The sequence below is a fragment of the Anomaloglossus baeobatrachus genome, chromosome 12 (genome assembly GCF_048569485.1).
Source record: "Anomaloglossus baeobatrachus isolate aAnoBae1 chromosome 12, aAnoBae1.hap1, whole genome shotgun sequence".
Classification (NCBI taxonomy): Eukaryota; Metazoa; Chordata; class Amphibia; order Anura; family Aromobatidae; genus Anomaloglossus; species Anomaloglossus baeobatrachus.
Window position 1 is genome coordinate 15,445,537 of NC_134364.1, and position 144,179 is coordinate 15,589,715.

At 46.2% G+C, this 144,179-nt stretch overlaps 2 protein-coding genes and 1 long non-coding RNA gene across 4 annotated transcripts in view; 2 read left to right on the forward strand and 1 right to left on the reverse strand.

Moving 5' to 3' along the window:
* The window catches only part of MIA2 (MIA SH3 domain ER export factor 2), a 70,287-nt gene extending 54,623 nt beyond the window's left edge, over positions 1-15,664 (forward strand). For both annotated transcript variants that reach the window (XM_075330636.1, XM_075330635.1), the window contains 13 exons: positions 2,372-2,462; positions 2,543-2,681; positions 11,376-11,477; positions 11,845-11,905; positions 12,781-12,816; positions 12,914-12,981; positions 13,215-13,294; positions 14,120-14,242; positions 14,326-14,484; positions 14,570-14,707; positions 14,792-14,859; positions 14,941-15,151; positions 15,250-15,664. In XM_075330636.1, the coding sequence (XP_075186751.1) occupies positions 2,372-2,462; positions 2,543-2,681; positions 11,376-11,477; positions 11,845-11,905; positions 12,781-12,816; positions 12,914-12,981; positions 13,215-13,294; positions 14,120-14,242; positions 14,326-14,484; positions 14,570-14,707; positions 14,792-14,859; positions 14,941-15,151; positions 15,250-15,425 (1,452 nt within the window). In that variant the 3' untranslated portion in view covers positions 15,426-15,664. The remainder of the gene's footprint in view (positions 1-2,371; positions 2,463-2,542; positions 2,682-11,375; positions 11,478-11,844; positions 11,906-12,780; positions 12,817-12,913; positions 12,982-13,214; positions 13,295-14,119; positions 14,243-14,325; positions 14,485-14,569; positions 14,708-14,791; positions 14,860-14,940; positions 15,152-15,249) is intronic.
* Positions 15,665-36,538: 20,874 nt separating this feature from the next.
* FBXO33 (F-box protein 33) lies at positions 36,539-46,018 on the reverse strand. The gene is made up of 4 exons (XM_075329538.1): positions 45,505-46,018; positions 41,323-41,433; positions 40,478-41,163; positions 36,539-39,473 (listed from the first exon to the last, which is right to left on the reverse strand). Exons 1-4 carry the CDS (start codon positions 45,927-45,929, stop codon positions 39,202-39,204), a joined length of 1,494 nt encoding a protein of 497 aa, XP_075185653.1. The 5' UTR covers positions 45,930-46,018; the 3' UTR covers positions 36,539-39,201.
* A 920-nt stretch (positions 46,019-46,938) lies between these two features.
* LOC142257976 (uncharacterized) lies at positions 46,939-120,464 on the forward strand. The gene is made up of 3 exons (XR_012727687.1): positions 46,939-47,006; positions 112,276-112,456; positions 120,391-120,464. It is a non-coding gene; the product is annotated as an uncharacterized LOC142257976 (long non-coding RNA).
* The last annotated feature ends 23,715 nt before the right edge of the window (positions 120,465-144,179 follow it).

Consider the following 144,179-nt stretch of genomic DNA (forward strand, 5'->3'; position numbering starts at 1 on the left):
GAGCTCCCCCTAGTGGTGGCTGCAGACAGGATCTTATCATGTATCTCTGTATACAGGGAGCTCCCCCTAGTGGTGACTGCAGACAGGATCTTATCATGTATCTCTGTATACAGGGAGCGCCCCCTAGTGGTGGCTGCAGACAGGATCTTATCATGTATCTCTGTATACAGGGAGCTCCCCCTAGTGGTGACTGCAGACAGGATCTTATCATGTATCTCTGTATACAGGGAGCGCCCCCTAGTGGTGGCTGCAGACAGGATCTTATCATGTATCTCTGTATACAGGGAGCTCCCCCTAGTGGTGGCTGCAGACAGAATCTTATCATGTATCTCTGTATACAGGGAGCTCCCCCTAGTGGTGGCTGCAGACAGGATATTATCATGTATCTCTGTATATAGGGAGCTCCCCGTAGTGGTGGCTGCAGACAGGATCTTATCATGTATCTCTGTATACAGGGAGCTCCCCCTAGTGGTGACTGCAGACAGGATCTTATCATGTATCTCTGTATACAGGGAGCTCACCCTAGTGGTGACTGCAGACAGGATCTTATGTATGTCTGTATATAGGGAGCTCCCCCTAGTGGTGACTGCAGACAGGATCTTATCATGTATCTCTGCATACAGGGAGCTCCCCCTAGTGGTGACTGCAGACAGGATCTTATCATGTATCTCTGTATACAGGGAGCTCCCCCTAGTGGTGGCTGCAGACAGGATCTTATCATGTATCTCTGTATACAGGGAGCTCCCCCTAGTGGTGGCTGCAGACAGGATCTTATCATGTATCTCTGTATACAGGGAGCTCCCCCTAGTGGTGGCTGCAGACAGGATCTTATCATGTATCTCTGTATACAGGGAGCTCCCCCTAGTGGTGACTGCAGACAGGAGCTTATCATGTATATCTGTATACAGGGAGCTCCCCCTAGTGGTGGCTGTAGACAGGGTATTATCATGTATCTCTGTGTACAGGGAGCTCCCCCTAGTGGTGGCTGCAGACAGGATCTTATCATGTATCGCTGTATACAGGGAGCTCCCCCTAGTGGTGGCTGCAGACAGGATCTTATCATGTGTCTCTGTATACAGGGAGCTCCCCCTAGTGGTGACTGCAGACAGAATCTTATCATGTATCTCTGTATACAGGGAGCTCCCCCTAGTGGTGGCTGCAGACAGGATCTTATCATGTATCTCTGTATACAGGGAGCTCCCCCTAGTGGTGGCTGCAGACAGGATATTATCATGTATCTCTGTATACAGGGAGCTCCCCCTAGTGGTGGCTGCAGACAGGAGCTTATCATGTATCTCTGTATACAGGGAGCTCCCCCTAGTGGTGGCTGCAGACAGAATCTTATCATGTAACTCTGTATACAGGGAGCTCCCCCTAGTGGTGGCTGCAGACAGGATATTATCATGTATCTCTGTATACAGGGAGCTCCCCCTAGTGGTGGCTGCAGACAGGATCTTATCATGTATCTCTGTATACAGGGAGCTCCCCCTAGTGGTGGCTGCAGACAGAATCTTATCATGTAACTCTGTATACAGGGAGCTCCCCCTAGTGGTGGCTGCAGACAGGATCTTATCATGTATCTCTGTATACAGGGAGCTCCCCCTAGTGGTGACTGCAGACAGGATCTTATCATGTATCTCTGTATACAGTGAGCTCCCCCTAGAGGTGACTGCAGACAGGATCTTATCATGTATCTCTGTATACAGGGAGCTCCCCCTAGTGGTGGCTGCAGACAGGATCTTATCATGTATCTCTGTATACAGGGAGCTCCCCCTAGTGGTGGCTGCAGACAGAAGCTTATCATGTATCTGTATACAGGGAGCTCCCCCTAGTGGTGGCTGCAGACAGGACCTTATCATGTATCTCTGTATACAGGGAGCTCCCCCTAGTGGTGGCTGCAGACAGGATCTTATCATGTAACTCTGTATACAGGGAGCTCCCCCTAGTGGTGGCTGCAGACAGGATCTTATCATATATCTCTGTATATAGAGAGCTCCCCCTAGAGGTGGCTGCAGACAGGATCTTATCATGTATCTCTGTATACAGGGAGCTCCCCCTAGTGGTGGCTGCAGACAGGATCTTATCATGTATCTCTGTATATAGAGAGCTCCCCCTAGAGGTGGCTGCAGACAGGATCTTATCATGTATCTCTGTATACAGGGAGCTCCCCCTAGTGGTGGCTGCAGACAGGATCTTATCATGTATCTCTGTATACAGGGAGCTCCCCCTAGTGGTGGCTGCAGACAGAAGCTTATCATGTATCTGTATACAGGGAGCTCCCCCTAGTGGTGGCTGCAGACAGAATCTTATCATGTATCTCTGTATACAGAGACTATTGACAGTTTATATATTAATCATCTTTGTGTTGTAGCTAAATGCGTCTCTGAAAAGTGTGGAATCTGAGAAAAAGCATCTGTGTGATAACCTCTCCGATGAAATGAAGGCGAAAGAACAGCTGTCCGGTAGGGTGATACTTTGTGTATCTTATCGCAGGATCATTGGACGCCTTTCCTTATAGATAATTCTCTTCTTGTATATATAGAGTGTATCACAAATCTGCAGAACAGCAGCCGGTCGCTGTCACATGAGAAGGGACAACTGGAGGAAGAACTGGAGAAACTAAAGCAGAAAATGAGCGTCATGATGGAGGTGTACCAGGAGAACGAGCAGAAGCTGCACCGGTGGGATATGTGGATGCATTAGATATTAGTTGCAATTTTACATTTTTTATATATAAATACATATCAAGAGATTCCTATATTTTCGCCACCATAATATTTGTGATACAATATACTCTGATTTCTTTTGAGTTAAGGTATCAAATATTTATTTTTAATTTTGCAAAAAGTATTTTTTAAAACATTTAATCTACACCATTAAAAAAAACAAGAAAAAAATCATTTGAAAAAGCAAACATAGGGGGAATTTTTGACCATAGATTATTGATAAGAGAAATAGAGGGATATTATACTCAAATTTGTAAAATATATCAAAAGCTGTATAAATAGAGCAACACCCCAATACTCTCCTCAATATTTAAATATATTGCACTAATGGAACCGATATATATATATAAAAAAAAACACTGTATAGATTAAGTACCCAAAATATTCAATATATAAATCCTACTCGGTCATTCAAAATAAATATCCCATTTCATAAATATGAATATAAATGTTTCTTCAAACCTATTCTAACAATAATATATGAAGGAATAAATATTTGAATAGAAATTGTTTGCTATAAATTTGTAAGAGACTAAGCCGGTTAATATATATAGTAGTCAGGCTAGATGTGCACTCATACATCGCCTATTTCCAACATAAACCGACTCCCTACAAAACAGAGGCTCTGATCACTCATTTATAAATCATCCGTGCAATACTCAAATAGTACAAGGTCACAAAAAAACACCAAACACCTCGACGCACGTTTCAAGGAAACCATCAGAAAAGGTTTCCTTGAAACGTGCGTCGAAGTGTTTGGTGGGTTTTTCTGACCTTGTACTATGTGAGTATTGCACGGATGATTTATACATGAGTGATCAGAGCCTCTGTTTTGTAGGGAGTCGGTTTATGTTGGAAATAGGCGTAGTGCACATCTAGCCTGAATAGGCATACTACTATATATATTAACAAATTTATAGCAAACAATTTCTATTTAAATATTTATTCCTTCATATATTATTGTTAGAATAGGTTTGAAGAAACATTTATATTCATATTTATGAAATGGGATTTCTTCGGCGCTCCATTGGGAGACCCAGACGATTGGGTGTATAGCTACTGCCTCCGGAGGCCACACAAAGCATTACACTAAAAAGTGTAAGGCCCCTCCCCTTCTGGCTATACACCCCCCGTGGGATCACGGGCTGCTCAGTTTTCAAGCTTTGTGCGAAGGAGGTCAGACATCCACGCATAGCTCCACTGTTTAGTCAGCAGTAGCTGCTGACTATATCGGATGGAAGAAAAGAGGGCCCATATAGGGCCCCCAGCATGCTCCCTTCTCACCCCATTCCTATTGGCGGTGTTTGTTAAGGTTGAGGTACCCATTGCGGGTACGGAGGCTGGAGCCCACATGCTGTTTTCCTTCCCCATCCCCCTGAGGGGCTCTGAGGAAGTGGGATCTTACCGGCCCCCAAGCCCTGAGGCCGGGCTCCATCCACAGACCCATGGAACCTGCTGGATACGGAGCTGGGTACCGTTCAGGGACTAGGCCCTGCAACATTCAGGTACTCTGTGTCCCCGTATGGACAGGCCGCGCACACTCCAGACTTGCTGGGTGTGCTAGTGCGCCGGGGACAGTAGCGCTGCGCGCGGGGGTTACAGTCACTGCAGCTTCTCTGAGGGACTTTATGTGTTGGGGACCGCCGCGCCGGCCGCCCCTGGAGCGGCGGCGCGGCTGAGACTTGTGGTGCGCCGGGGACTTCGCGCCGACCGGACGGCGGCGCTTATAAATCTAGTCCCCGGCTTTTGCGGCCTAGCTCCGCTTCGTTCCCGCCCCCACCCTGTCAATCAGGGAAAGGGAGAGACGCTGTTCTATAGTCAGCGCCGAGGGCTGGAGTCTTATTTACATGCTCCAGCCCTCTCACTGGGCACAGTGGGACGCAAGTTTCCCGCTTTTTCGTCTGAACACACCCAGGGCCCGCCCCTCTCCACAGGACGCCGGCAGCCATTCCTGCATGCAGTCTGGCTGGGGAACGGACACAGGCTCTGGGAGACCCAGACAAGGGATTCGGGCGACCACACACCCGCGTTAAGCGGGCGGTAAGCAGCACATTAGTGCTGGCCCCACTAGTGCCACAGTGTTATATTGGTGTATTTTTTTCTCTGTACCATATATATATATATATATATATTGCACTGTAAGGTCGCTTCTTGGCTGTATACCCTATATTGCTCTGAGGAGACAACAACATGTCATCTGTAAAACGCAAGGGTGCCAAGACACAGGCTGTATACGCTGCTTGTGCAGCTTGTGGGGCTGATCTACCGGCAGGTTCCAATGACCCCCATTGTGTGCAATGTTCGGTCCCTGTGCCACTTCGGCAGCCGGAGTCTATGGTGGTAGTGGCCCAGGCAGAGTCACCGGTGAACCCTGTTCCGGTGACGGGGACAGAGTTTGCAGTTTTTGCTGACAAGATGTCTGTGACTATGACAAAAATCCTAGAGACCTTGCAGGCCAGGCCAGTTACTCAGACCATGGACACTGCTGTGTCAATGTTCCCCGGTCCCCCTCAGTTGGAGCTAATCCGTGCTTCTAGGGGGTCCCAGGCATCTCAGGCTGAAGGCTCTGACTCGGATGACAGTCCCAGGCAGCCTAAGCGAGCTCGCTGGGAAAGAACCTCGACGTCATCACACTGGTCAGGGTCTCAGCGAGAAGAGTCTCTGTATGATGAGACAGAGGAGGGTGGTCAGGAGTCTAATCCTGAGACCGCTCTCAATCTGGATACTCCTGATGGTGACGCCATGGTAAATGACCTTATAGCGGCCATCAATAGACTGTTGGATATTTCTCCCCCAGCCCCTTCAGCAGAAGAGGCAGCTGCACAGCAGGAGAAGTTCCATTTCAGGTATCCCAAGCGTAAACTGAGTACTTTTCTGGACCACGCTGACTTCAGAGAATCAGTCCAGAAACACCATGCTTACCCAGATAAGCGTTTCTCCAAACGTCTTAAGGATACACGTTATCCCTTTCCCCCTGACGTGGTCAAACGCTGGACCCAGTGTCCAAAGGTGGATCCCCCAATCTCCAGGCTTGCGGCTAGATCCATAGTTGCAGTGGAGGATGGGGCTTCACTTAAAGATGCCAACGACAGACAGATGGACCTTTGGTTGAAATCTGTCTATGAAGCTATCGGCGCGTCGTTTGCTCCAGCATTCGCAGCCGTGTGGGCACTCCAAGCTATTTCAGCTGGTCTGGCGCAGGTGGACTCTGTCATACGTCCATCAGTGCCGCACGTGGCGTCCTTGACCTCGCAAATGTCTGCGTTTGCGACTTACGCTATCAACGCTGTCCTGGACTCTACGAGCCGTACCTCAATGGCGTCCGCCAACTCTGTGGTTTTGCGCAGAGCCTTGTGGTTAAAGGAATGGAAAGCGGATTCTGCTTCCAAAAAATGTTTAACCAGCTTGCCATTATCTGTAGACAGACTGTTTGGTGAGCAATTGGCGGAAATCATTAAACAGTCCAAGGGTAAAGACTCCTCCTTACCCCAGCCCAGATCAAGCAAACCTCAACAGAGGAGGTGGCAGTCGAGGTTTCGGTCCTTTCGAGGCTCGGGCAAGGCCCAATTCTCCTCGTCCAAAGGGACTCAGAAGGAGCAAAGGAGCTCAGATTCCTGGCGGGCTCACTCACGCCCCAAGAAAGCAACCGGAGGAACCGCTTCCAAGGCGGCTGCCTCATGACTTTCGGCCTCCTCCCTCCGCATCCTCGGTCGGTGGCAGGCTCTCCCGCTTTGGCGACATTTGGCTGCCACAGGTCAAGGACCGGTGGGTAACAGACATTTTGTCTCACGGGTACAGGATAGAGTTCAGTTCTCGTCCTCCGCCTCGGTTCTTCAGAACCTCCCCACATCCCGACCGAGCAGATGCCCTTCTGCAGGCGGTGGGCTCTCTAAGAGCAGAAGGAGTGGTGATCCCTGTTCCTCTTCAGGAACAAGGGCAAGGTTTTTACTCCAATCTCTTTGTGGTTCCAAAAAAGGACGGCTCGTTCCGTCCTGTTCTGGACCTAAAACTGCTCAACAAGCATGTGAACGCCAGGCGGTTCCGGATGGAATCCCTCCGCTCCGTCATTGCCTCAATGTCTCAAGGAGATTTCCTTGCATCAATAGACATCAAAGATGCTTATCTCCACGTGCCGATTGCTACAGAACACCAACGTTTTCTACGTTTCGTCATAGGGGACGACCATCTTCAGTTCGTAGCTCTGCCATTTGGTCTGGCGACAGCCCCACGGGTTTTCACCAAGGTCATGGCGGCAGTGGTAGCAGTCTTGCACTCTCAGGGACACTCGGTGATCCCTTACTTGGACGATCTACTTGTCAAAGCACCCTCTCAGGAGGCATGCCAACACAGCCTGAATGTTGCGCTGGAGACTCTCCAGACTTTCGGGTGGATCATCAACTTTTCAAAGTCAAATCTGTCACCGACTCAATCACTAACGTATCTTGGCATGGAGTTTCATACTCTCTCAGCGATAGTGAAGCTTCCGCTGGCAAGCAGCGGTCACTACAGACAGGGGTACAGTCTCTCCTTCAGGGTCAGTCGTACCCCTTAAGGCGCCTCATGCACTTCCTAGGGAAGATGGTGGCAGCAATGGAGGCAGTCCCGTTTGCGCAGTTTCATCTGCGCCCACTTCAATGGGACATTCTCCGCCAATGGGACGGGAAGTCAACTTCCCTGGACAGGAAAGTCTCCCTTTCCCAGACGGCCAAGGACTCTCTGCAATGGTGGCTTCTTCCCACCTCATTATCACAGGGAAGATCCTTCCTGCCCCCATCCTGGGCGGTGGTCACGACAGACGCGAGTCTGTCAGGGTGGGGAGCAGTTTTTCTCCACCACAGGGCTCAGGGTACGTGGACTCAGCAGGAGTCCACCCTTCAGATCAATGTTCTGGAAATCAGGGCAGTGTATCTGGCCCTACTAGCCTTCCGGCAGTGGCTGGAGGGGAAGCAGATCCGAATTCAGTCGGACAACTCCACAGCGGTGGCATACATCAACCACCAAGGAGGGACACGCAGTCGGCAAGCCTTCCAGGAAGTCCGGCGGATTCTAATGTGGGTGGAAGACACGGCATCCACCATATCCGCAGTTCACATCCCGGGCGTAGAAAACTGGGAAGCAGACTTCCTCAGTCGCCAGGGTATGGACGCAGGGGAATAGTCCCTTCACCCGGACGTGTTTCAGGAAATCTGTCGCCGCTGGGGGGTGCCGGACGTCGACCTAATGGCGTCCCAGCACAACAACAAGGTCCCGGCCTTCATGGCGCGGTCTCGCGATCAAAGAGCTCTGGCGGCAGACGCCTTAGTGCAAGATTGGTCGCAGTTCCGGCTCCCTTATGTGTTTCCACCTCTGGCACTCTTGCCCAGAGTGCTACGCAAGATCAGATCCGATTGCAGCCGCGTCATACTCGTCGCTCCAGACTGGCCGAGGAGGTCGTGGTACCCGGATCTGTGGCATCTCACGGTCGGCCAACCGTGGACACTACCAGACCGACCAGACTTACTGTCCCAAGGGCCGTTTTTCCATCGGAATTGTGCGGCCCTGAACCTGACTGTGTGGCCATTGAGTCCTGGATCCTAGCGTCTTCAGGATTATCTCAAGGGGTCGTGGCCACCATGAGACAGGCTAGGAAGTCCACTTCTGCTAAGATCTACCACAGAACGTGGAAGATTTTCTTATCCTGGTGCTCTGCACAAGGAGTATCCCCCTGGCCATTCGCGTTACCTACTTTTCTTTCCTTCCTGCAATCTGGGTTGGAAAAGGGCTTGTCGCTCGGCTCCCTTAAAGGGCAAGTCTCGGCACTATCCGTGTTTTTTCAGAAGCGTCTAGCACGACTTTCTCAGGTGCGCACGTTCCTGCAGGGGGTTTGTCATATCGTCCCTCCGTACAGACGGCCGTTAGATCCATGGGATCTAAACAGGGTACTAGTTGCTCTCCAGAAGACGCCTTTCGAGCCTCTGAAGGATGTTTCACTTTCACGACTCTCACAGAAAGTGGCCTTTCTGGTAGCGGTCACGTCTCTTCGGAGAGTGTCTGAGCTAGCAGCGCTGTCATCCAAGGCTCCCTTCCTGGTGTTCCACCAGGACAAGGTAGTGCTGCGCCCCATTCAGGAGTTTCTCCCTAAGGTGGTATCCTCTTTTCATCTTAATCAGGATATTTCCTTACCTTCCTTTTATCCTCATCCAGTTCATCGGTATGAAAAGGATTTGCATTTGCTAGATCTGGTGAGAGCACTCAGAATCTACATTTCCCGCACGGCGCCCCTGCGCCGCTCGGATGCACTCTTTGTCCTTGTCGCTGGTAAGCGCAAAGGGTCGCAGGCTTCCAAAGCCACCCTGGCTCGATGGATCAAAGAACCAATTCTTGAAGCCTACCGTTCTGCTGGGCTTCCGGTTCCATCAGGGCTGAAGGCCCACTCAACCAGAGCCGTGGGTGCGTCCTGGGCATTACGACACCAGGCTACGGCTCAACAGGTGTGCCAGGCAGCTACCTGGTCGAGTCTGCACACTTTCACCAAACATTATCAGGTGCATACCTATGCTTCGGCGGACGCCAGCCTAGGTAGAAGAGTCCTGCAGGCGGCAGTTGCCTACCCGTAGGGGAGGGCTGTCTTTGCAGCTCTAACATGAGGTATTTCTTTACCCACCCAGGGACAGCTTTTGGACGTCCCAATCGTCTGGGTCTCCCAATGGAGCGCCGAAGAAGAAGGGAATTTTGTTACTTACCGTAAATTCCTTTTCTTCTAGCTCCTATTGGGAGACCCAGCACCCGCCCTGTTGTCCTTCGGGATTTTTGGTTGTTTTCGGGTACACATGTTGTTCATGTTGAACGGTTTTCAGTTCTCCGATGTTACTCGGAGTGAACTTGTTTAAACCAGTTATTGGCTTTCCTCCTTCTTGCTTTTGCACTAAAACTGGTGAGCCAGTGATCCCACTGGGGGTGTATAGCCAGAAGGGGAGGGGCCTTACACTTTTTAGTGTAATGCTTTGTGTGGCCTCCGGAGGCAGTAGCTATACACCCAATCGTCTGGGTCTCCCAATAGGAGCTAGAAGAAAAGGAATTTACGGTAAGTAACAAAATTCCCTTCATTTATTTTGAATATTTATTGAAAGACCGAGTAGGATTTATGTATTGAATATTTTGGGGACTTAATAAATCTATACAGTGTTTTTTTCTATATATGTATATCGGTTCCATTAGTGCAATATATTTAGGTATTGAGGAGAATATTGGGTGTTGCTCTATTTATACAGCTTTTGATATATTTTACAAATTCGAGTATAATATCCCTCTATTTCTCTTATCAATAATCTATGGTCAAAAATTCCCCCTATGTTTGCTTTTTCAAGTGATTTTTTTCTTGGGTGTTTTTAATGGTGTAGATTACATAAATGTTTTAAAAAATACTTTTTGCAAAATTAAAAATAAAAATTTGATACCATATACTCTGATTTCTGTTTGTTTTTGATTATTTTTTATATATAGAATAAAACTTCATAAACGTAGAGTAATGAGGTTTTATACTCTGGTTCTCTGATTGGTTGCCCCCTAATAGACCATTGTGTAGTCTAACGAGGTGTTCGACAAAGATAATACAAATGTGTCCAATCACTGTTCATCAGAGGTTACAATGTATCCAATCACATTCCATCAGACGTTACAATGTATCCAATCACTGTCCATCAGAAGTTACAATGTATCAAATCACGGGCCATCAGAGGTTACAATGTATCCAATCACTTTCCATCAAAGGTTACAATGTATCCAATCACTTTCCATCAAAGGTTACAATGTATCCAATCACATTCCATCAGAGGGTACAATGTATCCAATCACTTTCCATCAGAGGTTAAAATGTATCCAATCACTTTCCAGCAGATGTTACAATGTATCCAATCACGGTCCATCAGAGGTTACAATGTATCCAATCACTTTCAATCAGAGGTTACAATGTATCTAATCACGTTCCATTAGAGGTTACAATGTATCCAGTCACTTTCCATCAGAGGTTACAATGTATCCAGTCACTTTCCATCAGAGGTTACAATGTATCCAATCACTTTCCATCAGAGGTTTCAATGTATCCAATCACATTCAATCAGAGGTTACAATGTATCCAATCACTTTCCATCAGAGGTTACAATGTATCCAATCACGGTCCATCACAGGTTACAATGTATCCAATCACGGTCCATCAGAGGTTACAATGTATCCACTTTCCATCAGAGGTTACAATGTATCCCATCACTTTCCATCAGAGGTTGCAATGTATCCAATCACGGTCCATCACAGGTTACAATGTATCCAAGCACGGTCCATCAGAGGTTACAATGTATCCAATCACGGTCCATCAGAGGTTACAATGTATCCAATCACTTTCCATCAGAGGTTACAATGTATCCAATCACTTTCCATCAGAGGTTACAATGTATCAAATCACAGTCCATCAGAGGTTACAATGTATCCAATCACTTTCCATCAGAGGTTACAATGTATCCAATCACTTTCCATCAGAGGTTACAATGTATCCAATCACTTTCCATCAGAGATTACAATGTATCCAATCACTTTCCATCAGAGGTTACAATGTATCCAATCACTTTCCATCAGAGGTTACAGAAGTAAATCATTTTTTTGTTACTTTTTTTTTAGGAAACTCACCGTGCAGGAGAAGGAGCGGGTCCAGAAAGAGGCAAAACTGTCTAAAGCGGACGAAAAGATGGTGATGGCGGCCAGCGAGCTCGTCACCGTCAAGTAAGATGATCCCTAAAGTCAGATCCAGTGCAGTATCATCCAGTATGGTGGCTGTGGCTGGAGCCGTCCTGGTAGAGTGGTACATAATGCCCATTGGGTCCGGCCCAGGCAGATATTAGGAGTAACATTGGGCCGTCCCTTGACTTCGGCTAGAGGAGGACTGAGGAGAGACCCTCGCTGGGACCTTCTGACTCAGAGGAATGGGGGATGAATTTGGGGCCCTTCTCTTATTCAAGAGAGTTTCAAGTAGACCAGCATCCTAGAGCACTTTACTGTGGTGCTATTAAGTCACTTTCTAGCACACGTGGGTAGTCAGTCCCTGAGCGCTCGACTGCCTCTGCTTATTCACAAGGTTTTTCACCTGTAGGACCAGGGTCTCCGAACTGGAAGAAGAAATGGATAAAACTGTCTCCTCCTATCAAAACCAGGTTAGTGCTCTGGTTACATTACATTACTGATCCTGAGTTACCCCCTGTATTATACTCCAGAGCTGCACTCACTATTCTGCTGGTGCAGTCACTGTGTACATACATTACTGATCCTGACTTACCTCCTGTATTATACTACAGAGCTGCACTCACTATTCTGCTGGTGCAGTCACTGTGTACATACAGTACATTACTGATCCTGAGTTACCTCCTGTATTATACTCCAGAGCTGCACTCACTATTCTGCTGGTGCAGTCACTGTGTACATACAGTACATTACTGATCCTGAGTTACCTCCTGTATTATACTCCAGAGCTGCACTCACTATTCTGCTGGTGCAGTCACTGTGTACATACATTACTGATCCTGAGTTACCCCCTGTATTATACTTCAGAGCTGCACTCACTATTCTGCTGGTGCAGTCACTGTGTACATTACATTACTGATCCTGAGTTACCTCCTGTATTATACTCCAGAGCTGCACTCACTATTCTGCTGGTGCAGTCACTGTGTACATACATTACTGATCCTGAGTTACCTCCTGTATTATACTCCATAGCTGCACTCACTATTCTGTTGGTGCAGTCACTGTGTACATACATTACATCACTGATCCTGAGTTACCTCCTGTATTATACTCCAGAGCTGCATTCACTATTCTGCTGGTACAGTCACTGTGTACATACATTACTTGCCCTATACTGATCCTGAGTTACCTTCTGTATTATATCTTGTGTTTTGGAACCCAAGTAGCAGAATTATGAATGCAGCTCTGGAGTATAATGCATGTCTCTGCCAGTCTTTGGCTGGTAGTTGCAGTTTGGCGTTGGTAATCTTTCGAGGTCACATTGTGATAGTTTCTCGCTTGTTTCCAGGTAACGTCGTATGAGAAGAAATCTCATGATAACTGGGTGAGTGTCGGTGCGCGTCCCTTGCGTAGTTAACCCTTCTTGCTCTGAATAAGGGATGAGCGCTTTTCATTTATGGTTTTCGTTTTTTCTCCCTTAGCTCACAGCGAGAGCGGCGGAAAGATTTCTGAGTGACGTCAAAAAAGAAACTGCGCACCTGAGACAGAAGTGAGATTTGTGCTCCGCAGGCGACTGATCATGAATTTAAATATTTGTCATTTATCATTCCTTTGTGTTTTCTGATCACGTCCAAAGCTGATTCCGGAATTCTGGTAGGGAATAGGCGGCCGGTTCCCTCCATCCCACTGCAGGCCGCCGATTTACTGCCCCTATCAGCAGAAGTATGAATTCAGCTGTGGAGGTGACTGAAGCGTGAAATGATTCTATTGTTTCATCATTAGGTTAACAGAGGCCGAATATAAACTGGAACTTTTGGAAAAGGACCCCTTTGCCCTGGATGTGATACAAGCAATTGGTCGAGGTAATCACACTGTATCCTCCAATGTGCGGGTACTAGAGTGCCGTATTGTGTGGCTATTATATGGCGGTATTATTTCCATTGTGTCGTGGGAGTATTTACGCTGAAATCCTTTCCTGTATGGTGGTAATTATGTAAGAGCTTTTATGCCCCCCCCTGTGCCAGTCCTGCTGCCGCCGGTCCTCCGCCTCGTCATAGGGCGGTGTAGAGCCCAGTTCATTCAAAGACTTTGGGACCCCCTTAATTCTTAGGACAGGCAGGGTCCTAGAGCCCAGACCCTTTGTTCAGTATGTTTCCGATCAGCCGGTACCAGGGCCGCTGGAAGTGCAGAGTTCAGAACCAGAACAGCGCCGTTCACTGTGTAGTGGCCATTCTTGGTACTGTAGGTCAGATCCCATTCACTTCTATAGCAGCTGAGCTGCAGTACCGGATACGGCCACTATGCCGCCGTTTTCCTCTGTGTATCTGCTGTAATCTCTCCTTTCTGTTTTTTTCTCTCCGGTAGCCTATGCAGATGCTTATATTAACCATCCAGGTATTCCCCCCCCCCCCCTCCCCCGTTGTGCTCATTTTCGGTGCATGCTGTGATTCGTGACATCCCATTTATCAACCTCACGTGTCTGTATCACATCTCATCATAGCGATGCAGAACATGGGCAAAAAGTATGTGCACCCCTCCCACCGTGCCGCTGATACGGCCCATTCTGGCTCTCAACAGGGATTGATCCAGCTGAGTTTGGTGGAAAGCGTCCCATTCATTAATTACTGGGGGGCACATACTGTCTTATCGCCCCGGACCCTCACCCACTTTGTCTTATCTATTCACAGAGAACTCGCCATTCGGATTGTCTCCGATCAGTCGCCATCATGAGGGACGGGCTTTCCTCTCGCCCCCCACGCTGTTGGAGGGTCCGCTGAGGCTGTCGCCGATGCTCCCAGCAGCAGACAGAGGTACGGCAGCAGCCCCCTTATGTCCACCCCTGACCCTGCTTCATGGAATAAAGGCTCTGATGACGGTTATGCCTTGGTGACAGGTGTAAGACCACCAGTATATTACCCAGGATACCCCGGGCCTAAAGAACGAGGGGACGCTAACTCTGACAGAAGAGCGGACCACCAGCGGACCTTGTCAGACGCCGGCTCCTTGTCACCCCCCTGGGATAGGGAGCAGAGGAACAATGTCCCCCCACCAGGTAGGGGTTAAAGTGGGATATCCCTTTAAGAGTGTGTCTATGTATTGTGGTCACAGCTGGGATTTGTTACATTGTATCTCCCCAGGTTTGCCCTACCCCGAGCCCCCTTTCCCACCCAGACGGGCAGAGAGATTTTATCACTACCCGCCGCCGCCGTCAGGGAGGTTCTCCGGACCGGCCGAACTGACCCGGAATCAGGGAAGACCCTTTGTGGACCCGCAAGGTAAAGATATGAGCAGGTCAGGGCTGTGGGAAAGCTGGGTGATGGCGGCCGTAGTGATTGCCGATCTGTCTGCTAAATCCACAGACGGGCGATCGTCTCCGGAGTACAAGGCGAGGACGAACGCGAGCCGGAACGGAGAGGAAGAGCCCAATGTAAGGACTGGGGACTCTGCTATTGCTCCCTGTGATCAGCCATTACCGGCCCTTTAACTTGAAAATGCTTTTTTTCTGCAGAACGTCTCTGTGGCATCCAGTCAGGATAATGACGTAATGGACGGCCCCCCGCTCGGAGAGTTTCCCATGCACCCGCCTCCACCTATGAGGGTCCCCCTGCTACCCAGAGACCCCAGAGCAGCTTATTTCCGAAGACCCTTTATGCCTCCGCCTCCCATGGAGATGTACGGACCGCCGGGCTACCCAGGCATGCCACCGCCCCTCATCCCCAGTGAGTGACATCTGCCCTGGTGGTCCCCATCATGGCCGGCTCCTGTGCAGACCCCCGACCCTGAGTGTTCCGTGATTATCCGTCTTTTTCTTTTTCAGTGAGGAGTCCCGTGCCCCCTCAGCAGCCGCACCTCTACCCCGCGTACCCACTGCACGGCGAGGCCTACTTCCCTCCAGTGCCTATAAGACCCCCCGCCGGAAACTATCCCACCCCGGACCCCGCCACCGCCAGCAACCTCCCACCCCAAGACAAGCTACCAGAACAGACGACTTGATCCACGTGTGCCCCCCAAAAAAAGGACTCCGCAGCCGCAACCGGAGCTTAATTTATAGTTTAGAGTAAGGATATGTTAGGATATTGGCGGAGGGGTCGCTCCGTGGACAGCGGGCCACGCTTCCTGCCACGCTTTTTTTTTTTCTTTTTTAAATTAAAGGGGTGGACTTTAGTCTTAAGACTTAAACAGAGATAATAAAGTCCCGTCTTTTGTACATAAGAGGACGCTGTAGATACAAACCTCACGCTTCTGACGTCTTTATTTCTAAAATAAAAAGTCCTTTAATCCGGCAGAAATTCCAACAATCCGTCCTGTGCCAAAACGACGCCATCTTTACAACTGCAAAAAAATGTTCTTTGATCTAAAATTGCGTCGCCTTAAAAATCTTGTGCCATTTGGATTTTATAAGGCACTTTGATGTCTGTGGAATGAGGCAACAGAGAATCTGTCAGTGAGCTTATTCTGCCCTCGGCATTCATGGTCAGATTGGATGGAAGGAGCTGAGAAAATGACATAGTTTACCCATCTGAGACCAAAAAAATAAAAATACATCAACACAACTTTTTTGCAAAAAATATAACAAGTGTTTTATTACAAAGATTCAATAGCAAAAAAGTGACATGTAAAGTACAGTACCAAAGAGAGCTACATTAAACAATGCTCATAGGGATGTCACTGATGCTACACACATGGGTCCACCTCCCATATGGGGAGTAATGTCAGAAATAAATAGTGTCATGACCTGAAAAAAAACTCCAATAAATTCAATCAAAGATTGTCCCAACCACGCAGCACATAATACATAGTATCTCCAATCATAAGGACATTAACATATATCCAATAGTGCAGAGCTGCAGTTATATATGGAGGAAAAGGTGCATCAAGGAGATAGATCACGGGACCAAATACTAATCCAGGACGGACAGGTAAATATAGACAGTATCATACCATTACTAAGCAAGCTCCGTCCTACACTCACCCATAGTAGTCGTGTGGAACCCGAGAAAAACGTGCCCCGACGCGCACGTTTCGCTGTCTTCTTCGGGGGGCCGTGGTGTTTTTTTGGTCTCAATTGTGATCATGACTACTCTTTCCTTTGTTCTCTTGGTTTGCATAAATAGTTTTAAGGTGTAGTCTTCTTACAATGTCACATCTTGCCCTCACCCCCATAATTTATAGTTTACCCATCGGAGCGAGCTCATTGACATCATCTCAGTTGTCTCATTCTGCAGCCACTAATGTGCAGGACAACAAGAAGCCTGTAAGAGCCACAGAGAGAAAAATCTTTTTTCAAAATATTAAGCAAATTATATTTTTCTCTGATTTTCCGAAATGCTCGGTGCAGATGACAGTCCGTCTAATAAAAGTAATCCCCCGTTAGAGGATACATGGAATTTTATTGAAGAAACCTCCCAATAATAACAGTATAATCCTCCTGTTCCAAATTATTAGGCACAGGAGAGTTTCTAAACATTTTATATGTTTTAAAGAACTGAAAATGCTGATTTGTGGAATTCGCAGCATTAGGAGGTCACATTCACTGAGATAAAAAGCTATTTAAATCCCAAACTTCCTAACAGGCCAGGTTACATGTTACCATAGGAACCCTTCTTTGATGTCAACTTCACAATTCTTGCATCCATTGAACTTGTGAGTTTTTGGAGAGTTTCTGCTTGAATTTCTTTGCATGATGTCAGAAACGCCTCCCAGAGCTGCTATTTTGATGTGAACTGCCTCCCACCCTCATAGATCTTTTGCTTGATGATACTCCAGAGGTTCTCTATAGGGTTGAGGTCAGGGGAAGATCAGTTTATCTCCTTTTATGGCCATAGCAGCCAATGACACAGAGGTATTCTTTGCAGCATGAGATGGGGCATTGTCATGCATGAAGATGATTTTGCTCATGAAGGCATGTTTCTGCTTTTTGTACCGTGGAAGAAAGTTGTCAGTCAGAAACTCTATATACTTTGCAGAGGTCATTTTCACACTTTCTGGAACCCTAATGGGGCGTACCAGATGTCTCCCCATGATTCCGGCCCAAAACATGACTCCTCCACCTCCTTGCTGGGACATGGTGGCCATCCACCAACCATCCACTACTCCATCCATCTGGACCATCCAGGGTTGCTCCACACTCATCAGTAAACAAGACTGTTTGAAAATTAGTCTCCATGTATATCTGGGCCGACTGCAACCGTTTCTGCTTGTGAGCACTGGTTAAGGGTGGCCGAATAGTAGGTTTATGCCCCACATCTAGCCTTTGAAGGACCCTACACCTTGAGGGACTCCAAAGGCACCAGTAGCTTCTAATATCTGTTTGCTGGTTTGTAATGGCTTTTTAGCAGATCCTCTTTTAATCCGATGAACTCGCCTGGCAGAAACCTTCCTCATTCTGCCTTTATCTGCACGAACACGTATGTGCTCAGAACCAGCCACAAATCTCTTCACAGGACGATGATCACGCTTTTCGTGAAATATCTAATGTTTTCATCCCTTGTCCAAGGCATTGCACTATTTGATGCTTTTCGGCAGCAGAGAGGTCCTTTTTCTTTCCCATGTTACTTGAAAACTGTGGCTGCTTAATATTGTGGAGCGTCCGGTTTTCCTTTTATTGGGCCTCACCTGGAAACTAATTATCCCAGGGATCTGAGATTGATTTCAGTGACCAAAGAACTCTGAGACACAAAACCATCAACGAGTTTCATTATTAATCACTAGGACACAAATCCAGTTTATATAATAATTTGGAACATGGTGTACATAAACTAAAACTATCTTACCCTCTGCCCTCCCCTTCGGACTTGATTGATGGCTCAACCTTTGTACTACATGACTGTAATGGACTGAGCAAAGCGCGGACTGACACAGCCGAGGGGCTGGAAACAGTGGCCCATGGGCCAGAACATGCCCCCCCCCCCCCGCCGCAGGTCACGATATCCCCACTATCTGCATCCACAGGAACGCACTGGTGGAGCGCGGAGCCCCTGGTTCCATCCATCACCACTCATCATGAGGCTCAGCAGACTCAATGACGTCACATCATCACATGTGCGCGGTGCGGAGTGTCCGTGCACCGGAGCAGAGCGCCAGGGGAAGGTGTGGTGTTATGTGTGTGGGATGTTTACATGTGTTTAGGAGGCTATGGGGGGGGCTCATACTGTATATTGGAGGCTACGGGGGGGGGGGGGGGGTTTATGCTGTATACAGTGTGTCCACCCATATCCTGTCCACCGCCATTAACTTGAGAAGGGCGGCAGCTATAGGCATAGAAGTGGTGTCTAGGTATAGTAAAGTAGCCATGCGCTACGCAATGAAACCACCTATAGCGCCACCTGGTGGAAAATAACGGAGTTAGCATTTTTATCTCGAAAACGGAACGAGAGAGAGAAAAAAAGTGAATTACAAAGTTGCAGGGCATCATCAATTCAATACGAATCGACACCTTGCATACAGAAATGCTATGATATGAAACCCATGACCCCCCCCCAAAACATTGAATGCTGGTCACGCATATGGCGCTCATTAGTGGTCCCCGTCAGCTGCAATGCACATCTGGCCTCTGCACAGCATACTGTATCTTGCTGCAATGCACATCTGGACTCTGCACAGCATACTGCATCTTGCTGCAATGCACATCTGGGCTCTACACAGCATATTGTATCTTGCTGCAATGCACATCTGGCCTCTGCACAGCATACTGTATCTTGCTGCAATCCACATCTGGCCTCTGCACAGCATACTGTATCTTGCTGCAATGCACATCTGGGCTCTGCACAGCATACTGTATCTTGCTGCAATGCACATCTGGGCTCTGCACAGCATACTGTATCTTGCTGCAATGCACATCTGGGCTCTGCACAGCATACTGTATCTGGCTGCAATGCACATCTGTCCTCTGCACAGCATACTGTATCTTGCTGCAATGCACATCTGGCCTCTGCACAGCATACTGTATCTTGCTGCAATGCACATCTGGGCTCTGCACAGCATACTGTATCTGGCTGCAATGCACATCTGGGCTCTGCACAGCATACTGCATCTTGCTGCAATGCACATCTGGACTCTGCACAGCATACTGTATCTTGCTGCAATGCACATCTGGCCTCTGCACAGCATACTGTATCTTGCTGCAATGCACATCTGGCCTCTGCACAGCATACTGTATCTGGCTGCAATGCACATCTGGGCTCTGGACAGCATACTGTATCTTGCTGCAATGCACATCTGGCCTCTGCACAGCATACTGTATCTTGCTGCAATGCACATCTGGGCTCTGCACAGCATACTGTATCTGGCTGCAATGCACATCTGGGCTCTGCACAGCATACTGTATCTTGCTGCAATGCACATCTGGGCTCTGCACAGCATACTGTATCTTGCTGCAATGCACATATGGCCTCTGCACAGCATACTGTATCTTGCTGCAATGCACATCTGGACTCTGCACAGCATACTGTATCTGGCTTCAATGCACATCTGGACTCTGCACAGCATACTGTATCTTGCTGCAATGCACATCTGGCCTCTGCACAGCATACTGTATCTTGCTGCAATGCACATCTGGACTCTGCACAGCATACTGTATCTTGCTGCAATGCACATCTGGACTCTGCACAGCATACTGTATCTTGCTGCAATGCACATCTGGCCTCTGCACAGCATACTGTATCTTGCTGCAATGCACATCTGGCCTCTGCACAGCATACTGTATCTTGCTGCAATGCACATCTGGACTCTGCACAGCATACTGTATCTTGCTGCAATGCACATCTGGCCTCTGCACAGCATACTGTATCTGGCTGCAATGCACATCTGGGCTCTGGACAGCATACTGTATCTTGCTGCAATGCACATCTGGGCTCTGCACAGCATACTGTATCTGGCTGCAATGCACATCTGGCCTCTGCACAGCATACTGTATCTTGCTGCAATGCACATCTGGCCTCTGCACAGCATACTGTATCTTGCTGCAATGCACATCTGGACTCTGCACAGCATACTGTATCTTGCTGCAATGCACATCTGGCCTCTGCACAGCATACTGTATCTTGCTGCAATGCACATCTGGGCTCTGGACAGCATACTGTATCTGGCTGCAATGCACATCTGGCCTCTGCACAGCATACTGTATCTGGCTGCAATGCACATCTGGACTCTGCACAGCATACTGTATCTTGCTGCAATGCACATCTGGGCTCTGCACAGCATACTGTATCTGGCTGCAATGCACATCTGGCCTCTGCACAGCATACTGTATCTGGCTGCAATGCACATCTGGACTCTGCACAGCATACTGTATCTTGCTGCAATGCACATCTGGCCTCTGCACAGCATACTGTATCTGGCTGCAATGCACATCTGGACTCTGCACAGTATACTGTATCTTGCTGCAATGCACCTCTGGGCTCTGCACAGCATACTGTATCTTGCTGCACGCTGTGCAATATGGTAGGTGACACGTTTGCACAAGCATCTGTGATACGTGGTCGTAGGTCCTGCAATGTTGGTGGAGGGGTCGCATACACCTGCTGTGTGATGTGACCTCACAGAAAGAAGTCCAATGGGGTCAGGTCAGGTGAGCGGAGGCCGCTCCACACAGCCACCATACCCAATGACTTGTAGGAAGGTCTCCATGAGGTATCGCTTCACGTCCGCAGCCTTGTGAGGTTTACACATTCTAGTCATAGCATTTCTGTATGCAAGGTGTGGACTCGTATTGAATTGATGATGCCCAAAACTTTGTAATTCACTTTATTTCTCTAAAGCCCGCTTTACACGCTGCAATGTATCTTACGATGTGTCGTCGGGGTCACGTCGTAAGTGACGCACATCGGGCATCGTAAGGTACATTGCAGTGTGTGACAGCTACGTGTGATTGCGATTGAACGGTAAAACATTCATCGCACGTCGTTCATTTCTCATGAATTGAACGTCAGGTTGTTCATCGTACCCGGAGTAGTGCACATCGCAGTGTGTGACACCCCGGGAACGATGAACAGATCTTACCTACGTCCTGCGGCTCTCGGCCAGCTATGCGGAAGGAAGGAGGTGGGCGGGATGTTTACGTCCCGCTCATCTCCGCCTCTCCGCTTCTATTGGCCGGCTGCCGCGTGACGTCGATGTGACGCCAAACGTCCCTCCCACTCCAAGATGTGGACGTTCGCCACCCACATCGAGGTTGTATAAACGGGTAAGTACGTGTGACGGGGGTTAATTGTTTGTGCGACACGTTCAACAAATTGAACGTGCCGCACATATGATGGGGGCGTTGCAAATCGCATACGATATCGTATGCGAAATTGCAATGTGTAAAGCAGGCTTATCTCGTTCCGTTTTCAAGATAAAAATGCTAATTCCATTGTTTTCCTAGAGGTGGCGCTATAGGTGATTTCATTGCGTAGCGCATCGATACTTTACTATATCTAAACACTACTTGTATGCCTATAGCTGCCACCGTTCTCAAGTTAATGGCAGTGGACAGGATATGGGTGGACACACTATATAGCTAGCTATGTGAGGGCTCATACTGTATATAAGGAGTTATGTGGGGGCGCATACTGTTTTTAGGGGGCTTTGTAGGGGCTCATACTGTATAGAGGAGGCTATGTGGGGGCTCATACTGTATATAGGGGGTTATGTGGGGGCTTATACTGTATAGAGGAGGCTATGTGGGGGCTCATACTGTATATAGGGGGTTATGTGGGGGCTTATACTGTATAGAAGAGGCTATGTGGGGGCTTTTACTGTATAGAAGAGGCTATGTTGGGGCTCATACTGTATAGAAGAGGCTATGTGGGGGCTTGTACTGTATAGAGGAGGCTATGCTGGGGCTCATGCTGTATATAGGTGGCTATGTGAGGGCTCATACTGTATAGAGGAGGCTATGCTGGGGCTCATACTGTATAGAAGAGGCTATGTGAGGGCTCATACTGTATACAGGAGGCTATGCTGGGGCTCATACTGTATAGAGGAGGCTATGTGGGGGCTTATACTGTATAGAAGAGGCTATGTGGGGGCTTATACTGTATACAGGAGGCTATGCTGGGGCTCATACTGTATAGAGGAGGCTATGTGGGGGCTTATACTGTATAGAAGAGGCTATGTGGGGGCTTATACTGTATAGAGGAGGCTATGCTGGGGCTCATGCTGTATATAGGTGGCTATGTGAGGGCTCATACTGTATAGAAGAGGCTATGCTGGGGCTCATACTGTATAGAAGAGGCTATGTTGGGGCTCATACTGTATACAGGAGGCTATGCTGGGGCTCATATTGTATAGAGGAGGCTATGTGGGGGCTTATACTGTATAGAAGAGGCTATGTGGGGGCTTATACTGTATACAGGAGGCTATGCTGGGGCTCATACTGTATAGAGGAGGCTATGTGGGGGCTTATACTGTATAGAAGAGGCTATGTGGGGGCTTATACTGTATAGAGGAGGCTATGCTGGGGCTCATGCTGTATATAGGTGGCTATGTGAGGGCTCATACTGTATAGAAGAGGCTATGCTGGGGCTCATACTGTATAGAAGAGGCTATGTTGGGGCTCATACTGTATACAGGAGGCTATGCTGGGGCTCATATTGTATAGAGGAGGCTATGTGGGGGCTCATGCTGTATATACAGTTAGGTCCAGAAATCTTTGGCCAGTGACACAATTTTCGCGAGTTGGGCTCTGCATGCCACCACATTGGATTTGAAATGAAACCTCTACAACAGAATTCAAGTGCAGATTGTAACGTTTAATTTGAAGGTTTGAACAAAAATATCTGATAGAAATGGTAGGAATTGTCACATTTCTTTACAAACACTCCACATTTTAGGAAGTCAAAAGTAATTGGACAAATAAACCAAACCCAAACAAAATATTTTTATTTTCAATATTTTGTTGCGAATCCTTTGGAGGCAATCACTGCCTTAAGTCTGGAACCCATGGACATCACCAAACGCTGGGTTTCCTCCTTCTTAATGCTTTGCCAGGCCTTTACAGCCGCAGCCTTCAGGTCTTGCTTGTTTGTGGGTCTTTCCGTCTTAAGTCTGGATTTGAGCAAGTGAAATGCATGCTCAATTGGGTTAAGATCTGGTGATTGACTTGGCCATTGCAGAATGTTCCACTTTTTTGCACTCATGAACTCCTGGGTAGCTTTGGCTGTATGCTTGGGGTCATTGTCCATCTGTACTATGAAGCGCCGTCCGATCAACTTTGCGGCATTTGGCTGAATCTGGGCTGAAAGTATATCCCGGTACACTTCAGAATTCATCCGGCTACTCTTGTCTGCTGTTATGTCATCAATAAACACAAGTGACCCAGTGCCATTGAAAGCCATGCATGCCCATGCCATCACGTTGCCTCCACCATGTTTTACAGAGGATGTGGTGTGCCTTGGATCATGTGCCGTTCCCTTTCTTCTCCACACTTTTTTCTTCCCATCATTCTGGTACAGGTTGATCTTTGTCTCATCTGTCCATAGAATACTTTTCCAGAACTGAGCTGGCTTCGAGGTGTTTTTCAGCAAATGTAACTCTGGCCTGTCTATTTTTGGAATTGATGAATGGTTTGCATCTAGATGTGAACCCTTTGTATTTACTTTCATGGAGTCTTCTCTTTACTGTTGACTTAGAGACAGATACACCTACTTCACTGAGAGTGTTCTGGACTTCAGTTGATGTTGTGAACGGGTTCTTCTTCACCAAAGAAAGTATGCGGCGATCATCCACCACTGTTGTCATCCGTGGACGCCCAGGCCTTTTTGAGTTCCCAAGCTCACCAGTCAATTCCTTTTTTCTCAGAATGTACCCGACTGTTGATTTTGCTACTCCAAGCATGTCTGCTATCTCTCTGATAACAGAGAATAGTAGAGATAGGTGATAATGCCGCGCCACAGATCACTCCTGGAACAGTAAGATTAACATATCTTTATTGGCATAGGTCTACCTATGCCGTCGGGTAGCTGCTGCCTGGATCGATTATTTACATGCTGTTGAAGGGGTTGTGACTTGCACAACTCCATCTGGTGAGTATTCACTCCCCCCCCCTCACCCCATTGTATTGGGGTAATACCCTATTTGCGCTTCTTGTTCCACAGCTTTACACTGCTATCTCTCTGATGGATTTTTTCTTTTTTTCAGCCTCAGGATGTTCTGCTTCACCTCAATTGAGAGTTCCTTAGGGTACCTTCACACTTAGCGATGCAGCAGCGATCCGACCAGCGATCTGACCTGGTCAGGATCGCTGCTGCATCGCTACATGGTCGCTGGTGAGCTGTCAAACAGGCAGATCTCACCAGCGACCAGTGAACAGCCCCCAGCCAGCAGCGACGTGCAAGCGACGCTGCGCTTGCACGGAGCTGCCGTCTGGAAGCTGCGGAGACTGGTAACTAAGGTAAACATCGGGTATGGTTACCCGATGTTTACATTAGTTACCAGCGCACAGCTGTGTGTGCAGGGAGCAGGGAGCCGCGCACACTGAGCGCTGGCTCCTTGCTCTCCTACCATAGCTACAGTACACATCGGGTTAATTAACCCGATGTGTAATGCAGCTACATGTGCAGAGAGCAGGGAGCCGCGCACACTGCTTAGCGCTGGCTCCTTGCTCTCCTAGCTGCTGTACACATCGGGTTAATTAACCCAATGTGTACAGCAGCTACATGTGCAGAGAGCCGGAGCCGGCAGCACAGGCAGCGTGAGAGCTGCAGAGGCTGGTAACTAAGGTAAATATCGGGTAACCACCTTGGTTACCCGATGTTTATCTTGGATACAGCTTACCTCAGCTGTCAGACGCCGGCTCCTGCTCCCTGCTCGCTTCATTTGTCGCTCTCTTGCTGTCACACACAGCGATCTGTGTGTCACAGCAGGAGAGCGGCTTTGAAGAAAACGAACCAGGGCTGTGTGTAACGAGCAGCGATCTCGCAGCAGGGGCCAGATCGCTGCTCAGTGTCACACACAGTGAGATCGCTAATGAGGTCACTGCTGCGTCACAAAAAGCGTGACTCAGCAGCGATCTCGGCAGCGAGCTCGCTGTGTGTGAAGCACCCCTTAGACCGCATGTTGTCTGGTCACAGCAACAGCTTCCAAATGCAAAACCACACACCTGTAATCAACCCCAGACCTTTTAAGTACTTCATTGATTACAGGTTAACGAGGGAGACGCCTTCAGAGTTAATTGCAGCCCTTAGAGTCCCTTGTCCAATTACTTTTGGTCCCTTGAAAAAGAGGAGGCTATGCATTACAGAGCTATGATTCCTAAACCCTTTCTCCGATTTGGATGTGAAAACTCTCATATTGCAGCTGGGAGTGTGCACTTTCAGCCCATATTATATATAGAATTGTATTTCTGAACATGTTTTTGTAAACAGCTAAAATAACAAAACTTGTGTCACTGTCCAAATATTTCTGGACCTGACTGTAGGTGGCTATGTGAAGGCTCATACTGTGTAGAGGAGGCTATGCTGGGGCTCATATTGTATATAGGGGGCTATGTGGGGGCTCATACTGTGTAGAGGAGGCTATGCTGGGGCTCATATTGTATATAGGGGGCTATGTGGGGGCTCATACTGTGTAGAGGAGGCTATGCTGGGGCTCATATTGTATATAGGGGGCTATGTGGGGGCTCATACTGTGTACAGGAGCCGAGGCTATGCTGGGGCTCATATTGTATATAGGGGGCTATGTGGGGGCTCATGCTTTACACAGGAGAAAATTCAAACCTGTGGATGTGAAGAGGGTCATTAGTGTGGGGGGAGGGCAGGGGCGCTATGTGGCTGTTTAGATTAGATGCTGTCAGACCCCTGCAATGTGAAATCAGGGGTACAATGGCTGACACCTTTCAATTCTTGAATTTGGGCTTCTTCAAAACTATTGTGCCATTGAGCTGATACATTGTACAGTGGAGCGCAGACAAGGACGAGGCTCTGGACATTGTACGGGGGACACATATTATTCTCCGTCTTTCCTCGCTAGGTCTGGAGAAGTCACCGTCATTCCAGACAGACTGGAGAGTAAAAACCCTCTGATCTCAGCATCATCCAGACTTCTACTGTAAATCACATTCACACTTTGCAGTATTTGTTTTCCCACTAAATATTGATTTATTTTTCCAGAATAGACCTGTATGCTGTATGTATGTTGCACACAGGACAAATGTAAATGGTTTTTTTTTTATATATATATATTCCTGCTTTATTGTGCTTATATGATCAGGTCCTGGGCTGTCCCTTGCCGGCTGCCACCTATTATCTTTTTATTGTTTCCGCTTGTGCTGCCTCATCCTTTGTTTTTTTCCTATAGATGTATAGTCTATGGATGCGACATTCCCACCTGACATCACTCACATTCTGGAGTTTCACCGTTTAGATGCTGCTGTTGTAAAAAGCCGGCAGCATCTAAACGTTACCCATGTAACCCCTGTGTGACGCAATCACAGGGAGCCCCGGGCCCCGCTCTTCCTACTGGTATGTCTTTCTCTGGAAGAAACCAGAATCCTCGAAGAAATGCACTCACACACGAGGAGAACGTACAAACGTCTTAAAGATGATGGAATTTGAGCTCAGGTTTACAGTGCTAACATATTGTCATTGTCATATGGATGACTTAGCCAGAGAAGATCACACAGGCAGCACAGTGGCTCGGTGGTTACTGCTCCTGCTTTACACCGGTGGGGATCTGGGTTCAACTCTGAGCACGGACCATGAAATACCAATTCTCAGGAGCAATTTATAGACTGCAAATGTACCCTCCTCCTCCTCCTCTTTTTCCTGACCCTCCCATAGGTGATGGAGTCATATCAATCACTTTGACAGAGGAAAAGACTTAAGTAGATTGGTAGCTTGATGGTCAGAGCTTCTGCTTTGCAACGCTGGGGCTCTGGGTTCAACTCTGACTGAGAGCCATGAATTCCACCTCTCAGGATTGAACCTGCTCTTCTTTTTCATGCCCGTCCATAGGTGCTGGAGTCATATCAGTGACTTTCCCAGAGGCTGAGTGTTGAGCAGGTTGGTGGCTCGGTGGTTGGTGGCTCGGTGGTTGGTGGCTCGGTGGTTGGTGGCTCGGTGGTTGGTGGCTCGGTGGTTGGTGGCTCGGTGGTTGGTGGCTCGGTGGTTGGTGGCTCGGTGGTTGGTGGCTCGGTGGTTGGCGCTCCTGCTTTGTGGTGTTGGTGTTCTGGGTTCTAGGCCCACCATGGAGGATCTGTGGGAGGTGTTTGGGTGGTCTCCCCACATCACATGTGCTGGTGAGGTGGATGATGGGGTTACATGTGTACAGGCTCCAGGAAGCTCTGCTACTATGGGCTGCTTGTCTGTCTGGTTATTGCTCTGCTACTATGGGCTGCTTGTCTGTCTGGTTATTGCTCTGCTACTATGGGCTGCTTGTCTGTCTGGTTATTGCTCTGCTACTATGGGCTGCTTGTCTGTCTGGTTATTGCTCTGCTACTATGGGCTGCTTGTCTGTCTGGTTATAGCTCTGCTACTATGCGCTGCTTGTCTGTCTGGTTATAGCTCTGCTACTATGGGCTGCTTGTCTGTCTGGTTATTGCTCTGCTACTATGCGCTGCTTGTCTGTCTGGTTATTGCTCTGCTACTATGGGCTGCTTGTCTGTCTGGTTATTGCTCTGCTACTATGGGCTGCTTGTCTGTCTGGTTATTGCTCTGCTACTATGGGCTGCTTGTCTGTCTGGTTATTGCTCTGCTACTATGCGCTGCTTGTCTGTCTGGTTATTGCTCTGCTACTATGGGCTGCTTGTCTGTCTGGTTATTGCTCTGCTACTATGGGCTGCTTGTCTGTCTGGTTATTGCTCTGCTACTATGCGCTGCTTGTCTGTCTGGTTATTGCTCTGCTACTATGCGCTGCTTGTCTGTCTGGTTATTGCTCTGCTACTATGCGCTGCTTGTCTGTCTGGTTATTGCTCTGCTACTATGGGCTGCTTGTCTGTCTGGTTATTGCTCTGCTACTATGGGCTGCTTGTCTGTCTGGTTATTGCTCTGCTACTATGCGCTGCTTGTCTGTCTGGTTATTGCTCTGCTACTATGCGCTGCTTGTCTGTCTGGTTATTGCTCTGCTACTATGGGCTGCTTGTCTGTCTGGTTATTGCTCTGCTACTATGTGCTGCTTGTCTGTCTGGTTATTGCACTGCTACTATGGGCTGCTTGTCTGTCTGGTTATTGCTCTGCTACTATGGGCTGCTTGTCTGTCTGGTTATTGCTCTGCTACTATGCGCTGCTTGTCTGTCTGGTTATTGCTCTGCTACTATGCGCTGCTTGTCTGTCTGGTTATTGCTCTGCTACTATGCGCTGCTTGTCTGTCTGGTTATTGCTCTGCTACTATGGGCTGCTTGTCTGTCTGGTTATTGCTCTGCTACTATGCGCTGCTTGTCTGTCTGGTTATTGCTCTGCTACTATGCGCTGCTTGTCTGTCTGGTTATTGCACTGCTACTATGCGCTGCTTGTCTGTCTGGTTATTGCTCTGCTACTATGCGCTGCTTGTCTGTCTGGTTATTGCTCTGCTACTATGCGCTGCTTGTCTGTCTGGTTATTGCTTTGCTACTATGGGCTGCTTGTCTGTCTGGTTATTGCTCTGCTACTATGCGCTGCTTGTCTGTCTGGTTATTGCTCTGCTACTATGTGCTGCTTGTCTGTCTGGTTATTGCACTGCTACTATGCGCTGCTTGTCTGTCTGGTTATTGCTCTGCTACTATGCGCTGCTTGTCTGTCTGGTTATTGCGCTGCTACTATGCGCTGCTTGTCTGTCTGGTTATTGCTCTGCTACTATGCGCTGCTTGTCTGTCTGGTTATTGCTCTGCTACTATGCGCTGCTTGTCTGTCTGGTTATTGCTCTGCTACTATGCGCTGCTTGTCTGTCTGGTTATTGCTCTGCTACTATGCGCTGCTTGTCTGTCTGGTTATTGCTCTGCTACTATGCGCTGCTTGTCTGTCTGGTTATTGCTTTGCTACTATGGGCTGCTTGTCTGTCTGGTTATTGCTCTGCTACTATGGGCTGCTTGTCTGTCTGGTTATTGCTCTGCTACTATGGGCTGCTTGTCTGTCTGGTTATTGCACTGCTACTATGCGCTGCTTGTCTGTCTGGTTATTGCTCTGCTACTATGGGCTGCTTGTCTGTCTGGTTATTGCTCTGCTACTATGGGCTGCTTGTCTGTCTGGTTATTGCACTGCTACTATGCGCTGCTTGTCTGTCTGGTTATTGCTCTGCTACTATGGGATGCTTGTCTGTCTGGTTATTGCTCTGCTACTATGGGCTGCTTGTCTGTCTGGTTATTGCTCTGCTACTATGCGCTGCTTGTCTGTCTGGTTATTGGGGGGATCCTGAGCAGTGTCTGTCCTTATTGGATGAAAGTGCTGATGTGAGTAATGGATGAGATGTGCAGGAGGCAGCTGAGCGGTGGAAAACAGGCTTTTTGGATTTAGATTCTTTTCCTCCTCTAGAAAACCTAAGTCTAAAAAGCCTGTTTTCCACCGCTCAGCTGCCTCCTGCACATCTCATCCATTACTCACATCAGCACTTTCATCCAATAAGGACAGACACTGCTCAGGATCCCCCCAATAACCAGACAGACAAGCAGCGCATAGTAGCAGAGCAATAACCAGACAGACAAGCAGCACATAGTAGCAGAGCAATAACCAGACAGACAAGCAGCCCATAGTAGCAGAGCAATAACCAGACAGACAAGCAGCAGAGCAATAACCAGACAGACAAGCAGCGCATAGTAGCAGCCTTCTGGATGCTCCACAAAGCCTTGATACAGTAACACCATCACCCTACCTGTGTGTCTTTGGGGCAATGGTGGAGAGGAAACCACCCAGACACAGGGAGGATCATACAAACTCCTCACAGATGTTGTCCTTGGTGGGACTGGAACCCAGAACACAAACACTGCAAAGCACCAGCGCTAACCACTGAGCTACTGTGCCACCCTGAGGAGAGGATGTTCATTTCTCCTATATAATGAATATTGCAGAATATAGAACAAGAGATCAAATCCTCCAAAGAGCTTTATATTCAGGATTAGATCCAGGACCTCAGCTCTGAAAACCATCATCACTAACCACTGAGCTACTGTGGCACCGTGAACACTGGATGTTCGTTTCTACTATATAATGAATTTTGCAGGATCTAGACTAAAAGATCAAATCCTCCCAAATTTAAAAGAACTTTACAGGGAGGATTAGAACCAAGGACCTCAGTGCTGCAAACTAACAGCGCTAACCACTGAGCTATTGTGCTGCCCTGAATAGATAAGATTTGTTTCTTCTATATAATGTCAGTGACAGAACTGTTTATGCTTTTAGCTGTTGCTGCTGGTAGGATTTGAACCCAGGACCTCAGTGCTGCAAAACATCAGCACTAACCACTGAGCCACCATCCATCCTAGGCACTGGAAGGGTATTTTCTCTATATAATGAATATTGCAGGATCTCGAGCAAAAGCACAAATGCTTCAAAGCTCAAAACTAGATTGACAGAACTGTACCTACAGGATTAGAACCCAGGGCCTCAGTGCTGCAAAATGCTTGAATCCAGGACTAAACATTGAGCAGAATAGAAGGAGACGTTTGTTTCTTCTAGATAATTCCAAATAATTAAACAAATATGCCATTAGCTGATTTCTTAAGTGAGATTTGAACCCAGGTTCTCAGTGCTGCAAAAGGAAAGTGCTAAACGCTGAGCCATCGTGCTACGTGAAAGCAGCATAGGATGTATAGTGCAGTTTATAGAATATGTAGTCAAAACATCCCAGTTGAAAAAAAAATTATTCTTTTTTTCAGAAAAAATTTATATTTTTTTGGCTGTTGTTCTTTTTGGGACTTCAGTGTTAACCACTGAGCTGCCCTTGGTAGAAGATTGTTATTTGTTCTACAGCACACAGAACGTGCAATCTCCTTACAGATGACATTCTTGGTGAAGTTTAATCCCAGGACCCAAGTGCTGCAGGCAAAGCCACAGAGATAACCACTGAGCCACCATAATAAGTCATTAACTTATGCTATATAATGTTGATGTAATAAGCGAGGTGCCTTTAGTTGTTGTACTTGGAGAGATTTGAACCCAGGACTTTAATGATACAAAACAAATGTCAGATTTAACCACTGGGTCACCAGGCTGCCTTTGCTTTTTAATAGAACACTCCCTGCTCAGAAATCATTGATTTTTGTCGCCTCTGAAATAACCAAAATATCCTTTTCGTTTCTGTCCTTGGTTAGAATTGAACCCAGGACCTCAGTGCTGCAAACCAGGAGCACTAACCACTGAGCCACTATGAGGTTAGGCCAGAAAATAATATCAAATCATTGTCTTCTCTAGGAGGTATGAAAAGCTAAAAAAGTAAATGATTTAAAAAAATAAAGCTGTTTGTTGGCCTCTCCCTTAACAAAGAAACATATAGTTTCAAAGTCATTTCTTTTATATATTGCTGAAGATATAACCGCACATCTTTTGAGTTTTAAGATTTGAACCCAGGATTCCAGCGCTAACGTGCAGCCCCATGTAAGGGACAATCGCTTCTTCTACATAAAATAGCTGAATAGACATACAAATGTTGTTCTTTATGGGCTTAGAACCCAAAACCCAACTGTGTCAACCAAAAACCAGCAGTATCTCCCAACAACCAGCAGTATCAGCCAACAACCAGCAGTATCTCCCAACAACCAGCAGTATCTCCCAACAACCAGCAGTATCTTCCAACAACCAGCAGTATCAATCAATAACCAGCAGTATCAACCAACAACCAGCAGTATCACCCAACAACCAGCAGTATCACCCAACAACCAGCAGTATCAATCAATAACCAGCAGTATCAACCAACAACCAGCAGTATCAACCAACAACCAGCAGTATCAAACAACAAACAACCAGCAGTATCACCCAACAACCAGCAGTATCACCCAACAAACAACAGTATCAACCAACAAACAACCAGCAGTATTAACCAACAACCAGCAGTAATAACCAACAACATCAACCACTGAGCCACCACATAACAGAACAAGAATGATGGCATTGTCTCATCTGGTTATTTGCATATGCACATTTTATTATAATTCTTAATGTGGATATATGTATAAATATTACTATACCAGTGGGTACTAGACACAGTCGTCATTCACTGTCAGTGGCCACCCCTGCTGTAGTGTCCCCACCCTTTGCCTTCAAAACAGCATCTGATCTTTAGGTGCTTGCACCCTATTATACCAAAACAGTGATAATGATATGTAGGCTAAGACATAGTCAACAACTGAAACTGAAACAGCTGTGTAGGCGACTTAAAACTGGGTGAGTAGTAAAAGTATGTGCCCCTGTGCGGTCAGTATCTGGTGTAACTTCTTCTGCAGTATCTAAGTTTCTGGTAATTTTTGATCACTTCTGCACTTCAATTTGGAGGAATTTTAGCCCCCTCCTCCCTATAAACCAGCTTCTCCTCTGTGCCCCCCTGAACTTCTCACATCAGCGCCTTTTGCAGAATTTCTATAGGATTACGATCAGGACTGAATTCGGCCGTTCCAGCACTTCACCTTTATTCTCCTTTGTAGAACGACTTGAGACTTTCAGTCGTTGTTTTGCTCCACGACCTCCCCACCAGGTTGGCCTGAGATTCCACTCATGGTCACACGTCCGGACATTTTCCTTTAGAATTTGTTGATCATATTCAGAATACATTGCGGTTATCTCCTTGCTCCTGCCATACACTCCATTGTTACAGTGTCCCACGTATGAATGTTGCCACTAGCTAATGTGAAAGAGGCCTTTAGTCACTTAGAGGTTACCTTGGGTTCCTTTGTAACCGCACAAACTATGAGTATATATGCCCACGATTAGGGTTACGTGGCGTTCTGAATACAGCGTATTTTCACTGTGTCCACCCGCACATTAGACTCAAGCGTCTCCGCACGAGAAATTCACACGTTGCTGATAGGAAACCTGTGCTGCAGGTAAGTTTACGTGGCATTAAAAACAGGTAGAGGGAGCTGGAGGTTCCTATTAATCCCATCCACTGTGCAGATAGGTAATAACAGTGCCTAATTATCTATTTTTACTTATTGCTCTCACCTTCACCCTCCATGAGTAAATGGTTGGCAGACACAGGAAAAAAAAAAAATAAATAAATAAATTCAAAAACAAAAAAGGAGATGGCTAGGGGAGGAAAAGTGATCAGACGAAGCAAGGCAGAGGCCGAAACGGGCAGAGGCCAAAATTTAAACCTAAAATATAACAATCAATGAAATCAAGAACTGAACTTGACCCCAGATAAACCCCATAACAGTCAATGTGGACCCAATTTGCTAAAAAAAAATGGTTGTGAAATGAATGTAGTAAGGATTTGGGGGCTGTAAAAGGAAGCAAATTGGGGGTAAGAACAGGACAGTTACCATATACATCGTGTTTCCTGGAAAAGAACATTGCATTCAGACTCTGCTCATTACACTACATGAATATTCACTGCTTCTCCCGCCCTCCCTCTATGCCAGCATCTGTGATTGGTTGCAGACTGCTATACATGCCCCCTACCCTCTGTGTTAGTGTCTGATTGGTTGTAGACCAGTTTGCTGTATTGTAGTATAAAAAAAAACAAAAAGGTGTGAGATCCCATCCTATTTGTGATATTCAGCCCAGGTAAAACAGCTGTAGGCTGCAACAAGCAGCTGTCTGCTGTACAATGTCTGGCTCCCAAAAAGAGAGGGGATCCCAGTTTTTTTTTTTGTTTTAAATGATTTAATGTAGAAAGTAAAACAAAATGAGGGTCCCCACCTTCATTATTTTTAACGAGGTACGGGGGCTGGTATTATCAGGGTGGGAAGGTCCAGGGTCATTGGCCTCATCCAGTCTAAAAATAGCAGCCCACAGCCCCCTCCAAAATTGGTATATCCATTAGATACACCAATTCTGGCACTTTACTCGGCTCATCCCAATTGCCCTGGTGAGATGGCAATCAGGGTAATATATGGGGTTGAGGACATATGACTTGCCAAAAACCACAGCTACCATCATTAGTAATCGGGAGGCATCTATGGCATGTATAAGACACCCCCATTACTAACCCTGTAAGTCAAAAGAAAAAAAAAACACAGAAAAATGCTCTATTTGAAATAAAAAACCGACACCCTCTTTCACCTATTAACCTTAAAAACACCCCCGCAGGTTGGATATAATCCACAATGACATCCCACAACAGTCCTCTGCCCGGTTACATCCTGAGGCTGCAGTGACTTCAGCCTCTGGAAGCGCGGTGCCCCCAGCTGTGAGAAGCGGTGACTTCAGGTCAGGTCACCGAAGTTCAAAGCTAGAAGTTCTCACAGCCCATGGGAGCCACCAGCTGTGACCTCAGCTTCACCTGCGCCGGACTGTCGGATTGCGTGCCACAGCAGCAGAGCAGTCCAGCAGCGAGTTCACCTGCAGTCACAGAGGGTACCGTGGGATCATCCAGCTGTGAACTCCGGTGAACTCACTGACGTCACCGCTTCTCACAGCCGGGGGCTCCCCGCTGCCCTCAGTGTGTTTCGGAGGCTGAAGTCACTGCAGCCACTGGATGAAACAGAGCAGAGATCGCCGTGGGACATCATATCCAACCTGAGGGGGTGTTTTGGGTGCTAATAGGGGAGAGAGGGTGTCTTATTTCAAATATAGGATTTTTCTATGTTTTCCTTTTGACTTATAAAAGGTTAATAATGGGAGTATCTCAGACAACTCTCCATTATTAACCTAGGGCTTGATGGCAGCTGTGATTTTTGACAAAATTACATTTATCAAAATCATTACCCCAATTACCACAGGAGACTGGCAAAGCACGTGAATCGGAGCATCTAATGGATGTGCCTAAGGCTGTGGGCTGCTATTTTTAGGCTGGGAAGAGCCAAATAACCATGGATGACCCTATGCGGTTTTACTTTATACATGAAAATTATTTTAAAAAAAACCCTCTGGTTTTGGTATCCAGCCATTGAAAGAAAAAAAAAAAAAAAAAAAAAAAAAGGGAGACCGCAAGCAGTTTAAAATTCTTTAAATAAAGTAAAAAAAAAACCAACAAAAATTGTGTGGGATCGCCTCTATCTTTGATAACCAGCCAAGTTAAAGCAAGCCACTGGGGGTTGCAGCCTGTAGTTGCCTGTTTTTACCCGCTCTAGTTATCAAATAAAGCCCGTGTGTTTTTTTTTTTTTTTTAATTTCTTTCAAGTGGTGCACCGGCCAACCACAGCCATGCCAGTACTTGACATGGGTGTGAAGGCTCTGGAAGTGCCCACATCTGCAAAGCTTGCTGCTCTGCAGCCTTTCAACAAGCTTTATTTGGAAGCACAGGAAAAAGTGTGTTCAGGTCAGAGTTCCGGACACCCGATGTTCAGTATGAAGCTCAAACTTTAATATTGAGGTTCGCTCATCCCTTATATAGAGCCCCCCCATGTCACCTCTCGTCCCAACTTGAGGACTTTCTGACCCTGGACGGCCATCAAGAGGGGGTTGTGGCCTTGGACGGCCATCACCAGGGGGTTGTGACCCTATACGGCCATCACCAGGGGGTTCCAACATGATGACGTTGCGACCCTAAACGCCATAATCAGGGGGTTGTGACCCTAGACACCATCACCATTTGGTTCAAACATGACGTTGCGGCCCTGGACACAATCACCAGGCGGTTGTGACCCTGGACACCATCACCAGGGGGTTTCGACATGATGACGTTGCGACCCCAGACACCATCACCAGGGGGTTCCGACACGATGACGTTGCGACCCTAGATGCCATCACCAGGGATTTGTGACCCTGGACGCCATCACCAGGGGGTTCCGACATGATGACGTTGCGACCCTAGATGCCATCACCAGGGATTTGTGACCCTGGACGCCATCACCAGGGGGTTCCGACATGATGACGTTGCAACCCTAGACGCCATAATCAGGGGGTTGTGACCCTAGACACCATCACCAGTTGGTTCAGACATGACGACGTTGCGACCCTAGATGCCATCACCAGACAGTTGTGACCCTGGATGCCATCACCAGGGGGGTTCCGACATGACAACGTTGCGATCCTAGACATCATCACCAGTTGGTTCAGACATGATGACGTTGCGACCCTGGACTCCATCACCAGGGGATTGTCAATGACCAGAGGAGGCGGCTGCAGTATTTTAATGCTTTATTCATTGATTAAAAGAATATACATTGAACATAAACCAAACATCAGTCGTCGCTAACATTCGGCTGTTTCCTCATTTGCATTATTCCCCTGTCAGGAGTTTTCCGAATTCGCCTCCCACGTTTGATTCTGACCCGGTTGATAAGACGTCCTAGTTGCCGCCATCGTTGGTTCCCACCACCACATCTGGCATGTCTGTTGTTTCCCGCCCTCCCCTCCCCCCCGCACAGCGCGCCAGTGGCTCCTCTACACTGATGTACATCGTATAAAATAATCCGCACGGCGTGTGCTGGAAAAAACGCAGCGCACACCTGTCCAAGAGCAGCGTCTTTAAATATAAGATGGTAAAACCATTTTTTTTTTGTAAAACACATAGAAACTTTTTTTTTCTTTTTTCTGTAATATATCTCCATAAATAGAATTTTGCATCCGGACACATCTTGTCGGGATTTTTCGAAGTCGCGGCCCGGGTGCGGTCAAGCTCTGCTGGACACCCCCCATAACGCGCACACACTTCGTCGGCTATTGGTTCATTATTGCAGACCGTCCATATATATAGAATAATATTATCGTTAAATGCACAACATTCGTACCACTTAAAACTGGGGTCAGATGGAAGTCTCACAGAGACCACGTCCGTACCGCGGTTGCCCTGAAACGAGATAATAAAGGCGGCTTTTCCCAAGCCTCTCGGATAGAACGAGATATTAAAACAAACGTTATGGAATGTTTTTTTTTTCTCTTGGTAGTAACGCGTGATAGCAGCTCACACCAGCGATATCTCTTCTCGTTTTTTTTTGTTTTATACATTCGCTAGTCACAGTGAAAACAGGTGTGTGTTTCTTTAAGAATTCTTAGGCGTTGTTCACACTGAACCACAGCACAGCTGCGTACCGCAGGTCGAAACCCGACCTTTGTTTTTTATATTACAATCTAGCAGTGTCCACGTGAAGGTGGCACAGCCCTCCTCCTCCCTTTCCTGCCAGCATGTGGGCACCTCTTAAAAGTGTATTTATTTATTTATGTTTTAAATCTATTCTTTGGCAGCTAAAACAGGCGCTGACAGAGAAAAATCCGGTGACCTTTGTCGGGTATCTCACGACTAAAAGCTTGCGAGCGTCTAACTGTGGACATAAAAAGACGATTAGATATAAGGGGAAGAAGAAAAAACAAAAATACAATGACTGACAGTGATCGCCCCCGGCTCCTTTCAGGTTTTGGGAGCATGACTGCACCCAGAGCCCACCCCCCCCTCCCAAAAAAAAAAAGAAAAAAAAAAAAAGATAGGATCACGTGACCCATCAGCGCACAAATTAACCACCGACCCTCTCGGCACGTTGGGATCCCCCTTTACATAGCTTGATGTTCTAAGTCAGTTACAGAACGATTAGCGCACATTATATACAGAATCGCTGGCACAGGAATATATAGAAGATACAGAAAACGAAAAACAAATAAAACATTGTACAGAAACAAAAAAAAAAGACCAAACCCATAAGGCCATATTCACATGATGCTGTTTTTTGCTGCGTTTTCCAAGACCACTTAAAATCAAAGACAAAAAAAAAACAACCAACAGCCGAAACCCAACCAAAAAGCCAACAGCCTACAAACTAACCAACCAACCAACAAACAGCCTACAACCCAACAACCCAACCAACAAACAGCCAACAACCCAACAACCCAACCAACAAACAGCCAACAACCCAACCAACAAACAGCCAACAACCCAACCAACAAACAGCCAACAACCCAACCAACAAACAGCCAACAACCCAACCAACAAACAGCCAACAACCCAACCAACAACCCAACCAACAAACAGCCAACAACCCAACCAACAACCCAACCAACAAACAGCCAACAAACAGCCAACAACCCAACCAACAAACAGCCAGCAACCCAACCAACAACCCAACCAACAAACAGCCAACAACCCAACCAACAACCCAACCAACAAACAGCCAACAACCCAACCAACAACCCAACCAACAAACAGCCAACAACCCAACCAACAAACAGCCAACAACCCATCAAAACAAACTAAGAAAAAAAATAAAAACATAAAAACAGATTGGGAACGCATCATGTGAACACGGCCTGAAAGAGCATTTACCCCAAAATCAGATGAGTCCCCGATACTTTCTGCTATAATTGATCAGGACTTCATGATCTCTGTGGGGTAAACACCCTTTTGGTTGGTCACCAAATCCCAGGATTTAACAGTGAAAGTAATCTACATGGAAAAAAAAGCAAAAAACAAAAAAAGACCCAAAAAGTTCATTTCTGCATGAAGTTCCTGCTGTTAAGTGCTCCTTAGTTTCTGACGCGGGGAATTCTCTACTGTCCGCCCATGACCTGCCGAGCTCCAGAGTCCTAGAGAATCGCTTTTAACCGTGAAAAAGACCCGAAAAACGGCGTCACTCTCAGCTCCTGAACCAAGACCTGACGTTCCTTAGTCTGATAAGTCGATACACACGTACAGATTGTTTTTTACTTTATATAGCGCTAATACTGATTAAACACAGCACAAAGAGTTAACTCACTATTGAGGAAACATGATAAGACCCTAATTGCATATTGTAACCACGAGGAGGGGGAGCAAAAAAAATAAATTGAATTTAAATAAAAAGAAAAAAAAAAAAAAATTAAATGCCTTCGCTGAAGTTTTGCATCTCTCGGTAAAAGTGCCGCGCCGGCTCGGTGAAGACGCTGAGCAGCTCGATGTCCATGACGGCGCGCCAGGGCCGGGCCAGGCCGATGGACACCTGCTCTATCAGGTTGTGCACCGGGTCCACGTCCTGGTCGGCCAGCTCACTTTGGTCAAAGTCTATGCTTTCCTCCGTCACTTCCAGGACTTTCAGGTCCGGTCCTCGGAGACGGGCGATGGCGATCAGATTGTGGGCCCAGACGGTGTAACCTGAGGGAAGAGGAGGAGGAGGGTTACAAAAATAATCCGGCAACTGATAGGGAATGACCCGCACTTGGCACAGGGTCTCACGTAATGAAGTGCTCAACTGTCTCCTCCCCAAAAAAATGTTTCCATTCACCGACAGTAACCGCATCATGATATGGAAGGAATTTTATTTTCAGGCTTAGTTGTTGCTTAACTTTCTACAGCGACTACCCAGAGCCCCCTCCACTCATGCACGAGAGTGGGGTCAGCCTCAGCCAGACGCACTCTAAACTCTCCCACAGCCTGCTCCCTCCAAACTCCACAGACCCCGGACTCCCCTCGGTCGAGCTCCAACCACCGGCCCCTCCCCTCGGTCGAGCTCCAACCACCGGCCCCTCCCCTCGGTCGAGCTCCAACCACCGGCCCCTCCCCTCGGTCGAGCTCCAACCACCGGCCCCTCCCCTCGGTCGAGCTCCAACCACCGGCCCCTCCCCTCGGTCGAGCTCCAACCACCGGCCCCTCCCCTCGGTCGAGCTCCAACCACCGGCCCCTCCCCTCGGTCGAGCTCCAACCACCGGCCCCTCCCCTCGGTCGAGCTCCAACCACCGGCCCCTCCCCTCGGTCGAGCTCCAACCACCGGCCCCTCCCCTCGGTCGAGCTCCAACCACAGCTCCTTCCCCGGACTCCTCTCGTTCGAGCTCCACCCACAGCTCCTTCCCCAGACTCCCCTCATTTGAGCTCCACCCACCGCCCCTTCCCCTCATTTGAGCTCCACCCACCGCCATCTCCCCTCGGTTGAGCTCCAACCACCACTCCCTCCCCGCACTCCCCTCGGTTGAGCTCCACCCACAGCTCCTTCCCCGGACTGCCCCTCGGCCCCTCAATGGACTCCTCCTGGTCAAATTTCTCTGCAATGCCACCTATGAGGAGATGGAGAATTACAACCTGTCCACAGCAATGGGCTGTTTGTGTAATTCTGGACAGGATGGGTCCTCCAGGGTTCCACTTCACCCCCCCCTCCCTCTTACCATGGATCGCCAGCAGGGACAGCCTCATGCACCTCCAAGCCAAGAGAACCAGCGGGTCTTCGTTCCGGTTGTCGCTGAGATCCGGGAAGCCAGACATGTCGTTGACGTCGTTCATGAGGATGAAGTGGGTGAGGAATGTGTCGTACTGCCGGGAGATTAGGTCCACCACCGCCCCGGACACGCACGTGATGTAGCTGTCAAAGTGAATCCTCTCTAGCGGAATGCCGGGCTTGAGTATTCGTAACATGTCGTCACTCTTCACGTCAAACGCCATCATGTACACCCGTAGGTTTGCGCTGTTCCGCGTCAGTGCCCTCCAGTCCTCGTCCTCCGGCATCTTGTCCAGGGTTTTGCTCTTGAGCGAGGTGCTATGGACCAGTAGGGAGAGGCGATGCAAAGGCACGTGGTTATTATTCGCCAACACCCGCGTCATTTCTGCCGTGAAGTCGCAGAAGTCCAGAGCCAGTGAGCGCAGGTTGACGAAGCGCTCCAACTCGATGGTGGTCACCATGGTGGTGTCGGCGGACGTGTGGTTGTCCAATAGGCTCAAGTGCTCAATGGTGTTGGCCACTGGATTTGATAAGGACGCTAGAGAGGTCGGAGTCACGATCTCAAGCATGAAACCGCAGGAGAGCCACTTCAGATGCCGGCTGTTCGCCAGGATCTCCTCGAAGAGTTGCTGGATCCTGTGGGTAGAAACGTACGTCAGCGCACAGGGTGTGCAAAATCTGAACACCCACCATACCAAGAAATAAAGACCCCTGCAATAAGGAATAAAGACCCCATAGCTGACCCAGTGCAGGAAGCAGAGATGGATGGTGGGTCTTGGTTGCCCCCCCACTTACTGTTGCATCTTTTTGCCGCCCGGATCCACTTTATTTAGGTAAGTGCTCGTTATGGTGCCGTTCTGCTGCAAAATACTGATGTCACCAAAAAGGCTCAACTTCTGGAGATTCCTGCAAAGAGGGAAAACAATAAGAAAAGGAATTAGGCAGAGTATAAGGGGCAGAGTCTCTTCAAGGGGTATTCCAGTCTACAAAAATGATAACAATCCACTGAATAGCTGTGCAGGTGCGCACCCCCCGTGGATCAACAGAGGGGATGAGGGCCTGCAAGATTGTCCTCATAGGCCAATACTGAATGGAGCGAGCGGTGGAGCATGCGCACAGCACTACATACACAAAGAGTGCGCTCGTAAATCAAATGTCACTCCCATGGATTAAGCGGAGACCGACCGTTCCCCTGGATGTCTCCTGGCGAAGGAACTCAAATTCCTTAATTATTGGGGGTCCCAGGAACCAAGAAAAGTTGAATGCATTGTCAGTTCCAAAACAGATCTACCAAAAGTCATCTTGGTAGGTGCCACATACCCTGAATGGAGCGCAGAGCGCAGGCACAACGAGCCGCTGCCTTCACCTAACCCTCGATGCAAAATTACAACAGGGAATTGAAGAAGAAGGTAGCGCATGTTGTGTCTCCAAATCTGCCGCTATTGTGAGTCCCTGACTATTCTGCTAAGTATGCTAAATATGTGACTCTTCAGATTTTGTGTTATACTGAGCCTGATGAAGAGACCTGCGTAGTCTCGAAAGCTGCTATTATTACCATCTTTTGAGTTAGCCATTAAAAGGTTTCAACCACTGAGGACTTTGTTCTTTTAAACAATTTTTTTTTTATCTCTACTGGCTAACACGGTACAAAGATATATTTTACTTGTATTCTGCTAAGTGCATTATACTCGCAGTCTCCCCTGCCCCCCCTCTGTCCCCCCGCCAGCCTGACCTGCGCCCCTCGGTGTCCCCTGTGCCAGCCTCACCTGCGCCCCTCGGTGTCCCCTGTGCCAGCCTGACCTGCGCCCCTCGGTGTCCCCTGTGCCAGCCTCACCTGCGCCCCTCGGTGTCCCCTGTGCCAGCCTCACCTGCGCCCCTCGGTGTCCCCTGTGCCAGCCTCACCTGCGCCCCTCGGTGTCCCCTGTGCCAACATCACCTGCTCCTCCACACGCAGCCCAGCTACAGGTACGTCCTCAGCATCTCCATCCACCTCCCCGAGGGCTGCGCCTCCCCGTCTCCTCTGTTCCCCCCATTACCCCGGCTGCCCCCTGTTCCCCCCAGTCTCCCCTGTTCCCCCCGTTACCCCGGCTCCGCCCGGTCTCACCTGTTCCCTCGCACGCAGCCCAGCACACACAGCACCAGCTCCAAGTACGTCCTCAGCACCTCCATCCACCTCCCCGAGGGCAGCGCCTCCCCGTCTCCTCTGTTCCCCCCATTACCCCGGCTGCCCCCTGTTCCCCCCAGTCTCCCCTGTTCCCCCCATTACCCCGGCTCTCCCCGGTCTCACCTGTTCCCTCGCACGCAGCCCAGCACACACAGCACCAGGTACGTCCTCAGTACCTCCATCCACCTCCCCGAGGGCTGCGCCTTCCTGTCTCCTCTGTTCCCCCCCCATTACCACGGCTGCCCCCTGTTCCCCCCAGTCTCCCCTGTTCCCCCCCATTACCCCGGCTCTCCCCGGTCTCACCTGTTCCCTCGCACGCAGCCCAGCACACACAGCACCAGCTCCAGGTACGTCCTCAACACCTCCATCCACCTCCCCGAGGGCTGCGCCTCCCCGTCTCCTCTGTTCCCCCCATTACCTGGGCTGCCTCCGGTCTCACCTGTTCCCCCGCACGCAGCCCAACACACACAGCACCAGCTCCAGGTACGTCCTCAGCACCTCCATCCACCTCCCCGAGGGCTGCGCCTCCCCGTCTCCTCTGTTCCCCGGTTGCCCCCCAGTCTCCCCTGTTATCCCCCAGTCTCCCCCCGTTACCCCGGCTCCCCCCGGTCTCACCTGTTCCCTCGCACGCAGCCCAGCACACACAGCACCAGCTCCAGGTACGTCCTCAGCACCTCCATCCACGTCCCCGAGGGCTGCGCCTCCCCGTCTCCTCTGTTCCCCCCCCATTACCCCGGCTGCCCCCTGTTCCCCCCGTTACCCCGGCTCCCCTCGGTCTCACCTGTTCCCTCGCACGCGGCCCAGCACACACAGCACCAGCTCCAGGTACGTCCTCAGCACCTCCATCCACCTCCCCGAGGGCTGCGCCTTCCTGTCTCCTCTGTTCCCCCCCCCATTACCACGGCTGCCCCCTGTTCCCCCCCATTACCCCGGCTCTCCCCGGTCTCACCTGTTCCCTCGCACGCAGCCCAGCACACACAGCACCAGCTCCAGGTACGTCCTCAACACCTCCATCCACCTCCCCGAGGGCTGCGCCTCCCCGTCTCCTCTGTTCCCCCCATTACCTGGGCTGCCTCCGGTCTCACCTGTTCCCCCGCACGCAGCCCAACACACACAGCACCAGCTCCAGGTACGTCCTCAGCACCTCCATCCACCTCCCCGAGGGCTGCGCCTCCCCGTCTCCTCTGTTCCCCGGTTGCCCCCCAGTCTCCCCTGTTATCCCCCAGTCTCCCCCCGTTACCCCGGCTCCCCCCGGTCTCACCTGTTCCCTCGCACGCAGCCCAGCACACACAGCACCAGCTCCAGGTACGTCCTCAGCACCTCCATCCACGTCCCCGAGGGCTGCGCCTCCCCGTCTCCTCTGTTCCCCCCCCATTACCCCGGCTGCCCCCTGTTCCCCCCGTTACCCCGGCTCCCCTCGGTCTCACCTGTTCCCTCGCACGCGGCCCAGCACACACAGCACCAGCTCCAGGTACGTCCTCAGCACCTCCATCCACCTCCCCGAGGGCTGCGCCTTCCTGTCTCCTCTGTTCCCCCCCCATTACCACGGCTGCCCCCTGTTCCCCCCAGTCTCCCCTGTTCCCCCCCATTACCCCGGCTCTCCCCGGTCTCACCTGTTCCCTCGCACGCAGCCCAACACACACAGCACCAGCTCCAGGTACGTCCTCAGCACCTCCATCCACCTCCCCGAGGGCTGCGCCTCCCCGTCTCCTCTGTTCCCCGGTTGCCCCCCAGTCTCCCCCCGTTACCCCGGCTCCCCTCGGTCTCACCTGTTCCCTCGCACGCGGCCCAGCACACACAGCACCAGCTCCAGGTACGTCCTCAGCACCTCCATCCACCTCCCCGAGGGCTGCGCCTTCCTGTCTCCTCTGTTCCCCCCCCCATTACCACGGCTGCCCCCTGTTCCCCCCAGTCTCCCCTGTTCCCCCCCATTACCCCGGCTCTCCCCGGTCTCACCTGTTCCCTCGCACGCAGCCCAACACACACAGCACCAGCTCCAGGTACGTCCTCAGCACCTCCATCCACCTCCCCGAGGGCTGCGCCTCCCCGTCTCCTCTGTTCCCCGGTTGCCCCCCAGTCTCCCCCCGTTACCCCGGCTCCCCCCGGTCTCACCTGTTCCCTCGCACGCAGCCCAGCACACACAGCACCAGCTCCAGGTACGTCCTCAGCACCTCCATCCACGTCCCCGAGGGCTGCGCCTCCCCGTCTCCTCTGTCCCCCCCCCCATTACCCCGGCTGCCCCCTGTTCCCCCCGTTACCCCGGCTCCCCTCGGTCTCACCTGTTCCCTCGCACGCGGCCCAGCACACACAGCACCAGCTCCAGGTACGTCCTCAGCACCTCCATCCACCTCCCCGAGGGCTGCGCCTTCCTGTCTCCTCTGTTCCCCCCCATTACCACGGCTGCCCCCTGTTACCCCCCAGTCTCCCCTGTTCCCCCCATTACCCCGGCTCCCCTCGGTCTCACCTGTTCCCTCGCACGCAGCCCAGCACACACAGCACCAGCTCCAGGTACGTCCTCAGCACCTCCATCCACCTCCCCGAGGGCTGCGCCTTCCTGTCTCCTCTGTTCCCCCCCATTACCACGGCTGCCCCCTGTTACCCCCCAGTCTCCCCTGTTCCCCCCATTACCCCGGCTCCCCCCGGTCTCACCTGTTCCCTCGCACGCAGCCCAGCACACACAGCACCAGCTCCAGGTACGTCCTCAGCACCTCCATCCACCTCCCCGAGGGCTGCGCCTCCCCGTCTCCCCTGTTCCCCCCATTACCCCGGCTGCCCCCTGTTCCCCCCGTTACCCCGGCTCCCCCCGGTCTCACCTGTTCCCCCGCACGCAGCCCAGCACACACAGCACCAGCTCCAGGTACGTCCTCAGCACCTCCATCCACCTCCCCGAGGGCTGCGCCTCCCCGTCCGCGGCGTCCTGAGTGGAGCAGGAGGGGGGAGAGGCGCCGCCGGCCTCGGCCGATCCGGACAGATAATTCTCGGCCGCGAACTCCACCCGCAGCTCCCGCACGAAGCAGCCGCACTTGCGCATGAGGAACTCGAGCCGCGGCCGCTCGGCCAGGGAAGCCTGCAGGCTCAGGCGCAGCTCCGGCCACAGCGCCGGGTAGAACAGGCAGTCCCGCCAGTGCGAGCAGGCGGAAGAGGCCCGCAGCCGGTCCGGCGCCGGCAGGAACGAGAAGATGTGCACGACCAGCTCGCTGGGGAGGGACGAGGCTCCCGCATCCCCGCACAGAGCCATGGAGAGGCCGGGACACGAGCGCCGCCTGTGGCCGAGTGTCCGCCGGACCCCGGGGAACAACAAGCGGAGGTGAAAGAGAGGGCGGGGCCAGCTGACACTGCGCTGCGGAACGTACCACCGCCAGCCATGGGGGGAGGGGGGGCACAGGACGAGGCCTCTGTACTGACGGCGGACAAGGGGCGGAGTCTGCGATATCCGCCAGAGAAAGGGCAATCCCTGCATGACCTAACCCGCTCATCTATGGTTACCGACTGACCATATTCCCCTCCCCAACAACATGGTATATTCCACTGCAAGCAACTGTACCATAGGGTCGTACCACTCTTCACAGATTATAGGGGTTCAAATAGATCTACTCCATAACTTTATACTTCTGTTACATAAAAAAGACAGAACATCTCGACACTTGCATTTATTATTGCACCAAATACTGAAAAACAAACCATCACGGCCTTGTTGATTACTTTCTAGGGTAAGTACCTCCCCCTACACATGAATGGTAGCTTCTAGATAAAGCCATGGGACTGCGTTTCTAGACTGTACCACTCTACGAGGCTTAGAGGGGTGACCGCTTGGTGTTTACAGTTAACGGAAAGCAGCTGACAGGAGATTCTCATTGTAAATGATGAAGGCAGAAGGGGGCGTGACGGCGGCGGCCCCCGCGGTCACATGGTGCGGTCCGGGAGACGCTGCGGCTGTTTTGCTGCGTGCGGCTTCTGTGATGTCATCGGCGGAGATGTGCGACATCTGGAACCGGAGCACAGGGGGTTAATGGTGGAAAGAAAAGGGTTAATTCACGTGTAATAAAACTCCCTGATAATAGTGTGTGTGTGTGTATGTGTGTGTATATATATATATCTATATATATAATTGCCTTATTCTGTCTGTCTGTCTGTCTGTCTGTCATGCTCCGAAATTGTGTCCTTACGGTGACACAAAGCTGATTGGCCGCTGGGCTCGCCATGGCCCCGCCCCCCCACACGGATTGGCCTCTCGCCCCGGCTCTCTGCAGGCCCCGCTCCCCTCACGCAATCCACGCTCGCTCTTGCCCAACTGACACGGAGCCCCGATTCCCAGGTGAGTACACACACACACATCAGATCACACTCACTCTCACACACACCTCACACATCACAACATCCTGGGATATCGCTTGCTTCTACACCGGCTCCGTCACAATCCCAGCAGCGCCAGACATAACCTTGCGATGCTGGGATCTTGACGGAGGCCGTGAAAGCTGGTAACCATTATACACATCGGGTAACTAAGGTCCCTTAGTTACCCGATGTGTATCATAGTTACCAGCGTACACCGGCTCACACTCACTCTCACACACACCTCACACACACATCACATCGCATCCACACATCAAGGTCCTGCAGCTGCGGAACATACAGACACATAACAGCACACACACACACACACACATAACAGCACACACACACACACAAATCAGATCACACTCACACACACACATCACATCACATCGCATCCACATACTCACAACATCCTGGGATATCGCTTGCTTCTCGGCGGCGATATTGTGTTGTGATCTTCCAGGACCTGCGGGAGGATCACATGGCCAGAAGCATGTGATATCCCCGGATGTTGTGAGTATAAGCGCGTATGTGCGATATCGTCAGTGTCTGTGTGTGTGAGTGTATGCGATCGGGTGTGTGTGAGTGGATGCGATCGGGTGTGTGTGTGAGTGTATGCGATCGGGTGTGTGTGAGTGGATGCGATCGGGTGTGTGTGAGTGGATGCGATCGGGTGTGTGTGAGTGGATGCGATCGGGTGTGTGTGAGTGGATGCGATCGGGTGTGTGTGAGTGGATGCGATCGGGTGTGTGTGAGTGGATGCGATCGGGTGTGTGTGAGTGGATGCGATCGGGTGTGTGAATGTCGGCAGAGGAGCACGGCGTGCTGGAGGAGGCTGGGAGCAGAGAGGCTGATCATGGGGAAGGCTGGGAGGAGAGAGGCTGATGGTGGGGGAGGCTGGGAGGGGGAGGCTGGGACGAGGGAGGCTGATGCTGGTGGAGGCTGATGCTTGGGGAGGCTGGGAGCGGAAGGCTGATGCTGAGGGAGGCTGGGAGAGGGAGGCTGGGAGAAAGGAGGCTGGGAGGAGAGAGGCTGATCCTGGGGAAGGCTGGGAAGGGGAGGCTGATGCTGGGGGAGGCTGGAAGGAGAGAGGCTGGAAGGAGAGAGGCTGATGCATGGGGAGGCTGATGCTGGGGGAGGCTGGAAGGAGAGAGGCTAATGCTGGTGGAGGCTGATGCTTGGGGAGGCTGATGCTGGGGGAGACTGGGAGGGGAAGGCTGATGCTGAGGGAGGCTGGGAGGAAGGAGGCTGGGAGGAGAGAGGCTGATCCTGGGGAAGACTGGGAACGGGAGGCTGATGCTGAGGGAGGCTGGAAGGAGAGAGGCTGATGCTGGGGGAGGCTGGAAGGAGAGAGGCTGATGCTGGTGGAGGCTGATGCTTGGGGAGGCTGATGCTGGGGGAGACTGGGAGCGGAAGGCTGATGCTGAGGGAGGCTGGGAGAGGGAGGCTGGGAGGAAGGAGGCTGGGAGGAGAGAGGCTGATCCTGGGGAAGGCTGGGAAGGGGAGGCTGATGCTGGGGGAGGCTGGAAGGAGAGAGGCTGATGCTGGTGGAGGCTGATGCATGGGGAGGCTGATGCTGGGGGAGACTGGGAGCAGAAGGCTGATGCTGAGGGAGGCTGGGAGGAAGGAGGCTGGGAGGAGAGAGGCTGATCCTGGGGAAGGCTGGGAAGGGGAGGCTGATGCTGAGGGAAGCTGGAAGGAGAGAGGCTGATGCTGGGGGAGGCTGGAAGGATAGAGGCTGAGGCTGGGAGGAGAGAAGCTGATGCTGGGGAAGGCTGATGCTGAGGGAGGCTGGGAGGGGAAAGCTGATGCTGGGGAAGGCTGGGAGGACGGAGGCTGGGAGGAGAGAGGCTGATCCTGGGGAAGGCTGGGAGAGGGAGGCTGATGCTGGAGGAGGCTGGAAGGAGAGAGGCTGATGCTGGCGGAGGCTGATGCTGGGGAGGCTGGGAGAGGGAGGCTGATGCTGAGGGAGGCTGGGAGGAGGGAGGCTGGGAGAGGTAGGCTGAGAGAAGAGAGGCTGATGCACACACACACACACACACACACACACACACACACACACACACACACACACACACACGCGCGCGCACTGCACAACACACCACACACACACACACACACTGGGAACCACAAACAACTGCCCTACACAGACACCCACACACACAGACAACGCTGCACACACACAACACCCAACACACAAACACCGCGGCACACACAAATATCCGCACATACCGCACAACACACACATTGCTCAAAACATACCTCCCCCCAAAACACACCACACACACACAAACCGCGCAACACACACACAACGCTACAGACACACAGCGCTCCACAAACAACGCAACACACGCAACACACATACAACACCGCTATCACCCCCCGTCACACCCAGACAACACCCAGAACATGTACAGCGCCTACACAAACACTTGGTAACGACAGACAACAACATCTATATATATATATATATATAACAAAAATCATACATGAACTACACAATACGTAAATTCTAGAATACCCGATGCGTAGAATCGGGCCACCTTCTAGTATATATATATATATGTTACCTCCTGACTGCATTGTGCTCGCTGTAGTTTGGTGATGGAGGACGTTACCTCCTGACTGCATTGTGCTCGCTGTAGTTTGGTGATGGAGGACGTTACCCCCTGACTGCATTGTGCTCGCTGTAGTTTGGTGATGGAGGACGTTACCCCCTGACTGCATTGTGCCTGCTGTAGTTTGGTGGAGGACGTTACCTCCTGACTGCATTGTGCCCGCTGTAGTTTGGTGATGGAGGACGTTACCTCCTGACTGCATTGTGCTCGCTGTAGTTTGGTGATGGAGGACGTTACCTCCTGACTGCATTGTGCCCGCTGTAGTTTGGTGATGGAGGACGTTACCTCCTGACTGCATTGTGCTCGCTGTAGTTTGGTGATGGAGGACGTTACCCCCTGACTGCATTGTGCCTGCTGTAGTTTGGTGGAGGACGTTACCTCCTGACTGCATTGTGCCCGCTGTAGTTTGGTGATGGAGGACGTTACCTCCTGACTGCATTGTGCTCGCTGTAGTTTGGTGATGGAGGACGTTACCTCCTGACTGCATTGTGCCCGCTGTAGTTTGGTGATGGAGGACATTACCTCCTGACTGCATTGTGCTCGCTGTAGTTTGGTGATGGAGGACGTTACCTCCTGACTGCATTGTGCCCGCTGTAGTTTGGTGATGGAGGACGTTACCCCCTGACTGCATTGTGCTCGCTGTAGTTTGGTGATGGAGGACGTTACCCCCTGACTGCATTGTGCCCCCTGTAGTTTGGTGATGGAGGACGTTACCTCCTGACTGCATTGTGCTCGCTGTAGTTTGGTGATGGAGGACGTCACCCCTGACTGCATTGTGCCCGCTGTAGTTTGGTGATGGAGGATGTTACCCCCTGACTGCATTGTGCTCGCTGTATTTGGTGATGGAGGACGTTACCTCCTGACTGCATTGTGCCCGCTGTAGTTTGGTGATGGAGGATGTTACCCCCTGACTGCATTGTGCTCGCTGTATTTGGTGATGGAGGACGTTACCTCCTGACTGCATTGTGCCCGCTGTAGTTTGGTGATGGAGGATGTTACCCCCTGACTGCATTGTGCTCGCTGTATTTGGTGATGGAGGACGTTACCCCCTGACTGCATTGTGCTCGCTGTAGTTTGGTGATGGAGGACATTACCCCCTGACTGCATTGTGCTCGCTGTAGTTTGGTGATGGAGGACGTTACCTCCTGACTGCATTGTGCTCTCTGTAGTTTGGTGATGGAGGATGTTACCCCCTGACTGCATTGTGCTCGCTGTAGTTTGGTGATGGAGGACGTTACCCCCTGACTGCATTGTGCTCGCTGTAGTTTGGTGATGGAGGACGTTACCCCCTGACTGCATTGTGCTCGCTGTAGTTTGGTGATGGAGGACGTTACCTCCTGACTGCATTGTGCTCGCTGTAGTTTGGTGATGGAGGACATTACCTCCTGACTGCATTGTGCCCCCTGTAGTTTGGTGATGGAGGACGTTACCTCCTGACTGCATTGTGCTCGCTGTAGTTTGGTGATGGAGGACGTCACCCCTGACTGCATTGTGCCCGCTGTAGTTTGGTGATGGAGGATGTTACCCCCTGACTGCATTGTGCTCGCTGTATTTGGTGATGGAGGACGTTACCTCCTGACTGCATTGTGCTCGCTGTAGTTTGGTGATGGAGGATGTTACCCCCTGACTGCATTGTGCTCGCTGTAGTTTGGTGATGGAGGACATTACCCCCTGACTGCATTGTGCTCGCTGTAGTTTGGTGATGGAGGACGTTACCCCCTGACTGCATTGTGCTCTCTGTAGTTTGGTGATGGAGGATGTTACCCCCTGACTGCATTGTGCTCGCTGTAGTTTGGTGATGGAGGACGTTACCCCCTGACTGCATTGTGCTCGCTGTAGTTTGGTGATGGAGGACGTTACCCCCTGACTGCATTGTGCTCGCTGTAGTTTGGTGATGGAGGACGTTACCCCCTGACTGCATTGTGCTCGCTGTAGTTTGGTGATGGAGGATGTTACCCCCTGACTGCATTGTGCCCCCTGTAGTTTGGTGATGGAGGACATTACCTCCTGACTGCATTGTGCCCCCTGTAGTTTGGTGATGGAGGACGTTACCTCCTGACTGCATTGTGCTCGCTGTAGTTTGGTGATGGAGGACGTCACCCCTGACTGCATTGTGCTCGCTGTAGTTTGGTGATGGAGGATGTTACCCCCTGACTGCATTGTGCTCGCTGTATTTGGTGATGGAGGACGTTACCTCCTGACTGCATTGTGCTCGCTGTAGTTTGGTGATGGAGGACATTACCCCCTGACTGCATTGTGCTCGCTGTAGTTTGGTGATGGAGGACATCACCCCCTGACTGCATTGTGCTCGCTGTAGTTTGGTGATGGAAGACGTTACCCCCTGACTGCATTGTGCTCGCTGTAGTTTGGTGATGGAGGACGTTACCCCCTGACTGCATTGTGCTCTCTGTAGTTTGGTGATGGAGGACATCACCCCCTGACTGCATTGTGCTCGCTGTAGTTTGGTGATGGAAGACGTTACCCCCTGACTGCATTGTGCTCGCTGTAGTTTGGTGATGGAAGACGTTACCCCCTGACTGCATTGTGCTCGCTGTAGTTTGGTGATGGAGGATGTTACCTCCTGACTGCATTGTGCTCGCTGTAGTTTGGTGATGGAGGACGTTACCCCCTGACTGCATTGTGCTCGCTGTAGTTTGGTGATGGAGGATGTTACCCCCTGACTGCATTGTGCTCGCTGTATTTGGTGATGGAGGACGTTACCTCCTGACTGCATTGTGCTCGCTGTAGTTTGGTGATGGAGGACATTACCCCCTGACTGCATTGTGCTCGCTGTAGTTTGGTGATGGAGGACATCACCCCCTGACTGCATTGTGCTCGCTGTAGTTTGGTGATGGAGGACGTTACCTCCTGACTGCATTGTGCTCGCTGTAGTTTGGTGATGGAGGACGTTACCTCCTGACTGCATTGTGCTCGCTGTAGTTTGGTGATGGAGGACATTACCTCCTGACTGCATTGTGCTCGCTGTAGTTTGGTGATGGAGGATGTTACCCCCTGACTGCATTGTGCTCGCTGTAGTTTGGTGATTGAGGACGTTACCCCCTGACTGCATTGTGCCCGCTGTAGTTTGGTGATGGAGGACGTTACCTCCTGACTGCATTGTGCTCGCTGTAGTTTGGTGATGGAGGATGTTACCCCCTGACTGCATTGTGCTCTCTGTAGTTTGGTGATGGAGGACGTTACCTCCTGACTGCATTGTGCTCGCTGTAGTTTGGTGATGGAGGACGTTACCTCCTGACTGCATTGTGCTCGCTGTAGTTTGGTGATGGAGGACGTTACCCCCTGACTGCATTGTGCTCTCTGTAGTTTGGTGATGGAGGACGTTACCCCCTGACTGCATTGTGCTCTCTGTAGTTTGGTGATGGAGGACGTTACCCCCTGACTGCATTGTGCTCGCTGTAGTTTGGTGATGGAGGACGTTACCCCCTGACTGCATTGTGCCCGCTGTAGTTTGGTGATGGAGGATGTTACCCCCTGACTGCATTGTGCTCTCTGTAGTTTGGTGATGGAGGACGTTACCCCCTGACTGCATTGTGCTCGCTGTAGTTTGGTGATGGAGGACGTTACCCCCTGACTGCATTGTGCTCTCTGTAGTTTGGTGATGGAGGACGTTACCTCCTGACTGCATTGTGCTCTCTGTAGTTTGGTGATGGAGGACGTTACCTCCTGACTGCATTGTGCTCGCTGTAGTTTGGTGATGGAGGACGTTACCCCCGGACTGCATTGTGCTCGCTGTAGTTTGGTGATGGAGGACATTACCCCCTGACTGCATTGTGCTCGCTGTAGTTTGGTGATGGAGGATGTTACCTCCTGACTGCATTGTGCCTGCTGTAGTTTGGTGATGGAGGACGTTACCTCCTGACTGCATTGTACTCGCTGTAGTTTGGTGATGGAGGACATTACCCCCTGACTGCATTGTGCTCGCTGTAGTTTGGTGATGGAGGACGTTACCCCCTGACTGCATTGTGCTCGCTGTAGTTTGGTGATGGAGGATGTTACCTCCTGACTGCATTGTGCCTGCTGTAGTTTGGTGATGGAGGACGTTACCTCCTGACTGCATTGTACTCGCTGTAGTTTGGTGATGGAGGACATTACCCCCTGACTGCATTGTGCTCGCTGTAGTTTGGTGATGGAGGACGTTACCCCCTGACTGCATTGTGCTCGCTGTAGTTTGGTGATGGAGGATGTTACCTCCTGACTGCATTGTGCCCGCTGTAGTTTGGTGATGGAGGATGTTACCTCCTGACTGCATTGTGCCTGCTGTAGTTTGGTGATGGAGGACATTACATCCTGACTGCATTGTGCCCATTGTAGTTTGGTGATGGAGGACGTTACCCCCTGACTGCATTGTGCTCGCTGTAGTTTGGTGATGGAGGACGCTACCTCCTGACTGCATTGTGCTCGCTGTAGTTTGGTGATGGAGGACGTCACTCCTGACTGCATTGTGCCTGCTGTAGTTTGGTGATGGAGGACATTACCTCCTGACTGCATTGTGCTCTCTGTAGTTTGGTGATGGAGGACGTTACCTCCTGACTGCATTGTGCTCGCTGTAGTTTGGTGATGGAGGACATTACCCCCTGACTGCATTGTGCTCGCTGTAGTTTGGTGATGGAGGACGTTACCCCCTGACTGCATTGTGCTCGCTGTAGTTTGGTGATGGAGGACGTTACCCCCTGACTGCATTGTGCTCTCTGTAGTTTGGTGATGGAGGACGTTACCTCCTGACTGCATTGTGCTCGCTGTAGTTTGGTGATGGAGGACATTACCCCCTGACTGCATTGTGCTCGCTGTAGTTTGGTGATGGAGGACGTTACCCCCTGACTGCATTGTGCTCGCTGTAGTTTGGTGATGGAGGACGTTACCCCCTGACTGCATTGTGCTCACTGTAGTTTGGTGATGGAGGACGTTACCCCCTGACTGCATTGTGCTCGCTGTAGTTTGGTGATGGAGGACGTTACCTCCTGACTGCATTGTGCTCGCTGTAGTTTGGTGATGGAGGACGTTACCTCCTGACTGCATTGTGCTCGCTGTAGTTTGGTGATGGAGGACATTACCCCCTGACTGCATTGTGCTCGCTGTAGTTTGGTGATGGAGGACGTTACCCCCTGACTGCATTGTACTCACTGTATAGTTTGGTGATGGAGGACGTTACCCCCTGACTGCATTGTGCTCACTGTAGTTTGGTGATGGAGGACGTTACCCCCTGACTGCATTGTGCTCGCTGTAGTTTGGTGATGGAGGACGTTACCCCCTGACTGCATTGTGCTCGCTGTAGTTTGGTGATGGAGGACGTTACCCCCTGACTGCATTGTACTCACTGTATAGTTTGGTGATGGAGGACGTTACCCCCTGACTGCATTGTGCTCGCTGTAGTTTGGTGATGGAGGACGTTACCCCCTGACTGCATTGTGCTCGCTGTAGTTTGGTGATGGAGGACGTTACCCCCTGACTGCATTGTGCTCTCTGTAGTTTGGTGATTGAGGACGTTACCCCCTGACTGCATTGTGCCCACTGTAGTTTGGTGATGGAGGACATTACCCCCTGACTGCATTGTGCTTGCTGTAGTTTGGTGATGGAGGACATTACCTCCTGACTGCATTGTGCCCGCTGTAGTTTGGTGATGGAGGACATTACTTCCTGACTGCATTGTGCCTGCTGTAGTTTGGTGATGGAGGACATTACTTCCTGACTGCATTGTACTCACTGTATAGTTTGGTGATGGAGGACGTTACCCCCTGACTGCATTGTGCTCGCTGTAGTTTGGTGATGGAGGACGTTACCTCCTGACTGCATTGTGCTCGCTGTAGTTTGGTGATGGAGGACGTTACCTCCTGACTGCATTGTGCTCGCTGTAGTTTGGTGATGGAGGACGTTACCCCCTGACTGCATTGTGCTCGCTGTAGTTTGGTGATGGAGGACGTTACCCCCTGACTGCATTGTGCTCGCTGTAGTTTGGTGATGGAGGACGTTACCCCCTGACTGCATTGTGCTCACTGTAGTTTGGTGATGGAGGACGTTACCCCCTGACTGCATTGTGCTCACTGTAGTTTGGTGATGGAGGACGTTACCCCCTGACTGCATTGTGCCCGCTGTAGTTTGGTGGAGGACGTTACCCCCTGACTGCATTGTGCCCGCTGTAGTTTGGTGGAGGACGTTACCCCCTGACTGCATTGTGCTCGCTGTAGTTTGGTGGAGGACGTTACCCCCTGACTGTATTGTGCTCGCTGTAGTTTGGTGATGGAGGACATTACCCCCTGACTGCATTGTGCTCGCTGTAGTTTGGTGATGGAGGACGTTACCCCCTGACTGCATTGTGCTCACTGTAGTTTGGTGATGGAGGACGTTACCCCCTGACTGCATTGTGCTCGCTGTAGTTTGGTGATGGAGGACATTACCTCCTGACTGCATTGTGCTCGCTGTAGTTTGGTGATGGAGGACGTTACCCCCTGACTGCATTGTGCTCGCTGTAGTTTGGTGATGGAGGACATTACCCCCTGACTGCATTGTGCCCACTGTAGTTTGGTGATGGAGGACGTTACCCCCTGACTGCATTGTGCTCGCTGTAGTTTGGTGATGGAGGACGTTACCTCCTGACTGCATTGTGCTCGCTGTAGTTTGGTGATGGAGGACGTTACCCCCTGACTGCATTGTGCTCGCTGTAGTTTGGTGATGGAGGACGTTACCCCCTGACTGCATTGTACTCGCTGTAGTTTGGTGATGGAGGACGTTACCCCCTGACTGCATTGTGCCCGCTGTAGTTTGGTGATGGAGGACGTTACCCCCTGACTGCATTGTGCTCGCTGTAGTTTGGTGATGGAGGACGTTACCTCCTGACTGCATTGTGCTCGCTGTAGTTTGGTGATGGAGGACATTACCCCCTGACTGCATTGTGCCCACTGTAGTTTGGTGATGGAGGACGTTACCCCCTGACTGCATTGTGCTCGCTGTAGTTTGGTGATGGAGGACGTTACCTCCTGACTGCATTGTGCTCGCTGTAGTTTGGTGATGGAGGACGTTACCCCCTGACTGCATTGTGCTCGCTGTAGTTTGGTGATGGAGGACGTTACCCCCTGACTGCATTGTGCTCGCTGTAGTTTGGTGATGGAGGACGTTACCTCCTGACTGTATTGTGCTCGCTGTAGTTTGGTGATGGAGGACGTCACCTCCTGACTGCATTGTGCTCGCTGTAGTTTGGTGATGGAGGACGTTACCCCCTGACTGCATTGTGCCTGCTGTAGTTTGGTGATGGAGGACGTTACCCCCTGACTGTATTGTGCTCGCTGTAGTTTGGTGATGGAGGATGTGACCCCCCTGACTGCATTGTGCTCGCTGTAGTTTGGTGATGGAGGACGTTACCCCCTGACTGCATTGTGCTCGCTGTAGTTTGGTGATGGAGGACGTTACCCCCTGACTGCATTGTGCTCGCTGTAGTTTGGTGATGGAGGATGTCACCCCTGACTGCATTGTGCTCGCTGTAGTTTGGTGATGGAGGATGTTACCTCCTGACTGCATTGTGCTCGCTGTAGTTTGGTGATGGAGGACGTTACCCCCTGACTGCATTGTGCCTGCTGTAGTTTGGTGATGGAGGACGTTACCCCCTGACTGTATTGTGCTCGCTGTAGTTTGGTGATGGAGGACGTTACCTCCTGACTGCATTGTGCTCGCTGTAGTTTGGTGATGGAGGACGTTACCCCCTGACTGCATTGTGCCTGCTGTAGTTTGGTGATGGAGGACATTACCCCCTGACTGCATTGTGCTCGCTGTAGTTTGGTGATGGAGGACGTTACCTCCTGACTGCATTGTGCTCGCTGTAGTTTGGTGATGGAGGACGTTACCTCCTGACTGCATTGTGCTCGCTGTAGTTTGGTGATGGAGGACGTTACCCCCGGACTGCATTGTGCTCGCTGTAGTTTGGTGGTGGAGGACGTTACCTCCTGACTGCATTGTGCTCGCTGTAGTTTGGTGGTGGAGGGCGTCACCCCCGACTGCATTGTGCTCGCTGTAGTTTGGTGAATGGAGGACGTCACCCCTGACTGCATTGTGCTCGCTGTAGTTTGATAATGGAGGACGTTACCCCCTGACTGCATTGTGCTCGCTGTAGTTTGATAATGGAGGACGTTACCCTCCTGACTGCATTGTGCTCGCTGTAGTTTGGTGATGGAGGACGTTACCCCCTGACTGCATTGTGCTCGCTGTAGTTTGGTGATGGAGGACGTTACCCCCTGACTGCATTGTGCTCGCTGTAGTTTGGTGATGGAGGACGTTACCTCCTGACTGTATTGTGCTCGCTGTAGTTTGGTGATGGAGGACGTCACCTCCTGACTGCATTGTGCTCGCTGTAGTTTGGTGATGGAGGACGTTACCCCCTGACTGCATTGTGCCTGCTGTAGTTTGGTGATGGAGGACGTTACCCCCTGACTGTATTGTGCTCGCTGTAGTTTGGTGATGGAGGATGTGACCCCCCTGACTGCATTGTGCTCGCTGTAGTTTGGTGATGGAGGACGTTACCCCCTGACTGCATTGTGCTCGCTGTAGTTTGGTGATGGAGGACGTTACCCCCTGACTGCATTGTGCTCGCTGTAGTTTGGTGATGGAGGATGTCACCCCTGACTGCATTGTGCTCGCTGTAGTTTGGTGATGGAGGATGTTACCTCCTGACTGCATTGTGCTCGCTGTAGTTTGGTGATGGAGGACGTTACCCCCTGACTGCATTGTGCCTGCTGTAGTTTGGTGATGGAGGACGTTACCCCCTGACTGTATTGTGCTCGCTGTAGTTTGGTGATGGAGGACGTTACCTCCTGACTGCATTGTGCTCGCTGTAGTTTGGTGATGGAGGACGTTACCCCCTGACTGCATTGTGCCTGCTGTAGTTTGGTGATGGAGGACATTACCCCCTGACTGCATTGTGCTCGCTGTAGTTTGGTGATGGAGGACGTTACCTCCTGACTGCATTGTGCTCGCTGTAGTTTGGTGATGGAGGACGTTACCTCCTGACTGCATTGTGCTCGCTGTAGTTTGGTGATGGAGGACGTTACCCCCGGACTGCATTGTGCTCGCTGTAGTTTGGTGGTGGAGGACGTTACCTCCTGACTGCATTGTGCTCGCTGTAGTTTGGTGGTGGAGGGCGTCACCCCCGACTGCATTGTGCTCGCTGTAGTTTGGTGAATGGAGGACGTCACCCCTGACTGCATTGTGCTCGCTGTAGTTTGATAATGGAGGACGTTACCCCCTGACTGCATTGTGCTCGCTGTAGTTTGGTGATGGAGGACGTTACCTCCTGACTGTATTGTGCTCGCTGTAGTTTGGTGATGGAGGACGTTGCCCCCTGACTGCATTGTGCCCGCTGTAGTTTGCTAGAGGAGGACATTACCCCCTGACTGCATTGTGCTTGCTGTAGTTTGGTAAAGGAGGACGTCACCTCCGACTGCATTGTGCCGGTTGTACAGTTTGATGATGGAGGATGTGAGTGCAATTGAAACTCCAAATTAGTAAGATTTCTTTTACGAGCGCTGGGGAAATCATTGCAGCACACACGCTTTGTGGTGTACAGAACGTTTCTGCTTTATTACATCATGTGACCAGTTTATATAGTACCCCAAACAAAGAAATAACTCCTCAGAACTGTGCACCAATAAGAGCCGCAGGGGTGTGTAGAGATGTGAAACTTCCCGCCCATCAATGTAAGCTGAGCCCTATGACATCATTCAGTTATAAGACAAGGTGGTTTCTATACAGTACAATATGGCTTGTATTCTCTCACAATCCCCCCTTTTGTGAGCAATTCTGGGTATATCAGGAGGGTATATAGGAGGTATATAGAAGTTATATAGGAGTTATATAAGAGATATATAGGAGGTATATAGGAGGTATATAGGAGGTATATAGGAGTTATATAAGAGATATATAGGAGTTATATAAGAGATATATAGGAGGTATATAGGAGTTATATAGGAGTTATATAAGAGGTATATAGGGGGTATATAGGCGGTATATAGTTATAGTTATATAGGAGGTATAAAGGAGGTATATAGGAGTTATATAGGAGGAATATAGGAGGTATATAGGAGTTATATAGGAGGTATATAGGAGTTATATAGGAGTTATATAGGAGGTATATAGGAGTTATATAAGAGATATATAAGAGATATATAGGAGGTATATAGGGGGTATATAGGCGGTATATAGGAGTTATATAAGAGATATATAGGAGGTATATAGGAGGTATATAGGAGTTATATAAGAGATATATAGGAGGTATATAGGGGGTATATAGGCGGTATATAGTTATAGTTATATAAGAGGTATAAAGGAGGTATATAGGAGTTATATAGGAGGAATATAGGAGGTATATAGGAGGTATATAGGTGTTATATAGGAGGTATATAGGAGGTATATAGGAGTTATATAGGAGTTATATAGGAGGTATATAGGAGTTATATAAGAGATATATAGGAGGTATATAGGGGGTATATATGCGGTATATAGGAGTTATATAAGAGATATATAGGAGGTATATAGGAGGTATATAGGCGGTATATAGGAGTTATATAGGAGGTATAAAGGAGGTATATAAGAGATATATAGGAGGTATATAGGGGGTATATAGGCGGTATATAGTTATAGTTATATAGGAGGTATAAAGGAGGTATATAGGAGTTATATAGGAGGAATATAGGAGGTATATAGGAGTTATATAGGAGGTATATAGGAGTTATATAGGAGGTATATAGGAGTTATATAGGAGTTATATAGGAGGTATATATTAGTTATATAAGAGATATATAAGAGATATATAGGAGGTATATAGGGGGTATATAGGCGGTATATAGTTATAGTTATATAGGAGGTATAAAGGAGGTATATAGGAGTTATATAGGAGGAATATAGGAGGTATATAGGAGTTATATAGGAGTTATATAGGAGGTATATAGGAGTTATATAGGAGGTATATAGGAGGTATATAGGACTTATATAGGAGTTATATAGGAGGTATATAAGAGTTATATAGGAGGTATATAGGAGTTATATAGGAAGTATATAGGAGTTATATAGGAAGTATATAGGAGGTATATAGGAGGTATATAGGAGTTATATAGGAGGAATATAGGAGGTATATAGGAGTTATATAGGAGGAATATAGGAGGTATATAGGAGGTATATAGGAGGAATATAGGAGTGGGCTCCCCGCGTCCTCAGGACTTTCCTACCTGCTTCACCGCAGTTCCCTACCTGGATACCCATAATTATATCATAGCACTAATGGATCTCCTGATTACATTTTTGTATAACACAGAGTAGCACTTTTACGGCCACATGTACCAATGCGCAATACAATACCAGGTATATACAGGTGCGTGTTATCCTGGAAAATCACCCACTGAAACCCTTAAATTAACTGTTTAGTTCAGGACACAGAATGTTTCTCCCACCAGGAGTCATTGTTTACATCGTGTTCCCTTATTTTGGCCATTTCCCCTATATCAGCTGCAATCTAAAGATTTCCCATAAGGTCCTATATGAGATAGTCCAGCACTATATGTGTTGTGACCCTCATTTTGTTGGTGCTGTGACTCTTTACAGTGGCTTCTGTGTATCCAGTTAAGTTTCCCGCAGGCTTCATCGAAGTATCGGTGGATAGGAGAAGCTGGATCGGCGCTGCTCATGGCTCTTTCTCACTTGTCTTTTTAGGATCACCTAGGCTCCTGGCTTGAGAGCACGTGCTCCTGGCACTGATTTAGGATCTGGAATTGGAGAATACACCTGTTTATCACACTGTTTAGTCAATGACATAAAACGCATACATCCCTAGTCACTGTGTCCTGCGGACTCTGACGTATGTGTGGGAAATATAATCATGTTCTAGGTGCTAAATAAGAAAATATCTTATATAGAGACCAATTTATTAAGAAAAGACAAAGAAACATGCATCCGGTCCACAACTTTTCGGTCCACAACAGTTTCCACCTTTACCATTTGTATTTTAACCTTGACTTTCCCAGCCTTTCCACCTTCCCACTGCTCTGTGGAGGGTGAGGAGTGTGGAAAGCTGCTTCTTCCCAGATACTGTAAGATCTCTCTAATCACCTTCTTATAAAATGTGCACCTTTACCACTTCCGGAAACCCATTTTTACATACTATCTCCATCATGCGCTTTTCAGCAATAACCTTGTTTTCTGCACTGGATATGCCTCAGATCAAGTCTGGAAAGAAACTTACGCAACATGCACAAACTTATATATACTGTGCCTACTCATTGTATCCGTATATAATCAATCTGCAATCTCTGGAACAGGTAGAGCGGATGAGGAGTGTGTTTCTGTGGAATCTTTACAGTTTTTCTTGCATTGTTTTACACATGTCTTACAAGACTTGGTGTGTCTGGCCATCTGGGTACTGAACCCTGGTGTCACTCACACTGATAACTGTTTTTCACAGATGTGTTAGTCCATGGGTTACCTGGGTCAGCATTGAGAACAGGGCTCATGGCAGAGAAAGCTTACCCACTTTTATCCACAACCCTTCCTCAGTCAGCGGAGCTCCCTGCGTCTCCCACTCCATTCTCTATTGAATCGCTTGTTCCTGTACGGTTTTAAAAAGATCAGGAGTGACAGGTGCCACTGAAGTGATAGGTGCCACCGAGGTACTAGTCTACATTGGTGAAAGACTCTCAACTTTATGCCTGCTTGCTGCTTCCTTGTTGGCTGCATCTCCTCTGTCTCCATCATTGTCAGCTCAGGTCTAAGCTTTATCTTCCCTATTTCAGGCTCATTTGATGACAGGAGAGACTCTATCCAGGCTCATATGCACTGTGCGGTCTTTATAGATTTCTCATGTGACATTAAGAAAGATCTCCAGTGTACATACACATTTGACTATCTTACCCTTTTCTGCTCCACATATCCCAGAGAGGGCATCTTAATCTCTGCCTCCCGTACTGATAGGAGGGGAGGGAGTAGTTCGGCTTTTTATTACCTCATGTTGTGTAAATTGTAGCATATCCAATGTAGAATTGACCAACATCTTGTTCCAGCTATGACAAAAAAACCTAAAAATATGCGTTAGATCATTCCATAACTTTAGCTCTGACTATGATATAGTTAATAGTCATCTGTACTTTACATGGTTGAAGGAAATAAATGAATAACATATAGGACAAGATTTTCCTATTTTTAACTTTCTTAGGCTACGTTCACACATCAGTTTTTTTCCATCAGGCACAATCCGGAAAAAAAACGGATAAAACAGATCTGCCGCCGGATCCGTTTAATCCCCATTGATTTGTATTAGCGCCGGATTGTGCCTGATGGCCTTGCGTTGCATCCGGCTTTTGACGGATCCGGCGTAATTACTCAATGCGACGGCCAGATGGAACGTCTCATTGAACGTTTTTTGTCTCTGAAAAAGAAAGTATCGCGCCGGATTCTGCATGATTTACAATGGAAGCCTATGGACGCCGGATCCAACGCGATGCAGCAAAAAATGGATGCGGCCGCTGGATCCGTTTTTTTAAACTGCGCATGCTCCAAATTATTGAAAAAAAAAATGGATCCAGCAAAAAAACAAACAAAACGGATGCAAAAAACGGATCCGTTTTTTGACAGATCAAGTATCAGACCATTGCCATCCAGAAAAGCAATGATACAACGTATTTTACTTTGTGTTACCACATTATTGGCTGGTCTTTGCAAGCCAGTTCTTATAATTTTTTAAACCAAAGTCTACGTTTTAAGGCCTTTTTATTGGGAAACCTGTATGCTTTTGGATAAAAACTGAGCCATTCCATGCTTCTGTGGATGTAATAAACACTTGACTATTGGAGGTCCAAAATAGGACAAGGTTATACATTAACAGACACTGGTTATGTGTGTTCTTATCTCTGATGCATCGCTATTTATTGGACCAAGACTGGCAGACCTGGAGATCCATTGTATCTCATCCAAATTAGCTCTCTAGAAAAGTGGTTTCCACAACCTACCTAACTGGAAACACCGTAAATATTGTGTTAATTGTGACTTTGTAATCAGGAACTATTTTTGTGGCATTTTCAACCCTAGCTGGTATTTTGAACTGGCTGTGATGCAGCCCTGGTGTCAGGGTCCAATCTAGCTGAATAGCCAACAGATTTTTACTATAAACCATGTTTTTGGGCCAATTTATGCTGCTATTCTGTAACCCTCCATTCTGCTGTTGAAATGAAAAAAAAAAAAAAAAAAGAAGATGTGAATAGGACAGCAGACAATAAATTATCTACATACTATAGACTAAGGCAACACAACCTCCGGATATAGCAAAATCATTTATATATATTTATTTTCAGAATTGATGTCATTGCAACAATATACATTACTGGTACATTTTGGGCACCTTGTGATAACATGGTCCATGTATACTGCAAACTATATCCGTGAAAAAAAAAAAAGAAGAAAATACTATCAGTCTGAGCAGAGGCACAGAATAAATTTGTATTTTCCAAGTAAATCACTATAAAATGCTTTGATGATTTCTCCAAAAAAAAAACCCCTATCATTCGCATACCTCAAGAAATCTAATTTTCTCTGCAAAGTTAATTTAATAATTGGGGTAGGATCAGTAAAATAAAAATAAAAAAACAAACTATTGCTAATTTCTTTTGTCAATTTCTTAATTCTAATAGTTGAACAGACAATAAGACTTTTCTCTACAAGTTGGGAGGGGTTGCATTCCAAACTTCTCACTTTATTTCAGAGGGGGTTGTTTTCCTACTAGAAATAGAGTAAAAAAACACACCTAATCTTCCTTTGTTCAAAGTTTGAAAAAAAACTACTGCTCCTCTTCCCTCCTCCCTTTTTGGGCAGAAAAAACCCCCAAACAGCTTCTGCCTCCTCTCCTCAGCCAAATAGCAAAGGCTTTTTTTGTATCTTTTTGTTGGGGGAGACCTCCCGGTCTCTCAGGGTCACGGAGGTGGATTTCAAATCAGAACTGCGCAGATGTATATGAATCAGGAAAATGACCACACAGAGAAACGTGTCTCTATTTGGGAGAAGTGGATGCCTTCTGCCAGTGTATTCAAAAGCATAACATTTTATACAGCTTTTTGGACAGTCCTGTAAAACAACATTCCTTTAAGGCATTCAGGTGTGTATGGGAAGAGAGGAAAGCCTATTCAAGAATATTGCTTAATCATGAGTCTAACCGGTTTTCCAAGACTGGAAGAAGACATTGAAGAATGTCACTTTACTTATTTATGAGACTGCAAACTCATTACTTAGCCCTAAGCATAGTTGGTTTACGTTTACAATCCTTGCAACATTTCATTCAGGTATATGTAAAAAGCAATACATAAAACATAGAAAATACAGATTAATCTTATAATATAATATCATACTGGACAAACGATTCATAGCCTAGGCCTTCACAGTCCCCCCTTAATAAGATTATCTGTCTACTTACTCCGTGAGGGCTACCCAGAGACTACAGTGTCTTATAGATATGGTATATAGGTGCGTGCTATCACGCTCTTTCCTAGCATCTTCACCTCAGTTCCCACAGAGGGGATCCGGGCCCCATGGTGCCCTTCTATAACAACCTGCTAAGTTTGACTTTGGGTTGTTGAGCTTTGATGGTAAGCATTGTGTCAGATTTGGAGGGGGCTACTGGTGTTTGTAATACTGAAGAGAAGGTTGCCATGGCTATAGCCTCGTTTGTCCCCTTATTACAAATCTTCTTACAGCAAGGCAAAATACAGTAAACAATAATTATAGCAAAAAAACAACACTAGAAGGGTTATAATCCCTATATGAATTAGTATCCCTTCAGAGAGGTCATCCAACTAAACCAGTCACCCCAAGGATTGGTTACCCCTGAATTTTCTTTCAATTCTTTAGATAGGGAATTTAATTGTTTCAGGGCCTGGGTAACCTTACCATTTGGGCCTGTTTCATCTGGGACATAAGTACAACAGGCCTCTCCTATCATTGCACAGACACCTCCTTTTTCTGCTAATAGCATATCCAAAGCCATCCGGTTCTGGTTGGCCAGCAGAGTAGTCTGACCCAACTGAGTAGCTAACCCAGTTAAGGAGTTCCTGAAGTAATTAACAAATCTCTGTTGATTATAATAGAGATAATTGATCCATGCAACATTTTTATTCACAGTAATAATGGGAAGTAAGGACTTAAATCCTGCTGCTACTTCATCTCTGGCCTTATTCTCATCTGGGACCCCCCTTGGGACTCCAATTACATCAATATATACATGGGGGTCTTCCAATAGGTCATTGTTTGACACAGTTCTACGGGGCCTGGTTCTACCTTGGTTACTTGTTCTTATCTGCTCAAAGGTAACTCCATGATTTACAGGGCTTATTAGGATCGGCATTAACACTTTCATTAGGGCACATTATAGTGACCAAGGAAGTTTGAGTCTAGATCTTATCTTGAGGTTAGCACATAACAAAACAACATTTGCTACACGTTGTCTGTGGTCTTTTCCAGATGTTAAATGAGAAGGAGGATACTTGGTTGGTGCTAGTCCTGCCAGGGCCGACTCGTGAACCTTGGTGATCTGCTCTTGATAAAGATCCAAAGCGTGATGAGGCTTCATGTGAACAGTTTGAGGCGTTGACTCAGAGAAGCCTTCTGAGATAATGGGTGGAATGGCAGCTGCTCTCTGCTTCAGTTGTTTTAGGTCCATTGGTTTCTGAGGCGAAGATCTTAACTCGCGTGTCACTGCCAGTGCTCAGCAGACTAGGCCGGGGAGACATCAGCCTGGTGGGATGGGCTCTCCCAAAACTTTTCCCAGGATTAGAGGGTTAACAGCTGGCATTTTGTATTAAGGCAAATCAACGAATATATTTATATATGTGTTAGAAGAAAACAAAAGCATTCATAAATATGTATATTAGGCTACATCGACTATAGGGGTCTGTGAAATGGCTGAATTAAGTATTTCAGGTTACTCAATTCTTATGGTGCCAGTCCCCCCTAAAGACTTATTTCTGCCATTTCCGAATACTAAGGGTACTGTGTTCCCTTAGGAAGAGAGGGAAAGAGATCTGTTGGGAAAACCTGCCTGACTGAACGTTGAGGCATGGGCGGAGAGGGGAAAGGGTTTTCTTCACCGGTTTGAGACTAAAGACTCCTAGACGAGTCCTCACCCTTTGTAGTTGGACTTTCCCATGTCTCAAGGTTCTCTAAGTCCTCTCTTCTACGTATTTTGGCAATGAAGGTCTGACACTGTACAGGTCTTTTAAAAAGGATAAATACAAGCAAGACGCTCAGTGTAGCTTCGGTGGGCCGACTCTTCTGCAATGCGACGTGTGAATCCATGTTGCCCTGCCGTCGTGCTTATTAACATGTCTGAGGCTGGATGGCTCATTCTCGCTTGTCCTTTTAGGATCAATCAGTCCCCTGACTGAAGACCACGTGCTCCTGACACTGATTTAAAATCTGGAATTGGAGAATACACCTGTTTATCACACTATTTAGTCAATCATATAAAAAAAAATTGTACATGCCTGAGATAAACCAAAAAATATCTTACAAATAGACCTGTTTATCACAAAAAGAAGTTTCCACCTTTCTATAAAAATATACACTTTCTTTACTTCTGTAAACCCATTTTTACATACCACCTCCATCATGTGCTTTTCAGCAATAACGTCGCTTTCTGCACTGGAATGCCTCTGACCAAACCTGGAAAGAAATTTACACAACACGCACAAACTCATATAAACCTACTCATGGTAGATGTATATGACTAATCTGCAATCACCGGAGCAGTAGAGCGGATGAGGGGAGTGATTCTACGAGGTCTTTTTAGTTTCTCTACTTTGTATTAAGCACAGGTCTTACAAGACTTGGTGTGTCTGGCCACCTGGGTACTGAGCACTGGTGCCGCCCATATCTTGTCCACCACCACACTTATAATGATCTTTGTCACATGTGTTCATGGGTTACCTGGGCCATTATTGAGTAGAGCACTCATGGCAGAGAAAGCTTACCGCCCTTTATCCACAGACCTTCCTCAGTCAGCTGGCTCCCTGCGTCTCACACTCCATTCCTTGCTGAATCACTTGTTTCTGTAGGGATTTAAAAACACAAGTAGTGACCAATGTCACGGACGTGACAGGAGCCACCGAGGTACTGGTCTGCATTGGTAAAGGACTCTCAACTCTAGGCCCATTCACTGCTTCTTTGCTGTCTGCACCTGTGCGAGAGCCTCCACCTGGGCTCATATGCACTCACGGTCTTTATAGGGTTTTCACGTCACACTAGAAAAGATCTGCTGCCTATAGCCACATTTGACTATCTTACCCCTTTCCGCTCTACGAACCTCAGCAATCACAAATCTTCATCTCGTTCTCCTATTCCGATGGGAGAGGAGTGGTTTGATTTTTATTACCTCATGTTGTGTAACCTCAGCATATCCAGTGCAGAATCAACCAGCATCTTGGTATCTGGATCCATCTACGAAAAAACTTAAAATCTGCATTAGCAATGGGCTCATCTGAGACATGCTCAAAATCTGACAATTCTTGTTACAGCAGAGCAATCATGAGATATATGTCTGTCTGCTGTATCCTCCATTACAGATAAAAATATAAAGAACACTTAATAGACAAACTCAATTGATTAACAAATTAAAAACTTAAAAATAGGTCTTTCCCCCCTTTTTGAATCCATTATCCAAAGCATAATTAGATTCAAAAAGTGTGTGTCACCGGAGCTCTACATTTAGGCACAAAAGTCACATTGTATAGACCATACCTAACCGGGAACACCATAAATATGTTATGTGTAGCCTTATAATGGAAAACGATTTCAATGACTTTTCAACCTTTGCTTGAAACACAGAAATCTGCATTACAATCTTTCTATAAAAAGAAAACAGATTATTCAATACATTATATATCAAACACAGAATGCCATAAATCATCCACCGTAAACCAAATTATTATAATTATTAATAAATTAGATTATTAATAAAGATTATAATAATTAACTAATTGTGCACAGCCTGACCTCTATGCTCCAATATCTGCCAATAAATCTAAACATGTCCACAATTCAATTTATTCTGTTTAAATAGAATCAGTAAAATAAAACACTATTGTCAATTACTTTTTCCAATATAATTTACAATGCATTGCTAAAGTAGAGAAAAGTCTCCTTTTTTTATAGCAAACAATAGGACTACCCCCCCCCCTGTAAGTTGAAACTATAGTTGTTTGACCCACAAACTGGAAATACCTGTATTTTGGGTCCACACCCTGAAGCCAATAGCAAACAAGGCTTGTCTTCCCCTTGTTGGGTTAACCCCTTTACGACCGCCGATACGCCTTTTAACGGCGGTAAATAAGGGTACTTTTTCCGATCCGCCGCTTTTTAACGGCGGTCGGAAAAAAGGGTCTAGCGCCCCCCAGAGTCAGAAAATTTCCGGGGTCTCAGCTGCCGGGGGTAGCTGAGACCCTGGAGATCATGATTCGGGCCGGTTTTTCCGGTCCCCGCTCACCTGATGACCGGTATACACCGTATACCGATCATCAAGTTATAGTAAATGACCGCGCCGGTAAAAAATGATTTATCTCCCATCTGGCATGATCAAACATGCCAGATGGGAGATAAATCTTTTTCCCGGTTCCCTCCGGTCCCCCGGTGTCCCCAAAGTGCCCCCCCCGACCCCCAACCCCCTCCCGAAAATCCAAGATGGCCGCGCGCACCGGCGATCACAGCAGCGCGCCGGCCGCATTTCCACTGTTCCTATGGTTTCTGTCGTATGTGCCATAACACATACGACAGAAACCTGCTCCCTAGGCCCTGCCGGGATCCCCCCTACCCCCCCCCTGGTGTTCCCCGGTGTCCCCCGGTGTCATACATACCTGTCGCAGCTCTGATCCCCCGCGGCCCCCTCCTCCGGCTCCTTCTCTGCAGACTCTGGTCACATGTGCAGAGCGCAGCTGTCAGCTTCCTGTGTTCAGGACGCTGGCTGCTCGCACTCTGCAGCTGTGACCCAGGGAGGGTGGGTGCAGATTCTTTGCACCCATTCTCCTCAAATGGAGGGTCTGCCCTCCTAGAAAATGGGGGATACGTTCCCTGAACGTGTCCCCCATATTCTAGAAGGTCCAGAGGCGACGTGGGACATCCAAATGGATTATTGTGGATTTTTTTTTTTTTCAATAAATTGGTCAATCAGGGAATGTTTTGGGGAGTGTTTTTTCAAATAAATTTTTTTTTGTTGTCAATTTTTTTTTTATTACTGTCAATTAGTTATGTCGGGTATCTGATAGACGCCGTGACATAACTAATTGCTGGGCTTGATGCCAGGTGACATTACACACCTGGTATCAACCCCATTCATTACCCCGTTAGCCAACGCACCAGGGCGCGGGATGAGCTGGGGCGAAGCGCCAGAATTGGCGCATCTAATGGATGCGCCACTTCTGGGGCGGCTGCGGCCTGCTATTTTTAGGCTGGGAAGAGTCCAATAACCGTGGCTCTTCCCATCCTGAGAATACCAGACCCCAGCTGTCAGCTTCACCTTGGCTGGTGATCTAATTTGGGGGGACCCCATGTTTGTTTGTTTTTTTTAATTATTTATTTATAAATAATTAAAAAAAAAAAACAGCTTGGGGAGCCCTCCAAATTGATCACCAGACAAGATGAAGCTGTCAGCTGTGGTTTGCAGGCTACAGCTGTCTGCTTTACCCTAGCTGGCTATCAAAAATAGGGGGGACCCCACGTCATTTATTTTAATTCTTTTTTTTTTTTTTTGGGCTAAATACAAGGCTAGGCATCCTTTAGTGTCACATGAAAGGCACTAAAGGGCGCCAGCTTAGAATATGCAGGGGGGTGGGACGTTATATATGTTTGACATCTATCCATTCATCCATTGTAGCATTTTACGCTGTGTGCCCACAATCAGGGTTTGCAACGTTTTGGGCGCAGAGTGTTTTCCCTGCGTCCATAACGCTGCGTTGTGCAGTAGAAGCACAGTGGCAGGATTTTTAGAAATCCCGTGCCCACTGTGTTTCTTTTCTCCGCAGCATAAATCGACCTGTGGCGCAGCTTCCCGAGCCTCAGGATGTCAATTTATGCTGCGGAGATGAATGTTCTTTGCAGGTAGAATAGAACTAAAGTCCACAGCAGCATGAATCAAAATCGTGGGCATGGGCAGCTGCGTTCTCCCGTGGACAACACTCACATTTCTGCAGGAGGCTGACACTGGGTACTAGACGCCGTGTCGCTGGATCATGGCCACATAGCCTAAAGGCTACTTTACACGCTGCGATATCGGTCCCGATATCGCTAGCGTGGGTACCCGCCCCCATCTGTTGTGCGGCACGGGCAATCGCTGCCCGTGCCGCACAACATCGCGCAGATGCGTCACACATACTTACCTGCCCGGCGACGTCGCTGTGACCGGCAAACCGCCTCCTTTCTAAGGGGGCGGTCCGTGTGGCGTCACAGTGACGTCACTGAGCGGCCGCCCAATAGAAGCGGAGGGGAGGAGATGAGTGGCCGGAACATCCCGCCCACCTCCTTCCTTCCTCATAGCGGCCGGGAGGCAGGTAAGGGGAGCTTCCTCGTTCCTGCGGCGTCACACATAGCGATGTGTGCTGCCGCAGGAGCGACGAACTACATCGTTACTGCTGCAGTAACGATAATCGAGAATGGACCCCCATGTCACCGATGAGCGATTTTGCACGTTTTTGCAACGATGCAAAATCGCTCATCGGTGTCACACGCAACAACATCGCTAATGCGGCCGGATGTGCGTCACCAATTCCGTGACCCTAACGACTACGCATTAGCGATGTCGCAGCGTGTAAAGCCCCCTTAACAGTGAGAAATTTTTTGCTACAGCAACAGTTTTGTGAAGTACCTGTGGATTCAAAATGTTTACTATACTCCTGAATAAAATCCTTGAGGGGTCCAGTTTCCAAAATGAGGTCACTTGTGGGGGATTTCTGATGTATAGGTGCCCAAGGGGCCCTGCTAATGTGACATGGTGCGCGCAATTTACTTCAACTTTTCCAAAATTCAAATGGTGCTCCTTCCATTCCAAGCCCTCCCATTTATCCAAACTAAGGTTTTTGGCCACATGTGTGGTATCCCTGCGCTCACAAGAAATTAGATAACAACCTGTGGGGTACACGTTTTGTTGTTGCCTCTTGAAAAAGTGAAAAATGTGTCGCTAAATCAACATTTTTGTGAAAAAAATGAAAATTTCAATATGGCAACCTAAGCTTATCAAATTCTGTGAAGTATTCGTGGATTCAAAATGCTCAATATACACCTAGATTAAAGCCTTGAAGGGTCTTATTTCCAGAATGGGGTCACTTGTGGGGGACTTCCACTGCTTAGGCACCTCAGGGGTTCTCCTAATGCAACATGGCGTCCGCTATTGATTCCAGCCAATTTTGCAGTCAAATTGCACTCCTTCCCTTCTGAGCCCTGTAGTGTGCCCAAACAGTTGATTTCCACCACATACAAGATATCAACAAACTCAGGAGAAATTGCGCAATAAATTTCATGGTGATTTTTTTCCTGTTACCCTTGTGAAAAAAAAAGCTACCTGGTTGAAGTAACAATTTTGTGGTAAAATTTTATTTTTTTATTTTCATGGCTCAACGTTATAAACTTCTGTAAAGCACCTGGGGGTTCAGGGTACTCACCAAACATCAAGATAAATTCCTTGAGGGGCCTAGTTTCCAATATGGGGTCACTTGTGGTGTTTTTTTGCTGTTTACGTACCTTAGGGGTCCTCCAAATGCGACATGGTGCCCGCAATCTTTTTCAGCCAAATTTCCTTTCCAAAATTCAAATATTGCTCCTTCCGTTCCAAGCCCTCCCATTTCTCCAAACAAAGGTTTCAGACCACAAGTGAGGTATCACCGCGCTCATAAAAAAGTGGGTAACAAACATTGGGGTCACATTTTTGGAATTACCTCTTGAAAAAGTGAAAAAATTGATGCTAAAGCAACATTTTTGAGAAAAAAATGAAAATTTTCAATGTGACAACGTAACGTTATCAAAATCTGTGAAGTACCTGTGGATCCAAAATGCTCACTATACCCCTAGATAGAAGCCTTAAGGGGTCTAGTTTCCAAAATGGTGTCACTTGTAAGGGGTTTCTGCTGTTTAGGTACCTTGGCGGACATGTAAATGCAACATGGTGCCCGCAATCTATTTCAGCCAAATTTGCTTTCCAAAATTCAAATATTGCTCCTTCTGTTCCGAGCCCTCCCATTTGTCCAAACAAAGGTTTCTGACCACATGTGGGGTATTGGCGCGTTCATAAGAAAGTGGGTAACAAGTTTTGGGGTTCATTTTGTTGTGTTATTTCTTCTAAAAGTGAATAAATTTGGGGTAGAGCAACATTTTAGGTAAAATTTTATTTTTTGCTTTTTTTCATTCCACTTTGCTTTAGTTCCTGTGAAGCACCTGAAGGGTTAATAAACTTCTTGGATGTGGTTTTGAGTACTTTGAGGGGTGCTGTTTTGAGAATGGTGTCACTTTTAGGTATTTTCTGTCACTTAGGCCTCTCAAAGTCACTTCAAATGTGATGTGGTCCCTAAAAAAATGGTTTTGTGAATTTTGTTGAAAAAATGGGAAATTGCTGATGAACTTTGACCCCTTCTAACTTCCTAACCCCAAAACATTTTGTTTCAGAAATTGCGCTAATGTAAAGTAGACATGTGGGAAATGTTATTTATTAACTGTTTTGTGTGACATAACTCTCTGGGTTAAGGGCATAAAAATTAAAAGTTTGAAAATTGCAAAATTTTCAAAATTTTCATCAAATTTCTGATTTTTTCACAAATAAAAGCAAAAAATATCGTTCTAAATTTATAACTATCATGAAGTACAATATGTCACGAAAAAACAATGTCAGAATCACCGGGATCCGTTGAAGCGTTCCAGAGTTATGACCTCATAAAGTGACACTGGTCAGAATTGCAAAAAATGGCCTGGTCATTAAGTACAAAACTGGCTTCGTCCTTAAGGGGTTAAAAATCTATCTACTCCTTTATTTATTTCTTTTTAAAAAAAAACAAACAAACAAAAAAAAAACCATGCAACTCTCAAAATTCACCCATCCCATCCACGACTGGAATACATCCTTTCATTTTTTCTTCTTATCTTCCATCATATCTGTTTCAAAGGTACGTTTATTTAAGGTTTTTTTTTCCTCTTAGTTTATTGCTTACTAATTAATAAGGCATTCCCCCTATGACTGTGCTGACTCAATCCAACCTGCACACTGGATATATCGTAAATGTCTTCCACAGCCATCTCCAGCACAACCACTCATTCATTCATTCATTCATTCATTCATTCATTCATTCATATTAAATCTTTCAGTATTATAAACTTTTACTAACAGCTTTAATTTAATATTTTCAATATAGTAATGGATGTTAACATTTTGATCCCTGAGGCTCACATTGCAAATACTCATTAAATCCAATTTCCTACTAACCTGACACTCTCTTTATGACTGACCCAAGTCCCAAATATTACTTTATATATATTTAACCATGATCTTAGTCTAATTATAGATAAAACACCTTTTTTTCTGTCTGAGTATGTAGTAGTCCACCCAATCTGTTGTTTAAACATTTACACATTACATGGTCTTCTTCACACATCCCCCTCTCACTTCTTTTGTAATAACCATGCCTCGACCACCATGTGCTTCATTCACCATTTTTAGATCTGACCTAAAATAGCACATGGTTTATCATAGTATTGCGGCCTAGAGTCTCCACATCCACAACAAAGTTCACTCTCATCCGGATTTTTCCAGTGACAGCTAGAACAGGCCCATACCACACCATCGCCATTTTTGGTCGCTCACAAGGTACATTTTTATTATATACATAACTCAAAATTCTGTCTTTCTTTTCCCTTTCCCCTTCTACCCAATTCTCTCTATATAGAGACTATATAGACTTTTAGGAACCCTTCCCCATGCATTGTTTTTCAAAACACCTTTTTTTTTTTTTTTTTCAGTGTACTAATGTAGCAAAGTTCTCTGCAACAATATACATTGCTGGGGAATTTTGAGACCTTACAATAGATAACACAGTTCGTATATACTGTACACTAATATCCATGGAAGAAAGGAAAATCAAAATATTAATGAAATACTGGCAGTCTGTATCTCAAGAAATCTAATTCTCCATAATACACGTCTCTGTTGGATCTATTTTTTCTAAATGGATATAATACCTTCCAACATTATTGGGGTAAGTCTTTATGAATTTTTAGATTAGCTAACACGGTGCAAAAATATGTATTTACCTGCCCCTATTCTATTTTAAGATATAATGCTGCCACACTTTTACAACACCAATTGTTCAAAATTTTCACTTATTTGTACAATAAGGGGTCGACACTTCAGGGACTCAAAGTAACAAATTTTGTACTTGTAAACTCTCTATTCTCACCAGGCTATCCAACATATTCCTCTGATTCTTCCTGAATCGTCTGACCACCTTGTAAAACCATTTGCCGGGCAACTTCCCCCAGCATGATGTAAATTTGAATTGGCTGGGTTAACATACACCCCTGTCTCCTGCACCTTCTTCTTCTATTTCAACCTATCCTTCTGACTGCAACATCTGCGCTACACTTTACCAAACACCTGTGCATCTTCCTACAATCCTTTATCTTTCAACTTCACTTTCTTTCCCTTCAGCGCCGCATTCCATGTGACGGCTATAGCCATCCGCTCCTAGGCAAACCTAACATCTTAGAAATCTCTGAGGCATGGCACACAACTTTATTTTCCTCTCTGTCTGTCACTAGTTCTATAACATTCTGCAAACCTTCTCAACTTTCTTTTTCTCCACCTAAACATTGTTGCTGTCTTGACGGCAGTTGGATTACACTAATTCAAGACTATATGGTGCACGCTACAGTCCGGCCGGCACTGGGGCGTTCCACCCTTACTCTAGCTCCCTCAGCTAAGTAAAAACAAAGGTGTCCCGTGAAAGGAGGAGGACGTACAAAAATGTCACATACAAGAATGTCCCGCCCTCCGGACTTGGTCAGCTGTACCAATTTATTGTCCTAATCCCTATCTTCGATCACGGGTATCCTCCCGTATCCTCAAACTACGGATCGGGTCAGTCTATCCAGCTATATCCAACTGCTGCTGTCTTACTCCCTACAATCCATCCTCCATATCCCTTGTGACAATTGAAATCCACACCACAGGGTAGGATTCGAGCTACTGGGCCCCCAGCGGCCATCACCACCGAGTCACTATCGGTTACCTTTAACTCCGATGGGGACACAAGGCCTGTCACCCCCTCCTCTCCAAAAACAACCTTGTCGGCAGTGAATACACAGTATGTAACACTTACCGGGGCTGTTGGTTGATCAGGCCTGTTGGAGCTGAGGGAGGTCCTGGTCCGTGACGTCCAAGGTATCGGGGTGTCCAGGTATCGGGGTGCTCCTTATGGGGGCCCCACGATTTGGGCGCCAAACTGTTGGGGGAGACCTCCCGGTCTCTCAGGGTCACGGACGTGGATTTCAAATCAGAACTGCGCAGATGTATATGAATCAGGAAAATGACCACACAGAGAAACGTGTCTCTATTTGGGAGAAGTGGATGCCTTCTGCCAGTGTATTCAAAAGCATAACATTTTATACAGCTTTTTGGACAGTCCTGTAAAACAACATTCCTTTAAGGCATTCAGGTGTGTCTGGGAAGAGAGGAAAGTCTATTCAAGAATATTGCTTAATCATGAGTCTAACCGGTTTTCCAAGACTGGAAGAAGATATTGAAGAATGTCACTTTACTTATTTATGAGACTGCAAACTCATTACTTAGCCCTAAGCATAGTTGGTTTACGTTTACAATCCTTGCAACATTTCATTCAGGTATATGTAAAAAGCAATACATAAAACATAGAAAATACAGATTAATCTTATTATAATATAATATCATACTGGACAAACGATTCATAGCATAGGCCTTCACATTTTCTCTTCAAAACACATCTCTGTTGGATCTATTTAATTCTTCTACAAGTGAATAAAATACCTCTATCATCCCTTTAAGAATTTTGGATTATTCCCCCTTTTTTTGGTCAGATATAATGCTGCAGGACATTAAAATACTGATCCTTGAGTCTCAAATCTGCAAATACTCAGGTCCATATCTACTAATTATTTATATGGGCAGATACATATTTCTATTTTGTATTTAGCAATTCTTCAAGGTTTTCACCTATTTATATTTGACTAGCATTTATTGGATGTTGGATTTAGTGAATATACTGTTTAATGTTTTAGTTATTAATGTAAGGAAAAGCCAAAAAAGTTTATAGGGGGCGGGATTTCATCTTTCCTGGCTAAGCTGGGTGGATGCTGGGAGTGTCTACATTATTATGCAGTTATGTGCTTTGCTATTTGCTACTATTCTATGAACGCCTACATTTATGCATGATTCGTATGCAGTATACAATTTCATACCCTTTAGGGATTTGAAATTACAAATAAATTAAAGTGCTTTAACATAGTAAACCCAGCATAATTACTTGTTCATTGAACACTCAGTCAGGTTTTGTGGTTTTTTTCTTTCCTCCTGCAGCTGCCTAGCACCCATCCTACAGATATGGGGGGGGAGGGGGCAGTGGTGTCTGTCTCTGTCTGTTCCGGCTACACTTTTGTTAAAATAATCAATGATAAAAGCATTTTAGAAACGGAGCTTAGGTTTCGACCACTCCACAATCTCAATCACAGATTCTGTACAATACACACTGCACACATTCATCATACTGGTCCATTTATCGAAACATTTACACAACACGTATGTTCTTCACATTCTTTTAGTATCTTTTGTCGACAAACCTTTGAAGAGCAGCCTGAACTCCTGCCAATCTGTAACTCCCTGTCCAGATCACCCATCTTCTATCTCTACTTGGACAGGAACACCAAAAGATTCAGAGAGATAAAACCAGCGGGGACTCCTACCTTTCACTTTGGCCCTTATCTCTCAGTCTTTTTCCATGCCTGACCATTTAGTCAGCCGAAATGCATCAAATTTTACCTCTGAAATTTGGAACCATATATGTGCTTCCTTTCTACTAAAGCACACTGCCATCACCATTCATCAACGTCAATACCATGCAGCAATGTTACAATCCAACCCCACAGAACAATGACAAGTACAATGCTAAATCCACACATGCACAAAGTTCACAAAGGCATAGGCAACTTTCCAGTTCTTGGACCAGACTATTTATTGCAAAATAACTCATCTAGATGAAAAAATAGATCAAACTCTCAGGAAAGTAAGGCAAGTGTAAGAATTAAGCTTCTTACCTTATGCTGCAGCTATTAGCATTACTTTCACTAGAGGATGATTCTTACTTGAGATCTGGATGGTATAATGTGTGTCTGGGTCCCTTTTCGTGATACCATGTTTGTGAGCGAAATACAGTCCTTCTATGCCACTGGAACACCAAATTAGTAAGATTTGTTTTAAAAGCTCGGAAAATCATCACAGCACACACGCTTTGTGGTGTACTGAAAGTTTGTGGTTTCTGACATCATGTGACCAGTTTATATAGTATTTATATAGTATACCAAACAAAGAAATAACTCCTCTGAACTGTGCACCAATAAGAGCCGCAGGGGTATGTATAGAAATTTGAAAATTCCCCGCCCATTAGTGTTATCTGAGCTCTATGACATCATTCAGTAATAAGACATGATGGTTTGCATAAGAAAAAAATGGATTGTATTCTCTCACAAGGACGATAACCCCTGACTGCTTTCTGCCCACTGTACAGTTTGATGATGGAGGACGTTATCCCCTGATTGCGTTCTGCCCACTGTACAGATCTGTGATGAAGGACGTTACCCCCTGACTGCATTGTGCCCGCTGTAGTTTGGTGGAGGAGGACACAACCCCCTGACTGCATTGTGCCCACTGTACAGATTAGTGATGAAGGATGTTAACCCCTGACTGTATTGTGCTTGCTGTAGTTTGAATGAGGAGGTATAACAGCAGGTCTGCTAAGCAGAAAATGTAATGCCCTATAGTCCAAAAAGTAACAGAAATACAGCAGGGACTAAAACTTAAGTTTTAGTCCCTGCTGTATTTCTTTTGAATGAGGAGGACATTACCCCTTGACTGCGTTGTGCTCGCTGTACAGTTTGGTAATGGAGGATGTAAACCCCTGACTGCACTTTGGCCACTATAGTTTGGTGATGGAGGACCCCTGACTGCATTGTGCTCGCTGTAGTTTAGTGATGGAAAACGTCACACCCTGATTGTATTGTGCTCGCTGTAGTTTGGTGGTGAACGACATTACCCACTGACTGCATTGTACCCACTGTAGTTTGGTGGAGGAGGACGTTTCCCCCTGACTGCATTGTACCCTCCGTAGTTTGGTGATGGAAAACGTCACCCCCTGACTGTATTGTGCCCGCTGTATTTTGGTGGGGGACGTCACCCCCTGACTGTATTGTGCCCGCTGTATTTTGGTGGGGGACGTCACCCCCTGACTGTATTGTGCTCGCTGTAGTTTGGGGATGGAGGACTTCACTCTCTTACTACATTATGCCTGTCAGGCAAGCACAATGCAGTCAGGGGGTGACGTCCTCCATCACCAAATTGTAGAAGGGGCACAGTGTAGTCAGTGTGTGGTGTCCTTCATGACTAAACTGTACAGCGGGCACAATGCAGTCAGGGAGTAACATCCTCCAACACCAAACTCACTGGAGGACACAGACAGATGAGTTCCCCTGTGCAAGCGCAAAATATGGGCCCTTTGCAGTCCAAGAGCTCATCAAAATGCACAATTACATTTGCTTTGGAGGTGGTAATGGACCCCCTGACCTCTTGGCCTCTTGTGCGTCTGCAGATATTTGGTTTAAACATCGGTGGTTGATGCAGTTTTTTCCCCATCTCCTATTTGACGTATTCTGCTGTTTGTCCAGCAGGTGGTGCTGTTGCACCATCATAAAGAATTTTCCGCTAATCTCATCCCAACACCGCGCACAATATTCGCTTCTGCTTCAACTTTCCCAAATCTTCTGTGTTTTGTGTCACCGCTTCTGACGAACGTTTTCAGAGCCATCGATTTATATGTTCTTAAAACAGCGCATGAGACGGAGCATTAGGACATTGTGTGCAGCGGTGGAAATGGCAGTTGTCACGATGACGATGGCGCAGAGATTCTGTACACATTCAAATATTTATGTGGTCGGTGCGAGCGATGAAGAATGGAGGCCGCAGGGGACAGAGAACCCAAATTATAGCGCTCGGTATATGCAGAGCAGCGCTGGGGGAACTACAGCTCCCAGCATACTGCCACACTGCAGGGTATACTGGGAAATGTAGTCTGAAGACCTGAAAGACCAAAGGCAAGGACGGGTCTCCATTTGGGGGGGGAGTGACTCTTTTTGGACCCCTTGGATTAAAAGGATTGTTCACGTGCAAAAATCCAAAGACTGATACAATGTAACAATGTATCAGTGCAGGTCAAATGTAACAATTCGGGCATTGATCATGCGGTGGTGATGTTTCTGCCTCCACAGGATGAGGAGACGTCTGGACCTCAAAACGCGTCACGTATCTGATCCGCTAATTAAGCTCCACTCATATAATAAAAATCCCCATTTAAAGGGACCCCGTCCTCATTCTGACTGCGAGCCGAGGCATTGATATTCCGCAGCTTCCATCTTTCCTGCCCTCTTATGATGGATGACTCTACTGAACCCTCGGAATTATTCCCCGGATGGCAGGACGCATTCTTATTCTGTCAACACTCTTCGCTTCTGCTTTTGAGATAAAGCCGATAGAGGAGCGCGGAGACGAGCGCTTTACAGGTGGAGAAGCGGCGGCAGATAATACGCTTCCATTCAAAGTGGTCAATTATTTCCTCAACTACCTGACAAAACAAATTACCTTCTATGGGCACAATCCTGTGTGAGGGAAGCCGGGCTCCGGGGCGACCTACGGGCTCGGTGGTGGCATGGAGGGGCTGTTATTGGGGGGGATGGGAAGGGAGGGGGCGCGGAGATCATCAATGCAACGAGGTATAGAAATCACAATATGAGATGTATCCACTCCCAATGTATCTGTGAATGGGGAGCGGTCTACGTGGGATACCGGGTGGGGGTAATTAATAAATGATCAATAACTCCACAACTCCGATGTGTAATGGGATGTAAAATCACTGGGGGGAGGGGTACATCAGATTCTATAGGGGTGCACTGCACAAGATTCAGTACTGTCCACTTTATGTTTTTTACACCTTGTTTATATAAATCCACTTTGGGTTTGGGTTAGAACTAATGCGAGACAATTCTTGTGAGCGAAGCAGGGTCCTAGGGCGGCAAATTGGAAGTGGGGGAAGGGCTCCCATCTAATGCACATTGGGTTGATTAGCATTGGACATGAGACCTTCCCCCATTTCCAATCTACTACCCTAGGGTGCCAATGCCAACTGGAGGCGCCGGTGTCTGTGAGCTTTGGGTTTAATGGGAGATCAGTAATTTACAATATGCTGCAATATGACAGTAAATAACTATTAAAAGTATAAATATATATATATATATATATCTGATATCATAGTGTGAACTTATAAAATATCATTTATTCCAAATGATGAAAACAGAAAAACAATAAAAGGTCTGAATTACTCAATACTGTAGGTGTTTTGTGGTCACTCTCTGCCAAAACAAGAATAAAAAGTGATAAAAAAAAGATGTATGGACCCTAAAGCCATGTGCACACATTGCGCTTTTATCGTGTTTTTTAAGTGCAGATATGTCACAAAACTGCAAGGAAAATACATGAGAATCCTGAAGTCTCATGCGCACGTTGCAGATTTGGTGCAAAACATAATCTGCAGCGTTAATTTTTCGCAGTGTTTTTCACCCACTGACTTTAATTTGCAAAATGCATCAAAAATGGGGCAAAAATGCATCAAAATCGAGGCAAAAATGTATCAAAAGCAAGGCAAAAATGCTTCAAAATTAAGTAAAAAATGCATTAAAATCGAGGCCAAAATGCATCAAATGCGAGGCAAAAATGCATCAAAATTAAGTAAAAAATGCATTAAAAGCGAGGCAAAAATGCATCAAATGGAAGGCAAAAATGCATCAAAATTGAGGCAAAAATGCATTCAAATTTAGTAAAAAATGCATTGAAATCAAGGCCAAAACGCATTAAATGTGAGGCAAAAATGCATCAAAAACAAGGCAAAAATGCATCAGAATTGAGGCAAAACTGTATCAAAAGTGAGGCAAAAATGCATCCAAACCAAGACAAAAATGACTCAAAGTTGAGGCAAAATGCATAAAAAACAAGGCAAAACCATACAAAATGTGGCAAAAAAAGTGCATTTTGTGCTGTGTTTTTGCTGCCAAGAGATGCAGACATGATGCAGAAATTTACACAAATTACTCAGTGTGTGCACACAGCGTAAAGGAAATGATAAAAACTGCAGCTTATACAGCAAAAAACAAGCCCTCAAAAAAACCCATAATTAAAAGTTATAGCTTGTGGAAAGCGAGGAGGAAAAAGGAGAGTAAAGAGGAGCCCACGGGGACGCTGTTGGCCAAAGACTCAGATAAAGGGGTAGCTCCGGGAGCTATTGCTGCTGCCTATAGGGGAGGGGGAATAATGGAGACATGGCTGCTCATCTGATCAACCACTTCATGACTTCTTCGTCCTTGAGCACACACTGACCTGGCACCACCACGATATCGACCCATTAAAGTCAGTACAAACACTTCTATAAACTGTGCCGCTTTCAAGGAGCAGCAAGTCACCCAAGTTCTTCCCAGGTGAAAGGATGAGAAGTCTCAGAGCTGAAATAAAAGGCGACTGCAAGAAATAAGATCATAAAACTACAGAGAAAGTAAGGACGCACAAAGCATGGCGGCACCGGTGGCCATAGGCACGGGCTCCGGAGGCACCCCGGCACACAGGGGTCCCGGCACACAGGCGTCCAGTCTTACCTTTCCGCAGATTTCAGGATGGACTTCAGCTTCTCAGGATCCATTCTCACATGAACATTTACAACCAGCGCTTGGAAGATAATGTATCTTTTTAGTTACTGTGAGAATGAAAAATAAAAAGTGCTCAACTGATGTGAGGTCCGAATGGGATGGGGGCCACGTGGTTCTGAGTAAACCTCTCATCACTCCAGAGCCAACATGGACATGGTGCTAACCCAGGAGGTGCCGAGTGCTGGCTCCTGCCAATTAGGAAAATGTTCATGAAAACTTCTGACGCATTTTGGGTTGTTGATCACTGCAAGAAAGAAATGTACAAGTGCGGAGTTGTGAATGTCAGTTATGCTTTGGCTGCTGGGAGGCTCCCTCTTGTGGCCAGGAATGGTTTGGACAGAGACCAGGTGTGTTGGAGCAATGGGTGTTAACATTGCTAACTCTCTGCCTATTGAAACCTTGGTCTGCTGGCAGTCTGAGCCAGTTCTCATTTGTTCTTTAGTTACCAGCCTTCTCATCTTGCTCCAGACCACATCTACCCCAGATAAGTGCTTGGTTCTTTCTTATGTTGTTTTGTTCTTTTGTTCTTATCTGGGTTTGTCATTTGCTGTGGTTATTGTCAATTTATTTGCATGCAGGAATCTTCTCTCTCTGTTGCTTTGCTGGGAAGCTCCCTGCAGCTATGTTTGGAGTATTGCTCCTATAAGTCCATGTGTTTGTTGCTTCTTGAATTTGTAATTGTTCCTGTTTTCTGTTCATTGGTTTGACAAGAGCGCCTGGTATAGGACGGAATTCAGATCTAGTGATCTGAGGGCTTATTGTTCTATCAGGTTTTTGGATTTTTACAGGGTTTTTCTCGCCACCATCAGCCTCTTTCCTATCCTTTCCTATTTAATTATTGGGGGCCTCACCTTTGCTAATCCTATCATCCATCTGTGTATTGTGTTTTTCTATATCACCGTAGTCTTTTAATGTGGGGGGCTTGCTATACCTCTTGCAGTCTATTTCTGAGGCAGAGAGTTATTCATCTTTCCTACCTTTAGCATAGTTAGTTCTCCGGCTAGGTTCGCGGTGCACAGGATGTTAGTTCACCCCTCGGCTACTTCTAGTTGTGATGGTTAGTAAGGGGATGTCGGCCAGATTAGTTGCCAATGATCTTGTCACCTTTTACCAATGATTTATGGTGGTCTTCCATGGTTCCGGATCATAACAGTAGAACCGGCCTAAAATTTAATTTTAAATTTAAAACTCTTAATAAGGAAAAAAAAAAAAGTCTGCTGAGAAAAATGTATTTATTTTTTTGAGTATTTTTTCCAATTTTCCTCTGGGTTCCGTGGAAGATTTTTTTTTTTCTAGCATGGATGAATTGGGTGAGCGTGTTGCTCATCTTGATGCTAAGGTTCGTCATATAGAGTCTTATCTTGCACAGACTCCCCTTGCAGAGCCTAAGATTCCTGTTCCTGAATTTTTTTCGGGAGATAGGTCGAGATTTTTGAGCTTCAAAAATAACTGTAAATTATTTTTTGCCCTGCGCCCTAAGTCCTCAATCCCGTACAGCAGGTTAAGATTGTCATCTCCTTGCTGCGTGGTGACCCTCAGGACTGGGCCTTCTCTTTGGCGTCTGATGATCCCATTCTCAGTGATGTTAACTCCTTTCTTCAGGCCTTGGGATTATTATATGATGAACCCAATGTTGTGGACCAAGCAGAAAAGGTCTTGTCCTTAACTCAGGGTCTGGATTCTGCAGAAACTTTTTGTCAGAAATTTCGAAAGTGGACGGTCCTCACCAAATGGAATGATGACGAGCTTGCGGCTCTTTTTCGGAAGGGACCTGATGCTGAGAATTGGACCCCAGAGGCAATTGTGGCCTTCCAGGAGCTTAAAAGGTGGTTCACTTCTGCTCCAGTCCTGCAGCAACCTGATGTGTCTCGCCCATTTCAAGTTGAGATCGATGCCTCAGAGATCGGAGCAGGTGCTGTTCTGTCTCAACGAGACGCTACTTCGGGTAAACTTAAAGGGGTTGTCCGACATAACAAAAATGTTTGAGTGTAAGCTAATCTGTGCTGTATTGTCATATTAATCACACCTACATTGTTATTTTTTGTTTTCTAACTTTTGTTCCTCTTGAATTATACCTTTATTCTGTGGAGCTTCTTGTTTACATTCAGCTCCAGCAAACATGACCACTTCCTGTGCAAAACCTCCCAGTCACAGCTGGCACCGCCCGGCCTCAGTGTCCAGCCGCACCCCAGTGTCCAGCCGCACCCCAGTGTCCAGCCCCACCCCAGTGTCCAGCCCCACCCCAGTGTCCAGCCCCACCCCAGTGTCCAGCCCCACCCTCTGCCCGCCCCCTGCACACACATTCCCTGTCAGTATATTCTGCCCCAGCACCTGACCTCTCATCACTACAGGGCAGGACACTACAGGGCAGCACATTACAGGACACTACAGGGCAGATCACTACAGGGCAGCACATTACAGGACAGGACACTACAGGGCAGGACATTACAGGACAGGACACTACAGGGCAGCACAGTACAGGGCACTACAGGACACTCTAGGGCAGCACATTACAGGACACTACAGGACACTCTAGGGCAGCACATTACAGGACACTACAGGACAGGACACTACAGGACACTACAGGACAGGACACTACAGGACAGGACACTACAGGACACTACAGGACAGGACACTCCAGGGCAGCACATTACAGGACACTACAGGACAGGACACTACAGGACACTACAGGACAGGACACTACAGGACAGGACACTACAGGACAGGACACTACAGGGCAGCACATTACAGGACACTGCAGGGCAGCACATTACAGGACACTACAGGGCAGGACACTACAGGGCAGCACATTACAGGACACTACAGGACAGGACACTACAGGGCAGCACATTACAGGACACTACAGGGCAGGACACTAAAGGGCAGCACATTACAGGACACTACAGGGCAGCACATTACAGGACACTACAGGACAGGACACTACAGGGCAGCACATTACAGGACACTACAGGACACTACAGGGCAGGACACTACAGGGCAGGACACTACAGGGCAGCACACTACAGGGCACTACAGGGCAGGACACTACAGGACACTACAGGGCAGGACACTACATGGCAGCATATTACAGGACACTACAGGACAGGACACTACAGGGCAGCACATTACAGGACACTACAGGGCAGCACATTACAGGACACTACAGGGCAGGGCACTGCAGGGCAGCGCACTACAGGACACTACAGGACAGGACACTACAGGGCAGCACACTACACGGCAGATCACTACAGGACACTACAGGACAGGACACTACAGGGCAGCACATTACAGGACACTACAGGACACTACAGGGCAGGACACTACAGGACACTACAGGGCAGGACACTACAGGGCAGCACACTACAGGGCAGCACACTACAGGGCACTACAGGGCAAGACACTACAGGACACTACAGGGCAGGACACTACAGGGCAGCACATTACAGGACACTACAGGACAGGACACTACAGGGCAGCACGTTACAGGACACTACAGGACAGGACACTACAGGGCACTACAGGACAGGACACTACAGGACAGGACACTACAGGGCAGCACATTACAGGACACTGCAGGGCAGCACATTACAGGACACTACAGGGCAGGACACTACAGGGCAGCACATTACAGGACACTACAGGACAGGACACTACAGGGCAGCACATTACAGGACACTACAGGGCAGGACACTACAGGGCAGCACATTACAGGACACTACAGGACAGGACACTACAGGGCAGCACATTACAGGACACTACAGGACAGGACACTATAGGGCAGCACATTACAGGACACTACAGGACACTACAGGGCAGGACACTACAGGACACTACAGGGCAGGACACTACAGGACACTACAGGGCAGCACACTACAGGGCACTACAGGGCAGGACACTACAGGACACTACAGGGCAGGACACTACAGGGCAGCACATTACAGGACACTACAGGACAGGACACTACAGGGCAGCACATTACAGGACACTACAGGACAGGACACTACAGGGCAGCACATTACAGGACACTACAGGACAGGACACTACAGGGCAGCACATTACAGGACACTACAGGGCAGGACACTGCAGGGCAGCGCACTACAGGACACTACAGGACAGGACACTACAGGGCAGCACACTACACGGCAGATCACTACAGGACACTACAGGACAGGACACTACAGGGCAGCACATTACAGGACACTACAGGACAGGACACTACAGGGCAGCACGCTACACGGCAGATCACTACAGGACACTACAGGGCAGGATACTAAGGACACTACAGGGCAGGACACTACAGGACACTACAGGGCAGGACACTACAGGGCACTACAGGGCAGGACACTACAGGGCACTACAGGGCAGGACACTACAGGACACTACAGGGCAGGACACTACAGGACACTACAGGGCAGGACACTACAGGACACTACAGGGCAGCGCACTACAGGGCAGGACACTACAGGACACTACAGGGCAGGACACTACAGGACACTACAGGGCAGGACACTACAGGGCAGGACACTACAGGACACTACAGGGCAGGACACTACAGGACACTACAGGGCAGGACACTACAGGGCAGCGTACTACAGGGCAGCGCACTACAGGGCAGGGCACTACAGGGCAGGGCACTACAGGGCAGCACATTACAGGACACTACAGGACAGGACACTACAGGGCAGCACGCTACACGGCAGATCACTACAGGACACTACAGGGCAGGATACTAAGGACACTACAGGGCAGGACACTACAGGACACTACAGGGCAGGACACTACAGGGCACTACAGGGCAGGACACTACAGGGCACTACAGGGCAGGACACTACAGGACACTACAGGGCAGGACACTACAGGACACTACAGGGCAGGACACTACAGGACACTACAGGGCAGCGCACTACAGGGCAGGACACTACAGGACACTACAGGGCAGGACACTACAGGACACTACAGGGCAGGACACTACAGGGCAGGACACTACAGGACACTACAGGGCAGGACACTACAGGACACTACAGGGCAGGACACTACAGGGCAGCGTACTACAGGGCAGCGCACTACAGGGCAGGGCACTACAGGGCAGGGCACTACAGGGCAGCGCACTACACTACAGCATTGCAAACAGCCCCACATCAGGCTCTGCACCCCACACCACATCGGGCTCTGCACCCCACACCACATCAGGCTCTGCACCCCACACCACATCGGGCTCTGCACCGCATACACACACATCGGGCTGTGCACCGCATACACAAACATACATACACACACACACATCGGGCTGTGCACCGCATACACAAACATACATACACACACACACATCCGGCTGTGCACCGCATACACACACATACACACACACACACACACCACCCCATAGGGAGTACATACTCACCCGTCATCGGTCCCCGCCGCTCCTGCACGTTTGCCCGCTGTCTGTGCTCTAGACATATCAGCACAGTAGTGACGTCACCGCTGTGCTGAAGAGAGCACAGACAGCGGGAGGGACAGTGATGAGAAGCAGCGCTGCGCTGCTTCTCATCAGCACTTTCAAATGTACCGGCATCGGTGATCTGTGATGCCGGTATATTTGAATGTGTGATCCTGAGCAGGGGGGCCGGTGCTGGAGCTGACACCACGGCAGCCACCGCCAGGCCCCGCCGCCAGGTCACGGACCCCCACAGCAGTGCAGGGGGAGGTGCGGGGGAATGTGTGGGAGGGTGCACGGAAGGGGGTGGGGCTCATCACACTGTACCCGCCCAGCAGGGTGGCGACATGCTGTTTCCACATTTGCATGCCAACATGGCCCTGCCCATGTTGACATGAAATGACCGGAAACAGCAAAATCGCGGCAGGAGCGGTCACATGACCGCTCTGAGCCGGGGGAGAGGGGCTGACAGCAGGGCAGGTAAGTGGTCTCTATCTACTTACCTGCCCCAATGTAGCCCAATAGGGAAATAATAAAAAAAAAGCAAATTAAGCCGGATAACCCCTTTAAGCCCTGTGCCTTTTTCTCTCGGAAGTTTGCTCCTTCTGAACGGAATTATGATGTGGGGAACCGGGAATTATTGGCTATGAAGTGGGCATTTGAAGAGTGGAGGCATTGGTTGGAGGGGGCTAGGCATCAAGTTGTGGTGCTTACGGACCACAAGAATGTCATCTATCTGGAAGCGGCCAAGAGGTTGAATCCTCGGCAGGCCAGGTGGGCTTTGTTTTTTACTCGGTTTAATTTTGTGGTCTCTTTTTTGCCGGGCACCAAGAATGTTAAGGCCGATGCCCTTTCCAGGAGTTTCTGCGCTGACTCTTTGGAGGTTGCCGAGCCGTCTACTATCCTGAATGATGGTGTAGTTTTCTCGGCTATTTCGCCTGATCTGCGGTTAGCACTGGTGGAATTTCAGGGGGATAAACCTGAGAGATGTCCTACAGGGAAACTGTTTGTCCCAGACCAATGGAGAGACTGAGTTGTCTCTGAGGTTCATTGCTCTGTTTTGGCGGGTCATCCTGGCATTTTTGGTACTCGGGATCTTGTGAGACGCTCTTTTTGGTGGCCTTCCCTGTCCCGAGATGTCCGTAGTTTTGTGCAGTCGTGTGGAGTTTGTTCTAGGTCCAAGCCCTGTTGTTCATGTTCTAGTGGGCTATTATTGCCTTTGCCGGTACCTAAGAAACCTTGGACGCACATCTCTATGGATTTTATTTCAGAGCTTCCCGTCTCTCAGAAAATGACTGTGATTTGGGTGATCTGTGACAGATTCTCCAAGATGGTTCACTTGGTTCCCCTATTTAAGTTGCCGTCTTCATCAGAGTTGGTGTCTTTGTTTTTCCAACATGTTGTACGTTTGCATGGTATTCCCGAAAACATTGTTTCTGACAGAGGGGTGCAGTTTGTATCCAGGTTTTGGAGGATTTTTTGCACCAAATTGGGTGTTCAGCTGTCTTTATCTTTGGCGTTTCATCCTCAGACCAAGGGTTAGACTGAAAGGGCTAACCAGACCCTGGAGACCCATTTACGGTGTTTTGTTTCTGCGGATCAGGATGACTGGGTTTCGTTTTTGCCTTTGGCTGAATTTGCCCTTAACAATAGAGCTAGCTCTACCACATTGGTGTCCCCCTTTTTCTGCAGTTTTGGGGATCACCCTAGGTTCCTCTCAGGGCAGCTTGAGGCATCACTGTCTAGGGGTGGATTCGGTGGTCAGCAGAATGCAGCAGATTTGGGGGCAGGTAGTGGATACATTGTTTCAATCCCAAGAATCTGCCCAGAAATTTGCCAACCGGCGTCGGACTGTTGGTCCCCGGTTTATAGTGGGGGACATGGTGTGGTTGTCCTCTAGAAATATTCCTATGAGGGTTCAGTCTCCTAAATTTAAACCCGGATTTATTGGACCTTATAAGATTTCGGAGATTATCAACCTTGTATCTTTCCGTTTGACTCTGCCTGCGTCATTTAAGATTCACAATGTCTTCCATAAGTCCTTGTTGAAGAAACATGTGGAGCCGGCAGTTCCTGCAGCAGCGCCTCCTGACCCTGTTTTGGTACAAGGGGATCTGGAGTATGAGGTTGAAAAAATTCTGGATTCCCGTCGCAGTCGGTGACAGTTTCAGTACCTTGTGAAATGGAAGGGTTATGGGCAGGAGGATAACTCTTGGGTTGTGGCTTCTGACATTCATACAGACAGGTTGGTTTGCGCCTTCCATCATGCTCATCCTGAGCGTCCCTGTGGCGTTGGTGAGGGTTCGGTGACCCATCCTCGGAGGGGGGGGGGTACTGTTGTGAATGTCAGTTATGCTTTTGCTGCTGTGAGACTCCCCCTTGTGGCCAGGAATGGTTTGGACAGAGACCAGGTGTGTTGGAGCAATGGCTGTTAACATTGCTAACTCTCTGCCTATTTAAACCTTTGTTTGCTGGCAGTCTGAGCCGGTTCTCATTTGTGCTTTAGTTACCAGCCTGCTTCATCCTGCTTCATCCTGCTCCAGACCACATCTTCCCCAGATAAGTGCTTGGTTCTTTCTTATGTTGTTTTGTTCGTTTGTTCTTATCTGGGTTTGTCATTTGCTGTGGTTATTGGCAGTTTATTTGCATGCAGGGATCTTCCCTCTCTGTTGCTCTGCTGGGAAGCTCCCTGCAGCTATGTTTGGAGTATTGCTCCTATAAGTCCATGTGTTTGTTGCTTCTTGAATTTGTAATTGTTCCTGTTTTCTGTTCATTGGTTTGACAAGAGCGCCTGGTATAGGACGGAGTTCAGATCTAGCGATCTGAGGACTTTTTGTACTATCAGGTTTTTGGGTTTTTGTAGGGTTTTTCTCTGGCCACCATCAGCCCCTTTCCTATCTTTTCCTATTTAGTCAATGGGGCCTCACCTTTGCTGATCCTATCATCCATCTGTGTATTGTATTTTCCCATATCACCGTAATCTTGAATATGGGGGGCTTGCTATACCTTTTGCGGTCTATTTCTGAGGCAGAGAGTTATTCATCTTTCCTTCCTTTAGGATAGTTAGTTCTCCGGCTGGGTTCGCGGTGCACAGGATGTTAGTTCACCCCTCGGCTACTTCTAGTGTTGATGGTTAGTAAGGGGATGGCGGCCAGATTAGTTGCCAATGCTCTTTTCACCTTTTTTGCCAATGATCTATTGTGATCTTCCATGGTTCCGAATCATAACAGTGCGGTCCTTAATGTTCTTATTGTACTTTTATGCAATACATCATGTAAAAAGGCTCATAACGCAGAAATAATACTGTAAATGGATGGGTAATGTCACTGTATGGCAGGATGGTTATTTCAAGCTCTTGCACGGTGGCTCAGTGGTTAGCACTGCAGTCTTGTGGTGGCTCAGTGGTTAGCACTGCAGTCTTGCAGCGCTGGGGTCCTGGGTTCAAATCCCACCATGGACACCATCTGTAAGGAGTTTGTATGTTCTACCCGTGTTTGCGTGGGTTTCCTCCGGGTTCTCCGGTTTCCTCCCACACTCCAAAGACATACAGATAGGGACTCTAGATTGTGAGCCTCAATGGGGACAGTGTTGCCAATGTATGTAAAGCACTGTGGAATTAATAGCGCTATATAAATGAATATAATGAAAATGAATGATTACCAATAGTACTGACGCGTTTCACGTAACACACAACTCAGATTGCCCTGGCATGTAGAAACTTCTTGCATTGCTTCATCATGTGACTGTGAATTGTGATTCTTTACATTTAACCATTAGGAGACAGCTTGGCCTGAAACACGTTATACTTCTGAGCTTCCCATTACATCAAGTCTTCCCATCTATCACTTTTTCCTTTCCATACCACAATATATCTGAAAAAGGAATCAGTTGGATCTGAAATGCGATGAATTACTGATAAAGCGAAAGTTGTGACTACTATCCCATAATCCAGTCTCATTCTCTGCTCCATGCTGGATCGTATCTAAGAAAGGAGTCAGAAAGGACGTGAAACGCGTTGTAGTTATCGGAGCCCAGAGTGACCATTTTATCTTACAATGTCTTTCTCTATTCTCTACAGCTACGTCTCAAAAAGAAAAAAGTTGGACATGAAATATGTTGCACGTCTGATACAGCGAAACGTGAAGTGGTGTCTCATTAATGTCTTTCTCTCTTCTCTACAGTAATGTATCTCATATAGGAGTCATTTGGACCGAAAATGCGTTATATGGCTGATAATCTTCAGTGATCACCCTGTTCTGCAGTATTTTTCAGTACAAAGTGAATTTCCCCTGAAATGCGTGGTAGATCTAATAAACCTGTGTCCATCCCATCCTACAGTATCTTTTTCTGTACAGTATCCAATATATCTGAGAAAGTTGACCGCTGGATCTGAAATGCGTTGCATATCTGATAAAGCTGAGCTTCAAGTGACCATCGCATCATAAAGTATTTTTTTCCATAGCTGAAAAAAGGGTCAATTGGACCTAAAACGCGTTAAACTTCTCATGAAATTTAGCTTTAGAAAGAACATCCCCTTATATAGTCATTCTCTCCATCTTATACTGCAATATTACTGAAGAATTGGTTGGACCTGAAATGCGTTAAACTTCTGATAACATTTAGATTTAAAGTGAACACAAACGCACCGTCTGACAGATGAGTTGGTTGGACCTGAAATGCGTTAAATTTTGAGTGTCTCCCCTATCCTATTCATCAAGCAGATGCTGTACTTTTCAGGTAGGAGGTCACTATGACCGGAAATGTGTTGCACTTCTAATAACACCGAGCTTGAAGTATGTGTCTCATCATACAGTCTCTTTTTAGTATTCTCTACTTTAGAAAACCTGAGAATGGAGTCAGATCTAAAATGCGTTACACGTCTGATAAAGAAAAGGTTGAAGTATCTAACACTTTCTCAGTTCAGTGCTCCATCATATATGAGAGTCAGTTGGACCTGAAACGCGTTGCCCTTCTGATAAATCTGAGCTTGAAGTGACCTTCCCCGTTTTGAGCTGCAACATATTTGTGAAACAAATCCCTTTGCCCTAAAATACTTCGCACCTCTGATAAAATTGAGCTTGAAGTGACCATCATATAGTCAGTTTCATATTTTCATCTTGTAATATTCCTGATTAAGAAGTCATTTGGACCTGAAATGCGCTGCGTTGTTGATAGTCTTCAGTAACATTCCTATTCTGCAATTCAGACTCAGAGAGAATGCAATATTTTTGCTTTCTGACCTGAAATGTGCTGCGCTCCTGACAGAACTAAGCTTGGTTTGATGAGATTATAATATAGTCTCATTTTCTAGTCTGCGACAGGAGTTAGCTGGATTTGAAATGCGTTACATTGCTGATAATTGCAAACATTTATCTGCCTTTTCTTGTGTATTTTGGAGTAATGGCTTCTTCCTGGCAGAGCCGTCTTTCAGCCCATGTTGATACAGGACTCGTTTCACTGTGGATAATGACACAACCATACCAGCTTCCGCCAGCATCTTCACAAGGTCTTTTGCTTTTGTTCTTGGCTTGATTTGCACATGTCTGACCAAAGCATGTTCATCTCTGGTACACAGAACCCGTCTCCTTCCTGAGCGGTATGATGCTGGACATTCCCATCTTGTGTGTACTTGCATATAATTGTTTGTGCAGATGAACGGGGCACCTTCAGGTGTCTGGAAATTGCACCCAAGGATGAACCAGACTTGTGCAAGTCCACAATTCTCTTCCTGAGATTTTGTCTGATTTCTTTTGACTTTCCCATGATGCTGCACAAAGAAGCCGTGTGTTTCAGGTGTACATTAAAATACATCCACAGGTGTGTCTGTAATTAACTCAGATGTTGCCAATAAACCTATCAGAAGCTTCCAAAGACATGACATCATCATGTGGGCTTGTCCCATATTGGTTAAAGGTACAGTACTGTTAATGTATGGAAACTTCTGACTTTGCAGAAAGTAATAAAAATTCCTGAAAACATTCTCTCTCTCTCATTATTCCGGCATTTGGCAAATAGAAATAATTTTGGTTCCTAATTGACCGAAAACGGGAAAGGTTTATTCTGATTTTATGTCAAATAATAAGAAAAACCTGCACATGTGTCTGTATAGAGAGTGGAGGGAAAAAACCTGCAGATGTGTCTGTATAGAGAGCGAAGGGAACAACCTGCAGATGTGTCTGTATAGAGAGTGGAGGGAAAAACCTGCAGATGTGTCTGTATAGAGAGCGGAGGGAAATACCTGCAGATGTGTCTGTATAGAGAGCGGAGGGAAAAACCTGCAGATAGAGAGTGGAGGGAAACTAAGGGTTTCAACTGTATCTGGCATTTGCTGCATTCATTTCGGAGGAAGTGAGTTGGACCTGAAACGCGTTGCATTGCCAATATGTTGCAAGAACTTAGAAATATCCATCTGATACTTTTGCATCTTTGTTCATTTTGCGCCAATGACAAGATTTCTGAGAAATTGATCAACTTGCTCCGAAACGCATTGAGTTGAACCAACATAACTTTGTTACAATATTTCATCGACTTCTCTTGGGATATAAAGTTTTGCTTCTGATCATGTGACCCCGCCCGCGACTGATCCCAGTTTTACAGGCTGAATGAGGCTTCATAAACATTTGGCGAGATATTGTTTCATGAAACGTGTCTTCTGTCTTGAGACGCGCTTTGAGCTCGCCTGTGATGTGGATCTCTTTGTGTTCGCCGCACTTCTGCCGCTGACGATACGCGAGGTGTGCTCAGTCTAGATAAGCAGAGGTTCGCTTTTCTCAGACGCTGACGCGTTACAACTTTGTTTCTTGTTTTGTCTTTGAGGCTTTGAAATGCTTCTATATATAATATAAAAACGACTGCTGAGGAGGCGAATGCGAGTGTTGTGCTGCGCAGCGCTGCACCTGCTGCACACGTCCTCACCACCACCGCTCCACTGTATGCATGCAAATCATATCCCCTGCACAATATATTACATATGTCCCTGGGGCGGGGGACGCAGATTAGTTACATTGTATCGCTCTGTTGAGTGGAGGCTGCCCCCCTCTGTACTGCCCCTTATACACACCGCCAGCAATACACCGGGCAGTATATACAGTATACATTCTCTGCCTCCCATACATAGCAAATCTCTATACTGCTCCTTACTGTACAGTCAACTCTGCAATTGTCATCTAATAGTCTTTTTTCAATAACAAACTGCAGAATAGTGAGTGCAGCTCTGGAGTATAATACAGAATATAACTCAGGATCAGTAATGTAATGTGTGTGCACAGTGACTGCACCAGCAGAATAGTGAGTGCAGCTCTGGAGTATAATACAGGATGTACAGTCATATGAAAAAGTTTGTGCACCCCTATTAATGTGAACCTTTTTTCTTTATAACAATTTGGGTTTTTGCTATTTCAGTGTCATATATCTAATAACTGATGGACTGAGTAATATTTCTGGATTGAAATGAGGTTTATTGTACTAACAGAAAATGTGCAATCCGCATTTAAACAAAATTTGACCGGTGTATAAGTATGGGCACCTCAACATAAAAGTGACATTAATATTTTGTAGATCCTCCTTTTGCAGAAATCACAGCCTCTAGTCGCTTCCTGTAGCTTTTAATGAGTTCCTGGATGAAGGTAGATTTGACCATTCCTGTTTACAAAACAATTCCAGTTCAGTTAAGTTTGATGGTTGCCGAGCATGGACAGCCGCTTCACATCATCCCAGAGATTTTCAATGATATTCAGGTCTGGGGACTGGGATGACCATTCCAGAACATTGTAATTGTTCCTCTGCATGAATGTCTGAGTAGATTTGGAGCGGTGTTTTGGATCATTGTCTTGCTGAAATATCCATCCCCTGCGTAACATCACCTTCATCACTGATTCTTGCACATTATTGTCAAGAATCTGCTGATATTGAGTTGAATCCATGCGACCCTCAACTTTAACAAGATTCCCGGTGCAGGCATTGGCCACACAGCCCCAAAGCATGATGGAACCTCCACCAAATGTTACTGTGGGTAGCAAGTGCTTTTCTTGGAATGCCGTGTTTTTTTGCCTCCATGCAAAACGCCTTTTTGTATGACCAAACAACTCAATCTTTGTTTCATCAGTCCACAGGACCTTCTTCCAAAATGTAACTGGCTTGTCCAAATGTGCTTTTGCATACCTCAGGCGACTCTGTTTGTGGCGTGCTTGCAGAAACGGCTTCTTTCGCATCACTCTCCCATACAGCTTCTCCTTGAGCAACGTGCGCTGTATTGTTAACCGATGCACATTGAAACCATCTGCAGCAAGATGATGCTGCAGGTCTTTGGACACAAAAAGGTAAGGCCTCGCGTCACCTAAGGCAGGTGCTCTGGAAAAATAAATAAATGTAGTGCTCAGAAAACGAGAGTTCCGGCACACTGCACTGTTTCCCAAAAAATGTGAAAATTAGACTGTTTCAAGTGTTCATAATCTGTTTTTCTTTATTGAAAATTGTTTATTATGCTGTACAAAGTAGAAAGTCCGCCGACGTTTCGGCCCCAGGCCTTCCTCAGGTCGGACAATCAAACTGAAGTATATTTATATGTGAATAAAACAGAAAAGCAGATATCAGCAAATATACATGGTGTATAAAATAAAGACAATCCAATTGAAAATGACAAAGTACAAATGTGAGGAGATACAACATAGGCAGTGAAGTCACAACAACAGGATGTATTACCAAGAATGGTCACAATTATAGCAATCAAATGAAACGATAAGCACCAGGGGGAGGCCCATAGTGACGGTGTCGCAAGCTATAGGGAGGATAAGTGGCTCACCCATGTAAAGCAGAAATCCTTTTTTTTGTTTAACTGATTGTAATCAGTGCTACTGCAGCAGCATGGGATATAGTCCTGTGGCAACAGTAAAGAGAAAATGAATCAAAAGGACAGTTGAGTATATAAACTTGAAGTCGCCGCGTGGCCTGAGAGGATGGGATATGATATATATACACGTGAGCATACCTGAATGAAAGTAGGATTTTCAAAGAACCCTGTAGGAGGGCCCTATGGCCGTTGTGGAAAGATTGTATCCTATGCAGAGAGACAATATATGTATATATATAAAAAACTATATATATGAGATTAAGAGTGGATACTCAAACAAGCGTGTGAATATGAGGTAAATATAATCAATACCTGTAAGGATGTTGTAGGGTTAGAATCTGTAATTGGTTCAGACTGGGGATCCGTTGTTTTTATAGTATATAATGTTAATGCCACTAGTGATAGAAGCGTCTGTGGATAGCAATAAGTGAATATAGTCCGTCATTCAGAGTCACATAATATGGCGGATTATAATTGTAGCGGTTATATTACCCGTGGTGCTGTTGCTAGTTCACAGAATTTTTAGCAGGAGTGGAATGTTAGAGACTGGCGGCCGTTATAAAACCGCGAACATAATTGTTATCACGTGTTTTAGTCGACTCAATGGGTCAATAATCTAAAGAGAAAAAAAGAGATATCTATGCAGGACTATGACAAGGGTGTCAGAAACAGTATATGAACCTGTATAGTAAGCATAGGCTACCTTGATGGATGTATATAAGGCTCAAAATCTCTTAGTTACTACGGATCCCGGTCCACGCACTTCAGGATAGGTATTCAATAAATCTGCCACATAAAATGCACTGTTTGACAAGGTGCAATAAGATGTCTGTGGGTAGCAATGAATGAACATGGTATGTTATATGAAAAAACCATAATAAGCCACATAATGCGGATAGAGTATTACCAATGGAATGGCTTTCACTATGCAGGGATACTAAGAAGAACAATTGCTTCTGCTGTCCGTGGTAACATATCTGCAGAAACAGAAAGTATGATGGCTAAAAATGAACCTGTATAGGTGGTGGGATAAAAGGAAGTAGATATACTATTACCATTAGACATGGGAGGCTGTACTTAGGTATATGCCAGTTGAATGGGAGAAACTCCGGTGGAGCCGGCTGATGACAGAAGAACATAGCAGGAAGTTAATGTTAGAGGAGCGTTGTAAAATAGGCTTAGGCAATCTGTGGTTTAGAAAGGGGATACATTGCTATTGAGTGGGTCACTTACCCTCCGTGTGCAGTGGTGGCTGTGTGTGCAGCGCGTCCTGTGCAGACTGGTGGTGTGCGCGCCGGTTTTAAATGGAGACCGGGACCAGGAGTGTCATATCCGGTCTGTGGAACGCGGAAGTGATGCTGGCCTGCGTGGAGCGCAAGCCGCGCATGCGCACTATTTGCGAGCATCCCTGGGCTGTGGATCACATGTAGTACATCATATCCGGTGGTTGGAACGCGGAAGTGGAGGGAATCCATGTGAGACGCAGAACGAACTTGGTGATAATCATTCTGGTGATATAATAGCCTATAGGGGCCATATACTATATAGTGAATCCAGTGGTGGAGGAATCGCTGGTAAGCTATAGGTGCATTATATCGCTGGTGGGTGGGCATGCCTGGGATGGCTAATTCTGCAAAAGGAGAAACGAGAATCAGAGAGATGCATGCATGAAGGGAACGTAATACATGAATTACATATACCTGAATAAACATTATAGAGGATATTCACATGAAACCCGTGAGAACAGAACTTCCAATCAAGATATGCACAATAGTACTCCAGTTACATCATGAATACATCTAAATAAGTAGGCATAGGTAACCAAATATTATGCAGTAGCCATGGGATACCATAGGTACTGCGTGTAACGTCAGACGGTCCGAAAATTATAATAAAATAAAATAAAATAAAATAAATGAATCCGTCAAGAACCTGTCTCATATTTCCGGTTGAGCCCATGGGGTTCCATGGTGCCCAATGTGTGTATCCATCTAGCTTCGACGTCGCGGAGGCGTTTAACCCTATCACCTCCTCGCCGATTAACATTAACCTGGTCTATGACCTGGAATCTCAATTGGGACACATTATGACCTGCCGTCAGGTAATGCTGTGGAATGGGCAATAATGTGCGTCCGCATCGAATGTCGGATTTATGCCTACTGATGCGGTCCCGGACATGCTGGGTGGTCTCCCCAACATATCCGAGACCGCATGGACACTTGATGTAATAGACTACATACGTACTGTCACAAGTAAAGAAACCTTTGATCTGAAAGATTTTCCCAGTCCTGGAGTGTGTGAATGTGTTACCTTTGTTAACATTGGAACATTGGGCACAGCTCAAGCATGGAAATGTTCCAAATTGAGGGGTATTTATGAACCGCTGTCTGGAGGTAGTGGTGGAAGGACCTATGTCGGCCCGAATAAGTTTGTTTCTTAAGTTAGGTGATTTTTTGTAGCAAACCAATGGAAGATTGTGGAATTCCTTAATTTGGGGGTATGAGAGTCCCAACAATGGCCAATGTCGTAGGATGATATTTTTAAGTAAGGGCGAGAAGGGATGATAGGTGTTAATAAAATGTACCCTTTCATGTGGGTCCAGATGCCCCCCAGATTTGGTTGTACTTCTTGTGGCTATATCATGTGGGTAACCTCTTTGAACAAATTTGTTGCTCATCTCATGGTGTCTTTGAATCTTGGTTTCGCTGTCGCTAACAAGTCTGTCAACCCGAACGTGTTGAGAGATGGGCAGGGACTGTTTGGTATGTTTAGGGTGGTTGCTAGAAAAATGTAGCAGGCTATTCTTATCAGTTGGTTTTGTGTACATATCAGTGGTCAATATACCTTCATTACTCTTGATGACTAAGCAGTCCAAAAAATTGATCTTATCGGAATCATGGTGTAAGGAAAAGGAAAGACCAGGTAGGAAACCATTGATATTGTTGTGAAAATTAAGAAGGGAATCAAGGTCGCCGTTCCAAACCATGAACACGTCATCAATATACCGTCGCCACAAAAGGGCATACTGATTAATCAAAGCGTGACAGTGTATGAATTTGTCTTCAAAGTATGTCATGAAAATGTTAGCGTAGGGGGGCGCGACGTTAGAGCCCATCGCGGTCCCCCTACGCTGAACATAAAACTGGTCCTGGAAAAGGAAGTAGTTTTGTTCCAGGATAATCTTAAGCATATCCGTACAAAAGGCTCTATGGTCAATAGATAGCGTAGTGTATTCTTCCAGAAACCAATTTACTGCATGAAGTCCTTCTCTATGATTTATGCTTGTATACAAGCTGTTAACATCTAATGTAACCAAAAGAGAAGATGGTGGGACGTGATGTAAATTGGTTAATATCTCCAGAAAATGTGAGGTGTCTTTGATGTAAGATGGAGTCAAAGGAATGAATGGAGAAAGGATCTTTTCTATGGTCTTAGCAACTGGTGAGAGGACGGAATCGGTTGAGGCTACAATTGGTCTTCCTGGAGGGCGAGTGAGGTGTTTATGAATTTTCGGTAGGGTGTAAAAAACGGGAGTCACAGGATGTGGGTTATGTAAGAAGTCCCTAAGTTTTTGATCAATGATACCTAGATCATGGTATCGTTTAGATGTTGATTTCACTAAAGATGAAACATAGGAGGTGGGATCAGTAGGAATGGGCTCATAAGTCGTGGTATCAGAGAGCTGACTAAGGATCTCAGAGATGTAGTAAGAGCGATCAAGGACGACTGTGGCTCCGCCCTTATCGGCCGGTTTGATGATAATTTGTGAATTATTCTTAAGGGAATTAATGGCCCTGGATTCTTCGACAGTGAGATTATTCTTCAGGTGGAATTTTCCTGTGTTAATCTCTCTGTTGAGTGTCTGAACGTCATTGGAGACAAGGGAAACAAAAGTTTCTACAGGGTGGTAAGATCTGGGAGGCATGTAGGAACTAGTGGATTGTAGGTTAAGCCCCTTCAAAGAGAAAGTAAGGTCATTAGTGCAAGACAATGTGCTAGGAACATCAGTGTCAACCTTATTATCAAAATGAGCTTTCAAACGTACAGTTCTGAATAACCGGTTGAGCTCTTGCTCAACCTTAAAGGTGTCGTATCGAGGGGTGGGACTAAATGTAAGACCCTTTTGTAGGACTAGGTGCTCGGCAGGGGACAAGGTGTATGATGATATGTTGTAAACCAAGTCGGATTTACCTGCGACCTGGTCCACACCCGATCCTCCCGTTGATAATGACTGGTGTCTGCGCCCCCTCCTCGTCTTCTTCCTGATTGACGTCGTGGTCCTAAAAAATGGGATCGTTGTCGTGGAGGTCGAAAATCGCTGTCCGAACTGCCTGATGACGTGTATCCGGTATATCTGGAGGGGCGTCTCACACTGTATGAGTCTCCTGATCGCCATCTGTAGACTGTACCTTTCATATAGTCTTCTTGATCCCTTAGAAATTTTTGGCGTTTCTTGTTTTCTAGTGTTTTCCTAAAGTCGTTGATGAATTCCTGAGTTCTGTTTCTTAGTTGATCAAATTCCGTAGTAGGAAGGACTTGTTTTAATTGTATTTCAGTGGTTTTGATATTGTTGGATATCTGTTCAATTTCCTTATGAAGATGATCAATAGTCAGGGTTATAATATCCATGGAGCACTTGTTGATTATAGCCTCAAATCTGTCACAATATTCCTTGTTGTCTGAAAATAGAGTGGGTCTTAATGAAACACGCAGGCCTCGTGGTATCCGTTTTGTGCGATGGTATTCTGCTAGTGTGCCAAGATGAAGATCAAGAGCGGCATGTCTTTGTAGTTCTTTTTCATAATCCCTGCGGCGTATTTCATCCGTAGGTACATTAAGGAAGGTGCTCGATGTTGTGACTTTAGAGACTATGCTGTTAGTCTCCTCATCGTTGTAAGAAAAAACCGTAAAGTTTGATTGTGACATACGGAAAACGGAGTTGTCGTAATCGGGAAACCCGGGAGCTAAGGTCAAAATTAAATAAGTCACAAAAAGGTAAGGCCTCGCGTCACCTAAGGCAGGTGCTCTGGAAAAATAAATAAATGTAGTGCTCAGAAAACGAGAGTTCCGGCACACTGCACTGTTTCCCAAAAAATGTGAAAATTAGACTGTTTCAAGTGTTCATAATCTGTTTTTCTTTATTGAAAATTGTTTATTATGCTGTACAAAGTAGAAAGTCCGCCGACGTTTCGGCCCCAGGCCTTCCTCAGGTCGGACAATCAAACTGAAGTATATTTATATGTGAATAAAACAGAAAAGCAGATATCAGCAAATATACATGGTGTATAAAATAAAGACAATCCAATTGAAAATGACAAAGTACAAATGTGAGGAGATACAACATAGGCAGTGAAGTCACAACAACAGGATGTATTACCAAGAATGGTCACAATTATAGCAATCAAATGAAACGATAAGCACCAGGGGGAGGCCCATAGTGACGGTGTCGCAAGCTATAGGGAGGATAAGTGGCTCACCCATGTAAAGCAGAAATCCTTTTTTTTGTTTAACTGATTGTAATCAGTGCTACTGCAGCAGCATGGGATATAGTCCTGTGGCAACAGTAAAGAGAAAATGAATCAAAAGGACAGTTGAGTATATAAACTTGAAGTCGCCGCGTGGCCTGAGAGGATGGGATATGATATATATACACGTGAGCATACCTGAATGAAAGTAGGATTTTCAAAGAACCCTGTAGGAGGGCCCTATGGCCGTTGTGGAAAGATTGTATCCTATGCAGAGAGACAATATATGTATATATATAAAAAACTATATATATGAGATTAAGAGTGGATACTCAAACAAGCGTGTGAATATGAGGTAAATATAATCAATACCTGTAAGGATGTTGTAGGGTTAGAATCTGTAATTGGTTCAGACTGGGGATCCGTTGTTTTTATAGTATATAATGTTAATGCCACTAGTGATAGAAGCGTCTGTGGATAGCAATAAGTGAATATAGTCCGTCATTCAGAGTCACATAATATGGCGGATTATAATTGTAGCGGTTATATTACCCGTGGTGCTGTTGCTAGTTCACAGAATTTTTAGCAGGAGTGGAATGTTAGAGACTGGCGGCCGTTATAAAACCGCGAACATAATTGTTATCACGTGTTTTAGTCGACTCAATGGGTCAATAATCTAAAGAGAAAAAGAGATATCTATGCAGGACTATGACAAGGGTGTCAGAAACAGTATATGAACCTGTATAGTAAGCATAGGCTACCTTGATGGATGTATATAAGGCTCAAAATCTCTTAGTTACTACGGATCCCGGTCCACGCACTTCAGGATAGGTATTCAATAAATCTGCCACATAAAATGCACTGTTTGACCAGGTGCAATAAGATGTCTGTGGGTAGCAATGAATGAACATGGTATGTTATATGAAAAAACCATAATAAGCCACATAATGCGGATAGAGTATTACCAATGGAATGGCTTTCACTATGCAGGGATACTAAGAAGAACAATTGCTTCTGCTGTCCGTGGTAACATATCTGCAGAAACAGAAAGTATGATGGCTAAAAATGAACCTGTATAGGTGGTGGGATAAAAGGAAGTAGATATACTATTACCATTAGACATGGGAGGCTGTACTTAGGTATATGCCAGTTGAATGGGAGAAACTCCGGTGGAGCCGGCTGATGACAGAAGAACATAGCAGGAAGTTAATGTTAGAGGAGCGTTGTAAAATAGGCTTAGGCAATCTGTGGTTTAGAAAGGGGATACATTGCTATTGAGTGGGTCACTTACCCTCCGTGTGCAGTGGTGGCTGTGTGTGCAGCGCGTCCTGTGCAGACTGGTGGTGTGCGCGCCGGTTTTAAATGGAGACCGGGACCAGGAGTGTCATATCCGGTCTGTGGAACGCGGAAGTGATGCTGGCCTGCGTGGAGCGCAAGCCGCGCATGCGCACTATTTGCGAGCATCCCTGGGCTGTGGATCACATGTAGTACATCATATCCGGTGGTTGGAACGCGGAAGTGGAGGGAATCCATGTGAGACGCAGAACGAACTTGGTGATAATCATTCTGGTGATATAATAGCCTATAGGGGCCATATACTATATAGTGAATCCAGTGGTGGAGGAATCGCTGGTAAGCTATAGGTGCATTATATCGCTGGTGGGTGGGCATGCCTGGGATGGCTAATTCTGCAAAAGGAGAAACGAGAATCAGAGAGATGCATGCATGAAGGGAACGTAATACATGAATTACATATACCTGAATAAACATTATAGAGGATATTCACATGAAACCCGTGAGAACAGAACTTCCAATCAAGATATGCACAATAGTACTCCAGTTACATCATGAATACATCTAAATAAGTAGGCATAGGTAACCAAATATTATGCAGTAGCCATGGGATACCATAGGTACTGCGTGTAACGTCAGACGGTCCGAAAATTATAATAAAATAAAATAAAATAAAATAAATGAATCCGTCAAGAACCTGTCTCATATTTCCGGTTGAGCCCATGGGGTTCCATGGTGCCCAATGTGTGTATCCATCTAGCTTCGACGTCGCGGAGGCGTTTAACCCTATCACCTCCTCGCCGATTAACATTAACCTGGTCTATGACCTGGAATCTCAATTGGGACACATTATGACCTGCCGTCAGGTAATGCTGTGGAATGGGCAATAATGTGCGTCCGCATCGAATGTCGGATTTATGCCTACTGATGCGGTCCCGGACATGCTGGGTGGTCTCCCCAACATATCCGAGACCGCATGGACACTTGATGTAATAGACTACATACGTACTGTCACAAGTAAAGAAACCTTTGATCTGAAAGATTTTCCCAGTCCTGGAGTGTGTGAATGTGTTACCTTTGTTAACATTGGAACATTGGGCACAGCTCAAGCATGGAAATGTTCCAAATTGAGGGGTATTTATGAACCGCTGTCTGGAGGTAGTGGTGGAAGGACCTATGTCGGCCCGAATAAGTTTGTTTCTTAAGTTAGGTGATTTTTTGTAGCAAACCAATGGAAGATTGTGGAATTCCTTAATTTGGGGGTATGAGAGTCCCAACAATGGCCAATGTCGTAGGATGATATTTTTAAGTAAGGGCGAGAAGGGATGATAGGTGTTAATAAAATGTACCCTTTCATGTGGGTCCAGATGCCCCCCAGATTTGGTTGTACTTCTTGTGGCTATATCATGTGGGTAACCTCTTTGAACAAATTTGTTGCTCATCTCATGGTGTCTTTGAATCTTGGTTTCGCTGTCGCTAACAAGTCTGTCAACCCGAACGTGTTGAGAGATGGGCAGGGACTGTTTGGTATGTTTAGGGTGGTTGCTAGAAAAATGTAGCAGGCTATTCTTATCAGTTGGTTTTGTGTACATATCAGTGGTCAATATACCTTCATTACTCTTGATGACTAAGCAGTCCAAAAAATTGATCTTATCGGAATCATGGTGTAAGGAAAAGGAAAGACCAGGTAGGAAACCATTGATATTGTTGTGAAAATTAAGAAGGGAATCAAGGTCGCCGTTCCAAACCATGAACACGTCATCAATATACCGTCGCCACAAAAGGGCATACTGATTAATCAAAGCGTGACAGTGTATGAATTTGTCTTCAAAGTATGTCATGAAAATGTTAGCGTAGGGGGGCGCGACGTTAGAGCCCATCGCGGTCCCCCTACGCTGAACATAAAACTGGTCCTGGAAAAGGAAGTAGTTTTGTTCCAGGATAATCTTAAGCATATCCGTACAAAAGGCTCTATGGTCAATAGATAGCGTAGTGTATTCTTCCAGAAACCAATTTACTGCATGAAGTCCTTCTCTATGATTTATGCTTGTATACAAGCTGTTAACATCTAATGTAACCAAAAGAGAAGATGGTGGGACGTGATGTAAATTGGTTAATATCTCCAGAAAATGTGAGGTGTCTTTGATGTAAGATGGAGTCAAAGGAATGAATGGAGAAAGGATCTTTTCTATGGTCTTAGCAACTGGTGAGAGGACGGAATCGGTTGAGGCTACAATTGGTCTTCCTGGAGGGCGAGTGAGGTGTTTATGAATTTTCGGTAGGGTGTAAAAAACGGGAGTCACAGGATGTGGGTTATGTAAGAAGTCCCTAAGTTTTTGATCAATGATACCTAGATCATGGTATCGTTTAGATGTTGATTTCACTAAAGATGAAACATAGGAGGTGGGATCAGTAGGAATGGGCTCATAAGTCGTGGTATCAGAGAGCTGACTAAGGATCTCAGAGATGTAGTAAGAGCGATCAAGGACGACTGTGGCTCCGCCCTTATCGGCCGGTTTGATGATAATTTGTGAATTATTCTTAAGGGAATTAATGGCCCTGGATTCTTCGACAGTGAGATTATTCTTCAGGTGGAATTTTCCTGTGTTAATCTCTCTGTTGAGTGTCTGAACGTCATTGGAGACAAGGGAAACAAAAGTTTCTACAGGGTGGTAAGATCTGGGAGGCATGTAGGAACTAGTGGATTGTAGGTTAAGCCCCTTCAAAGAGAAAGTAAGGTCATTAGTGCAAGACAATGTGCTAGGAACATCAGTGTCAACCTTATTATCAAAATGAGCTTTCAAACGTACAGTTCTGAATAACCGGTTGAGCTCTTGCTCAACCTTAAAGGTGTCGTATCGAGGGGTGGGACTAAATGTAAGACCCTTTTGTAGGACTAGGTGCTCGGCAGGGGACAAGGTGTATGATGATATGTTGTAAACCAAGTCGGATTTACCTGCGACCTGGTCCACACCCGATCCTCCCGTTGATAATGACTGGTGTCTGCGCCCCCTCCTCGTCTTCTTCCTGATTGACGTCGTGGTCCTAAAAAATGGGATCGTTGTCGTGGAGGTCGAAAATCGCTGTCCGAACTGCCTGATGACGTGTATCCGGTATATCTGGAGGGGCGTCTCACACTGTATGAGTCTCCTGATCGCCATCTGTAGACTGTACCTTTCATATAGTCTTCTTGATCCCTTAGAAATTTTTGGCGTTTCTTGTTTTCTAGTGTTTTCCTAAAGTCGTTGATGAATTCCTGAGTTCTGTTTCTTAGTTGATCAAATTCCGTAGTAGGAAGGACTTGTTTTAATTGTATTTCAGTGGTTTTGATATTGTTGGATATCTGTTCAATTTCCTTATGAAGATGATCAATAGTCAGGGTTATAATATCCATGGAGCACTTGTTGATTATAGCCTCAAATCTGTCACAATATTCCTTGTTGTCTGAAAATAGAGTGGGTCTTAATGAAACACGCAGGCCTCGTGGTATCCGTTTTGTGCGATGGTATTCTGCTAGTGTGCCAAGATGAAGATCAAGAGCGGCATGTCTTTGTAGTTCTTTTTCATAATCCCTGCGGCGTATTTCATCCGTAGGTACATTAAGGAAGGTGCTCGATGTTGTGACTTTAGAGACTATGCTGTTAGTCTCCTCATCGTTGTAAGAAAAAACCGTAAAGTTTGATTGTGACATACGGAAAACGGAGTTGTCGTAATCGGGAAACCCGGGAGCTAAGGTCAAAATTAAATAAGTCACAAAAAGGTAAGGCCTCGCGTCACCTAAGGCAGGTGCTCTGGAAAAATAAATAAATGTAGTGCTCAGAAAACGAGAGTTCCGGCACACTGCACTGTTTCCCAAAAAATGTGAAAATTAGACTGTTTCAAGTGTTCATAATCTGTTTTTCTTTATTGAAAATTGTTTATTATGCTGTACAAAGTAGAAAGTCCGCCGACGTTTCGGCCCCAGGCCTTCCTCAGGTCGGACAATCAAACTGAAGTATATTTATATGTGAATAAAACAGAAAAGCAGATATCAGCAAATATACATGGTGTATAAAATAAAGACAATCCAATTGAAAATGACAAAGTACAAATGTGAGGAGATACAACATAGGCAGTGAAGTCACAACAACAGGATGTATTACCAAGAATGGTCACAATTATAGCAATCAAATGAAACGATAAGCACCAGGGGGAGGCCCATAGTGACGGTGTCGCAAGCTATAGGGAGGATAAGTGGCTCACCCATGTAAAGCAGAAATCCTTTTTTTTGTTTAACTGATTGTAATCAGTGCTACTGCAGCAGCATGGGATATAGTCCTGTGGCAACAGTAAAGAGAAAATGAATCAAAAGGACAGTTGAGTATATAAACTTGAAGTCGCCGCGTGGCCTGAGAGGATGGGATATGATATATATACACGTGAGCATACCTGAATGAAAGTAGGATTTTCAAAGAACCCTGTAGGAGGGCCCTATGGCCGTTGTGGAAAGATTGTATCCTATGCAGAGAGACAATATATGTATATATATAAAAAACTATATATATGAGATTAAGAGTGGATACTCAAACAAGCGTGTGAATATGAGGTAAATATAATCAATACCTGTAAGGATGTTGTAGGGTTAGAATCTGTAATTGGTTCAGACTGGGGATCCGTTGTTTTTATAGTATATAATGTTAATGCCACTAGTGATAGAAGCGTCTGTGGATAGCAATAAGTGAATATAGTCCGTCATTCAGAGTCACATAATATGGCGGATTATAATTGTAGCGGTTATATTACCCGTGGTGCTGTTGCTAGTTCACAGAATTTTTAGCAGGAGTGGAATGTTAGAGACTGGCGGCCGTTATAAAACCGCGAACATAATTGTTATCACGTGTTTTAGTCGACTCAATGGGTCAATAATCTAAAGAGAAAAAAAGAGATATCTATGCAGGACTATGACAAGGGTGTCAGAAACAGTATATGAACCTGTATAGTAAGCATAGGCTACCTTGATGGATGTATATAAGGCTCAAAATCTCTTAGTTACTACGGATCCCGGTCCACGCACTTCAGGATAGGTATTCAATAAATCTGCCACATAAAATGCACTGTTTGACCAGGTGCAATAAGATGTCTGTGGGTAGCAATGAATGAACATGGTATGTTATATGAAAAAACCATAATAAGCCACATAATGCGGATAGAGTATTACCAATGGAATGGCTTTCACTATGCAGGGATACTAAGAAGAACAATTGCTTCTGCTGTCCGTGGTAACATATCTGCAGAAACAGAAAGTATGATGGCTAAAAATGAACCTGTATAGGTGGTGGGATAAAAGGAAGTAGATATACTATTACCATTAGACATGGGAGGCTGTACTTAGGTATATGCCAGTTGAATGGGAGAAACTCCGGTGGAGCCGGCTGATGACAGAAGAACATAGCAGGAAGTTAATGTTAGAGGAGCGTTGTAAAATAGGCTTAGGCAATCTGTGGTTTAGAAAGGGGATACATTGCTATTGAGTGGGTCACTTACCCTCCGTGTGCAGTGGTGGCTGTGTGTGCAGCGCGTCCTGTGCAGACTGGTGGTGTGCGCGCCGGTTTTAAATGGAGACCGGGACCAGGAGTGTCATATCCGGTCTGTGGAACGCGGAAGTGTTGCTGGCCTGCGTGGAGCGCAAGCCGCGCATGCGCACTATTTGCGAGCATCCCTGGGCTGTGGATCACATGTAGTACATCATATCCGGTGGTTGGAACGCGGAAGTGGAGGGAATCCATGTGAGACGCAGAACGAACTTGGTGATAATCATTCTGGTGATATAATAGCCTATAGGGGCCATATACTATATAGTGAATCCAGTGGTGGAGGAATCGCTGGTAAGCTATAGGTGCATTATATCGCTGGTGGGTGGGCATGCCTGGGATGGCTGTCTGTGGATTGTCCTTGACTGTTCTCACCATTCTTCTTCTCTGCCTTTCTGATATTTTTCTTGGCCTGCCACTTCTTGGCTTAACAGGAACTGTACCTGTGTTCTTCCATTTCCTTACTATGTTCCTCACAGTGGAAACTGACAGTTTAAATCTCTGAGACAACTTTTTGTATCTTCCCCTGAACAACTATGTTGAATAATCTTTGTTTTCAGATCATTTGACAGTTGATTTGAGGCGCCCATGATGCCACTCTTCATAGGAGATTCAAATAGGAGAACAACTTGCAAGTGGCCACCTTAAATACCTTTTCTCATGATTGGATACACCTGCCTATGAAGTGCAAAGCTCAATGAGGTTACAAAACCAATTTAGTGCTTTAGTAAGACAGTAAAAAGTAGTTAGGAGTGTTCAAATCAAGAAATTGATAAGGGTGCCCATACTTTTGCACCAGTCAAATTTTGTTTAAATGCGGATTGCACATTTTCTGTTAGTACAATAAACCTCATTTCAATTCAGAAATATTACTCAGTCCATCAGTTATTAGATATATGAAACTGAAATAGCAAAAACCCAAATTGTTATAAAGAAAAAAGGTTAACATTAATAGGGGTGCCCAAACTTTTTCATATGACTGTAACTCAGGGTCAGTAATGTAATGTATGTACACAGTGACTGCACCAGCAGAATAGTGAGTGCAGCTCTGGAGTATAATACAGGAGGTAACTCAGGATCACTAATGTAATGTATGTACACAGTGACTGCACCAGCAGAATAGTGAGTGCAGCTCTGGAGTATAATACAGGAGGTAACTCAGGATCAGTAATGTAATGTATGTACACAGTGACTGCACCAGCAGAATAGTGAGTGCAGCTCTGGAGTATAATACAGGAGTACATGTACATTTTCTATTACTTTGAATCTATACATACTGTATTGTCTTGTTGATAGGATCTCAATAAATCTAAATAATCTAATAAGCAGATGATCTCACACCCGTCCAGTCACCTCTGATTCCTCTAATCATTTTGGAGTTGTTATATCACCCCGTCTCCCTCCAGTAGATCTCTCTTCTCTTCTGCGTTGTCCATGGTAACACTTCCGGGTTGTGTATTAGGGTCTTCAATCTCCGCCATCGGTTTATGCGGCAATCACATCATGAGCCAAGGATGCAGGAACGTCGCTGCGATCGCCTTTATTTCCTGCTGACTGAATACCAGCTGCTATCACAAAAATGATTAAGGAGAACAGAACGCGGCATGTAGAGGGAATAGAAAATCTAATTTAATATTGCTAAGTGTGTGACAGCAAGGCCACTCCATAACTCATCTGTGATCTACACAACCCCACCAAGGGCTCGCGGGGGGCCTCATCTGCTCAAAAAGTGGGAGAAAATATGTACTGTACAGACCCTCAGGGAGGACCCCCAACCACAGGATGGGCAATATTACAAGAAATATTCTATTCATACCAGCAGTATTATAGGAGTTATATTCTTGTACATAGGAGCAGTATTATAGTAGTTATATTCTTGTATATAGGAGCAGTATTATAGTAGTTATATTCTTGTACATAGAGGCAGTATTATAGTAGTTATATTCTTGTATATAGGAGCAGTATTATAGTAGTTATATTCTTGTACATAGGAGCAGTATTATAGTAGTTATATTCTTGTACATAGGGGCAGTATTATAGTAGTTATTTTCTTGTACATAGGGGCAGTATTATAGTAGTTATATTCTTGTACATAGGGGGCAGTATTATAGTAGTTATATTCTTGTACATAGGGGCAGTATTATAGTAGTTATATTATTGTACATAGGGGCATTATTATAGTAGTTATATTCTTGTATATAGGGGCAGTATTATAGTAGTTATATTATTGTACATAGGGCAGTATTATAGTAGTTATATTATTGTACATAGGGGGCAGTATTATAGTAGTTATATTCTTGTATATAGGGGCAGTATTTTAGTAGTTATATTCTTGTATATAGGGGCAGTATTATTGTAGTTATATTCTTGTATATAGAGGCAGTATTATAGTAGTTGTATTCTTGTACATAGAGGCTGTATTATAGTAGTTATATTCTTGTATATAGGAGCAGTATTATAGTAGTTATATTCTTGTACATAGGAGCAGTATTATAGTAGTTATATTCTTGTACATAGGGGCAGTATTATAGTAGTTATTTTCTTGTACATAGGGGCAGTATTATAGTAGTTATATTCTTGTACATAGGGGAAGTATTATAGTAGTTATATTCTTGTACATAGGGGCAGTATTATAGCAGTTATATTCTTGTACATAGGGGGCAGTATTATAGTAGTTATATTCTTGCACATAGGGGGCAGTATTATAGTAGTTATATTCTTGCACATAGGGGGCAGTATTATAGCAGTTATATTCTTGCACATAGGGGGCAGTATTATAGTAGTTATATTCTTGTATATAGGGGGCAGTATTATAGTAGTTATATTCATGTATGTAGTAGATATTGTTGTTACAGTTGATATTTTGTAACTTTACTGTAGCATATTAGAATGTGTGTTTGTCATTGAGGATTTCCCTCTCAGTTTGACACTTGTTGAGATGTCTCCAGGTTATAAGGTGCTTTGTGCTTTTCTCTTTTTTAGCACTTTACAGTCTCAAGTGGCCGAGAGGAAAAGTCAAATCTCCGGTTTTATTTCTTGGATTGGGTCAGAGGACTGTCTGAGGTTTTATCGATAAGAAGTCAGGGGGTAGAACACTTTTAATCCCTTGTTTGGCGCTGGATCGCAAAGCTCAGTACCGGGGAATGTAATATTAATTGAGCAGGTAGGAAGAATCAATCCTATTGACTTTCTGAGGATCCGTAGTTGCGCTCTCACAGTATCTGCGTAATTACACTAATTAAAACATGTTTTAGAGAAGAATTTTACCATCAGAGGCAGAGAAGTGCTTAAAGGAAAAGGACTCCATTTAGAAATATTTTTTTTATTATTGTTTTTTAGTTGTTTATAAATATTAACTTTCTTAATGTAAATAAAATTTGTCGATTTTGTATTATACACGTTGTGTTTGCAGATCTCTGCTTGCGGTCACAATAGGAACACTAGCACATTCTCCCAGGCCACGGCTTGCTACAATGTATCCAGTCCGGACAATCACGCCTTAATACATTGTAACAATCTATAGAACGTCAGAGATTTCTGCGGCTGAAATATTTAGAAAATATCTTTTTTAAGTTACTTTTCTTTATAGTTTTTGGTATTCATTGACATTTTTTTTTGCACCAAATTCTTCAAAAAGCATTGATGTATTTTGTGCAAAAGGAACAATATACTTTTTTGGATTTTATATTTTATTCCGAATTTTTAGAGTGAAAAGTCATGTGAGCGATTAACATGTCATACATTAAAAGTGAGCTATGCAAAAAGAATAAAGGAAAGAAATGGAACAGATTTAGTGCTCCTCTAAGGGTGCTGTCATGAATGTGTCACAGACTGATGTGATCTAGGTATCCCTAGTGCTGGACCCTAAATACGGAACGGATGGAAAGAGCGCGTCATCAACCCCACTAAATGATTAAGAAGACCACAGAGGACACACAGGGGAAAAGCATGAACTACTTATCCACAGATGACTCAGGCAGAAGTTCAGCAAAATTTCAGCAACAACACCACAGAGGAGTACAAGCCACCTGCTTGCAACCATAATAATATAATATCACCAGCACCAGTCCAGGGGAGAAGGGAGTATTTAAGCACCAAGGGAATACTGATAATCAGCAGCTGGATGGAAGGAAGGCCCCCTTACCCTGGGCCCTAAAGGGGAAGAGATGAAAATCCAGCAGGAAAGCTGCCTATACCAATGAATACTGACAGCAGGAACAATAGAGAGTCAGGGAGCATTCTGTGCAGCCAGGCACTGTGACCTTCCATTGCCAGAAACCACATGTGTTATGGGGGGACCGGCAGATCAGGGTAAGGTGGTAAATCTCCCAATTGCCAGTCGTGGCCCACCGTGCTCCAGATGACAAAGGAGCTGCTGGCAACCCGAAGGTTAGGCGGAGAATACAGAGCTGGGTGGCTCTAAGATAACCCAGGAGACCTTGGAACCGGTCACATGTGTAGGGACATGTCAGACGACAACCCAGTTAGCGTTTCGGTGTACCTGGCACTACGTGAGCCCGAGCATGCTCAGTAGGCACAACACAGGACTTAGACATGGCACAATGTCCAAGTACCTGTGCAAAGAGGCTTTTCGCATTAAGTGTAGGAGCATGCTCAGTAGCCTGAACTGAGGACTCAGCCTCAGAAATGGCACTATCAGGCTGAGCATGCTCACTAGGCGAAACACTGCACTTAGGCTCTGGCTGGGGTAAATCGGCGCACGCATGTGCACTAGCCGAATCTCCATACTTAGACGTGGAGGAGGAATCAGCCAGCTGGACATCTGGAGGCATGGCCAAAAATGGCAGCCGGCGCCTGGGCGCAACTGGAATCGTAGCCAGCTGCTTGCGGCTACGGCGGCGATGATTCGTAACAGTACCCCCCCACTAGTGGCCCTCCCACTCAGATGGTTTGTAGTCGCCATGGGTACCACTGTGTGATGGGCAGGAGGTGGAGACAAGCAGTGGGAGCTACAAAACTCACCCCACCGCACAATCTCCCCAGATGACCACCTGATATGTGGGGAATGCCGCTTCAGTCAAGGCATGCCCAGCAGAATATCATCTGCACCTTTAGGGAGAACTAGAAATGAAAGTCTCCCTATGCCCAGATGACATGGCAAGGGAAATGGGCACCGTCCGGTGATGAATTACCTTGGGCAAAAAGGACCCATCCACCACATGGACTCTCACTGGCCTTGGCATTTTCACCATGGATGGCATGCCGCTGGGAAAAAGAGGAGGACATAAAGCTATCCCCAGCCCCTGTGTCCACACGTGCCCTTGTAGACCAGGTTGACCCCTTCAAGGATGTGGACATAGGAAACGTCACCCTAATGGACGACGCCTGGTCCAGTCTGCCACCAGCTATGGTCACCGATCACGGTCGCTTAACCTGATGCTTTGGGCAACGGTTGGCATAATGACCATACTGCCCACAAGCAAAACAGGAAGTAGCCTTGCGACTCGCTGACCTAGCAGCACCAACCTGAGAGATTTCCATAGGTACAGAGACGTCCTCTAAGGGAGGTGCCATGGGAGAGGCCACTACCGTGGCTGAACAACCCTCTGACCTGCGCTCCAGCTGACAATCGGAGGTCTGCAGGTCAATGCGGGTAGCCAGAGTCATGAGGCAGGCCCTCAAGGATAGTTGGTAATTCGCGCAACGCTAATGCATCCTTCACATGCAAGGCCAACCCCTTCCAAAAAATTGGAATAAAGGTTATTGTGACGACATGGACTCTCATGGGTTAAAATTTCTTAAAATCCAGCCAGACAGCATGATAGATTGTCTATAGACGGGGGAGAAGTCCCTCATTGTTTTTACAAGACTCTTGTTGACTCAATGTAATTGTGTTGGCCACTGAAAGCCAAACGTATTGTTTCTCCAGACATTTCCAGTAACCATTGTATTGTAGTTGTGTATTGATAATGTAATTACCTTAGTAGCCATTGTCTAGTCGGTGACTCCCAGTTTACATGTACACCCTCAGTCTTTCTATGCACATCATTTAAATGAACATTATCCATGCAGCTTGAAATTCCTCCAATGGGAGAAGCAATCTTGTCCAACCAATCGATGAGGACGCAGTGTATCCAAATGGAAGGTTGTGGCTATAAAAAGGACTTCTTTAAGCCACCAGGGGTTGTTGATGGATGCTGATGGATCCAGTCTAAGTTCTTTGGAGCTGACTAGAGGATCAGGATATCTTATGGCTTCAATCTAGGGACTCCGGATCCGGTTGGAGACCATATCCACAGCCTAGGGATTTCGACTCCGGCTGCCAGGATTTTATCATCAACCCAGGACTACCTAAGGAGGATACTCAGGTTGGGACAGTTCAGTCACCTGTTACAGACTTTTCAGACCTCAGACAGCTTGGAACCTGTGAGGCATGGACATTCTAAGCCCTGGTGAGCCAGCGGAAGGGGGAGACTCTGTTGCCTGTTACATTTGTGTGTTTTGCTGGTTATGTGCCGTTAATTGTTTGGGGATCCAATAAAGTCTAATTATTGTGGTTCCCTCACCCTGTGTTGTCTGTGTAGTGTTACGCCCACGGTTAAGGAGGCCGGCGTTCAGTTGGGATGAGCCCTGAGCCACGCTGTCTTTCTAAAGGTGGCGGGTTTTAGTGGACGAGAGCGCCCACTGAGCCCCGTGTCTCCACAATTGGTGGCAGCGGTGGGATACTACTCAGCCTGGTTTACCCAGGGGAGCTGCAGTGGACTGGTGTTTTCGGACACCGTCCAGGGCTCAACAACCAGGGAGGCACATAAGCATACCCAGCAGGCCATAGGGGAGGAATTCAGGTTTCGGACGCTGCCATGTCCAACCCCACCAGCTCAGCCATGGGACAAGGACAAGAGAGGAGTTACAACCGCTGCAGTAAATGGATGCTGCAGGATCTGTGCCGGAGGCGAGAGATTGTCTGCTGGAGCGCTGAGACTCGGTCGGACTTGATCCGGAAATTAGTCCGTTGGGATGCCCAGAATGATGCAGAGGACGATGAGGATCCCGCCGATATTGACCCAGAGGATGTAAGCTATGTGCCACATCATGGATCTAGTGACAATTGGGAATCAACTTTGTCCAAAATGGCCCAAGCCACAGCGTTGTTGGATGCATTGGGGCCTAGATCCTCAAGAGAAGAGAGGGCTTATGTTCTGGAATATGTTTATGGGATTCCAGCTGCCGTACTGCTAACACCAGCCGGTCGAGAAGGATGGTCCCGCTACCCAGCAGAAGCTGCGCCAAAACAAAGGACTACAAACAGGGCCTGTGACTCGCCCAATCTATGGCGCTGTTATACATGTGGGCGCAATGGACATCTAGATAAAGATTGTCTCCAAAACTGAGGCCACATGCTTGGAGCCCGTCTGCCACTCCAACCAGTCAACATATGCTGAGATGAACCAACGAGACCTGAGGAATGCTACTCCCAAGAAACACCAATAGTTGAGGAAGTGGTTTATCCAATCCACACCCTACTGCAGGCCGGACACCGTACACCAGCCAACCTCCATCCCCACATCCAGATGGTCAAGGTCGGTGATATACAGGCTCAGGGACTTCGAGACATTGGATCTTCCATCACTCTGGTAAGCCCAGTTATTGTTTCTCCAGAAGACCATTTACCGGATTCCCAATTGTCCGTCTCCCTGGCTGAGGGCCAGCGCTCAGACGTCCCTCTGGCATGTGTGCAGTTGGACCTAAAAACCGACCAGGGAGAGGTCGAGGTGGAGCTTGTGGATAGCCTCCCCACACCTGGTATTTTGGGGACCATCCAGGAAGTGATCGATGTGGGGATTGTGGACAGCCTCCCCATTCCTGACATTGTGGAGACTGACCAGAGCAAGGCTGATGTGGAGCTTATGGACACCGTCCACACACCTGTTGTTTCGGGGACTAGCCAGGAGGAAGTTGAAGTGGGGTTCATAGATGGCCCCATCAAGCCTGTTGTTTCGGATACCACTCAAAGGGAAGTGAAAGTGGGGCTTGTGAATTACCTGCTCACACCAGTCATGTTGGAGAATGACCTAGGACAAGGACTAGCCAGTCAGTTTGAAGAAGCCATCACCCACCTCCAAGTCAAGCAGGACCCTGATGTGGATCTTTCTAACATATTTTCCAGGGATGGTTTGTATTCCCGGTCTCCATCATCCACTTCTGAGCCAAGAACCGTGAGTAAGCCTAACCACACTGTGGCTATTGACTGGGGGAGGATTGATAGTGGCAGATTTGTGCAGGCCCAACTCATGGACCCCACCTTAGTGCTTGTCCACCATATGGCTGCTCAACTTGGGGGAGGTAATCAGGGGGAGGTGTATAGATGCGAGCCTCTGTTGCTGACCTCACCATTAAAAAGGACAATGCCGTCAAGAGGAGAAGGATGATCGGAAGCCTATCATGTCTGGCTAATATTAAGAAGGGGGAGGAATGTGACGACATGGACTCTCATGGGTTAAAGTTTCTTAAAATCCAGCCAGACAGCATGATAGATTGTCTATAGACGGGGGAGAAGTCCCTCATTGTTTTTACAAGACTCTTGTTGACTCAATGTAATTGTGTTGGCCACTGAAAGCCAAACGTATTGTTTCTCCAGACATTTCCAGTAACCATTGTATTGTAGTTGTGTATTGATAATGTAATTACCTTAGTAGCCATTGTCTAGTTTGTGACTCCCAGTTTACATGTACACCCTCAGTCTTTCTATGCACATCATTTAAATGAACATTATCCATGCAGCTTGAAATTCCTCCAATGGGAGAAGCAATCTTGTCCAACCAATCGATGAGGATGCAGTGTATCCAAATGGAAGGTTGTGGCTATAAAAAGGACTTCTTTAAGCCACCAGGGGTTGTTGATGGATGCTGATGGATCCAGTCTAAGCTCTTTGGAGCTGACTAGAGGATCAGGATATCTTATGGCTTCAATCTAGGGACTCCGGATCCGGTTGGAGACCATATCCACAGCCTAGGGATTTCGACTCCGGCTGCCAGGATTTTATCATCAACCCAGGAATACCTAAGGAGGATACTCAGGTTGGGACAGTTCAGTCACCTGTTACAGACTTTTCAGACCTCAGACAGCTTGGAACCTGTGAGGCATGGACATTCTAAGCCCTGGTGAGCCAGCGGAAGGGGGAGACTCTGTTGCCTGTTACATTTGTGTGTTTTGCTGGTTATGTGTTATGTGCCGTTAATTGTTTGGGGATCCAATAAAGTCTAATTATTGTGGTTCCCTCACCCTGTGTTGTCTGTGTAGTGTTACGCCCACGGTTAAGGAGGCCGGCGTTCAGTTGGGATGAGCCCTGAGCCACGCTGTCTTTCTAAAGGCGGCGGGTTTTAGTGGACGAGAGCGCCCACTGAGCCCCGTGTCTCCACAGTTATCTCAGACCACCCCAGTTCTGCAGAAAGTGTTCTGAACCTCACAGCATACTGACTCGAGGAGGTACGCCCCTGCTCCAAAGTCAGTAGCTGTAGGGCCAAGTTGTGAGTGACCTGACGCCCCAGAAACACTTGCCTCATGGACTCCAAGAACTCATAGGAGTCCTGAACTACGGGGTCATTTGTCTCCCACAATGGTGTGGCCCACTCCAGTGCTCTATCAGAGAGCAAGGAGAAGATAAACCCCACCATTGCGGCCGCTCGAGCCACCACATCATCCATATCAGCAGCAAGGGCAGACTGCTTCGGAGACCTCACTCTGGCCTCAAGCTGCTGTATCTCCGCCATGCCAGCCAGACCCGGGCGCGGTCTTACTGTTACAGGGGGACTGGCAGATCAGGATAAGGTGGTAAATATCCCAATCACCAATCGGGGCCCACCGTGCTCCAGATAAAGGAGCTGCTGGCAACCCGAAGGTTAGGTGGAGAATACAGAGCTGGGTGGCTCTGAGATAACCCAGGAGACCTGGGAACCGGTCACGTGTGTAGGGACACGTCAGACCGGACAACAACCCAGTTAGTGTTTCGGTGTACCTGGAGCTACACTGACCACGGGTGCAGAGAACACGTCAGGCCGGATGGTGACTAGGTAGCATTGACGGGAAGAACACCACAAAAGCACCCTGTCGGCCACGTGTGTAGGACACGTCAGGCCGAATGGTCCTCCGATTAGCGTTTCTGGTCACCTCTCGACTAGCCACGTGTGTGAAGGACACGTCAGGCCAGGTGGTCACACTGGTAGCGTTGACTGGGAAGCTGAAGAGGATAACAGGTGGCGCAGCAGCCGCAGCCCTGTTGACTCCACTGGGCTGCACTAGCAGGAAAAGATGGTAGAAGGTGTAAGCATGGCACCTGACCCTAGCGTACTGAGCCACGGGTGTCTTGGCGTTACAAGCACCGGACGCCTAACCCTACCTACTGCTTCCAATCTACACAGGCTGTTCCTGCAATGGGCTTTACACATGGAGATGTTCTCTAGCCAAGCAAATTTGGAGACTGCGCACCTCCATGTTGTCTCCAGCCTCTTTTATAACCTGGGTCCGCCCCAAACCCAGAGTGGACCACAATGGCACCTCCAGGGTCCAACAGCAGAGTGCCACGTCATCAGCGACATCACCAGCGGCCTATCCGGAACCGCCACGTCATTGATGACCTCATGGCAGCCACACCCCAAACACCTCACCAGTCATCATCTGACAACCAATAGTGAGGTGCCGTGTCATAGGGGCGGGCCTCCGTGAGCCAGTCCGGAGTGGCCACATTATCAGGACACCTGATGTGTGTCGGCCTATCACAGCCTGCTACCTCATGGACATGCCCAGTGAGGTCCTTACCAGACCAAGCCTCTGATGCACTAAGTGCCTGAGCATTATTATTTATCTTTATTTTATTGTTTTCTGATTTGATATCATTTTTATATATTTCTTCATTTATTAAAAAAATATTTTTCTTTAGTTTAATTCTTTTTCAATTAATTCTTTAATTTTCTTTTCCATTTTACTTACAGAAATAGTATATTTTTTATTTATTATTTGTTAATTGATTTCTTTATTCTTATTTTTTATGATTTTATCTGTTACAATAGTCCTGCAGTTACTTTGTGCTGTATTTTCCTTTATTTATTAATTATTATTATTATTTCTTTTTCCTGACAGGGTGATTCTGTTGTAGCGTTGCAGCACTGTCCCCTGCACTTCTGTGCAGTTTTCCTTCATATCCGTTGCAGTGAATGGTGTAATTTAGCTCCTTTGCTCTCGGTAAGTTATAATCTGCAAGGTCAGCGCCACGGTCGGATAACTATCCTTGTGTTGTTATATCAATTAAACCGCATGCGAGGAACTATCAATTGTCATCTTATAGAAATCGATATCTCACAGCCTTTGGTTTTGGCAGAAGTTGAAGAAGACAAGAGGCAAATTAGATGATATGGATTAGATGCATTTACAAATTTAATTTTGGAGGGAGAATTAAAGGAAAAGTAACAAGAGTTTGACAACAAAAAATATGTCCAGGATTGAAAACTTAGAAACAGTTTAAGGCCTCCTTCATGTGTAAGTATAAAACACGTCTGTGAAAAAAGGGTACCGGTGTCATCAGTCTTTTCCATCAGTGAGTCATCCGTGTTCTTCCAAAATCCTGTATTATACTCCAGAGCTGCACTCACTATTCTGCTGGTGCAGTCACTGTGTACATACATTACATTACTGATCCTGAGTTACATCTTATATTCTACTCCAGAGCTGCACTCGCTATTCTGCTGGTGCAGTCACTGTGTACATACATTACATTACTGATCCTGAGTTACCCCCTGTATTATACTCCAGAGCTGCACTCACTATTCTGCTGCTGCAGTCACTGTGTACGTACATTACATTACTGATCCTGAGTTACCTCCTGTATTATACTCCAGAGCTGCACTCACTATTCTGCTGGTGCAGTCACTGTGTACATACATTACATTACTGATCCTGAGTTACATCTTATATTCTACTCCAGAGCTGCACTCGCTATTCTGCTGGTGCAGTCACTGTGTACATACATTACATTACTGATCCTGAGTTACCCCCTGTATTATACTCCAGAGCTGCACTCACTATTCTGCTGCTGCAGTCACTGTGTACGTACATTACATTACTGATCCTGAGTTACCTCCTGTATTATACTCCAGAGCTGCACTCACTATTCTGCTGGTGCAGTCACTGTGTACATACATTACATTACTGATCCTGAGTTACATCTTATATTCTACTCCAGAGCTGCACTCGCTATTCTGCTGGTGCAGTCACTGTGTACATACATTACATTACTGATCCTGAGTTACCCCCTGTATTATACTCCAGAGCTGCACTCACTATTCTGCTGCTGCAGTCACTGTGTACGTACATTACATTACTGATCCTGAGTTACCTCCTGTATTATACTCCAGAGCTGCACTCACTATTCTGCTGGTGCAGTCACTGTGTACATACATTACATTACTGATCCTGAGTTATATCCTGTATTATCCTCCAGAGCTACACTCACTATTCTGCTGGTGCAGTCACTGTGTACATACATTTGTCACGCTCCCCGGGTCCTTGGCTCCCCTCCCCGGGTCCTCCGCTCCGCTCCCCGGGTCCTCAGCCCCGCTCCCCGGCTCACCTGCCACGCTCCCCGGGTCCTTGGCTCCGGTGCCCGTCCTTCCCAGGCCCCCTGGTCTCCGATCGCGGCGCCCGACGGCCTCCCAGGCCCTGGCCGGCTCCCCTGCGTCCTCTTCTCAGCCTCCTTCCCTGGCTTCTGGCACCCGGGCTGCGCGCATGCGCATTAGGGCGCGCGCGCGGTCACTGACCCTTTCTTAAAGGGCCAGCGTCCATTAACAGGAAATGAGGCTGAACAGGTACAGGGTATATAGGGGTGTATTGTCCAAGAGGGCGGGGCCTGATCTTCGTGTTTTCCAAGCTAGGAGTCAGGTCTCCTTGTGTCTCCTTGCCATACTCACGTATCTCTCTTCTAGAGCTGATCCTGCCTCGCCATCCGGTCCTGCTGAATCCCGAACCCCGCACGCTGTCCGTCTGCCATCTGACAGTCCGTACCATCTCGGATCCCTGCGGTGACCCGTCATCTCGCTCCAAAGGTTCCGGACCCCGCCTGACATCACCTCGGCTTCCGAACCTGAGCTACGTCACCCGGACTACCATCTGTGACTCCGCGGTCCCAGGGACTCCTTCGTTACACTCACTGGCACGGACTGTTCTACTGCCCATACTGCTTCAGCTACCGGACTCCTTACCACCATCTTAGAGTTCGGCCCAGTGGATCCACCTCCTGGGTCTGCCCGACCGCCTGGCCCTGACAGCAAGATCAGGCCATGGATCCCGCTGCAGCACTAGCGGCCTTGCAAGAGGAACTCCAACGCCAGCGTGAAGTCCAGACCCGCATGCTGAACTTTATGACGTCCGTGGACACTCGCCTGACCACGCTACAAGCGGCAGTCACGTCTTCAACATCCAAAGCCGCCACTAGTCAAGCCACGTCCCCCGCTCCCGTGGCTGCCTCTTCGGATGCTTCCCGACTGCGTTTGGCCTCACCACCCCGGTACGCCGGAGATCCCAAGACCTGCAGGGGGTTTATAAACCAATGCTCCCTCCATTTCACGCAGCTGCCACATCTGTTTGCCTCCGACCAAGCCAAGGTCGCCTTCATCATGTCTCACCTGGAGGGCGAGGCACTGGCGTGGATGAACCCGTTGTGGGAGAAGGAGGATCCTATGACCAAGGATCTTCAAGAGTTCCTGCAGGCCTTTCGCAGCACCTTTGACGAGCCGGGACGCGCCTCTGCGTCTGCTTCATCTCTTCTCCGATTACGTCAAGGAACACTGACGGTGGGCCAATACGCCATCCGTTTCCGCACTTTGGCTTCAGAACTCGGGTGGAATAATGAGGCCCTAACAGCCGCCTTCTGGGAGGGACTCTCGAGTCGCATCAAAGATGAGTTGGCGGGTCGTGACGTGCCCTCCACCCTAGATGCCCTGATTGCCCTAGCAACTCGAGTGGACATTCGTTTTCAGGAGCGCTCCAAAGAGCTGTCTCGTGAGAGACGTCCGGTACGGCATTCTTCTCCTCCACAGAAGCCCTCCGTACCTCAGTCATCAACAGCTGGGATTCCCGTCCACGAGCCCATGCAGATCGACCGAGTACGACAGTCTGAACAACGTCGAGCAGAGCGGCTCGCCAAGGGCCTCTGCTTTTACTGCGGAGAGGGAACACACCTCCTACGCTCCTGTCCAGAAAGGCCGGGAAACTCCAAAGCCTAGGGTTGGTAGGAGAGGCCACCCTAGGTGCTGGGACTCTCTCAGATCCGGTTATGTGGACTGTGCAAGTGTCTACGGGAGAGACGCGCTTCACGGCTGAGGCATACCTCGATTCTGGAGCAGCAGGCAATTTCATCCAGCAGGCCACTGTGGACAAGTACCAGCTGCCTGTTACTCTACTCGAGAAGCCCCTAGTGATTGCCTCTGTGGATGGGAGACCCCTCTCTGATACCATCTCCTGGGTCACCAGACCGGTCGAACTGCGTATCGGTGCCCTGCACACCGAGAACATCGCTCTCTACGTCCTACCACACATGTCCCATCAAATCCTGCTGGGACTTCCCTGGTTGCGGACACACGAACCATCAGTCAGCTGGGGTACTGGCGAAATCACCCGATGGGGCCCTGCTTGTCATGAGAAGTGTCTGAAATCCATACAACCCATCCGACGACCTCCGGTTCCAGAGAACCTACCGGAACTGCCCTCGGCCTATTGGTCCTTCGCAGACGTTTTTGACAAGAAGGAGTCTGAGGTACTTCCGCCACACCGTCCCTACGATTGTGCCATCGACCTGCTCCCAGGAACAACACCACCTCGAGGACGGATATATCCGTTGTCTCCCGCCGAAACCAGGGCCATGTCTACCTACATCACAGAGAGCCTGGCAAAGGGATTCATCCGGAGATCCTCCTCTCCTGCGGGAGCGGGCTTCTTCTTCGTTAAGAAGAAAGAGGGTGACCTACGCCCATGCATCGACTACCGGGGTCTGAATCAGATCACCGTCAAAAACAAGTACCCTCTGCCGCTCATCCCCGAATTGTTCGACCGGCTCAGAGGAGCCCGTGTGTTCACCAAGCTGGATCTGCGGGGTGCATACAACCTAGTTCGTATCCGCTCCGGGGACGAATGGAAGACCGCGTTTAATACTCGCGATGGGCACTATGAATACTGCGTGATGCCCTTCGGCTTGTGTAACGCACCAGCAGTCTTCCAAGAATTGGTGAACGACATATTCCGGGACCTCCTCTACATCTGTGTAGTAGTTTATCTGGATGACATCCTTATCTACTCTCCGGACCTCCAGACCCACAGAGAGAACGTACAGCTGGTTCTACAAAGACTGAGAGAGAATCGTCTCTACGCCAAATATGAGAAGTGTGTCTTTGAGCAGTCTTCTCTCCCTTTCCTGGGATACATCATCTCGGGCACTGGACTGCAGATAGATCCAAAGAAGGTCTCCTCCATACTCAACTGGCCTCCCCCTTCTGGACTGAAGGCAATCCAACGGTTCCTGGGATTCGCCAACTACTACCGCCAGTTTATCCCTCACTTCTCTGCCCTGACTGCTCCTCTCTCCGCTTTGACCAAAAAGGAGGCTAATCCAAAGGACTGGTCACCTGCGGCCGACGCCGCGTTTTGCTCACTGAAGCGAGCATTTGCCTCCGCGCCTGTACTCCACCATCCGGAGTTAAACCGCCAGTTCACCTTGGAGGTGGATGCCTCCTCCTCGGGAGCCGGAGCAGTGCTCATGCAGAAGTCCTCCTCCGGCAAGATGGTGACGTACGGTTTCTTCTCCAAGAGCTTCTCAGCACCTGAACGCAATTACACCATCGGTGACCGAGAACTATTGGCGGTCAAACTGGCTCTGGAGGAGTGGCGCTACCTCCTGGAAGGAGCAGTGTACCCCGTGATTATCTACACGGACCACAAGAACCTGGAATACCTGCGGTCCGCTCAGCGACTGAACCCACGGCAAGCCAGGTGGTCCCTATTCTTTGCCAGGTTTGACTTCCAGCTCCATTTCCGACCCGCGGACAAGAACGTACGCGCTGATGCTTTGTCTAGGTCTTTCATGCCCATGGAACAGGAGGAAGAGACTACCCAACCCATCATCTCTCCTAGCAAGATCATTTCGGTGGCCCCTGTCACCCTGGCCCAGATACCGCCCGGAAAGACCTATGTCTCTGAGACTGACAGGCAAAAAGTGTTACACTGGGGTCATGCCTCAAAAACAGCCGGTCATGCAGGCCAGAAGAGAACATGGGGTGCGATTGCACGCCATTACTGGTGGCCATCCCTTCGCAAGGACGTCGCTGCTTTTGTCTCTGCCTGCTCCTCTTGTGCCAGAAACAAGATGCCCAAACACCTGCCCTATGGCCGTCTTCTGCCTCTGCCTATACCCTCAGTTCCCTGGCAACACATTGCGATGGACTTTATTACGGACTTGCCATTATCCTCTGGACACACAGTCATATGGGTCGTGGTGGACCGGTTCTCCAAAATGGCCCACTTCATCCCCATGGCTGGACTGCCCTCTGCTCAGGAACTCGCGGAAGCCTATATCCATCACATCTTCCGCTTGCATGGCTTTCCATCCCACATCGTGTCCGACAGAGGAACTCAGTTCACCTCCCGCTTCTGGAGGGCGCTCTGCAAACACCTGGGAGTAACTCTGGACTTTTCTTCCGCATACCATCCTCAGTCTAATGGCCAAGTGGAGAGGGTCAATCAAATCTTGACATCCTTCTTACGTCACTATGTCAACACCCATCACGACGACTGGTCCACGCTTCTGCCTTGGGCTGAATTCTCACATAACCACCACATCAGTGAGTCGTCCTCCAAATCTCCCTTCCATGTCGTTTACGGACTTCAGCCCTCCGTTCCATTGCCTATATCCCCTTCTTCGGATGTTCCTGCGGCTGATACTGTAGCCCGTGACTTCGCTACCATTTGGGACTCTGTCAAGGCGTCCCTTGGACGCGCTTCCCAGCGGATGAAGAAACACGCTGACAAGAGGCGTCTGGACCCTCCGTGTTTCTCTCCTGGTGACCTGGTCTGGCTTGCTTCCCAGTACATCCGATTGAAGATACCTTCCTACAAGCTGGGTCCTCGCTACATCGGGCCGTTTAAGGTCCTCGCCAAGATCAATGAGGTCTCCTACAAGCTACAGCTCCCGGCCACGATGAGGATACCCAACTCATTCCACGTCTCCCTGCTCAAGCCGGTTGTCCTTGGTCCCTTCTCCGCTGCTGCCAGTCCGGCTCCTCCACCTATTGCCGATGACGACATCTATGCGGTAAGGGATATCGTGGCCATGAAGACCGTACGAGGTCGACAGTTCTTCCTGGTGGACTGGGAGGGGTATGGTCCTGAGGATAGGTCCTGGGAGCCCAGGGAGAACGTGGGCACTCCTCTGATCCGTGCCTTCATGTCCCGGTTGCGGGGTAAGGGGTGTGGGGGGGGGGGTACTGTCACGCTCCCCGGGTCCTTGGCTCCCCTCCCCGGGTCCTCCGCTCCGCTCCCCGGGTCCTCAGCCCCGCTCCCCGGCTCACCTGCCACGCTCCCCGGGTCCTTGGCTCCGGTGCCCGTCCTTCCCAGGCCCCCTGGTCTCCGATCGCGGCGCCCGACGGCCTCCCAGGCCCTGGCCGGCTCCCCTGCGTCCTCTTCTCAGCCTCCTTCCCTGGCTTCTGGCACCCGGGCTGCGCGCATGCGCATTAGGGCGCGCGCGCGGTCACTGACCCTTTCTTAAAGGGCCAGCGCCCATTAACAGGAAATGAGGCTGAACAGGTACAGGGTATATAGGGGTGTATTGTCCAAGAGGGCGGGGCCTGATCTTCGTGTTTTCCAAGCTAGGAGTCAGGTCTCCTTGTGTCGTCTTGCCATACTCACGTATCTCTCTTCTAGAGCTGATCCTGCCTCGCCATCCGGTCCTGCTGAATCCCGAACCCCGCACGCTGTCCGTCTGCCATCTGACAGTCCGTACCATCTCGGATCCCTGCGGTGACCCGTCATCTCGCTCCAAAGGTTCCGGACCCCGCCTGACATCACCTCGGCTTCCGAACCTGAGCTACGTCACCCGGACTACCATCTGTGACTCCGCGGTCCCAGGGACTCCTTCGTTACACTCACTGGCACGGACTGTTCTACTGCCCATAGTGCTTCAGCTACCGGACTCCTTACCACCATCTTAGAGTTCGGCCCAGTGGATCCACCTCCTGGGTCTGCCCGACCGCCTGGCCCTGACAACATTACATTACTGATCCTGAGTATTATACTCCAGAGCTGCACTCACTATTCTGCTGGTGCAGTCACTGTGTACATACATTACATTACTGATCCTGAGTTACCTCCTGTATTATACTCCAGAGCTGCACTCACTATTCTGCTGGTGCAGTCACTGTGTACATACATTACATTACTGATCCTGAGTTACCTCCTGTATTATACTCCAGAGCTGCACTCACTATTCTGCTGGTGCAGTCACTGTGTACATACATTACATTACTGATCCTGAGTTACCTCCTGTATTATACCCCAGAGCTGCACTCACTATTCTGCTGGTGCAGTCACTTTGTACATACATTACTGATCCTGGATGGTGTACATTGTATTGCATGTGACATCTGATGTATAATAGTTTGTATATAATGTGAGGATAATACAGATGACCCATGTTGAGTGTCGTCTGTGAATATCTGCCATTGTAGCATTTCCAAATTCCTGACACAGGCTCCTTTCTTGAAGGTCGCCTCTTACAAGTATATGTCAGGTAATTGGGATACAGACACAAGCAGAACAGGCGACACCGGGCTCCGGGCCCCGGGGGTAAAGTCACATGTCCGACCGAGATGCAACAGAACCTCGAGATTAAAAGCTTCATCAAATCCACAGAAAGAGCAGAAAAGCAGAAAGGACGGATTCCAGCGGCTGCTCCATCAAATCCTGCGCGGAATCATCACACAAATGTTACAAAGTGGAGCAGCAAGAGGCAGAAAAGGTGACAAAACATGAAAATAATGAACACAACGGAGATAAAAGGCCAAAGAAGAGAAACTGATTACAGCTATTTGAAGCTAAAAAAAATGTGAAATTGGGGAAGAGGATGTTTAATATTGACTCAGAGGTCAGAAACATATAACACTGGAGACCACGCAAACAGCAGCGGAGGAACATCCTGTGCCACTTATTAGCAGCCGCGGAGTGTAAGAAATATGTCAAGGAGCCTATTATGTTATTTACTAAGAAAGAAACAGGAAAGAACAAGATGCAAACGTCACACTGAGGTGTAAGGCAGCACTATAAGTGCAAGACAAGATGATACGTACTATAATACTGCCCCCTATGTACAAGAATATAACTGCTATAATACTACCCCCTATGTACAAGAATATAACTACTATAATACTGCCCCCTATGTACAAGAATATAACTGCTATAATACTGCCTCCTATGTACAAAAATATAACTACTATAATACTGCACCCTATGTACAAGAATATAACTACAATAATACTGCTCCTATATAGAAGAATATAACTACTATAATACTGCTCCTATGTACAAGAATATAACTACTATACTACTGCCCCCTATGTACAAGAATATAACTACTATACTACTGCCCCCTATGTACAAGAATATAACTACTATAATACTGCCCCTATGTACAAGAATATAACTACTATAATACTGCCCCCTATGTACAAGAATATAACTACTATAATACTGCCCCCTATGTACAAGAATATAACTACTATGATACTGCCCCTATGTACAAGAATATAACTACTATAATACTGCCCCCTATGTACAATAATATAACTACTATAATACTGCCCCTATGACAAGAATATAACTGCTATAATACTGCCCCCTATGTACAAGAATATAACGTCTATAATACTGCCCCTATATACAGGAATATAACTACTATAATACTGCTCCTATGTACAAGAATATAACTACTATAATACTGCCCCTATGTACAAGAATATAACTACTATAATACTGCCCCTATGTACAAGAATATAACTGCTATAATACTGCCCCTATGTACAAGAATATAACTACTATAATACTGCTCCTATGTACAAGAATATAACTACTATAATACTGCCCCTATATACAAGAATATAACTGCTATAATACTGCCCCCTATGTACAGAATATAACTACTATAATACTGCCCCTATGTACAAGAATATAACTACTATAATACTGCCTCTATGTACAAGAATACAACTACTATAATACTGCCTCTATATACAAGAATATAACTACAATAATACTGCCTCCTATATACAAGAATATAACTACTATAATACTGTCCCTATGTAAAAGAATATAACTGCTATAATACTGCTCCCTATGTACTGAATATAACTACTATAATACTGCGCCTATATACAAGAATATAACTCCTATAATACTGCCCCCTATGTACAGAATATAACTACTATAATACTGCCCCCTATGTACAAGAATATAACTACTATAATACTGCCCCTATGTACAAGAATATAACTACTATAATACTGCCCCTATGTACAAGAATATAACTGCTATAATACTGCCCCCTATGTACAGAATATAACTACTATAATACTGCCCCTATGTACAAGAATATAACTACTATAATACTGCCCCCTATATACAAGAATATAACTACTATAATACTACCCCTATGTACAAGAATATAACTGCTATAATACTGCCCCCTTTGTACAGAATATAACTACTATAATACTGCCCCTATATACAAGAATATAACTACTATAATACTGTCCCTATGTAAAAGAATATAACTACTATAATACTGCCCCTATGTACAAGAATATAACTACTATAATACTGCCGCTATATACACAAATATAACTACTATAATACTGCCCCTATGTACAAGAATATAACTACTATAATACTGGCCCTATGTACAGGAATATAACTACTATAATACTGCTCCTATGTACAAGAATATTACTACTATAATACTGCCCCTATGTACAAGAATATAACTACTATAATACTGCCCCTATTTACAAGAATATAACTGCTATAATACTGCCCCTATGTACAGAATATAACTACTATAATACTGCCCTTATGTACAAGAATATAACTACTATAATACTGCCCCTATGTACAAGAATATAACTACTATAATACTGCCCCCTATATACAAGAATATAACTACTATAATACTGTCCCCTATGTACAAGAATATAACTACTATAATACTGCCTCCTATGTACAGGAATATAACTACTATAATACTGCTCCTATGTACAAGAATATAACTACTATACTACTGCCCCCTATGTACAAGAATATAACTACTATACTACTGCCCCCTATGTACAAGAATATAACTACTATAATACTGCCCGTATGTACAAGAATATAACTACTACAATACTGCCCCCTATGTACAAGAATATAACTACTATAATACTGCCCCCTATGTACAAGAATATAACTACTATGATACTGCCCCCTATGTACAAGAATATAACTACTATAATACTGCCCCCTATGTACAATAATATAACTACTATAATACTGCCCCTATGACAAGAATATAACTGCTATAATACTGCCCCCTATGTACAAGAATATAACGTCTATAATACTGCCCCTATATACAGGAATATAACTACTATAATACTGCTCCTATGTACAAGAATATAACTACTATAATACTGCCCCTATGTACAAGAATATAACTACTATAATACTGCCCCTATGTACAAGGATATAACTGCTATAATACTGCCCCTATGTACAAGAATATAACTACTATAATACTGCTCCTATGTACAAGAATATAACTACTATAATACTGCCCCTATATACAAGAATATAACTGCTATAATACTGCCCCCTATGTACAGAATATAACTACTATAATACTGCCCCTATGTACAAGAATATAACTACTATAATACTGCCTCTATGTACAAGAATACAACTACTATAATACTGCCTCTATATACAAGAATATAACTACAATAATACTGCCTCCTATATACAAGAATATAACTACTATAATACTGTCCCTATGTAAAAGAATATAACTGCTATAATACTGCCCCCTATGTACAGAATATAACTACTATAATACTGCCCCTATGTACAAGAATATAACTACTATAATACTGCCCCCTATATACAAGAATATAACTACTATAATACTACCCCTATGTACAAGAATATAACTGCTATAATACTGCCCCCTTTGTACAGAATATAACTACTATAATACTGCCCCTATATACAAGAATATAACTACTATAATACTGTCCCTATGTAAAAGAATATAACTACTATAATACTGCCCCTATGTACAAGAATATAACTACTATAATACTGCCGCTATATACACAAATATAACTACTATAATACTGCCCCTATGTACAAGAATATAACTACTATAATACTGGCCCTATGTACAGGAATATAACTACTATAATACTGCTCCTATGTACAAGAATATTACTACTATAATACTGCCCCTATGTACAAGAATATAACTACTATAATACTGCCCCTATTTACAAGAATATAACTGCTATAATACTGCCCCTATGTACAGAATATAACTACTATAATACTGCCCTTATGTACAAGAATATAACTACTATAATACTGCCCCTATGTACAAGAATATAACTACTATAATACTGCCCCCTATATACAAGAATATAACTACTATAATACTGTCCCCTATGTACAAGAATATAACTACTATAATACTGCCTCCTATGTACAGGAATATAACTACTATAATACTGCTCCTATGTACAAGAATATAACTACTATAATACTGCTCCTATGTACAAGAATATAACTACTATAATACTGCCCCTATATACAAGAATATAACTACTATAATACTGCTCCTATGTACAAGAATATAACTACTATAATACTGCCCCCTATGTACAAGAATATAACTGCTATAATACTGCCCCCTATGTACAAGAATATAACTACTATAATACTGCCCCTATGTACAAGAATATAACTACTATAATACTGTCCCTATGTACAAGAATATAACTACTATAATACTGCCCCCTATATACAAGAATATAACTACTATAATACTGCCCCTATGTACAAGAATATAGCTACTATAATACTGCCCCTATGTACAAGAATATAACTACTATAGTTCTGCCCCTTATGTACAGCAATATAACTACTATAATACTGCCCCTATATACAAGAATATAGCTACTATAATACTGCCCCTATTTTTGGGTAATAGTAGAATTATCACTAATTAGAAATATGAAGTTTAGAAGAAAAGCTGCAGTGTATAGTGTCCAGGAGCAGAGCTGCAGTGTTAAGCATGGGAGATTGGGTATTAAAGGGGTAAACTAAACAACAAACAACATCCATAGAATGAAAATCTCCCTGGCCTCTTATATAACGGTTGGGGACATCAACAAGTTTTATATCAGGGGCGTTAAAAGGGGTTAAACGAGAAAACACAAATCTGATCAGCGAGTCTTATACGCAACAGAAAAGTCATCAGTCAGTGGCCACCTCACAGGATGAATGGGCCCAGTCCAGCCGCCGCCGCGGTATGAGAGGCGTTCTGGTGATGTACGTCCCGGCACAGCAATCTATACACAAGAGCGAAGCAAAAAGCCGAAAATGGGACGACGTAAAAGTAAAATAAGATTCCAAAATGGACAATTTGTATAAAGCAGAAGGAAAAACACATTTTTATTTTTTACTGCAAAGACAAATCCACGAACCACAAACAACAGCCGTTATATGGAAATATGTGTGAGTGCGAAGCGCCAAATACTGGAACCCAGTCTACCGCCAGCTACATATATATAAGGATGGAAATAAGGGAAGACGAAGGGGGATGAGAAAGAAAAGCTGAGAACCCGAGCCAGAGGGTTACATTGTATCTGCTGAAAGAATATTCTGAGGAGCAGTATTATAGTAGTTATATTCTTGTACATAGGAGCAGTATTATAGTAGTTATATTCTTGTACATAGGAGCAGTATTATAGTAGTTATATTCTTGTACATAGGGAGCAGTATTATAGTAGTTATATTCTTGTATATAGGGGGTAGTATTATAGTAGTTATATTCTTGTACATAGGGACAGTATTATAGTAGTTATATTCTTGTGTATAGGGGGCAGTATTATAGTAGTTATATTCTTGTATATAGGGGCAGTATTATAGTAGTTATATTCCTGTACATAGGGGCAGTATTATAGTAGTTATATTCTTGTACATACGGGGCAGTATTATAGTAGTTATTTTCTTGTATATAGGGGCAGTATTATAGTAGTTATATTCTTGTACATAGGGGCAGTATTATAGTAGTTATATTCTTGTACATACGGGGCAGTATTATAGTAGTTATATTCTTGTACATAGGGGCAGTATTATAGTAGATATATTCTTGTACATAGGGGCAGTATTATAATAGTTATATTCTTGTATATAGGGGCAGTATTATAGTAGTTATATTATTGTACATAGGGGCAGTATTATAGTAGTTATATTCTTGTACATAGGGACAGTATTATAGTAGTTATATTCTTGTACATAGGAGCAGTATTATAGTAGTTATATTCTTGTATATAGGGGGCAGTATTATAGTAGTTATATTCTTGCACATAGGAGCAGTATTATAGTGGTTATAATTTTGTACATAGGGGGCAGTATTATAGTGGTTATATTCTTGTTCATAGGGGGCAGTATTATAGTAGTTATATTCTTGTACATAGGGGCAGTATTATAGTAGGTATATTCTTGTACATACGGGGCAGTATTATAGTAGATATATTCTTGTACATAGGGGCAGTATTATAGTAGTTATATTCTTGTTCATAGGGGCAGTATTATAGCAGTTATATTCTTGTACATAGGGGCAGTATTATAGTAGTTATATTCTTGTATATAGGGGGCAGTATTATAGTAGTTATATTCTTGTACATAGGGGGCAGTATTATAGTAGTTATATTCTTGTAAATAGGGGGCAGTATTATAGTAGTTATATTCTTGTACATAGGGACAGTATTATAGTAGTTATATTCTTGTACATAGGAGCAGTATTATAGTAGTTATATTCTTGTATATAGGGGGCAGTATTATAGTAGTTATATTCTTGCACATAGGAGCAGTATTATAGTGGTTATATTCTTGTACATAGGGGGCAGTATTATAGTGGTTATATTCTTGTTCATAGGGGGCAGTATTATAGTAGTTATATTCTTGTATATAGGAGGCAGTATTATAGTAGTTATATTCTTGTACATAGGGGCAGTATTATAGTAGTTATATTCTTGTACATAGGAGGCAGTATTATAGCAGTTATATTCTTGTACATAGGGGCAGTATTATAGTAGTTATATTCTTGTACATAGGAGGCAGTATTATAGTAGTTATATTCTTGTACATAGGGACAGTATTATAGTAGTTATATTCTTGTACATAGGGGGCAGTATTATAGTAGTTATATTCTTGTTCATAGGGGGCAGTAGTATAGTAGTTATATTCTTGTACATAGGAGCAGTATTATAGTAGTTATATTCTTGTACATAGGAGCAGTATTATAGTAGTTATATTCTTGTACATAGGAGCAGTATTATAGTAGTTATATTCTTGTACATAGGAGCAATATTATAGTAGTTATATTCTTGTACATAGGAGCAGTATTATAGTAGTTATATTCTTATACATAGGGGGCAGTATTATAGTGGTTATATTCTTGTTCATAGGGGGCAGTATTATAGTAGTTATATTCTTGTATATAGGAGGCAGTATTATAGTAGTTATATTTTTGTACATAGGGGCAGTATTATAGTAGTTATATTCTTGTACATAGGAGGCAGTATTATAGCAGTTATATTCTTGTACATAGGGGCAGTATTATAGTAGTTATATTCTTGTACATAGGAGGCAGTATTATAGTAGTTATATTCTTGTACATAGGGGCAGTATTATAGTAGTTATATTCTTGTACATAGGGGGCAGTATTATAGTAGTTATATTCTTGTACATAGGGGGCAGTAGTATAGTAGTTATATTCTTGTACATAGGAGCAGTATTATAGTAGTTATATTCTTGTACATAGGAGCAGTATTATAGTAGTTATATTCTTGTACATAGGAGCAGTATTATAGTAGTTATATTCTTGTACATAGGAGCAATATTATAGTAGTTATATTCTTGTACATAGGAGCAGTATTATAGTAGTTATATTCTTGTACATAGGAGCAGTATTATAGTAGTTATATTCTTGTACATAGGAGCAGTATTATAGTAGTTATATTCTTGTACATAGGAGCAGTATTATAGTAGTTATATTCTTGTACATAGGAGCAATATTATAGTAGTTATATTCTTGTACATAGGAGCAGTATTATAGTAGTTATATTCTTATACATAGGAGCAGTATTATAGTAGTTATATTCTTGTACATAGGGGGCAGTATTATAGTAGTTATATTCTTGTACATAGGGGCAGTATTATAGCAGTTATATTCTTGTATATAGGGGGCAGTATTATAGTGGTTATATTCTTGTTCATAGGGGGCAGTATTATAGTAGTTATATTCTTGTATATAGGAGGCAGTATTATAGTAGTTATATTCTTGTACATAGGGGCAGTATTATAGTAGTTATATTCTTGTACATAGGAGGCAGTATTATAGCAGTTATATTCTTGTACATAGGGGCAGTATTATAGTAGTTATATTCTTGTACATAGGAGGCAGTATTATAGTAGTTATATTCTTGTACATAGGGACAGTATTATAGTAGTTATATTCTTGTACATAGGGGGCAGTATTATAGTAGTTATATTCTTGTTCATAGGGGGCAGTAGTATAGTAGTTATATTCTTGTACATAGGAGCAGTATTATAGTAGTTATATTCTTGTACATAGGAGCAGTATTATAGTAGTTATATTCTTGTACATAGGAGCAGTATTATAGTAGTTATATTCTTGTACATAGGAGCAATATTATAGTAGTTATATTCTTGTACATAGGAGCAGTATTATAGTAGTTATATTCTTATACATAGGGGGCAGTATTATAGTGGTTATATTCTTGTTCATAGGGGGCAGTATTATAGTAGTTATATTCTTGTATATAGGAGGCAGTATTATAGTAGTTATATTTTTGTACATAGGGGCAGTATTATAGTAGTTATATTCTTGTACATAGGAGGCAGTATTATAGCAGTTATATTCTTGTACATAGGGGCAGTATTATAGTAGTTATATTCTTGTACATAGGAGGCAGTATTATAGTAGTTATATTCTTGTACATAGGGGCAGTATTATAGTAGTTATATTCTTGTACATAGGGGGCAGTATTATAGTAGTTATATTCTTGTACATAGGGGGCAGTAGTATAGTAGTTATATTCTTGTACATAGGAGCAGTATTATAGTAGTTATATTCTTGTACATAGGAGCAGTATTATAGTAGTTATATTCTTGTACATAGGAGCAGTATTATAGTAGTTATATTCTTGTACATAGGAGCAATATTATAGTAGTTATATTCTTGTACATAGGAGCAGTATTATAGTAGTTATATTCTTATACATAGGAGCAGTATTATAGTAGTTATATTCTTGTACATAGGGGGCAGTATTATAGTAGTTATATTCTTGTACATAGGGGCAGTATTATAGCAGTTATATTCTTGTATATAGGGGGCAGTATTATAGTAGTTATATTCTTGTACATAGGAGGCAGTATTATAGTAGTTATATTCTTGTAAATAGGGGCAGTATTATAGTAGTTATATTCTTGTACATAGGGGGCAGTATTATAGTAGTTATATTCTTGTACATAGGGGGCAGTATTATAGTAGTTATAATTTTGCACATAGGAGGCAGTATTATAGCAGTGATGTTTCTGTGCACAGTGGCAGTATATTGTAATTATACTCGTTTCTTCCACTTTTCTGGTTTCTTTATGTCTCAGCTTCTTTCTTCTCTTTTGCACACTTGTCTTTCTTGGACGTCGCTCGGCTCTTTTCTTTGAGGCGATATTAGTCGTAAATTGAATGTAATGTAACGTGGATCCGGAAACTTTACCGTCTTCTCCATTAAGTTGGGAAAGTACCAAAGAGCTTTAATGAGAATTCGTGATAATTTAATCAATGTTTAAGAAGCGGCTGTAATTATGCTTTGGGTTTCCCATTGCGTCCCTCGTTAGCAGTGATTTGCATAATTCCACGTTCCTCTTGCTTTGGAAAATATTGTAACATTAGTGTAATGGATGGATCCCATATGTGTCTACAGTTATAAGGCAAAGACCCAACTAGGAATTCGAGTAAACAATAAAACCTGTTACGTGACGCTTCATTTCTCGCTCATGAAATACGAAGCGCCGCGCTGATACTTTTATTGTTGCAATTTATGGGATTAATGAATCAGATGATCTCATTTCCCTATAAAGTCCCATTGTATCGATATGAGGCTCGTGATTGACGCGGTGTAACCGGATTACAGTCACCGTAAATAGGATTCCCCTGAAATTAGGAAAAAGGAAACCTGAAATCTAAATCTCCGCAGAGAATCCATTGTATTCAGCTCCGAGATCATTTTTAATTAAAGGAATATTATTTTTCTCTAATGATGATCACAAAAATTAGCGAGGTCCTGAAGACACAGAAAAATGCTGGGAAAAGAGTGAGTACACCCCTAAGTGAAAATGGCCAATTTCCCTCCCTGGTGTCATGTGACTCATTAGTGTTACAAGGTATCTGGTGTGTTTGAAGGAGCCGGTGTGTTACATTTGGTGTTATCGCTCACACACTCTCTCATACCGGTGATTGGAGGTTCAGCCTGGCTCCTCATGGCAAAGAATTCTCTGAGGATCTGAAAAAAAGAATTGTTGCTCTACTTAAAGATGTTCGAGGCTCTAAGAAGATTGTCACCACCCTGACACTGAGCTGCAGCACGGTGGCCAAGACCATACAGTGGTATAACCAGACAGATCCACTCAGAATAGACTTTTTCATGTCCAGAAGCTGAGTGCACGTGTATCATATCCAGAGGTTGTCTGTTCAAATAAACATTGCTGCAGAGGTTACAGGGGTGGGGGGGTTCGCCTGTCAGTGCTCAGACCATACGACTCACACTGCAGAGGTTACAGGGGTGGGGGGTTCGCGTGTCAGTGCTCAGACCATACGACTTACACTGCAGAGGTTACAGGGGTGGGGAGTCCGCCTGTCAGTGCTCAGACCATACGACTCATACTACAGTGGTTACAGGGGTAGGGGGTCTGCCTGTCAGTGCTCAGACCATACGACTCACACTGCAGAGGTTACAGGGGTGGGGGGTCCGCCTGTCAATGCTCAGACCATGCGACTCACACTGCAGAGGTTACAGGGGTGGGGAGTCCGCCTGTCAGTGCTCAGACCATACGACTCACACCGCAGAGGTTATAGGGGTGGGGAGTCCGCCTGTCGGTGCTCAGACCATACACCGCACACTTCATCACATTACTCTGCATGGCTGTCATCCCAGAAGGAAGCCTCTTCTAAAGATGAATCACAATAAAGCTACAAACAGTTTGCTGAAAACAAGCAGACTAAAGACATGGATTACTGGAACCATCCTGTGGTCTGATGAGACCAAGATAAACTTATGTTGTTCAGATGGTGTCAGCGTGTGCGGCGGCTTCAGGTGAGGAGCACAAAGACAAGTGTGTCCTGCCTATAGTCAGGCACGGTGGTGGAGGGTCATGGTTTGGGGCTGCATGAAAGCTGCTGGCTGTGGGGGCTACTGATCATTGAGGGAAGCATGAATGCCAACATGTCCAGTGACACTGAAGCAGAGCAGGATCAACTCCCTTCATATTCCAACATAAAAATGACCTCACACACTTCTAAGACCACCACTTCCTTGCTACAGACACTGAGGGTAAAGGTGCTGGACGGGCCGAGCGTCTCCAGACCTAAACCCTATGGAGCATCTGTGAGGCCTCCTCACATGGAAGCTGGAGGAGTGCAAGATCTGTAACATCCACCAGATCCGTGATGTCATCATAGAGGATGGAAGAGGATCCAGCGGCTCTTGTGAAGCTCTAGTGACCTCCAGGCCCAAGAGAGGTAAAAAAAAGGTGGCCATACAAAATATTCATACCAAGAGCACAATGTGACCATTTTCACTTCAGGGTGTACTCACTTTTGTTCCCAGCGGTTTAGACATTAATGGCTGTGTCATGTGTTATTTACACTGTTATACAAGCTGCACACTAATTACTGTACATTGTATACAAGCTGCGCACTTACACTGCACACTGTATACAAGCTGCACACTGACACTGCACATTGTATACAAGTTGCACACTGACATTGTACATTGTATCACAGGGTCAGATCTGCAGTGTTGTCCCAGGAAAAGAAAGAATAAAATATTTACAAACACGTGGGGGTGTACTGACTTTTGTGATATGCTTTAAGTTTGGCCACTTATTTTGGTCAGATTTTCAGGTTTGTTGTCCTCGGTAGAAACGCAGCGATAGTAAAGTGCAGCCTCCATGATTCAATTTCCTGATTGCGCCTTTATCTTAATCGATCGGATCCTTCTGACACTTCCCACGCCCCCCGCCTGTAACATCGCACGTCCCCGGCGCTCGGTCCGGCCGTCCGTGGAGTGCTCAGAGAGCTGCTTTAATAAGACTGATAAAAGGAAAACGTTGCTTTTGGAGAATAAAGATTGTGAGCGGCGGCGACTTCCAGTGCTCCGGAATTGAGTTATATGCGGAAATGAATTCTCGGAGCGGGTGGGGGGAGGGGCGCAGGATTCTCTCTGATTCTGGATCTGCCGCTCAGTTCTCTCTTTTATAACGATCAAGGTCAATTATTATATTCCCAAATGTGAAACGTGATTAATGTGTTGTGATCGCAGGTAAAATGATAGCGCTGATTCACATCTTCTGACTTAAAGGGGGTTGTCCATCGCTGAAGACTGTTCTTTTTTTTTTACTTAAATCAATTTATTTTGGGATAAAAATAATTTTCACAATTGCTTTGCATTAAAAATGTTGCACCATTTGGCTTTTACAGCACATTTAACTTTGATGTTTGATCTTTGATGAACTCATAAACCAGCTGAGAGGAGCTCAGGAAAAAGTCAGGTAAAAGAATAATAATCCCTTCCATTAGACTTTCAGAAGGAGCTCCCTGACAGGTGCTCAGTTCACTCATTCTGCAGCCAGCAGTACAGACTGCAATACAGAGGCCATAGAAGAAAAAGTTACTAACTTTTTCATGAAACCTAATTACAAAAATAATTTTGAGCCCCAATTATCTCTATTTAAGTAAGGAAAAAAAATGCCCTCAAAAGATATTTGGGGCTAAAAATATTAATTTGCATTTATGATTCATTCTGTAGCCAAAGCTTTCACAGGCTCTTTTTTTCCTGTACATTAAACTTTCATCAGAGAGGAGCTAACCCCCCAAACAATCAAAGGGTTACTGGTCAGAACAAGTTCACTGACTGATTCTCAGTTAACTCCTCCTGTAGATACCCTAAGGCAGAGCAACAAGGAAGTTGAGGAAGGAAAATGGTGCAAAGTTTATCATGATAAACAACTGCAAAAGTTTGTTGACTTTTTTCCCCTCTCCATCTTCCAAAAAGTGCTTTATGTTATTTTTCCATCTGCACAGACATGAGGCCTATTTTTTTTTTTTTTTTTGCTGCACAAGTTGTAGTTTTAGGCTGTTTGCACCCAGTGCGTTTTTATCTTGTTTTCTGATGGAAGCAAATCCTTATCCAAGCAAACTATATGAAAATCTTGAAGTGTAGTGCACACGTTGAATATTTTTCCTTGCAGATTTGGTGCATAAAATAATCTGCAGCTTCAATTCTTTCAGAATTTGTTCACCCATTGATTTAAATTGAAAAAGGCATGCAAAAACACAAAAAACAAGGCAAAAATGCATAAAAAAGAAAGCAAAAACACATCAAAAACAAGGCAAAAATGCATGAAAAAGGCATGCAAAAACACATAAAAAACAAAGCAAAAATGCATGAAAAAGGCATGCAAAAACACATAAAAAACAAAGCAAAAATGCATGAAAAAGGCATGCAAAAACACATAAAAAACAAAGCTATAATGCATGAAATAGGCATGCAAAAACACATCAAAAACAAAGCAAAAATGCATGAAAAAGGAAGCAAAAACACATCAAAAACAAGTAAAAAATGCATAACAAATGAAGCAAAAATGCATACAAATGAGGCAAAAAAAAGCCAATAATGGAGAAAAAAATGAGGCAAAAATGTCTAAAAAAACCCTCACTTAAAAATGTGTCAAAAATCGCATACAAAATGAGTAAAAAATGCATAAAAAATGCACTGAAAATGAAGCAAAAATGCACAAATAAGAGGCAAAAACGCATAAAAAATTAGGCAAAAACACCTTCAAAACACATTAAAAATGTGGCAAAAATCACAAAAAATGAGTAAAAAATGCATCAAAAACAAGGCAAAATTGCATCAAAAAGAAGGCAAAAATGGGGCAAAAATTGCCTAAAAACAAGTAACAAATACATCAAAAACGAGGCAAAAATGCATTGAAAGCAAGGTAAAAATATATCAAACAGGAGGCAAAAACACATCAAAAAGAAGGCAAAAACGCATCAAAACATGTCAAAGTTGCATCAAAAATGTGGCAATAAACCCATAAAAGTGGATGCAAACGCGGCAAAAATATAACAAAAATGCATAAAATAAAAGGCAAATACACTTAAAAATAAGGCAAAAATACATAAAAAAATTAGGCATAAAAATGCATCAAAATTGTGGCAAAATTGTATAAAAACAACAAGGCAAAAACGCATAAAAAAACTAGGCAAGCACTTAAATGAAAGCACATAAAAAACGCATAAAAAAAGAGGTGGCAAAAATCGCATTAAAAACAAGGCAAAACATAAAGACAAGACAAAAATACATCTAAAATGCATGCTTTTGTGCTGCGTTTTTTCTGCCGAAATTTCTGCAACCAAATACTCAATGTGTACACACAGCCTTAAAGCGCATCAATCATCAAGATTTTCCTATATAACCTAAAGCCACTGCTATACTAGCACTATCAGGCTGATTCTATACATACAGTGCTATACTAGCACTATCAGGCTGATTCTATACATACAGTGCTATACTGGCACTATCAGGCTGATTCTTTACATACAGTGCTATACTGGCGCTATCAGGCTGATTCTATACATACAGTGCTATACTGGCACTATCAGGCTGATTCTATACATACGGTGCTATACTGGCACTATCAGGCTGATTCTATACATACAGTGCTATACTGGCACTATCAGGCTGATTCTATACATACAGTGCTATACTGGCACTATCAGGCTGATTCTATACATACAGTGCTATACTGGCACTATCAGGCTGATTCTATACATACAGTGCTACACTGGCACTATCAGGCTGATTCTATACATACAGTGCTATACTGGCTCTATCAGGCTGATTCTATACATACAGTGCTATACTGGTGCTATCAGGCTGATTCTATACATACAGTGCTATACTGGCACTATCAGGCTGATTCTATACATACAGTGCTATACCGGCACTATCAGGCTGATTCCCCCTGACGAAGGCTTTACAGCCGAAACGGCCGTCGGGTTGGACGCAGGCTTTCTTGGTCTTCATACTTCCCAGGTAAAACTGCAATCATCAATGTCTCCCTTATCATTGGAGGCTGGGATCCTTTTCATAACCCTCCACTAACTTTGTGCAACCCTGTTTGTTATTTATTTATTATTCTTACATACTCTCTATGTGGTTGCCATGATGATTTTTTGAGGAATTTTTTTGGGGTATATATTCCAGCCTGTATATTCCATGCAGTTTCCCGGGTGGACTATTTATTATCTGATTACACACATAGATATACCGGTTAACATACAACCGCTACCACTACTAGTAATCAGCACTTATGGTTTGTCAGTAGTCCGCTATAGATCATTGCCTATGTCCACACTTGTTTGTGCCGCCCTGCACCTATTTACCAATAAAGTTTTTTCACTTTGTACCCTGGACTTTGGTCGCAATTTTTCTTGTTTGTATGTATGTATAGAATCAGCCTGATAGCGCCAGTATAGCACTGTATGTATAGAATCAGCCTGATAGCGCCAGTATAGCACTGTATGTATAGAATCAGCCTGATAGTGCCAGTATAGCACTGTATGTGTTATGTCCGGGTGGTGGAAGCACTGGACCGTACACTGATTTCCCCTGAGAAGGCAGCCAGGCTGGTCACCCCGCCAGAGGGTCCTGATGCACGGCAGCCGGAGCACTATAGGTAGCTGGACAGTCCGTAGAGGAGCAGGAAAGGTGGATGATGCTGAACCCACGGAGTTCTGGACGGTAGTCCGGGTGACGAGGCTCAGGGTCTGAGGCCGGGTTGTAGGGTCAGGCGGGATCCGGAACCTGCTGAGCGATGGAACGGGTCACCGAACGGAGCCAGGGACTGGAGACTGGCGGAGCTGCAGAGGTGGTGGGACATCCGCCGAAGTCACCGTCAGGGTCCAGGGATGGACTTGGTTCGGAGCGACTGGCGTGGCAGGACAGGCTCTACGAGACAGGACAGGGTTAATACAAGGCAAAGCACAGGGCAAAGCAATACGGAGACCTGAACATTAGCTTGCTAAACACGTAGAACAGGCCCCGCCCACCAGGAAGGAGAAACCTAATATACCCTGTACCTGTCTATGCAATATCCTGTTTCTGGGTGCTGGCCCTTTAAGAAAGGGTCAATGACCGCCGCGCGCGCCCTAATGCGCATGCGCGAGGCCCGTGTGCCAGAAGCCAGTCCAGGAAGCGGTGAGGAGGAAGCAG

Excerpts from the sequence above, each read along its gene's own strand:
- FBXO33 (XM_075329538.1), bottom strand. The coding sequence starts at position 45,929 with ATGGCTCTGTGCGGGGATGCGGGAGCCTCGTCCCTCCCCAGCGAGCTG. Across the intron at positions 41,434-45,504 it reads GGCTGCGTGCGGGGGAACAG|GAATCTCCAGAAGTTGAGCC; the intron begins GTGAGACCGGGG and ends CCCTCTTTGCAG. Across the intron at positions 39,474-40,477 it reads GTCCCTGCTGGCGATCCATG|GTTACACCGTCTGGGCCCAC; the intron begins GTAAGAGGGAGG and ends CTCTTCCCTCAG.